Here is a 121,896-nt window from a genome sequence, read left to right as displayed (position 1 = left end):
AGTGCCGCCGTACAGTGAGAGCAGAGCGCAGCGGTGACATCACTGCTGTGCTGTGCTCTCACTGTACGGCAGCACTCAGTCAGAGCAGGAAGCAGACGGCTAGGGACCTGACGGACATCAGATGGTGAGTATGTACTGGTTTTTTTTTTTTACATTTACGCTGGTAACCAGGGTAAACATCGGGTTACTAAGCGCGGCCCTGCGCTTAGTAACCCGATGTTTACCCTGGTTACCAGTGAAGACATCGCTGGATCGGTGTCACACACACCGATTCAGCGATGTCAGCGGGACCTCAACGACCAAAAAAAGGTCCAGGCCATTCCGACACGACCAGCGATCTCGCAGCAGGGGCCTGGTCGCTGGTACGTGTCACACATAGCGAGATCGCTACTGAGGTCGCTGTTGCGTCACAAAACTTGTGACTCAGCAGAGATCTCGCTAGCGATCTCGCTATGTGTGACGGGGCCTTTACACTGTATGTTAAATGGTATCAGTCTGCAAGTCTGTCCTCTTGAACCACCAGACATAAACACTTAAATGCACAAGCCAATATGCAGATGAAAATTCAGTTCTTATTGGTTTGCAAAAACGTAGCTGTCTGGGTAATTAAGATACAATCTGGTTTCTTCACACACCCAACAGACAAGAGAAAGGACTGCAGCCAATTCATCATGGCACCATCACGAGGGACACTGATCTAGGATTCTATAGGATACAACCTAGAGGTTTTCGGCTCCGGTTGGAAGGACACAGATCTGATCCAGTGACCATCTCTGAACCATGGATCTGTTTGGAGAAAGCCAGGGTTGGGACCTGCTGGTCGCCTGGTTCCATGGAGATGGTCAGATAAGCCAGGTGGTGACTCTCGTGTCAACTGGCTTTGGACCTTGTATGGACTCTATGGACAGTTCTTGGTCATCTCCCTATGCTTGTCGTTACCCCTTCTCTGTGCGTTCATCCACAGATGGAGTAGCGACCCTGGGAGCTCTGACATCGTGTCAACTGGCTTTGGACCTTGTATGGACTCTATGGACAGTTCTTGGTCATCTCCCTATGCTTGTCGTTACCCCTCTGTGCGTTCATCCACAGATGGAGTAGCGACCCTGGGAGCTCTGACATCGTGTCAACTGGCTTTGGGCCTTGTATGGACTCTATGGACAGTTCTTGGTCATCTCCCTATGCTTGTCGTTACCCCTTCTCTGTGCGTTCATCCACAGATGGAGTAGCGACCCTGGGAGCTCTGACATCGTGTCAACTGGCTTTGGACCTTGTTTGGACTCTATGGACAGTTCTTGGTCATCTCCCTATGCTTGTCGTTACCCCTTCTCTGTGCGTTCATCCACAGATGGAGTAGCGACCCTGAGAGCTCTGACATCGTGTCATACTGGCTTTGGACCTTGTATGGACTCTATGGACAGTTCTTGGTCATCTCCCTATGCTTGTCGTTACCCCTTCTCTGTGCGTTCATCCACAGATGGAGTAGCGACCCTGAGAGCTCTGACATCGTGTCATACTGGCTTTGGACCTTGTATGGACTCTATGGACAGTTCTTGGTCATCTCCCTATGCTTGTTTGTCGTTACCCCTTCTCTGTGCGTTCATCCACAGATGGAGTAGGGACCCTGGGAGTTCTGACATCGTGTCATGCTGGAAATACGTGGAGACGCAGTGATATTTTATATGCGCCCATGTACCCATACAATTCCAGGCATGTGGGGATTGTTCTGTTTGCTATTGTGTGTTGTGGTTCAATAAAGTATTGCCACACTGTTTTACCTTAACCCTGTGTTGTCTGTGTAGTGTATTGCCCACTGGGAGATAGAGCGGGCGTTCAGTGGTATGAGCCGTCGTCCATGCAGTCTTGCTAAAGACAGCCGGGCCAGCGGACGAGAGCACCCAGTGACCCCGTGTCTCCGTAACAGCATCTATGGGGCCCTAACGTTTGTGCAGCACTATAATGGGGCAAGTGTCTGTATGGAGCATCTATGGGGCCATAACATTTGTGCAGCATTATATGAGGCAAGTGTCTGTATGGAGCATCTATGGGGCCATAACGTTTGTGCAGCATTATATGGGGCAAGTGTCTGTATGGAGCATCTATGGGGCCATAACGTTTGTGCAGCATTATATGGGGCAAGTGTCTGTATGGAGCATCTATGGGGCCATAACGTTTGTGCAGCACTATATGGGGCAAATATCTTTATGGAGCATCTTATGGGGCCATAATCAACGTTTCTGCAGCATTATATGGGGCAAATGTGTCTACGGAGCATCTTATGGGGCCATTATTAACCTTTATTCAGGATTATATGGGGTTCCTTATTCAATATGGATATTCAAAAACACTTAACCTACTGATGTCTCAATTATTTGTATGCAGGACTCTGCTGTGCTGGTTGTCATGGTGCTGAATGAGGGGAAGTTTATATCTGGGGTCAGGAGGGGTTTATAGTGTGGATGTAGCAGAGCCGTGTGTGTACAGGGTGTACAGAGCGGAGCCGTGTATGTGTGTAGTGGAGCAATGTGTACGAGGTGTACGGAGCGGAGTCAGGTGTGTACGAGGTGTACAAAGCTGAGCCGAGTGTGAAAGAGGTGAGCGGAGTCGTGTATGTATGGGGTGTATGGAGTGGTGTTGTGTGTTTATGAGGTGTATGGAGCGGAGCCGCTTGTGTACGGGGTGGACAGAGCGGAGCCGTGTGTGTATGGAGTGTATTAAGCGGAGCCACGTGTGTACGGAGCGGAGCCGAGTGTGTACGGAGCGGAGCTGTGTGTGTGAGGTGTACGGAGTGGATCCGCGTGTGTACAAGGTGTACGGAGCAGAGCCGTGTGTATGAGGTGTATGAAGTGGAGCCACTTGTGTACGGGGTGGACGGAGCGGAGCCGTGTGTGTATGGAGTGTACGAAGCGGAGCCGCGTTTGTATGGAGCGGAGCCATGTGTGTACGGAGCGGAGCTGTGTGTGAGGTGTACGGAGTGGATCCGCGTGTGTATGAGGTGTACGGAGCAGATCCGTGGGTGTACGGCGCGGAGCCGCGTGTGTACAAGGTGTACGGAGCAGAGCCGTGTGTGTACGGGGTTCACGGAGCAAAGCCGCGTGTGTACGGGCTGTAAATGTCCGAGTTGGGAAGAATGGTACACGGCTGTGGGCAGAGCCCAGCATGTGCACTGTGGGGGAGTATTGGGCGTACTCGCCAGCGTCAGAATGTGCAGTGCGTATGCTCCGGAGCCGACCAGTACACCTAATACACCCCCACACTGCACAGGTCCGGAAATGACGCACTGCAGCGTCACACCAGGAAGAAACAGCACACAGATTTCAAACGCCGGGAGTGCGCTTGGAATTAGAGCGAGGGAGGACATGAACGCCCAGCGTCTGCACTTCCAAAGACATCGCCATAATTAGTACAGGGACTTGTTAGTTATAACATCATTTTTCTCAGCGATTACAGGGCAGTATTAGGTCAGACTATACAACAAAGCAACAAAACTATAGTGTGCGAAATGAATAGGGAAAATGTGAATTTCGGTGGGAAATATTTTGGCGCGGGGGGGCCCCATTTGAAAGTTCGCATCGGGGCCCCTCACTTTGTAGTTACGCCACTGCTAGACACACATATAACCCTAGACATATGTCACTACACACATATAGATATATATACACACACATCTTTCACCACATCCTGCATTAGGAGGAACCCAGGGCCAACCGCACCAGCATATGGTCTCACAATGGGTCTGAGGATCTCATCTCGGTACCTAATGGCAATCAGGCTACCTCTGGCGAGCACATGGAGGGCTGTGCGGCCCCCAAAGAAATGCCACCCCACACCATTACTGACCCACTGCCAAACCGGTCATGCTGAAGGATGTTGCAGGCAGCAGATCGCTCTCCACGGCATCTCCAGACTCTGTCACGTCTGTCACATGTGCTCAGTGTGAACCTGCTTTCATCTGTGAAGAGCACAGGGCGCCAGTGGCGAATTTGCCAATCCTGGTGTTCTGTGGCAAATTCCAAGCGTCCTGCATGGTGTTGGGCTGTGAGCACAACCCCCATCTGTGGACATCGAGCACTCAGACCATCCTCATGGAGTCAGTTTCTAACCGTTTGTGCAGACACACGCACATTTGTGGCCTGCTGGAGGTCATTTTGCAGGGCTCTGGCAGTGCTCCTCCTTGCACAAAGGCTGAGGTAGCGGTTCTGCTGCTGGGTTGTTGCCCTGCTACGGCCCCCTCCACATCTCCTGGTAGCGCCTCCAGCCTCTGGACACTACGCTGACAGACACAGCAAACCTTCTTGCCACAGCTCGCATTGATGTGCCATCCTGGACGAGCTGCACTACCTGAGCCACTTGTGTGGGTTGTAGAGTCCGTCTTATGCTACCACGAGTGTGAAAGCACAACCAACATTCAAAAGTGACCAAAACATCAGCCAGAAAGCATTGGTACTGAGATGTGGTCTGTGGTCCCCACCTGCAGAACCACTCCTTTATTGAGGGGGTCTCGATAATTGCCAATAATTTCCATTTGTTGTCTATTCCATTTGCACAACAGCATGTGAAATTGATTGTCAAACAGTGTTGCTTCCTAAGTGGACAGTTTGATTTCACAGAAGTTTGATTTACTTGGAGTTATATTCTGTTATTTAAGTGTTCCCTTTATTTTTTTGAGCAGTGTAGTATAATGTCCCCCTTGTATAGAATGTCCCCCTCAGCCCCGCATATATAGTATAACTAGATTGTGGCCCGATTCTAACGCATCGGGTATTCTAGAATATGCATGTCCCCGTAGTATATGGACAATGATGATTCCAGAATTAGCGGCAGACTGTGCCCGTCGCTGATTGGTCGAGGCAACCTTTATGACATCATCATCGCCATGGCAACCATTATGACATCTACGTCGATACTGTGCCCGTCGCTGATTGGTCGAGGCCTGGCGGCCTCGACCAATCAGAGACGCGGGATTTCCATTATGACATCATCGTCGCCATGCTGTGCCCGTCGCTGATTGGTCGAGGCCTGGCGGCCTCGACCAATCAGAGACGCGGGATTTCCAGGACAGACAGACAGACAGACGGAAAAACCCTTAGACAATTATATATATACTAGACTGTGGCCCGATTCTAACGCATCTGGTATTCTAGAATATGCATCATGTCCCCGTAGTATATGGACAATGATGATTCCAGAATTTGCGGCAGACTGTGCCCGTCGCTGATTGGTCGAGGCAACCTTTATGACATCATCGTCGCCATGGCAACCATTATGACATCTATGTCGATACTGTGCCCGTCGCTGATTGGTCGAGGCCTAGACTGTGGCCCGATTCTAACGCATCGGGTATTCTAGAATATGCATGTCCCCGTAGTATATGGACAATGATGATTCCAGAATTCGCGGCAGACTGTGCCCGTCGCTGATTGGTCGAGGCCTGGCGGCCTCGACCAATCAGACACGCGGGATTTCCAGGACAGACAGACAGACAGACAGACAGACAGACAGACAGACAGACAGACAGACAGACAGACAGACAGACGGAAAAACCCTTAGACAATTATATATATATAGACTAGATTGTGGCCCGATTCTAAGGCATCGGGTATTCTAGAATATGCATGTCTCTGTAGTATATGGACAATGATGATTCCAGAATTCGCGGCAGACTGTGCCCATTGCTGATTGGTCAAGGCAACCTTTATGACATCATCGTCGCCATGGTAACTATTATGACATCTATGTCGATACTGTGCCCGTCGCTGATTGGTCGAGGCGAATTCGCGGCAGACTGTGCTCGTCGCTGATTGGTTGAGGCAACCTTTAATGCATCGGGTATTCTAGAATATGCATGTCCCCGTAGTATAAGGACAATGATGATTCCAGAATTTGCAGCAGACTGTGCCCGTTGCTGATTGGTCGAGGCAACCTTTATGATATCATCGTTGCCATGGCAACCATTATGACATCTACGTCGATACTGTGCCTGTCTCTGATTGGTCGAGGCATCGTCGCCATGCTGTGCCCGTCGCTGATTGGTCGAGGCCTGGCGGCCTCGACCAATCAGAGACACGGGATTTCCAGGACAGACGGAAAAACCCTTAGACAATTATATATATAGATAATGTCCCCCATGTATAGTATGTCCCTCGCAGCCCCCGTATATAGTATAATACCCTCCTTATACAGTATGTCCCTCACAGCCCCCCATATACGGTATAGTGTAATGACCCCATATATAGTTCAATTCAATTTTTTAATTCAAAGAAGCTTTTTTTTGGCAGGACCAAATAAACATTAGTTTCCCAAAGCATGTGTGCAGTAGGGATAGATAGTAGGGACGATGGATGGGGTGCAGGGTGGGGGTAAGGAAGTCCATGGCATATCATGGCTGTCTTTCTTGCATCCTATGGCACGTGCTCACATACTGCGTTGCTATCTCCACCGCACTTCTTCCCCCAGAAGGATATGTTTTTTCTTCCTCCTTCATGGAGCTTAAATCCAGGAAGAGATCGGAGAGTCTCCTGAAGTGAGTGTCCCTCACTGCTGATTGTTTGGTGCAGTGTAGCAGGAAGTGAGTCTCATCCTCCAGGTCACAGTGTAGGCATAGTCTGTCATCTGCCTGTGCCAGCCGACCTCGATAGCCAGATTGTAGGCACTGGGTCTATACCGGCTCAGGATCTGGCGGTCGCTGGGGTCCGTGTTTCTCCAGATATGGAGCCAGTCTGTAGTCTCTCTGTAGATTCTGGTACATGGTCAGTTTCTGTGAGCTGCTGATCTCCTATGTCCCCCACAGTCCCCATATTTATATAGTATAATGTCCCCATATTTATATAGTATAATGTCCCCCACAGTCCCCATATTTATATAGTATAATGTCCCCCACAGTCCCCATATTTATATAGTATAATGTCCCCACAGTCCCCATATTTATATAGTATAATGTCCCCCATATACAGTATGTCCCCCAGTCTCCATATTTATATAGTATACTGTCCCCCATATACAGTATGTCCCCCAGTCCCCATATTTATATAGTATAATGTCCCCCATATACAGTATGTCCCCACAGTCCCCATATTTATATAGTATAATGTCCCCCATATACAGTATGTCCCCATATTTATATAGTATAATGTCCCTCATATACAGTATGTCTCCCAGGCCCCATATTTTTATAGTATAATGTCCCCCATATACAGTATGTCCCCTAAGTAACATTTGGCACCTCTTAGGTCTTGGAGGGGAGATGCTAAATGTGGCCTGAGGTGATCTATTCCTGAGAACCTTTTCACAAGTGTCTCAAAAGAGAAAATAATATATTCATTAGCAGAGCGGCCGTGGCCAATCAAACAGCCCGCAATTATGATATTGACCTGAGGGGCCGGTCTAGAAACCTGACCTCAGACCAAAGTTATAAATTTAGGCTGCAGACAGAATTGTGGTCACATGTTGGGGGCAGCCTGAGAAGCTGGTGTGATCCAATCTACATTCGTCCTACCCCAGGGAGCAGAAAGCAACTACCAGTTAGATAATTTCTGTAAGTTTCTCCTGTTTATTTTGATACTGTTTTGCATAAGTTGTATGTCTTTTTATTATCATATTTTTATACCTTTTTCTTACTGTAAGCACTGAACCTTTTTGTATTAAAGTATAAAACTTTAACAAGTTGAACCTTGAATGTTCTAAAAGAATCCATAGCCTAAAGTGTGTGAGCCTTATGAGAGGTAGACAGTATTAGTATTTCCGGGACTCATCGCCCATGTGTTCGATGAGTGGTGGCAGCGTGTATGAGCGGGTGTGTGGTCTGGGTCGGTGTGTGATTTATGCTCCCATTACAGCATAGGACAGAGGTTGATTGCTGGACTGAGAGTGGGGAGATAGATTAACCCTTGCAGGCACAACCCCAAGTCACGTGTGAGAGCGGACACGTGACGAATAAGTGACACCACGGAGTAGGGATCCGTGACATATAGTATAATGTCCCCCATATACAGTATGTCCCCAACAGTCCCCATATTTATATGGTTATATTAGTATATGGACAATGATGATTCCAGAATTAGCGGCAGACTGTGCCCGTCACTGATTGGCCGAGGCAACCTTTATGACATCATCGTCGCCATGGCAACCATTATGACATCTACGTCGATACTGTGCCCGTCGCTGATTGGTCGAGGCGAATTCGCGGCAGACTGTGCCCGTCGCTGATTGGTCGAGGCAACCTTTATGACATCGTCGCCATGCTGCGCCCGTCGCTGATTGGTCGAGGCCGCCAGGCCTCGACCAATCAGAGACGCGGGATTTCCAGGACAGACAGAAAAACCCTTAGACAATTATATATATAGATAATGTCCCCCACAGTCCCCATATTTATATAGTATAATGTCCCCCATATACAGCATGTCCCCCAGTCTCCATATTTATAATGTCCCCCATATACAGTATGCCTCTCACAGCCCCTCGTTACCTTTGCGAATAAAAGGGGTCATAAAAATATATATATATATATATATTACCCTCCTCTAATCCCTGCTCCATCCAGCCTCGGCCTCTTCATCTATTTAGTGCAGCAGTGGTGCTGGATGATGCGATGAGGTCACTGCACTATCCCCAGCATGCGCCATTCTCCTTAAAGTAGCCTGCATTCTGCTGGAGTTCCTGGTGAAGCAGGCAGCGGTCGTCCGCAGCACCTCTGCTCCCACCATGGCACCTTCAACAGGAGAGGGGCGCCAGTGACAGCCGGGGAAGGAGAGAGGGGCGCCAGAGAGCAGGAGAGAGGGGCGCCAGAGAGCAGGAGAGAGGGGCGCCAGAGAGCAGGAGAGAGGGGCGCCAGAGAGCAGGAGAGAGGGGCGCCAGAGAGAGGGGCGCCAGAGAGCAGGAGAGAGGGGCGCCAGAGAGAGGGGCGCCAGAGAGCAGGAGAGAGGGGCGCCAGAGAGCAGGAGAGAGGGGCGCCAGAGAGCAGGAGAGAGGGGCGCCAGAGAGCAGGAGAGAGGGGCGCCAGAGAGCAGGAGGGGCGCAAGTGACAGCCGAGGAGCAGGGCCTCCTCTTTCACTACTCCGAGCCCCGCCATTTGCAGGGCCTCCTCTTTCACTACTCCGAGCCCCGCCATTTGCAGGGCCTCCTCTTTCACTCCTCCGAGCCCCGTCATCTGCAGGACCCCCTCTCTCACTCTTCCAAGACCCGCCATCTGCGGACACCCTCACTCACTCCTCCGGGTCCCGCTATCTGCAGGACCCACTTCTTTCACTCCTCCGGGCCTCGTTATCTGCAGGACCCCCTCTTTCACTACTCCAAGCCCTGCCATTTGCAGGGCCTCCTCTTTCACTCCTCCGGGCCCCGCCATCTGCGGACCCCCTCACTCCTCCAGGTCCCGCCATCTGCGGACACCCCCACTCACTCCTCCGGGCCCCGCTATCTGCAGGACCCCTCTTTAACTCCTCCGGGCCCAGTTATCTGCAGGACCCCCTTTCACTACTCCGGGCCCCCCTATCTGCAGGGCAGGGCCCCCTTTTTCACTCCTCCGAGCCCTGCCATTTGCAGGGCCTCCTCTTTCACTCCTCCGGGCCCCGCCATCTGCAGGACCCCCTCTCACTCCTCCAGGCCCCACCATCTGCAGACACCCTCACTCACTCCTCCGGGCCCCATTATCTGCAGGACCCCCTCTTTCACTACTCTGAGCCCCGCCATCTGCAGGGCCTCCTCTTTCACTCCTCCGGGCCCAGTTATCTGCAGGACCCCCTTTCACTACTCCGGGCCCTCCTATCTGCAGGGCCCCCTTTTTCACTCATCCGAGCCCCATCTGCAGGGCCTCCTCTTTCACTCCTCCGGGCCCAGTTATCTGCAGGACCCCCTTTCACTACTCCGGGCCCCCCTATCTGCAGGGCCCCCTTTTTCACTCATCCGAGCCCCATCTGCAGGGCCGCCTCTTTCACTCCTCCGAGCCCCGCCATCTGCAGGGCCTCCTCTTTCACTCCTCTGGGCCCAGTTATCTGCAGGACCCCCTTTCACTACTCCGGGCCCCCCTATATGCAGGGCCCCCTTTTTCAGTCATCCGAGCCCCATCTGCAGGGCCTCCTCTTTCACTCCTCCGGGACCCGCCATCTGCAGGACCCCCTCTCTCTCCTCCGGACACCCATACCCCCTCTATCACTCCTCTGCCCCTCCCCCATAATTGAGGCTCAGACACAAGATGTGTTGAAAATACCTTTAATTCTGCGCTATAAATGAAGCCATGATTACGTCGCACATGCTGGTGCCAGAGTTAGTGAAGGGAACGTCGGCTCCGACAGCGATCACCCCCAAACCCTGGACAGGCACTGAGGAGACCCCCGGAGTCAGGGAGCTTATATCTATCTATACAGTAACAGGTTCACTGCTGAAGCCTTAAAGGGGTGGGCTCTGCGGCAGGAAGAGGGGCTGGAAAAGAACTCAGGGGTCGCAACCCTACAGGGGCAATGTAACTTCCCCCCCCCCCCCCCTCAAAAAAAAAAAAGTCAGGGCCTATTGTTTGTATTGCAGAGGGGTCTGCAGCTCAGCGCCCCCAGAGGACAATCTAATGCACTGCAGGACGCAGCACCAACTGGTGACCCCAAGAGAAACTTATAGTTAGTTAAACCACAAGTCCCAGCATGCCGAAAGAGAAGACAATTGCTAATCCTGTAAATCACAAAACGACCGTGATACGCAGGAAAGAAAACGCGGAACTAAAAATAAGTGTCTCTGGCCCTTTAAGAACTAAAATAGTATGGTGACACTGTCCCTAGTGGTCATGAGTGGAAGTACAGACTATTGGACACCTGCATTTCTCTGCACCAGCAGGGCATGCCCTCACTATGGGTGGGTGGGTGGAGCCTCCCGCTCTGCAGGGGTGAAGCTTACTCTTGTCACACCCCCGCTTAGTGACAAATCCCTTTTCCTGCCGCAGAGGATCATGGTTTTTTTTTCGGCTTTTAACGCTAAAGTTTCCTCTTGGGGTAGAAAAAAATGTCGCGAAGGTCGCGGCCGCTACAAGTAGGACAAGAATTTTCACAGAAAATTCCTTTTTTGTTTTTCTTCCTCTTTATTCTATTTACAGATGAAGACGGAGAGCGGAAGTAGCGGACGGCAGGACGACACTGAACGTGGGGGAGGGGGTTAATGCTGCGTCTGATATAATGGCGTTGAGGACAAAACAATAAAACGTCGCTGGGAGGAATATAACTGAGGGGAAGACTGCGGGTTCTGAAAGAAGCGAAACTAAGGTTTCCGCAAACCCTGGCAAAACGGCTGCAACAATGGCCGCCGCAGCTCCGGGATGACACTCGCGTCGGGAGTGATTGCGGGGAGAAAACATAAAAATGGCAGACGTTAAATAAAATAAGTGGCGGGATACGGAGCGAAAGCCATGGGAGGGAGGGGCAGAAAACATGGCCGCCGCAAACCGCTCTCCACTGACAGACCTCGTGGGCGGTCGTCCCTCACCGCCGCCGGCCATGACCCAATCTTTGCTTCTTGCTGTGAGATCCGGGAAGAGGGAATGTCATCGTTAACCCTTTACGTATAAAAATAATAGTAGTCTTTATATACGGCGGTGGGGGGCGCCGTGCTCACGGACGCCGTGCTCGCGGGCGCCGCCCCAGCAACGTCCAAGATACTTTGTTTTTAAATAGCAGCCAAGTCGCCAGCGCTGGACGACTCATATCGTCATGGAAAAAAATATATTTATATATAATATTTATAGAATCCCAAAAAGTGTCCGTCCTGCTCCGACGCCAGGGCCCGAGCACCACGCCACCAGGGTCTGCGCCTCATTCCACCGCAAAGCCGCAGGTCTCCTCGATGGCTGTCAGCAGCTTCTCGTACAGCTTGTCGTACGTCTCGTATGGTGGGATGTCGATGCGGTTGAAGCTGAAAAGGAAAAAGGAATGAGAATAGAGTGTACTGTGCCGACAATGGGGCGGGCCGCCGCTCCGACAATGGGGCGCCGCGCCGACAATGGGGATCATGATGTATATAAAAGTCTGCAAGAGAACAAAACGGGTGGAGTCTATGACTTCTAATTAGCATAAGGGCAGTAACCCCAGAGGGCTACAGAGGCGGCGGTCACTCACCAGGTGTGCGCCTTGGGCAGGTTATTGGTGTTGGCGTCAATCTGATGGATGGTGAAGAGCCGCGGACCCGCTGCACCTGCCGGAGGAAGTGACATTTACTTACTGGTCACAATCACAGTGCAAAATCCCAACCAACCGGCCCACCAAACAGCAGAGGCACAAACCCCCAACTCACCAGACAGCGACCACACAAACCCCCGAACCACCAGACAGCGCCGAGACAAACCCCTGTCCCACCAGACAGCGACGACACAAACCCCCGAACCACCAGACAGCGCCGAGACAAACCCCTGTCCCACCAGACAGCGACGACACAAACCCCCGAACCACCAGACAGCGCCGAGACAAACCCCTGTCCCACCAGACAGCGACGACACAAACCCCCAAACCACCAGACAGCGCCGACACAAACCCCTGTCCCAGCAGACAGCGGCGACACAAACCCCCGACCCACCAGACAGAAACGGCACAACCCCCTGACCCACCAGACAGCAACACCACAAACCCCCACCCCATCCCACCAGACATCGGCGACACAAACTACTGACCCCGGCCCACCAGACATTGGTGTCACGTACCCGCTTCTTAGCACACGACTTGGGGTTGCGCCTGCAAGGGTTAATCTATCACCCCTCTCTCAGTCCAGCATTCAACCTCTGTCCTATGCTGTAATGGGAGCATAAATCACACACCGACACCACTCACCGAACACACAGAAGATGAATCCTGGAAATATTACTACTGTCTGCCAATCATAAGGCTCACACACCTTAGGCTATGGATTCTTTAGAGCATACAAGGTTCAACTGAAAGTTTAATGCCTTAATACAAAAAGGTACAGTGCTTACAGTAAGAAAAAGGTATAAAAATACGGTAATAAAAAGACACACAAATATGCAAAACAGTTTTAACAATAAACGGGAGAAAACTTACAGAAATAGCTAACTTTGTTTTGTAGTCTGTTTTCTGCTCCCTGAGGAGGGGGGGGGGGGGGGGGGGACGGACACGAATATGGAACATCAGCTCGGCTGCCCTCAATTTGTGAACAACTTTGTATGCGTACAGGCCTAATTTATAGAGTTAATTTGGAGGTCAGATTTCTATACCAGCCTCTCAGGTTGATATTATAATTGCTTGCTTTTGGTCGGACTACAGCCACTCCCCCAATGAATATATTATTTTCCTCTAAACACTTTTTGCATAAAGTTTTTCACAGATAGATAGTGTCAGGCAGTAATTGACATCTCTCTTCAAAAGAGACAGAAGGTTTGAAATGCTTCCCCTTCCTGGTTCTTAGCAAGACCCCCTGGCGAGATTGGAGACAGTAGACTGCTTTCTCAGGATAACATATGCTGTGCCCCCTGTGAGACCTGCAGTCTCAGGACAGATGTTAGATTACTGCTAGTCCCACATATATACCTATACATATTTCACTACAATCGGCGACACAAACTCCTGACCCACCAGACAGCGACGACACAAACCCCCCCACCCCAGCCCACCAGACAGCGACGACAACCCCCTACCCCTACCCCCACCCCACCAGACTGTGGCAATTCTCCAACCCCCCACCCCATCAGACAGTGCAGTTTTGTCACCACCAGTCGGCGATGCACCCTGCTGGACAGAGCAGGGACTGCAGTTCCCTACCTTGCAGCGCCTTGAAGCCTTGCAGTGGGACCCTGGAGGATCCGGTGACGAACTGCAGCAGCCGCGCCCTCCGCTCCTCGTCAAACGACTCCACCGCCTTCCAGAACCACTTGACGATGTTGCTGTCCGGGGTACAGTGTTTTAATCGCGTGTTCGCCTTCCAGTCGTTCACATCGATCTTTCCCAGTCCGCAGACGATCAGCTGGAAGGACAAAACACGGTGGTCACCCCTCCCCACCGGAGAACTACAAGTGCCAGGAAGCCTAGCTCCAGACTGCAGGTTACCTCCAGCTCCTTCTCGTCGAATGTCTTGAGCAGGTGCTGGGGGATCACCTCGTTGAATCCCTTCTGCAGGGCCAAGAACTGCGCCTCGATCCCTCGCAGGAACCGCCAGTTCACGTAGAGCCTGGAAGATGGGGGGAAAGGTCGGCGTTACAATGTAACAAACCCTCAGCAGCAAGCACATCACCACACAAAGAGGAATATAAATCTGCACTGGCCCTTTAAGGAAATATTGCTAGCTGTTATAACCTGACGGGGCCAAGCTCCGCCCCTGGCCATCACTTGCTCACCTGACGTACTCCTTTTTGGTTTCTTCGGTGACCGGGATGCTTTTGCCGTTGGGCTTCAGCTCATGCTGGATGAGCTCGCCATACGCGCTGTGCTCCACACAGAACGTGTGGTCCAGGACCGCCGTGATGTCGTTCTCCCTGGGAAAAGGGGAGGACAAAAAAAAGGAGTTACAGTGAAAGGGGCGGAGCAAAGACACGCCCACATCGAGACCGGCCGCTGTGACTCACAGGATCCAGACCAGGCTATTGTGGAGGTCGGGGTCCACGGACTCCATGTCGTCCAGCGTGATGGGCTTCCCCAGCAGCTGCTTGTAAAAGGGCAGCGTGAAGCCGCCGTCGATGTAGTGGCCATGAAACACCGCCATGCCCATGATCCGCCCCACGAAGTGGAAGTAGGAGAGGTGCTCCTATAGGAGGGAAGCGCAGGGTTACCGGGGGGGAAAACTGCAAGACGGAGACCCCCGGCCACACACACACTTACCGGGTTGACGGCAGAGTCGGGGTTGATCTGTAGTGTGTAGATATCGTCGCGGGAATATTGGAAGAGGCCATAATACGGATTCAGCATCTCGTGAGACAGCAGGTACAGCCACTCCCTGGAAGGGAAACGAGAGGAAGGAGCTCAGCAAAGTGCGCGACAAAGGGGAGGCACTCGGCAGAGGGTGCGGGAAAGGGGAGGGGAAGGGGAGGCGCAAGGCAGAGAGTGCGGGAAAGGGGAGGCACTCGGCAGAGGGTGCGGGAAAGGGGAAGGGAGGCGCAAGGCAGAGAGTGCGGGAAAGGGGAGGCGCTCGGCAGAGGGCGCGGGAAAGGGGAGGGGAAAGGCGCTAAGCAGAGTGCGTGGGAATAGGGAGGGGAAAGAGGCGCTCGGCAGAGGGAAAAGTGGCGCTCGGCAGAGGGGGAGGGAAAAGGCAGCGGCAGAGGGAACAGGAAAGGAGGCGGCGGCAGAGGGAACAGGAAAGGAGGCGGCGGCAGAGGGAACAGGAAAGGAGGCGGCGGCAGAGGGAACAGGAAAGGAGGCGGCGGCAGAGGGAACAGGAAAGGAGGCGGCGGCAGAGAGAACAGGAAAGGAGGAGGCGGCAGGGGGAACAGGAAAGGAGGAGGCGGCAGGGGGAACAGGAAAGGAGGAGGCGGCAGAGGGAACAGGAAAGGAGGAGGCGGCAGAGGGAACAGGAAAGGAGGAGGCGGCAGGGGGAACAGGAAAGGAGGAGGCGGCAGGGGGAACAGGAAAGGAGGAGGCGGCAGGGGGAACAGGAAAGGAGGAGGCGGCAGAGGGAACAGGAAAGGAGGAGGCGGCAGAGGGAACAGGAAAGGAGGCGGCGGCAGAGGGAACAGGAAAGGAGGAGGCGGCAGGGGGAACAGGAAAGGAGGAGGCGGCAGGGGGAACAGGAAAGGAGGAGGCGGCAGGGGGAACAGGAAAGGAGGAGGCGGCAGAGGGAACAGGAAAGGAGGAGGCGGCAGAGGGAACAGGAAAGGAGGAGGCGGCAGAGGGAACAGGAAAGGAGGAGGCGGCAGAGGGAACAGGAAAGGAGGAGGCGGCAGAGGGAACAGGAAAGGAGGAGGCGGCAGAGGGAACAGGAAAGGAGGAGGCGGCAGAGGGAACAGGAAAGGAGGAGGCGGCAGAGGGAACAGGAAAGGAGGAGGCGGCAGAGGGAACAGGAAAGGAGGAGGCGGCAGAGGGAACAGGAAAGGAGGAGGCGGCAGAGGGAACAGGAAAGGAGGAGGCGGCAGAGGGAACAGGAAAGGAGGAGGCGGCAGAGGGAACAGGAAAGGAGGAGGCGGCAGAGGGAACAGGAAAGGAGGAGGCGGCAGAGGGAACAGGAAAGGAGGAGGCGGCAGAGGGAACAGGAAAGGAGGAGGCGGCAGAGGGAACAGGAAAGGAGGAGGCGGCAGAGGGAACAGGAAAGGAGGAGGCGGCAGAGGGAACAGGAAAGGAGGAGGCGGCAGAGGGAACAGGAAAGGAGGAGGCGGCAGAGGGAACAGGAAAGGAGGAGGCGGCAGAGGGAACAGGAAAGGAGGAGGCGGCAGAGGGAACAGGAAAGGAGGAGGCGGCAGAGGGAACAGGAAAGGAGGAGGCGGCAGAGGGAACAGGAAAGGAGGAGGCGGCAGAGGGAACAGGAAAGGAGGAGGCGGCAGAGGGAACAGGAAAGGAGGAGGCGGCAGAGGGAACAGGAAAGGAGGCGGCGGCAGAGGGAACAGGAAAGGAGGCGGCAGAGGGAACAGGAAAGGAGGAGGCAGAGGGAACAGGAAAGGAGGGGGCGGCAGAGGGAACAGGAAAGGAGGAGGCGGCGGCAGAGGAAAAAGGAAAGGAGGCAGCAGAGGGAACAGGAAAGGAGGAGGCGGCAGAGGGAGCAGGAAAGGAGGAGGAGCTCACTGGGTGGGGAGGATAAGCAAGAGAGGAGTTCAACAGATGGCAAAAAAAAGGAGCAAGGGAAGAGCTCAGGGGGTAAGGAGGAACCAGGAAGGAGCTCAGTAGAGAACAGGAGGGAGCAAGGAAGGGGCAGCAAAGAGCACGGGAGTGAGGAGCAAGGAGCGGTAGTGCGGAGAGGATCTCTGCACATCATGAATGGTACTTGTGCACGCAGAACTGCCGCACTGGCGTCACCTTATATAAGGCCATGTTTGGAGCAGTTCTGAAGGTTTAGCAGCCCCCACATCAGGTGACCGCTCTTAAAACCAAGCATCATTACCTGGCGACTCCTCCGTAATCTAAACCTTCCTCTCCACGAAATTTGATCATCAGTCTCTTCCACAAATCCTTCGGCCTCATCTTCATCACCTGTCGGTAGGATTCCTGTAGGGTGCAGGACGGAACAGCGGTCAATGGGGTTGGGGAGGATAAGAGCGGCAGAGCAGCAGTGGTGCCGCTTACCTCGAAGATCTCCTCGCGGGACACCTCGATGCGGCAGTGCCCGGCCTGCGGCTGCTGCTGGGACAGCTCCTGTCGCAGGATCTTCAGCTTCTGCACCAGGTCCCGCTTATACCGGGGGACGGTGAGACAGTCCACGTCGTCCGGCAGCTGGCACAGGGACACCACCGGAGGAGGCGGCGGCGGCTGCTGCTGTTGCTGGTGGTCTTTCAGCTGGTTCTGGCGGCTGCAACAAAGAGAAGACCCTCAGAAATCAGAGTATTAAAGGGACGGACTGACATATACAATGCCCCATCCAATAGGGCCACGGCCACAAAACCCCAGACAGAGCGACGCTCCTCTAAGACAGAGCAACGTGCCCCCCCACCCCAAACAGAAAGAACCCCCCACCCCAGACAGGAGGCCGCCCACCTTCTCAGACAAATAGATGAACCCCCCACTTACTTCAGTACGAGGTGCAGGTTCGCCGACAGTCGGGGATCAGTGAACTGAGTGGTCCGATTATTGTGATCCACAAAGTAGACTCTCCCCGTCGCAGTGTTACGGATCTCCCACCCCGGAGGAAGAGGCCCCAACTCCTCACAATTAATGTTACTGAGGTCCCTGGAAAAAAAAAAAGGAAAGAAAAGTCATGAGTTATAACCCAGAGCTGCACGCACTATTCTGCTGGTGCAGTCACTGTGTACATACATTACATTACTGATCCTGAGTTACATCCTGTATTATACCCCAGAGCTGCACTCAGTATTCTGCTGGTGCAGTCACTGTGTACATACATTACATTACTGATCCTGAGTTACATCCTGCATTATACCCCAGAGCTGTACTCAATATTCTGCTGGTGCAGTCACTGTGTACATACATTACATTACTGATCCTGAGTTACATCCTGTATTATACCGCAGAGCTGCACTCACTATTCTGCTGGTGCAGTGACTGTGTACATACATTACATTACTGATCCTGAGTTACATCCTGCATTATACCCCAGAGCTGCACTCACTATTCTGCTGGTGCAGTCACTGTGTACATACATTACATTACTGATCCTGAGTTACATCCTGTATTATACCCAGAGCTGCACTCACTATTCTGCTGGTGCAGTCACTGTGTACATACATTACATTACTGATCCAGAGTTACATCCTGTATTATACCCCAGAGCTGCACTCACTATTCTGCTGGTGCAGTCACTGTGTACATACATTACATTACTGATTCTGAGTTACATCCTGTATTATACTCCAGAGCTGCACTCACTATTCTGCTGGTGCAGTCACTGGGAACATTACTGATCCTGTATTATACCCCAGAGCTGCACACTCTGTTCTGCTGGAGAGGTTACTTTCTCACCTGGGCACCCGGGGATCGTGCCACGTGCTAACTCCGGTCTGCGTGTGGAGGAAGTACACCTGCCCCTGCTGCGTTGTCCTCTGCTCTGTGGAGTGAGAGGAGGATAATAAATGCTGCTCTTTGCTTCCTGTGTACATGTTCTCTGCACCCTCTGTACAGAGCTCCACCCCCTGGACTCCTGGCACTCACCATAGCCCTCTGGCAGGTCCGGCGGGGTGTGTAAATGTGTTCTGCTCATGTAATTCCGGTGCCGCTGGGAGCGCACTCTTCTCTCCACGAGTCGGGGGTCGGAGCTCTGCCCGCTGCTGGCGCCGTTGGTCCCGGTGATGGGCGTGTTCTCGTCCACGAAGCAGCTCAGGGGCCGCCCAGGACTGGAGTACTCGGAGGCGGGTCTGCGGGGACAAAGGGGCGGGGCATGAGAGGAATCAATGGCGACATGAGACCTCTGACCGCATTTAACCTCCTGTGTGTCCTCCTGTAGTATCAGGTCAGTATCACCGATTGCCGTCAGTGAGTGTAAACACCCAGAGGCTGAACCCTGGTCCCACCTTGTCCTGGTTCCACAGCTGAGAGTTCGTTACAATGTTTCAATGATACCAGCACTAGTGACAAGACCAGGATGCTGGTCCACTACTCCACTGGGATGACCAGGATGAGATGGGAGGGGGAACGCTACTCCACGGAGGTGACCAGAATGAGGTGGAACGCTACTCCACGGAGGTGACCAGAATGAGGAGGGAGGGGAACGCTACTCCACGGAGGTGACCAGGATGAGGTGGAACACTACTCCATGGAGGTGACCAGAATGAGGTGGGAGGTGGAACGCTACTCCACGGAGGTGACCAGGATGAGGTGGAACGCTACTCCACGGAGGTGACCAGGATGAGGTGGAACGCTACTCCACGGAGGTGACCAGGATGAGGTGGAACGCTACTCCACGGAGGTGACCAGGATGAGGTGGAACGCTACTCCACGGAGGTGACCAGGATGAGGTGGAACGCTACTCCACGGAGGTGACCAGGATGAGGTGGAACGCTACTCCACGGAGGTGACCAGGATGAGGTGGAACGCTACTCCACGGAGGTGACCAGGATGAGGTGGAACGCTACTCCACGGAGGTGACCAGGATGAGGTGGAACGCTACTCCACGGAGGTGACCAGGATGAGGTGGAACGCTACTCCACGGAGGTGACCAGGATGAGGTGGAACGCTACTCCACGGAGGTGACCAGGATGAGGTGGAACGCTACTCCACGGAGGTGACCAGGATGAGGTGGAACGCTACTCCACGGAGGTGACCAGGATGAGGTGGAACGCTACTCCACGGAGGTGACCAGGATGAGGTGGAACGCTACTCCACGGAGGTGACCAGGATGAGGTGGAACGCTACTCCACGGAGGTGACCAGGATGAGGTGGAACGCTACTCCACGGAGGTGACCAGGATGAGGTGGAACGCTACTCCACGGAGGTGACCAGGATGAGGTGGAACACTACTCCATGGAGGTGACCAGAATGAGGTGGAACGCTACTCCACGGAGGTGACCAGGATGAGGTGGAACGCTACTCCACGGAGGTGACCAGGATGAGGTGGAACGCTACTCCACGGAGGTGACCAGGATGAGGTGGAACGCTACTCCACGGAGGTGACCAGGATGAGGTGGAACACTACTCCATGGAGGTGACCAGAATGAGGTGGAACGCTACTCCACGGAGGTGACCAGGATGAGGTGGAACGCTACTCCACGGAGGTGACCAGGATGGGGGGGAACGCTTCTCCAAAGAGGTGACGAGGATGGGGGGGAACGCTACTCCACGGAGGTGACCAGGATGGAAGATGATGGGGGGGGGGGGGGGGGGAACACTACTCCACGGAGGTGACCAGCATGAGTGGGAACGCTACTCCACGGAGGTGACCAAGATGGGGGACGCTACTCCATGGAGGTGACCAAGATGAGGGGGAACGCTACTCCACGGAGGTGACCAGGATGGGGGAGGGGGGGGGGGGAATGCTACTCCATGGAGGTGACCAAGATGAGGGGGAACGCTACTCCACGGAGGTGACCAGGATGGGGGAGGGGGAATGCTACTCCATGGAGGTGACCAAGATGAGGGGGAACGTAACTCCACGGAGGTGACCAGGATGAGAACATTACTCCACGGAGGTGACCAGGATGAGAACATTACTCCATGGAGGTGACCAGGAAGGAGATATTACTCCATGGAGGTGACCAGGATGGAGATATTACTCCATGGAGGTGACCAGGATGAGGGGGGGGTTGGGGAAACGCTACTCCACGGAAGTGACCAGGATGGGGGTGAAGGGGAAACGCTACTGCACGGAGGTGACCAGGATGGGGGGGGGGGGGGTTTAGACGCTAGTCCACGGAGGAGACCACGATGAAGACACTGCTCCATTGCGGTGATCAAGATGAGGACACTACTCCATGAAGGTGAGCACGATGAGGACACTACTCCATGAAGGTGAGCAGGATGGGGACATTGCTCCATGACGGTGACCAGGATGAGGACACTACTCCATGGAGGTGACCAGGATGAGGACGTTACTCAATGAAGGTGAGCACGCTGAGGACACTGCTCCATGAAGGTGAGCAGGATGAGGACACTACTCCATGGAGGTGACCAGGATGAGGACACTACTCCATGGAGGTGACCAGGATGGGGACGTTACTCAATGAAGGTGAGCACGCTGAGGACACTGCTCCATGAAGGTGAGCAGGATGGGGACATTGCACCATGATGGTGACCAGGATGAGGACATTAATCTATGAAGGTGACCAGGATGAGGATACTACTACATGGAGGTGACCAGGAGGAGGACACTACTCCATGGAGGTGACCAGGAGGAGGACACTACTCCATGGAGGTGACCAGGAGGAGGACACTATTCCATGACGGTAAGCAGGACGAGGACACTACTCCATGACGGTGACCAGGATGAGGACATTAATCTATGATGGTGAGCAGGATGAGGAAATTAATAATGTTGTATGGAATAAACATTCATCACTGATTGACGTCTCGTCCGGCAAAGAGCGCGGCCCTTCAATTCGCCAAATTCCCATTTTTGTGAGCGGCCCATGTACCCAGACGAGTTTGGCAACTTTCACATTTCCGTCGGTACAGGGCCGTCACAAACCGTCGGCCCGACGTACGTTGTGCACAATTGTGCACGTGGGCAGCGGATGCATGTGTCCATCCGTCGCTAGTTCAAGTCAATGGCAAAAAAACGGATCCTGCGGGCACATTTGCAGGATCCGTTTTTTTGCCATAACGACGGATTGCGACGGCCCCCAGAAGACGGAAGTGTGAAAGAAGCCTTTGAGACCCCTGATGTAACCTATATACCCCATCACTGACAGCAGTGATCCATGTGAATTCCGCGGCTGGTTTTCCCCCTTACCGGGTCGGGCGTTCCCACTGGGTGGTCCGGGTGATGTGGTTGAGGTACTGGATGCGCCCTGAGGCCGTCCGCCTCTCCTCCCAGCTACGATCCAGACACGGAAGAGATAAAGCAGTCAGTGCTATTTCCAGGAACCCGAGGCCCGGCCTTATATCACGGCCGCGAGACAGGGAGAGAATAAGCAGCGGCGTATCAATCACACTGGTAGACAGGGGGCGCTGCTGGGCTGGAATGTCGGAGGTCAGAGTCAGTGTCCTATCACCCCCCAGGTGGCCCCGGGTCACCGGACCCCAGAGGGACAGACATACATGGGGTATATGAGTGGGCGCCCAGAACGCTACTGCTCTCTTATCAGGCTCAGTGACCCGGGAGAACCTGCTGCCACCTTGTAGATATGGGGGTCCCTCTGTACAAAGCCCCCCACAATGATGGGTCGGGGGGAAGGAACCTACTCGGACTCTCGACTTTCAGCAAACACAAAAACTGCACGACAACATACAGCAAGTATGGCAGCACCACGTGTCACAAGAAGGGGGAGAAGCAAGGCCGCTGCCGGGGTGCCCCCCATCCCTCACTAAGGGAGCTGCAAAAGTAATGGCGCCCTACCAGTGTAACGTCGTTTGACGGTGACGTAAGGGCGCCAATACTTTATCCAGGTCTGTCTGCAATAATCCCAGGTGCGCCCCCCTGTGCAACAGGCTGGGATTACACCTCACTAAGAAACCTCCGGACAGCAGCCGCTGCTTCACGTCAGGACCAAAGGACCAATACTCACAACAGAAAGCAAAAACACACAAAATAAAATTATTCGTTTTACATTTTTAAATTTAATAATAATAATAATAATAATAATAATAATATTTATTATTATTATTATTATAAAAAAAATTATAATTAAAATAAACAATTATAATTTTAAATATTATTATACAAAATATGTATTAAATAAAATAATGAATTAAAATTTTATGTTATTATTATTTCTATTACACCATTTAATAGAAAATATTATAAATACATTGAATTTTATTAAATGATAATTTCTATTAGTTTTCATTTTATCAATTATTGATGCTTTTATTAATTATAATTCATTTTATTAATTTTTTTATTGAATTATATTTATTTTATTGATAATTTTTTTAAATTAAAAATATAACTTAAAACCAATAAAAAATACATAAAATATGGTCTAAATTTAGAATATTTACTTTTTATTAAATTACTATTTTTTTTTATTAATTGACAATATTTTACTCTATTATTTTTATATCATATAATAATAATAATAATAATAATAATAATAATAATAATAATAATACTCAAATTGAAAGGTATAACACAAATTAAATGTAGCTATATATATAGCCTAAACTTCGTAAAACAAAACGTATAAAACAAAATATAGGATTAGTTAAAAAAATAAATAAATAAAGACAAGAAAATTGGACAAAGTTTACAAATTAGCAAACAAGTAGTATAAAATGGCAATGTAAAAACTGTCGGCGCACCGTCTGCACACTATCAGAACGCTGTCGGTGCACCGACGGCATTCGCTTTTTATAAAGCTGCAACTGACGAATCAGGAGAAAACATTGGGAATTACCAGACTCCGCCCACAAAAAATAATACAACAACAAATAGATGCAAAAAAAATAAATCAAACCTGCATAAAATGAACACGCAACAATAAAATGTAAACATTTAAAGGGCCGGTGCGTTTTCTCACCCATCTGGTAAATCGTTGTCGAAGAGCCGGCTGCAGTCAACCACTTGTCCCCCGCTGCCGATCCGATCCCGGGACTGGAGACTGACTACAGAGGAAATGGTAAACCAATCACAGGAGGCCAAGAGAGACCGTTATTGATACTAATTATTCACACCCTCCCATTAATGATAGCCCTGCTAGGAGCTGTGGTTTTGCAGCAGCTGTAAAGCGGGTCACATTTAGTCCACCCCTATGTGGGAGGGGTGCTGGGTTCATCCAATCACATCCCAGAGGCTCCAAGCTCCGCCTCCCCTTAAATCCCCGCACGTACCTACTATCTGCCCCCGCACCGTGTCGTTATCGTTCGGGCCGAGTTTGCATAAATCCAGGCGCTGATCTGCAGAAAAAAAAAAGTTACATAAGGGGCTCATTTAAGAAAAAATGTGTACCCCCCAAAATATGACATTGGTCAGGCAGGGGGGCCGCAGTCTCCACACTCACATCCCGTGTCCTTCAGGCGGGTGATGGCGTTGGACAGGAGGCGGACGCAGCCCAGGAACCCGGCCCCCTGCTTCTTATGGATCTTCTTGTGGTTCCACACGCTGATGGTGATGGAGTCCGACTTCCCGATGTATCTGAGGGGAAACAGACAGTCACCACTGGGCAGTGTCAATGCGCACCGCAGCCAGGCATTCTACTCATGGGCAGTGTCAGTGCGCACCGCAGCCGGGCATTCTATTCATGGGCAGTGTCAGTGTGCACCGCAGCCAGGCGGCATTGTACTCATGGGCAGTGTCAGTGCGCACCGCAGCCGGGCATTCTATTCATGGGCAGTGTTCAGTGCGCACCGCAGCCGGGCATTCTACTCATGGGCAGTGTCAGTGTGCACCGCAGCCAGGCATTGTATTCATGGGCAGTGTCAGTGCACACCGCAGCCGGGCATTGTATTCATGGGCAGTGTCAGTGCGCACCGCAGCCGGGCATTCTACTCATGGGCAGTGTCAGTGTGCACCGCAGCCAGGCATTGTATTCATGGGCAGTGTCAGTGCACACCGCAGCCGGGCATTGTATTCATGGGCAGTGTCAGTGCGCACCGCAGCCGGGCATTCTATTCATGGGCAGTGTCAGTGCGCACCGCAGCCGGGCATTCTACTCATGGGCAGCAATGTCATCAGCACTCAGTACCACACAGGATGGGATAAGATATGCTGCTCAGCAGACAGTATCCCAGAAAGGATTAGACACACAGCCCAGTATCACACAGGATAGGATTAGATACACGGCGCAGCACAGTATCCCAGAGGAGAGGATTAGATACACGGCTCAGCAGTCAGTATCACACAGGAGAGGATTAGATACACGGCTCAGCAGTCAGTATCACACAGGAGAGGATTAGATACACAGCTCAGCATTCAGTATCAGACAGGAGAGGATTAGATACACAGCTCAGCAGTCAGTATCACACAGGAGAGGATTAGATACACGGCTCAGCAGTCAGTATCACACAGGAGAGGATTAGATACACGGCTCTGCAGTCAGTATCACACAGGATAGGATTAGATACACGGCGCAGCACAGTATCCCAGAGGAGAGGATTAGATACACGGCTCAGCAGTCAGTATCACACAGGATAGGATTAGATACACGGCTCAGCAGTCAGTATCACACAGGGGAGGATTAGATACACAGCTCAGCATTCAGTATCAGACAGGAGAGGATTAGATACACAGCTCAGCAGTCAGTATCACACAGGAGAGGATTAGATACACGGCTCAGCAGTCCGTATCACACAGGAGAGGATTAGATACACGGCTCTGCATTCAGTATCACACAGGATAGGATTAGATACACGGCGCAGCACAGTATCCCAGAGGAGAGGATTAGATACACGGCTCAGCAGTCAGTATCACACAGGATAGGATTAGATACACGGCTCAGCAGTCAGTATCACACAGGAGAGGATTAGATACACAGCTCAGCAGTCAGTATCACACAGGAGAGGATTAGATACACGGCTCAGCAGTCAGTATCACACAGGAGAGGATTATATACACGGCTCAGCAGTCAGTATCACACAGGAGAGGATTAGATACACAGCTCAGCAGTCAGTATCACACAGGACAGGATTAGATACACGGCTCAGCAGTCAGTATCACACAGGAGAGGATTAGATACACGGCTCAGCAGTCAGTATCACACAGGAGAGGATTAGATACACGGCTCAGCAGTCAGTATCACACAGGAGAGGATTATATACACGGCTCTGCAGTCAGTATCACACAGGATAGGATTAGATACACGGCGCAGCACAGTATCCCAGAGGAGAGGATTAGATACACGGCTCAGCAGTCAGTATCACACAGGATAGATTTAGATACACGGCTCAGCAGTCAGTATCACACAGGAGAGGATTAGATACACAGCTCAGCAGTCAGTATCACACAGGACAGGATTAGATACACGGCTCAGCAGTCAGTATCACACAGGAGAGGATTATATACACAGCTCAGCAGTCAGTATCACACGAGAGGATTAGATACACGGCTCAGCAGTCAGTATCACACAGGAGAGGATTAGATATACGGCTCAGCAGTCAGTATCACACAGGAGAGGATTAGATATACGGCTCAGCAGTCAGTATCACACAGGAGAGGATTATATACACGGCTCAGCAGTCAGTATCACACAGGAGAGGATTATATACACGGCTCAGCAGTCAGTATCACACAGGATAGGATTAGATACACGGCTCAGCAGTCAGTATCACACAGGATAGGATTAGATACACGGCTCAGCAGTCAGTATCACACAGGAGAGGATTAGATATACGGCTCAGCAGTCAGTATCACACAGGAGAGGATTAGATACACGGCTCAGCAGTCAGTATCACACAGGATAGGATTAGATACACGGCTCAGCAGTCAGTATCACACAGGATAGGATTAGATACACGGCTCAGCAGTCAGTATCACACAGGAGAGGATTAGATATACGGCTCAGCAGTCAGTATCACACAGGAGAGGATTAGATACACGGCTCAGCAGTCAGTATCACACAGGAGAGGATTAGATACACGGCTCAGCAGTCAGTAACACAGGAGAGGATTAGATACACGGCTCAGCAGTCAGTATCACACAGGAGAGGATTAGATACACGGCTCAGCAGTCAGTATCAAACAGGAGAGGATTAGATACACGGCTCAGCAGTCAGTATCACACAGGATAGGATTAAATACACGGCTCAGCAGTCAGTATCACACAGGAGAGGATTAGATACTCGGCTCAGCAGTCAGTATCACACAGGAGAGGATTAGATACATGGCTCAGCAGTCAGTATCACACAGGATAGGATTAGATACACGGCTCAGCAGACAGTATCACACAGGATAGGATTAGATACACGGCTCAGCAGTCAGTATCACACAGGATAGGATTAGATACACGGCTCAGCAGTCAGTATCACACAGGAGAGGATTAGATACACGGCGCAGCACAGTATCCCAGAGGAGAGGATTAGATACACGGCTCAGCAGTCAGTATCACACAGGAGAGGATTAGATACACGGCTCATCAGTCAGTATCACACAGGAGAGGATTAGATACACGGCTCATCAGTCAGTATCACACAGGATAGGATTAAATACATGGCTCAGCAGTCAGTATCACACAGGATAGGATTAGATACACGGCTCAGCAGACAGTATCACACAGGATAGGATTAGATACACGGCTCAGCAGTCAGTATCACACAGGATAGGATTAGATACACGGCTCAGCAGTCAGTATCACACAGGAGAGGATTAGATACTCGGCTCAGCAGTCAGTATCACACAGGAGAGGATTAGATACATGGCTCAGCAGTCAGTATCACACAGGATAGGATTAGATACACGGCTCAGCAGACAGTATCACACAGGATAGGATTAGATACACGGCTCAGCAGTCAGTATCACACAGGATAGGATTAGATACACGGCTCAGCAGTCAGTATCACACAGGAGAGGATTAGATACACGGCGCAGCACAGTATCCCAGAGGAGAGGATTAGATACACGGCTCAGCAGTCAGTATCACACAGGAGAGGATTAGATACACGGCTCATCAGTCAGTATCACACAGGAGAGGATTAGATACACGGCTCAGCAGTCAGTATCACACAGGAGAGGATTAGATACACGGCTCAGCAGTCAGTATCACACAGGATAGGATTAGATACACAGCTCAGCAGTCAGTATCACACAGGATAGGATTAGATACACGGCTCAGCAGTCAGTATCACACAAGAGAGGATTAGATACACGGCTCAGCAGACAGTATCACACAGGATAGGATTAGATACACGGCTCAGCAGTCAGTATCACACAGGATAGGATTAGATACACGGCTCAGCCGTCAGTATCACAGGATAGGATTAGATACACGGCTCAGCAGACAGTATCACACAGGAGAGGATTAGATACACAGCTCAGGGGGAAGTATCACACAGGAGAGGATTAGATACACAGCCGAGCACAATGCGAGAACCACAATATCCAGCATGCTGTGAGTCGGTGGACGCTGGGGGTTGTAGTCCTCCGGATGCGGGGTGAGTCAGGCGGCGGTGGTGCAGACAATGATGGAGGAACTCGCTGCACCGGTCGGTCGTCTGAGAACAATCGCTCCAGTGTCAGCACTTCCTCCGCTGAGGTCACCGCACGTCTCCACTCTCCGCCTGCGGGGGGCACCGACGACAACTCCCACAGCTGCTGTCATACTACAAGTCCCAGCATGCCTCCCACATATCTGACGCTCGGGTCTGCCTCTGGTCGGCGCCACTCACAGGTCGTAGTGCTGGTTCCACTTGGGGTCCAGGGTGTTCTTCACGGTGTCTGTGGAGTGGCACTGCCCAGACCCGTCCACCACCACCTTGGCAAAGGGGTCCGGGAGCCCTGCAGTAAGGGGGGAAACAGGAGAGATAACGCAGCCGCCTCCAGAGCAGCCCCCGAAAATACACACCGAGCCCCCCCAATACTGCAGCCGCCTCCGGAGCAGCCCCCAATACTGCAGCCGATAATACACACCGAGCCCCCCAATACTGCAGCCTCCTTCCAGAGCAGCCCCCAATAATACACACCGAGCCCCCCCCATACTGCAGTCACATCCGGAGCAGCCCCCCATACTGCAGCCACAACCAGAGCAGCCCCCGATACACACCGAGCCCCCCATACTGCAGCCACAACCAGAGCAGCCCCCCATACTGCAGCCACAACCAGAGCAGCCCCCGATAATACACACCGAGCCCCCCATACTGCAGCCACCTCCAGAGCAGCCCCCGATAATACACACCGAGCCTCCCATACTGCAGTCACAACTGGAGCAGCCCCCGATAATACACACCGAGCCCCCCATACTACAGTCACATCCAGAGCAGCCCCCGATAATACACAGAAGCCTCCATACTACAGTCACATCCAGAGCAGCCCCCAGTATACACAGAAGCTCCCGGCTATAACACCCCTGAGCCCCCCCATACTGAAGACACATCCAGAACAGTCCCCAATATTAGCACCGAGCCCCCTAATACTCCAGTCACAGCCAGAGCTGCACAGAACAGCAGAACATGCGGTCGCCCCAAACTACAGAGATACTCACTGAAAAAATCCTTCTTCACCAGGTTTTTTGCACAGAGAACTGAGGAGAGAAAAAGAAACGGCGATCAGCGGGGTCAGTATCGGCCGCGTGGTGCGTGCGTATGCTCAGTGACCCCCACATGCCCAGCGACACCCCCCTCCACACGATGAGCGACCCGCGTACACAGCACCCCCTGCTCAATGAGTGACCCGCGTACACTCTGTGACCCCCACATGCTCAGGGACACCCCCAGCACCATGAGTGACCCGCGTATGCTCAGTCACCCCCCGAACAGAGAGTACAGATTGATACAATGTAACAGTCGTTTCCATAGTAACAAGTTGTCCCACTAGTCACACACAAGGGGCTGTGACTACTTCCACACTGTATCAGCACAGCGGGGGTTACTAGCAGCACAGTACCACCTCTATACCACATGGGGGTGTCGGCTCGGTGGTCCAGGCCACAGGGGGAGGACAAGGCTGTAGATAATGAATGGCCGGTCATATCTCCCGGTAGCGTTGGTGCGATCACCGCTGACGGTCCCATCAGTACATGTCCTCCACACCGCTTACATCTATGCCTGGCTCCGACAGCGGCCGCCGACAAGGGACCACCTGCTGCACTCTCCTTGACCATCCAATAAACCGCTGATTTAGGGGCAATGTTACAAGCAGCAATGTCCTGGCCTGTAAAGCCCCCAGAGGAGCAGAGCAGTGACGGCCGCAGGAGGGAGCGATGCAACGTTGAAGCTCCGGATCATGGGAAGCGTCCCTAGGACTAGGGGCTCAGACCCCCGGGGACTCGGAAGCGTCGGCCGGGCTCAGACCCCCGGGGACTCGGAAGCGTCGGCCGGGCTCAGACCCCCGGGGACTCGGAAGCGTCGGCCGGGCTCAGACCCCCGGGGACTCGGAAGCGTCGGCCGGGCTCAGACCCCCGGGGACTCGGAAGCGTCGGCCGGGCTCAGACCCCCGGGGACTCGGAAGCGTCGGCCGGGCTCAGACCCCCGGGGACTCGGAAGCGTCGGCCGGGCTCAGACCCCCGGGGACTCGGAAGCGTCGGCCGGGCTCAGACCCCCGGGGACTCGGAAGCGTCGGCCGGGCTCAGACCCCCGGGGACTCGGAAGCGTCGGCCGGGCTCAGACCCCCGGGGACTCGGAAGCGTCGGCCGGGCTCAGACCCCCGGGGACTCGGAAGCGTCGGCCGGGCTCAGACCCCCGGGGACTCGGAAGCGTCGGCCGGGCTCAGACCCCCGGGGACTCGGAAGCGTCGGCCGGGCTCAGACCCCCGGGGACTCGGAAGCGTCGGCCGGGCTCAGACCCCCGGGGACTCGGAAGCGTCGGCCGGGCTCAGACCCCCGGGGACTCGGAAGCGTCGGCCGGGCTCAGACCCCCGGGGACTCGGAAGCGTCGGCCGGGCTCAGACCCCCGGGGACTCGGAAGCGTCGGCCGGGCTCAGGCCCCCGGGGACTCGGAAGCGTCGGCCGGGCTCAGGCCCCCGGGGACTCGGAAGCGTCGGCCGGGCTCAGACCCCCGGGGACTCGGAAGCGTCGGCCGGGCTCAGACCCCCGGGGACTCGGAAGCGTCGGCCGGGCTCAGACCCCCAGGGACTCGGAAGCGTCGGCCGGGCTCAGACCCCCGGGGACTCGGAAGCGTCGGCCGGGCTCAGACCCCCGGGGACTCGGAAGCGTCGGCCGGGCTCAGACCCCCGGGGACTCGGAAGCGTCGGCCGGGCTCAGACCCCCGGGGACTCGGAAGCGTCAGCCGGGCTCAGACCCCCGGGGACTCGGAAGCGTCAGCCGGGCTCAGACCCCCGGGGACTCGGAAGCGTCGGCCGGGCTCAGACCCCCGGGGACTCGGAAGCGTCGGCCGGGCTCAGACACTCGGCAACTAGGAAGTATCGACTAGGAAGTATCGCCCAGGCTCAGATACAAGGAGATCAGCTGCAGCACATTCCTCACATACCAGACTGCTGATTAGAGGCTAAAAAACCAAAAGGAAAACTAAGGAGCGTAGTCTGCGGAGGGGAAGAGTCTGCAGCGGGGGAGGGGAGCGCCGCGCCAGGATTCCTAGAATTCGGGAGATGGGTGTTTACAGTGACACTGCAGCCAGTCGGGGGACAGCCATGGGGGACAGCCTCGGTGCCCAATGGAACTCTGGGCAAACAGGCCGATTCCTGCGGAAGCAACAGCAGTGATGTCATCCACAGTCCTGACTGGCACAGCAGTCACCATGCTCCATGTAATAAGCCACATTAATTATTGAGGGGTGCTAGCCAATCATGGTGGCGACAGATGGGAAGTGGCCGGGTCATGTCACCGCCCTTCGCGCCCATCACCAGATGTACCGCAGCTGTGGAGTCCCCACCAGTTGATGTGGTGTTAATCCTCCAGTGTAGGCGGGACTTAAAGGGCATCTCCAGGGGAGGCCAGTGGTGACACTGCAGGGGCAGAAATCACCAGGATGGGAAATCCGGGGTCTGCGTGATCGCCAGCGATGAGATTAATGACCTTTATTTAGGCCTCAGACCCTTTAGGCCATATTAAAAGGGGAAGCAACGGCGGATCCGGGAGACGGCGGATCCCGGAAACGACAGATCGACGGCGGATCCCGGAGACTATGGCGGATCCCATCTCCGGATCAAAGGAAGGTGCAATCTGGAAGAAGCCAGTGAGATCTCTCCCACAAGGATCCTCCAAGATCATCCCCGGGCTCCGAGGCCACGACTGATAGAGGAATGTTCCACCTGTCGCCAAGTCGGAGCAGGAAACCGCGCGCTGCTCAGAGACGATGAATCATTTCCCATTTGGCCAATGTTCTTCCTCCAGGGTTTGAGGACCACCCCACACGTGTCCAGGGACCACCGACACCTGGCGGCGAGGAGACACTGCATGTATGACTAGTCAGCAGCCTGTCAGCGATGTAACAGCAGAATAGTGACTGCAGCTCTAGGGGTGACTGGAGGATAAGACATGATGTAAAAGCAGAATACAGAGTGCAGCTCTGGAGGTGACTAGAGGATAAGACATGATGTAAAAGCAGAATAGAGAGTGCAGCTCTGGAGGTGACTAGAGGATAAGACATGATGTAAAAGCAGAATAGAGAGTGCAGCTCTGGAGGTGACTAGAGGATAAGACATGATGTAACAGCAGACTAGTGAGTGCAGCTCTGGGAGTGACTGGAGGTTAAGACAATGTAATAGAATAGTGAGTGCAGCTCTGGGGGTGACTGGAGGATAAGACAATAACAGCAGAATAGAGAATGCAGCTCTGGAGGTGACTGGAGGGTAAGACATGATGAAATAGCAGAATAGTGAGCGCAGCTCTGGGGGTGACTGGAGGATAAGACAAGATGTAACAGCAGAATAGCGAGTGCAGCTCTGGAGGTGCCTGGAGGGTAAGACATGATGTAATAGCAGAATAGAGAGTGCAGCTATGGAGGTGACTGGAGGATAAGACATGATGTAATAGCAGAATAGTGAGTGCAGCTCTGGAGGTGACAGGAGGATAAGACATGATATAACAGCAGAATAGAGAGTGCAGCTCTGGAGGTGACTGGAGGATAAGACACGATGCAACAGCAGAATAGTGAGTGCAGCTCTGGGGGTGACTGGAGGATAAGACACGATATAACAGCAGAATAGTGAGTGATGCTCTGGAGGTCAGTAGAGGATTAGACACGCTGTAACAGCAGAGTAGTGACGGCAGCTCTGGGGGTGACTGATGGATAAGACATGATGTAAAAGCAGAATAGTGAGTGCAGCTCTGGAGGTGACTGGAGGATTAGACACGATATAACAGCAGAATAGTGAGTGATGCTCTGGAGGTCAGTAGAGGATTAGACACGCTGTAACAGCAGAGTAGTGACGGCAGCTCTGGGGGTGACTGATGGATAAGACATGATGTAAAAGCAGAATAGTGAGTGCAGCTCTGGAGGTGACTGGAGGATTAGACACGATGTAACAGCAGAATAGTGAGAGCAGCTCTGGGGGTGAGTAGAGGATTAGACATGATATAATGGCAGAATAGTGAGTGCAGCTCTGGAGGTCAGTAGAGGATTAGACACGATGTAACAGCAGAGTAGTGACGGCAGCTCTGGGGGTGACTGATGGATAAGACACGATGTAACAGCAGAATAGTGAGTGCAGCTCTGGAGGTGACTGGAGGGTAAGACATGACGTAATAGCAGAATAGTGAGTGCAGCTCTCGAGGTGACAGGAGGATAAGACATGATGTAACAGCAGAATAGCGAGTGCAGCTCTGGAGGTGACTGGAGGGTAAGACATGATGTAATAGCAGAATAGTGAGGGCAGCCCTGGGGGTAACTGGAGGATAAGACAAGATGTAACAGCAGAATAGAGAGTCCAGCAATGGAGGTGACTGGAGGATAAGACATGATGTAATAGCAGAATAGTGAGTGCAGCTCTGGAGGTGACTGGAGGATAAGACATGATGTAACAGCAGAATAGTGAGTGCAGCTCTGGAGGTGACTGGAGAATAAGACATGATGTAACAGCAGAGTAGTGACTGCAGCTCTGGAGGTGACTGGAGGATAAGACACGATGTAACAGCAGAACAGAGAGTGCAGCTCTGGAGGTGACTAGAGGATAAGACAAGATGTAAAAGCAGAATAGAGAGTGCAGCTCTGGAGGTGAGTAGAGGATAGGATGGGAGGACTAGGATTACCTGGAGAAGCTGCTGAGAAGTGAATGATAGATGTGGCTGATAACAGAGAGCACACTGACAGGGCATGAATACATATGCAGTCACAGAGTGCAGGATATATTCCGGCCTGACGCTAGGACTCTCTGTTATCAGGCAGTACAGCCAGGACGGACCCTGCGAGGAGCGGGTGAATAGTGAGGGTGGGCAGCACAGGGATCAGCTGAGCATGTGATGGGTGGTCTCTGGAGGCGGGGGGCACTCACAGACGGTGTGACCAGCAGACTGGTGGCGCGGCCCGGACCCCTCGGTGGGCTGCGCAGAAGTCGCTAGATCTCTCCCCACTTTCCTGTGTGCAGCCGGACACAATGTCCCACCAGACAGGAAGGGTTGTCATAGGGACATTGACTATTACCAGTTAACCCTTTCATCTGCATTTCCTGTTGCCAGGTCGATGGCAGTGTCTGGCCGTCAGTGATGTGAAGTGGCGGCTCTGCCCGGTACAGAGAGGACGACGACTTCCCCTGGAGACCCCCGGGCACGCCAATCTGTCCGGTCACCGCTACGCCACCTCCTGACACACCGACCCTTCATGTCTCACAGCTGAGGCTTTGTTACTATCTATCCAAGGAATGACGGCCTCTTGCCTCAGTCCCTGTTCACACTGGCCGGGGCTGCAGCCTGGGGGACGGAGCGGCAGGCATCACCGGTGACCGCGGCCTCACACTCATCATCACTCAGCCCGGAGCTAATGGCCAGAGAATGCTGCGCAGGTGGAGGAGGCTTTGTTGTGCCGAGTTCTGTGCCGCAGTCATACAAGATTATCCCTGACGAAGAGTGAAGTCAGCGGCTGGAACACGGCAGCGCCGACACTAGAGCACAGCGGCCGCGACCAGCGCCAACACCCGCCCGGCCAGCGCCAACACCCGCCCGGGCAGCGCCAACACCTCCCAGGCGTCCATTGTGTATATTTCTCCCCCACAGTGTGTACAGGACACCGTATATCCGGGGTGTATATATCCCACACTGTGTACAGGACACCGTATATCCGGGGTGTATATATCCCCCACACACTGGGTACAGGACACCGTATATCCGGGGTGTATATATCCCCCGCACTGTGTACAGGACACCGTATATCCGGGGTGTATATATCCCCCACACTGTGTACAGGACACCGTATATCCGGGGTGTATATATCCCCCACACTGTGTACAGGACACCGTATATCCGGGGTGTATATATCCACCACACTGTGTACAGGACACCATATATCCGGGGTGTATATATCCCCCACACTGTGTACAGGACACCGTATATCCGGGGTGTATATATCCCACACTGTGTACAGGACACCGTATATCCGGGGTGTATATATCCCCCCTGCACTCTGTACAGGACACCGTATATCCGGGGTGTATATATCCCCCACACTGTGTACAGGACACCGTATATCCGGGGTGTATATATCCCCCACACTGTGTACAGGACACCGTATATCCGGGGTGTATATATCCCACACTGTGTACAGGACACCGTATATCCGGGGTGTATATATCCCCCACACTGTGTACAGGACACCGTATATCCGGGGTGTATATATCCTCCACTGTGTACAGGACACCGTATATCCGGGGTGTATATATCCCCCACACTGTGTACAGGACACCGTATATCCGGGGTGTATATATCCCCCCCACACTGTGCACAGGACACCGTATATCCGGGGTGTATATATCCCCCCCACACTGTGTACAGGACACCGTATATCCGGGGTGTATATATCCCCCCCACACTGTGTACAGGACACCGTATATCCGGGGTGTATATATCCCCCACACTGTGTACAGGACACCGTATATCCGGGGTGTATATATCCCCCACACTGTGTACAGGACACCGTATATCCGGGGTGTATATATCCCCCACTGTGTACAGGACACCGTATATCCGGGGTGTATATATCCCCCCCACTGTGTACAGGACACCGTATATCCGGGGTGTATATATCCACACTGTGTACAGGACACCGTATATCCGGGGTGTATATATCCCCCCTGCACTCTGTACAGGACACCGTATATCCGGGGTGTATATATCCCCCACACTGTGTACAGGACACCATATATCCGGGGTGTATATATCCCCCACACTGTGTACAGGACACCGTATATCCGGGGTGTATATATCCCCCACACTGTGTACAGGACACCGTATATCCGGGGTGTATATATCCCCCCCACACTGTGTACAGGACACCGTATATCCGGGGTGTATATATCCCCCACACTGTGTACAGGACACCATATATCCGGGGTGTATATATCCACCCCACTGTGTACAGGACACCGTATATCCGGGGTGTATATATCCCCACACTGTATACAGGACACCGTATATCCGGGGTGTATATATCCCCCACACTGTGTACAGGACACCGTATATCCGGGGTGTATATATCCCCCACACTGTGTACAGGACACCGTATATCCGGGACACCGTATATCCGGGGTGTATATATCCCCCACACTGTGTACAGGACACCGTATATCCGGGGTGTATATATCCCCCACACTGTGTACAGGACACCGTATATCCGGGGTGTATATATCCCCCACACTGTGTACAGGACACCGTATATCCGGGGTGTATATATCCCCCCCACTGTGTACAGGACACCGTATATCCGGGGTGTATATATCCCCCACACTGTGTACAGGACACCGTATATCCGGGGTGTATATATCCCCCACACTGTATACAGGACACCGTATATCCGGGGTGTATATATCCCCCACAGTGTACAGGACACCGTATATCCGGGGTGTATATATCCCCCACACACTCTGTACAGGACACCGTATATCTGGGGTGTATATATCCCCCACACTGTGTACAGGACACCGTATATCCGGGGTGTATATATCCCCCACACTGTGTACAGGACACCGTATATCCGGGGTGTATATATCCCCCACACTGTGTACAGGACACCGTATATCCGGGGTGTATATATCCCCCACACTGTGTACAGGACACCGTATATCCGGGGTGTATATATCCCCCACACTGTGTACAGGACACCGTATATCCGGGGTGTATATATCCCCCACACTGTGTACAGGACACCGTATATCCGGGGTGTATATATCCCCCACACACTCTGTACAGGACACCGTATATCCGGGGTGTATATATCCCCCACACTGTATACAGGACACCGTATATCCGGGGTGTATATATCCCCCACACGCTGTGTACAGGACACCGTATATCCGGGGTGTATATATCCCCCACACTGTGTACAGGACGCCGTATATCCGGGGTGTATATATCCCCCACACACTCTGTACAGGACACCGTATATCCGGGGTGTATATATCCCCCACACTGTGTACAAGACACCGTATATCCGGGGTGTATATATCCCCCACACACTGTGTACAGGACACCGTATATCCGGGGTTTATATATCCCCCCCACACTGTGTACAGGACACCGTATATCCGGGGTGTATATATCCCCGACACTTTGTACAGGACACCGTATATCCGGGGTGTATATATCCCCCCCGCACTGTGTACAGGACACCGTATATCCGGGGTGTATATATCCCTCACACTGTGTACAGGACACCGTATATCCGGGGTGTATATATCCCCCCCGCACTGTGTACAGGACACCGTATATCCGGGGTGTATATATCCCCCACACTGTGTAAAGGACACAGTATATCCGGGGTGTATATATCCCCCACTGTGTACAGGACACCGTATATCCGGGGTGTATATATCCCCCACACTGTGTACAGGACACCGTATATCCGGGGTGTATATATCCCCCACTGTGTACAGGACACCGTATATCCGGGGTGTATATATCCCCCACACTGTGTACAGGACACCGTATATCCCGGGTGTATATATCCCCCACACACTGTGTACAGGACACCGTATATCCGGGGTGTATATATCCCCCACTGTGTACAGGACACCGTATATCCGGGGTGTATATATCCCCCACACTGTGTACAGGACACCGTATATCCGGGTGTATATATCCCCCACACACTCTGTACAGGACACCGTATATCCGGGGTGTATATATCCCCCACACTGTGTACAGGACACCGTATATCCGGGGTGTATATATGCCCCACACTGTGTACAGGACACCGTATATCCGGGGTGTATATATCCCCCACACACTCTGTACAGGACACCGTATATCCGGGGTGCATATATCCCCCACACTGTGTACAGGACACCATATATCCGGGGTGTATGTATCCCCCACACTGTATACAGGACACCGTATATCCGGGGTGTATATATCCCCCACACTGTATACAGGACACCGTATATCCGGGGTGTATATATCCCCCACACACTGTGTACAGGACACCGTATATCCGGGGTGTATATATCCCCCACACTGTGTGCAGGACACCGTATATCCGGGGTGTATATATCCCTCACACTGTGTACAGGACGCCGTATATCCGGGGTGTATATATCCCCCACACTGTGTACAGGACACCGTATATCCAGGGTGTATATATCCCCCACACTGTGTACAGGACACCGTATATCCCAGGTGTATATATCCCCCACACACTGTGTACAGGACATCGTATATCCAGGATATATATATCCCCCACTGTGTACAGGACACCGTATATCCGGGTGTATATATCCCCCACACTGTGTACAGGACACCGTATATCCGGGTGTATATATCCCCCACACACTCTGTACAGGACACCGTATATCCGGGGTGTATATATCCCACACACTGTGTACAGGACACCGTATATCCGGGGTGTATATATCCCCCACTGTGTACAGGACACCGTATATCCGGGGTGTATATATCCCCCACACTGTGTACAGGACACCGTATATCCGGGTGTATATATCCCCCACACTGTGTACAGGACACCGTATATCCGGGGTGTATATAACCCCCACACTGTGTACAGGACACCGTATATCCGGGGTGTATATATCCCCCCCGCACTGTGTACAGGACACCGTATATCCGGGGTGTATATATCCCCCACACTGGGTACAGGACACCGTATATCCGGGGTGTATATATCCCCCACACTGTGTACAGGACACCGTATATCCGGGTGTATATATCCCCCACACTGTGTACAGGACACCGTATATCCGGGGTGTATATATCCCCCACACTGTGTACAGGACACCGTATATCCGGGGTGTATATATCCCCCCCGCACTGTGTACAGGACACCGTATATCCGGGGTGTATATATCCCCCACACTGTGTACAGGACACCGTATATCCGGGGTGTATATACCCCCACACTGTGTACAGGACACCGTATATCCGGGGTGTATATATCCCCCACTGTGTACAGGACACAGTATATCCGGGGTGTTTATATCCCCCACACACTGTGTACAGGACACCGTATATCCGGGGTGTATATATCCCCCACACTGTGTACAGGACACCGTATATCCGGGGTGTAAATATCCCCCACACTGTGTACAGGACACCGTATATCCGGGGTGTAAATATCCCCCACACTGTGTACAGGACACCGTATATCCGGGGTGTATATATCCCCCACACACTGTGTACAGGACACCGTATATCCGGGGTGTATATATCCCCCACACTGTGTACAGGACACCGTATATCCGGGGTGTATATATCCCCCACACTGTATACAGGACACCGTATATCCGGGGTGTATATATCCCACACACTCTGTACAGGACACCGTATATCCGGGGTGTATATATCCCCCACACTGTGTACAGGACACCGTATATCCGGGGTGCATATATCCCCCACACTGTGTACAGGACACCGTATATCCGGGGTGTATATATCCCCCACTGTGCACAGGACACCGTATATCCGGGGTGTATATATCCCCCACACTTTGTACAGGACACCGTATATCCGGGGTGTATATATCCCCCCCGCACTGTGTACAGGACACCGTATATCCGGGGTGTATATATCCCCCACACTGTGTACAGGACACCGTATATCCGGGGTGTATATATCCCCAACACTGTGTACAGGACACCGTATATCCGGGGTGTATATATCCCCCACACTGTGTACAGGACACCGTATATCCGGGGTGTATATATCCCCCCCGCACTGTGTACAGGACACCGTATATCCGGGGTGTAAATATCCCCCACACTGTGTACAGGACGCCGTATATCCGGGGTGTATATATCCCCAACACTGTGTACAGGACACAGTATATCCGGGGTGTATATATCCCCCACACTGTATACAGGACACCCTATATCCGGGGTGTATATATCCCCCCGCACTGTGTACAGGACGCCGTATATCCGGGGTGTATATATCCCCCACACTGTGTACAGGACACCGTATATCCGGGGTGTATATATCCCCCACACTGTATACAGGACACCGTATATCCGGGGTGTATATATCCACACTGTGTACAGGACACCGTATATCCGGGGTGTATATATCCCCCACACTGTGTACAGGACACCGTATATCCGGGGTGTATATATCCCCCCGCAGTGTACAGGACACCGTATATCCGGGGTGTATATATCCCCCCCCACACTGTGTACAGGACACCGTATATCCGGGGTGTATATATCCCCCCCCACACTGTGTACAGGACACCGTATATCCGGGGTGTATATATCCCCCACACTGTGTACAGGACAACGTATATCCGGGGTGTATATATCCCCCACACTGTGTACAGGACGCCGTATATCCAGGGTGTATATATCCCCCACACTGTGTACAGGACACCGTATATCCGGGGTGTATATATCCCCCACACTGTATACAGAACACCGTATATCCGGGGTGTATATATCCCCCCGCAGTGTACAGGACACCGTATATCCGGGGTGTATATATCCCCCCCCACACTGTGTACAGGACACCGTATATCCGAGGTGTATATATCCCCCACACTGTGTACAGGACACCGTATATCCGGGGTGTATATATCCCCCACACTGTGTACAGGACGCCGTATATCCGGGGTGTATATATCCCCCACACTGTATACAGGACACCGTATATCCGGGGTGTATATATCCCCCACACTGTGTACAGGACGCCGTATATCCGGGGTGTATATATCCCCCACACTGCATACAGGACACCGTATATCCGGGGTGTATATATCCACACTGTGTACAGGACACCGTATATCCGGGGTGTATATATCCCCCACACTGTGTACAGGACACCGTATATCCGGGGTGTATATATCCCCCACACTGTGTACAGGACACCGTATATCCGGGGTGTATATATCCCACACACTGTATACAGGACACCGTATATCCGGGGTGTATATATCCCCCACACACTGTGTACAGGACACCGTATATCCGGGGTGTATATATCCCCCACACACTCTGTACAGGACACCGTATATCCGGGCTGTATATATCCCCCACACACTCTGTACAGGACACCGTATATCCGGGGTGTATATATCCCCCACACTGTGTACAGGACACCGTATATCCGGGGTGTATATATCCTCCACACACTGTGTACAGGACACAGTATATCCGGGGTGTATATATCCCCCACACTGTGTACAGGACACTGTATATCCGGGGTGTATATATCCCCCCCACTGTGTACAGGACGCCGTATATCCGGGGTGTATATATCCCCCACACACTCTGTACAGGACACCGTATATCCGGGGTGTATATATCCCCCCACACTGTGTACAGGACACCGTATATCCGGGGTGTATATATCCCCCACACTGTGTACAGGACACCGTATATCCGGGGTGTACATATCCCCCCCACACTGTGTACAGGACACCGTATATCCGGGGTGTATATATCCCCCACACTGTGTACAGGACACCGTATATCCGGGGTGTATATATCCCCAACACTGTGTACAGGACACCGTATATCCGGGGTGTATATATCCCCCACACTGTGTACAGGACACCGTATATCCGGGGTGTATATATCCCCCCCGCACTGTGTACAGGACACCGTATATCCGGGGTGTAAATATCCCCCACACTGTGTACAGGACGCCGTATATCCGGGGTGTATATATCCCCAACACTGTGTACAGGACACAGTATATCCGGGGTGTATATATCCCCCACACTGTATACAGGACACCCTATATCCGGGGTGTATATATCCCCCCGCACTGTGTACAGGACGCCGTATATCCGGGGTGTATATATCCCCCACACTGTGTACAGGACACCGTATATCCGGGGTGTATATATCCCCCACACTGTATACAGGACACCGTATATCCGGGGTGTATATATCCACACTGTGTACAGGACACCGTATATCCGGGGTGTATATATCCCCCACACTGTGTACAGGACACCGTATATCCGGGGTGTATATATCCCCCCGCAGTGTACAGGACACCGTATATCCGGGGTGTATATATCCCCCCCCACACTGTGTACAGGACACCGTATATCCGGGGTGTATATATCCCCCCCCACACTGTGTACAGGACACCGTATATCCGGGGTGTATATATCCCCCACACTGTGTACAGGACAACGTATATCCGGGGTGTATATATCCCCCACACTGTGTACAGGACGCCGTATATCCAGGGTGTATATATCCCCCACACTGTGTACAGGACACCGTATATCCGGGGTGTATATATCCCCCACACTGTATACAGAACACCGTATATCCGGGGTGTATATATCCCCCCGCAGTGTACAGGACACCGTATATCCGGGGTGTATATATCCCCCCCCACACTGTGTACAGGACACCGTATATCCGAGGTGTATATATCCCCCACACTGTGTACAGGACACCGTATATCCGGGGTGTATATATCCCCCACACTGTGTACAGGACGCCGTATATCCGGGGTGTATATATCCCCCACACTGTATACAGGACACCGTATATCCGGGGTGTATATATCCCCCACACTGTGTACAGGACGCCGTATATCCGGGGTGTATATATCCCCCACACTGCATACAGGACACCGTATATCCGGGGTGTATATATCCACACTGTGTACAGGACACCGTATATCCGGGGTGTATATATCCCCCACACTGTGTACAGGACACCGTATATCCGGGGTGTATATATCCCCCACACTGTGTACAGGACACCGTATATCCGGGGTGTATATATCCCACACACTGTATACAGGACACCGTATATCCGGGGTGTATATATCCCCCACACACTGTGTACAGGACACCGTATATCCGGGGTGTATATATCCCCCACACACTCTGTACAGGACACCGTATATCCGGGCTGTATATATCCCCCACACACTCTGTACAGGACACCGTATATCCGGGGTGTATATATCCCCCACACTGTGTACAGGACACCGTATATCCGGGGTGTATATATCCTCCACACACTGTGTACAGGACACAGTATATCCGGGGTGTATATATCCCCCACACTGTGTACAGGACACTGTATATCCGGGGTGTATATATCCCCCCCACTGTGTACAGGACGCCGTATATCCGGGGTGTATATATCCCCCACACACTCTGTACAGGACACCGTATATCCGGGGTGTATATATCCCCCCACACTGTGTACAGGACACCGTATATCCGGGGTGTATATATCCCCCACACTGTGTACAGGACACCGTATATCCGGGGTGTATATATCCCCCCCACACTGTGTACAGGACACCGTATATCCGGGGTGTATATATCCCCCACACTGTGTACAGGACACCGTATATCCGGGGTGTATATATCCCCCCCACACTGTGTACAGGACACCGTATATCCGGGGTGTATATATCCCCCACACTGTGTACAGGACACCATATATCCGGGTGTATATATCCCCCACATACTGTGTACAGGACACCGTATATCCGGGGTGTATATATCCCCCACACTGTGTACAGGACACCGTATATCCAGGGTGTATATATCCCCCACACTGTGTACAGGACACCGTATATCCGGGGTGCATATATCCCCCACACTGTGTACAGGACACCGTATATCCGGGGTGTATATATCCCCCACTGTGTACAGGACACAGTATATCCGGGGTGTACATATCCCCCACACTGTGTACAGGACACAGTATATCCGGGGTGTACATATCCCCCACACTGTGTACAGGACACCGTATATCCGGGGTGTATATATCCCCCCCCACACTGTGTACAGGACACCGTATATCCGGGGTGTATATATCCCCCCCCACACTGTGTACAGGACACCGTATATCCGGGGTGTATATATCCCCCACACTGTATACAGGACACCGTATATCCGGGGTGTATATATCCCCCACACTGTATACAGGACACCGTATATCCGGGGTGTATATATCCCCCACACTGTGTACAGGACACCGTATATCCGGGGTGTATATATCCCCCACACTGTGTACAGGACACCGTATATCCGGGGTGTATATATCCCCACACTGTGTACAGGACACCGTAAATCCGGGGTGTATATATCCCCCACACTGTGTACAGGACACCGTATATCTGGGGTGTATATATCCCCCACACTGTGTACAGGACACCGTATATCCGGGGTGTATATATCCCCCACACACTCTGTACAGGACGCCGTATATCCGGGGTGTATATATCCCCCACACACTCTGTACAGGACACCGTATATCCGGGATGTATATATCCCCCACACTCTGTACAGGACACCGTATATCCGGGGTGTATATATCCCCCACACTGTGTACAGGACGCCGTATATCCGGGGTGTATATATCCCCCACACTGTGTACAGGACACCGTATATCCGGGGTGTATAAATCCCTCACACACTCTGTACAGGACACCGTATATCCCGGATGTATATATCCCCCACACTGTGTACAGGACACCGTATATCCGGGTGTATATATCCCCCACACACTGTGTACAGGACACCGTATATCCGGGGTGTATATATCCCCCACACACTCTGTACAGGACACCGTATATCCGGGGTGTATATATCCCCCACACTGTGTACAGGACACCGTATATCCGGGGTGTATATATCCCCCACACACTCTGTACAGGACACCGTATATCCGGGGTGTATATATCCTCCACACACTCTGTACAGGACACAGTATATCCGGGGTGTATATATCCCCCACACTGTGTACAGGACACCGTATATCCGGGGTGTATATATCCCACACACTGTGTACAGGACACCGTATATCCGGGGTGTATATATCCCCCACTGTGTACAGGACACCGTATATCCGGGGTGTATATATCCCCCACACTGTGTACAGGACACCGTATATCCGGGTGTATATATCCCCCACACTGTGTACAGGACACCGTATATCCGGGGTGTATATATCCCCCACACTGTATACAGGACACCGTATATCCGGGGTGTATATATCCCCCACACTGTGTACAGGACGCCGTATATCCGGGGTGTATATATCCCCCACACTGCATACAGGACACCGTATATCCGGGGTGTATATATCCACACTGTGTACAGGACACCGTATATCCGGGGTGTATATATCCCCCACACACTCTGTACAGGACACCGTATATCCGGGGTGTATATATCCCCCACACTCTGTACAGGACACCGTATATCCGGGATGTATATATCCCCCACACTGTGTACAGGACACCGTATATCCGGGGTGTATATATCCCCCACACACTCTGTACAGGACACCGTATATCCGGGGTGTATATATCCCCCACACTGTGTACAGGACACCGTATATCTGGGGTGTATATATCCCCCACACACTCTGTACAGGACACCGTATATCCGGGGTGTATATATCCCCCACACACTCTGTACAGGACACCGTATATCCGGGGTGTATATATCCTCCACACACTCTGTACAGGACACCGTATATCTGGGGTGTATATATCCCACACTGTGTACAGGACACCGTATATCCGGGGTGTATATATCCCCCACACTGTGTACAGGACACCGTATATCCGGGGTGTATATATCCCCCACACACTCTGTACAGGACACCCTATATCCAGGGTGTATATATCCCCCACACTGTGTACAGGACACCGTATATCCGGGGTGTATATATCCCCCACACACTCTGTACAGGACACCGTATATCCGGGGTGTATATATCCTCCACACACTCTGTACAGGACACCGTATATCTGGGGTGTATATATCCCACACTGTGTACAGGACACCGTATATCCGGGGTGTATATATCCCCCACACTGTGTACAGGACACCGTATATCCGGGGTGTATATATCCCCCACACTGTGTACAGGACGCCGTATATCCGGGGTGTATATATCCCCCACACTGTGTACAGGACACCGTATATCCGGGGTGTATATATCCCCCACACTGTATACAGGACACCGTATATCCGGGGTGTATATATCCCCCACACTGTGTACAGGACACCGTATATCCGGGGTGTATATATCCCCCACACTGTGTACAGGACACCGTATATCCAGGGTGTATATATCCCCCACACTGTGTACAGGACACCGTATATCCGGGGTGCATATATCCCCCACACTGTGTACAGGACACCGTATATCCGGGGTGTATATACCCCCCACTGTGTACAGGACACAGTATATCCGGGGTGTACATATCCCCCACACTGTGTACAGGACACAGTATATCCGGGGTGTACATATCCCCCACACTGTGTACAGGACACCGTATATCCGGGGTGTATATATCCCCCCCCACACTGTGTACAGGACACCGTATATCCGGGGTGTATATATCCCCCCCCACACTGTGTACAGGACACCGTATATCCGGGGTGTATATATCCCCCACACTGTATACAGGACACCGTATATCCGGGGTGTATATATCCCCCACACTGTATACAGGACACCGTATATCCGGGGTGTATATATCCCCCACACTGTGTACAGGACACCGTATATCCGGGGTGTATATATCCCCCACACTGTGTACAGGACACCGTATATCCGGGGTGTATATATCCCCACACTGTGTACAGGACACCGTAAATCCGGGGTGTATATATCCCCCACACTGTGTACAGGACACCGTATATCTGGGGTGTATATATCCCCCACACTGTGTACAGGACACCGTATATCCGGGGTGTATATATCCCCCACACACTCTGTACAGGACGCCGTATATCCGGGGTGTATATATCCCCCACACACTCTGTACAGGACACCGTATATCCGGGATGTATATATCCCCCACACTCTGTACAGGACACCGTATATCCGGGGTGTATATATCCCCCACACTGTGTACAGGACGCCGTATATCCGGGGTGTATATATCCCCCACACTGTGTACAGGACACCGTATATCCGGGGTGTATAAATCCCTCACACACTCTGTACAGGACACCGTATATCCCGGATGTATATATCCCCCACACTGTGTACAGGACACCGTATATCCGGGTGTATATATCCCCCACACACTGTGTACAGGACACCGTATATCCGGGGTGTATATATCCCCCACACACTCTGTACAGGACACCGTATATCCGGGGTGTATATATCCCCCACACTGTGTACAGGACACCGTATATCCGGGGTGTATATATCCCCCACACACTCTGTACAGGACACCGTATATCCGGGGTGTATATATCCTCCACACACTCTGTACAGGACACAGTATATCCGGGGTGTATATATCCCCCACACTGTGTACAGGACACCGTATATCCGGGGTGTATATATCCCACACACTGTGTACAGGACACCGTATATCCGGGGTGTATATATCCCCCACTGTGTACAGGACACCGTATATCCGGGGTGTATATATCCCCCACACTGTGTACAGGACACCGTATATCCGGGTGTATATATCCCCCACACTGTGTACAGGACACCGTATATCCGGGGTGTATATATCCCCCACACTGTATACAGGACACCGTATATCCGGGGTGTATATATCCCCCACACTGTGTACAGGACGCCGTATATCCGGGGTGTATATATCCCCCACACTGCATACAGGACACCGTATATCCGGGGTGTATATATCCACACTGTGTACAGGACACCGTATATCCGGGGTGTATATATCCCCCACACACTCTGTACAGGACACCGTATATCCGGGGTGTATATATCCCCCACACTGTGTACAGGACACCGTATATCTGGGGTGTATATATCCCCCACACACTCTGTACAGGACACCGTATATCCGGGGTGTATATATCCCCCACACACTCTGTACAGGACACCGTATATCCGGGGTGTATATATCCTCCACACACTCTGTACAGGACACCGTATATCTGGGGTGTATATATCCCACACTGTGTACAGGACACCGTATATCCGGGGTGTATATATCCCCCACACTGTGTACAGGACACCGTATATCCGGGGTGTATATATCCCCCACACACTCTGTACAGGACACCCTATATCCAGGGTGTATATATCCCCCACACTGTGTACAGGACACCGTATATCCGGGGTGTATATATCCCCCACACACTCTGTACAGGACACCGTATATCCGGGGTGTATATATCCTCCACACACTCTGTACAGGACACCGTATATCTGGGGTGTATATATCCCACACTGTGTACAGGACACCGTATATCCGGGGTGTATATATCCCCCACACTGTGTACAGGACACCGTATATCCGGGGTGTATATATCCCCCACACTGTATACAGGACACCGTATATCCGGGGTGTATATATCCCCCACACTGTGTACAGGACACCGTATATCCGGGGTGTATATATCCCCCACACACTCTGTACAGGACACCGTATATCCGGGGTGTATATATCCCCCCCGCACTGTGTACAGGACACCGTATATTCGGGGTGTATATATCCCCCACACTGTGTACAGGACACCGTATATCCGGGGTGTATATATCCCCCACACTGTATACAGGACAACGTATATCCGGGGTGTATATATCCCCCCGCACTGTGTACAGGACGCCGTATATCCGGGGTGTATATATCCCCCACACTGTGTACAGGACGCCGTATATCCGGGGTGTATATATCCCCCACACTGTGTACAGGACACCGTATATCCGGGGTGTATATATCCCCCACACTGTATACAGGACACCGTATATCCGGGGTGTATATATCCCCCACACTGTGTACAGGACACCGTATATCCGGGGTGTATATATCCCCCACACTGTGTACAGGACACCGTATATCCGGGGTGTATATATCCCCCACACTGTGTACAGGACACCGTATATCCGGGGTGTATATATCCCCCACACTGTGTACAGGACACCGTATATCCGGGGTGTATATATCCCCCACACTGTATACAGGACACCGTATATCCGGGGTGTATATATCCCCCACTGTGTACAGGACACCGTATATCCGGGGTGTATATAACCCCCACACTGTATACAGGACACCGTATATCCGGGATGTATATATCCCCCACACTGTGTACAGGACACCGTATATCCGGGGTGTATATATCCCCCACACTGTATACAGGACACCGTATATCCGGGATGTATATATCCCCCACACTGTGTACAGGACGCCGTATATCCGGGGTGTATATATCCCCCACACACTCTGTACAGGACACCGTATATCCGGGGTGTATATATCCCCCACACACTCTGTACAGGACACCGTATATCCGGGGTGTATATATCCCCCACACTGTGTACAGGACACCGTATATCCGGGGTGTATATATCCCACACACTGTGTACAGGACACCGTATATCCGGGTGTATATATCCCCCACACACTCTGTACAGGACACCGTATATCCGGGGTGTATATATCCCCCACACTGTGTACAGGACACCGTATATCCGGGGTGTATATATCCCCCACACACTCTGTACAGGACACCGTATATCCGGGGTGTATATATCCCCCCCCACACTGTGTACAGGACACCGTATATCCGGGGTGTATATATCCCCCCCCACACTGTGTACAGGACACCGTATATCCGGGGTGTATATATCCCCCACACTCTGTACAGGACACCGTATATCCGGGGTGTATATATCCCCCACACTGTGTACAGGACACCGTATATCCGGGGTGTATATATCCCCCACACACTCTGTACAGGACACCGTATATCCGGGGTGTATATATCCCCCACACTGTGTACAGGACACCGTATATCCGGGGTGTATATATCCCCCACACTCTGTACAGGACACCGTATATCCGGGGTGTATATATCCCCCCGCAGTGTACAGGACACCGTATATCCGGGGTGTATATATCCCCCACACTGTATACAGGACACCGTATATCCGGGGTGTATATATCCCCCACACTGTGTACAGGACACCGTATATATCTGGGGTGTATATATCCCCCACACTGTGTACAGGACACCGTATATATCTGGGGTGTATATATCCCCCACACTGTGTACAGGACACCGTATATCCGGGGTGTATATATCCCCCACACTGTGTACAGGACACCGTATATCCGGGGTGTATATATCCCCCACACTGTATACAGGACACCGTATATCCGGGGTGTATATATCCCCCACACTGTGTACAGGACACAGTATATCCGGGGTGTATATATCCCACACACTCTGTACAGGACACCGTATATCCGGGGTGTATATATCCCCCACACTGTGTACAGGACACCGTATATCCGGGGTGTATATATCCCCCACACTCTGTACAGGACGCCGTATATCCGGGGTGTATATATCCCCCACACTGTATACAGGACACCATATATCCGGGGTGTATATATCCCCCCCACTGTGTACAGGACACCGTATATCCGGGGTGTATATATCCCCCACACTGTGTACAGGACGCCGTATATCCGGGGTGTATATATCCCCCACACTGTGTACAGGACGCCGTATATCCGGGGTGTATATATCCCCCACACTGTGTACAGGACACCGTATATCCGGGGTGTATATATCCCACACACTGTGTACAGGACACCGTATATCCGGGGTGTATATATCCCCCACACTGTGTACAGGACACCGTATATCCGGGGTGTATATATCCCCCACACTGTGTACAGGACACCGTATATCCGGGGTGTATATATCCCCCACACTGTGTACAGGACACCGTATATCCGGGGTGTATATATCCCCCACACTGTGTACAGGACGCCGTATATCCGGGGTGTATATATCCCCCACACACTCTGTACAGGACACCGTATATCCGGGGTGTATATATCCCCCACACTGTGTACAGGACACCGTATATCCGGGGTGTATATATCCCCCACACTGTGTACAGGACACCGTATATCCGGGGTGTATATATCCCACACACTGTGTACAGGACACCGTATATCCGGGGTGTATATATCCCCCACACTGTGTACAGGACACCGTATATCCGGGGTGTATATATCCCCCACACTGTGTACAGGACACCGTATATCCGGGGTGTATATATCCCCCACACTGTGTACAGGACGCCGTATGTCCGGGGTGTATATATCCCCCACACTGTGTACAGGACACCGTATATCCGGGGTGTATATATCCCACACACTGTGTACAGGACACCGTATATCCGGGGTGTATATATCCCCCACACTGTGTACAGGACACCGTATATCCGGGGTGTATATATCCCCCACACTGTGTACAGGACGCCGTATATCCGGGGTGTATATATCCCCCCACACACTCTGTACAGGACACCGTATATCCGGGGTGTATATATCCCCCACACTGTATACAGGACACCGTATATCCGGGGTGTATATATCCCCCACACTGTATACAGGACACCGTATATATCTGGGGTGTATATATCCACCACACTGTGTACAGGACACCGTATATCCGGGGTGTATATATCCCCCACACTGTGTACAGGACACCGTATATCCGGGGTGTATATATCCCCCACACTGTATACAGGACACCGTATATCCGGGGTGTATATATCCCCCACACTGTGTACAGGACACAGTATATCCGGGGTGTATATATCCCCCACACTCTGTACAGGACACCGTATATCCGGGGTGTATATATCCCCCACACTGTGTACAGGACACCGTATATCCGGGGTGTATATATCCCCCCCACTGTATACAGGACACCGTATATCCGGGGTGTATATATCCCCCCCACTGTGTACAGGACACCGTATATCCGGGGTGTATATATCCCCCCCACTGTGTACAGGACACCGTATATCCGGGGTGTATATATCCCCCGCACTGTGTACAGGACGCCGTATATCCGGGGTGTATATATCCCCCACACTGTGTACAGGACGCCGTATATCCGGGGTGTATATATCCCCCACACTGTGTACAGGACACCGTATATCCGGGGTGTATATATCCCCCCGCAGTGTACAGGACACCGTATATCCGGGGTGTATATATCCCCCACACTGTATACAGGACACCGTATATCCGGGGTGTATATATCCCCCACACTGTGTACAGGACACCGTATATATCTGGGGTGTATATATCCCCCACACTGTGTACAGGACACCGTATATATCTGGGGTGTATATATCCCCCACACTGTGTACAGGACACCGTATATCCGGGGTGTATATATCCCCCACACTGTGTACAGGACACCGTATATCCGGGGTGTATATATCCCCCACACTGTATACAGGACACCGTATATCCGGGGTGTATATATCCCCCACACTGTGTACAGGACACAGTATATCCGGGGTGTATATATCCCACACACTCTGTACAGGACACCGTATATCCGGGGTGTATATATCCCCCACACTGTGTACAGGACACCGTATATCCGGGGTGTATATATCCCCCACACTGTATACAGGACACCGTATATCCGGGGTGTATATATCCCCCACACTGTGTACAGGACACCGTATATCCGGGGTGTATATATCCCCCACACTCTGTACAGGACACCGTATATCCGGGGTGTATATATCCCCCCCCACACTGTATACAGGACACCGTATATCCGGGGTGTATATATCCCCCACACTGTGTACAGGGCACAGTATATCCGGGGTGTATATATACCCCACACTGTGTACAGGACACCGTATATCCGGGGTGTATATATCCCCCACACTCTGTGCAGGACACCGTATATCCGGGGTGTATATATCCCCCACACTGTGTACAGGACACCGTATATCCGGGGTGTATATATCCCCCACACTGTGTACAGGACGCCGTATGTCCGGGGTGTATATATCCCCTACACTGTGTACAGGACACCGTATATCCGGGGTGTATATATCCCCCACACTCTGTACAGGACGCCGTATATCCGGGGTGTATATATCCCCACACTGTGTACAGGACACCGTATATCCGGGGTGTATATATCCCCCACACTGTGTACAGGACGCCGTATGTCCGGGGTGTATATATCCCCCACACTGTGTACAGGACACCGTATATCCGGGGTGTATATATCCCCCCCACTGTGTACAGGACACCGTATATCCGGGGTGTATATATCCCCACACTGTGTACAGGACACCGTATATCCGGGGTGTATATATCCCCCACACACTGTGTACAGGACGCCGTATATCCGGGGTGTATATATCCCCCACACTGTGTACAGGACACAGTATATCCGGGGTGTATAGATCCCCCACACTGTATACAGGACACCGTATATCCGGGGTGTAAATATCCCCCACACTGTGTACAGGACACCGTATATATCTGGGGTGTATATATCCCCCACACTGTGTACAGGACACCGTATATATCTGGGGTGTATATATCCCCCACACTGTGTACAGGACACCGTATATCCGGGGTGTATATATCCCCCACACTGTGTACAGGACACCGTATATCCGGGGTGTATATATCCCCCACACTGTGTACAGGACACCGTATATCCGGGGTGTATATATCCCACACACTGTGTACAGGACACCGTATATCCGGGGTGTATATATCCCCCACACTGTGTACAGGACACCGTATATCCGGGGTGTATATATCCCCCACACTGTGTACAGGACGCCGTATATCCGGGGTGTATATATCCCCCACACACTCTGTACAGGACACCGTATATCCGGGGTGTATATATCCCCCACACTGTATACAGGACACCGTATATCCGGGGTGTATATATCCCCCACACTGTATACAGGACACCGTATATATCTGGGGTGTATATATCCACCACACTGTGTACAGGACACCGTATATCCGGGGTGTATATATCCCCCACACTGTGTACAGGACACCGTATATCCGGGGTGTATATATCCCCCACACTGTATACAGGACACCGTATATCCGGGGTGTATATATCCCCCACACTGTGTACAGGACACAGTATATCCGGGGTGTATATATCCCCCACACTCTGTACAGGACACCGTATATCCGGGGTGTATATATCCCCCACACTGTGTACAGGACACCGTATATCCGGGGTGTATATATCCCCCCCACTGTATACAGGACACCGTATATCCGGGGTGTATATATCCCCCCCACTGTGTACAGGACACCGTATATCCGGGGTGTATATATCCCCCCCACTGTGTACAGGACACCGTATATCCGGGGTGTATATATCCCCCGCACTGTGTACAGGACGCCGTATATCCGGGGTGTATATATCCCCCACACTGTGTACAGGACGCCGTATATCCGGGGTGTATATATCCCCCACACTGTGTACAGGACACCGTATATCCGGGGTGTATATATCCCCCCGCAGTGTACAGGACACCGTATATCCGGGGTGTATATATCCCCCACACTGTATACAGGACACCGTATATCCGGGGTGTATATATCCCCCACACTGTGTACAGGACACCGTATATATCTGGGGTGTATATATCCCCCACACTGTGTACAGGACACCGTATATATCTGGGGTGTATATATCCCCCACACTGTGTACAGGACACCGTATATCCGGGGTGTATATATCCCCCACACTGTGTACAGGACACCGTATATCCGGGGTGTATATATCCCCCACACTGTATACAGGACACCGTATATCCGGGGTGTATATATCCCCCACACTGTGTACAGGACACAGTATATCCGGGGTGTATATATCCCACACACTCTGTACAGGACACCGTATATCCGGGGTGTATATATCCCCCACACTGTGTACAGGACACCGTATATCCGGGGTGTATATATCCCCCACACTGTATACAGGACACCGTATATCCGGGGTGTATATATCCCCCACACTGTGTACAGGACACCGTATATCCGGGGTGTATATATCCCCCACACTCTGTACAGGACACCGTATATCCGGGGTGTATATATCCCCCCCCACACTGTATACAGGACACCGTATATCCGGGGTGTATATATCCCCCACACTGTGTACAGGGCACAGTATATCCGGGGTGTATATATACCCCACACTGTGTACAGGACACCGTATATCCGGGGTGTATATATCCCCCACACTCTGTGCAGGACACCGTATATCCGGGGTGTATATATCCCCCACACTGTGTACAGGACACCGTATATCCGGGGTGTATATATCCCCCACACTGTGTACAGGACGCCGTATGTCCGGGGTGTATATATCCCCTACACTGTGTACAGGACACCGTATATCCGGGGTGTATATATCCCCCACACTCTGTACAGGACGCCGTATATCCGGGGTGTATATATCCCCCACACTGTATACAGGACACCATATATCCGGGGTGTATATATCCCCCCCACTGTGTACAGGACACCGTATATCCGGGGTGTATATATCCCCCACACTGTGTACAGGACGCCGTATATCCGGGGTGTATATATCCCCCACACTGTGTACAGGACACCGTATATCCGGGGTGTATATATCCCCCACACTGTGTACAGGACGCCGTATATCCGGGGTGTATATATCCCCCACACTGTGTACAGGACACCGTATATCCGGGGTGTATATATCCCACACACTGTGTACAGGACACCGTATATCCGGGGTGTATATATCCCCCACACTGTGTACAGGACACCGTATATCCGGGGTGTATATATCCCCCACACTGTGTACAGGACGCCGTATATCCGGGGTGTATATATCCCCCACACACTCTGTACAGGACACCGTATATCCGGGGTGTATATATCCCCCACACTGTGTACAGGACACCGTATATCCGGGGTGTATATATCCCCCACACTGTGTACAGGACACCGTATATCCGGGGTGTATATATCCCCCACACTGTGTACAGGACACCGTATATCCGGGGTGTATATATCCCCCACACTGTGTACAGGACACCGTATATCCGGGGTGTATATATCCCCCGCACTGTGTACAGGACACCGTATATCCGGGGTGTATATATCCCCCGCACTGTGTACAGGACGCCGTATATCCGGGGTGTATATATCCCCCACACACTCTGTACAGGACACCGTATATCCGGGGTGTATATATCCCCCACACTGTGTACAGGACACCGTATATCCGGGGTGTATATATCCCCCACACTGTGTACAGGACGCCGTATATCCGGGGTGTATATATCCCCCACACACTCTGTACAGGACACCGTATATCCGGGGTGTATATATCCCCCACACTGTGTACAGGACACCGTATATCCGGGGTGTATATATCCCCCACACTGTGTACAGGACACCGTATATCCGGGGTGTATATATCCCCCACACTGTGTACAGGACACCGTATATCCGGGGTGTATATATCCCCCACACTGTGTACAGGACACCGTATATCCGGGGTGTATATATCCCACACACTGTGTACAGGACACCGTATATCCGGGGTGTATATATCCCCCACACTGTGTACAGGACACCGTATATCCGGGGTGTATATATCCCCCGCACTGTGTACAGGACGCCGTATATCCGGGGTGTATATATCCCCCACACACTCTGTACAGGACACCGTATATCCGGGGTGTATATATCCCCCACACTGTGTACAGGACACCGTATATCCGGGGTGTATATATCCCCCACACTGTGTACAGGACACCGTATATCCGGGGTGTATATATCCCCCACACTGTGTACAGGACACCGTATATCCGGGGTGTATATATCCCCCCCACTGTGTACAGGACACCGTATATCCGGGGTGTATATATCCCCCACACTGTGTACAGGACACCGTATATCCGGGGTGTATATATCCCCCCCACTGTGTACAGGACACCGTATATCCGGGGTGTATATATCCCACACTGTGTACAGGACACCGTATATCCGGGGTGTATATATCCCCCACACTGTGTACAGGACACCGTATATCCGGGGTGCATATATCCCACACACTGTGTACAGGACACCGTATATCCGGGGTGTATATATCCCCCACACTGTGTACAGGACACCGTATATCCGGGGTGTATATATCCCCCGCACTGTGTACAGGACGCCGTATATCCGGGGTGTATATATCCCCCACACACTCTGTACAGGACACCGTATATCCGGGGTGTATATATCCCCCACACTGTGTACAGGACACCGTATATCCGGGGTGTATATATCCCCTACACACTGTGTACAGGACACCGTATATCCGGGGTGTTTATATCCCCCACACTGTGTACAGGACACCGTATATCCGGGGTGTATATATCCCCACACTGTATACAGGACACCGTATATCCGGGGTGTATATATCCCCCACACTGTGTACAGGACACCGTATATCCGGGGTGTATATATCCCCCACACTGTGTACAGGACACCGTATATCCGGGGTGTATATATCCCCCGCACTGTGTACAGGACGCCGTATATCCGGGGTGTATATATCCCCCACACACTCTGTACAGGACACCGTATATCCGGGGTGTATATATCCCCCACACTGTGTACAGGACACCGTATATCCGGGGTGTATATATCCCCCACACTGTGTACAGGACACCGTATATCCGGGGTGTATATATCCCCCACACTGTGTACAGGACACCGTATATCCGGGGTGTATATATCCCCCACACTGTGTACAGGACACCGTATATCCGGGGTGTATATATCCCCCACTGTGTACAGGACACCGTATATCCGGGGTGTATATATCCCCCACACTCTGTACAGGACACCGTATATCCGGGGTGTATATATCCCCCCCCACACTGTATACAGGACACCGTATATCCGGGGTGTATATATCCCCCACACTGTGTACAGGGCACAGTATATCCGGGGTGTATATATACCCCACACTGTGTACAGGACACCGTATATCCGGGGTGTATATATCCCCCACACTCTGTGCAGGACACCGTATATCCGGGGTGTATATATCCCCCACACTGTGTACAGGACACCGTATATCCGGGGTGTATATATCCCCCACACTGTGTACAGGACGCCGTATGTCCGGGGTGTATATATCCCCTACACTGTGTACAGGACACCGTATATCCGGGGTGTATATATCCCCCACACTCTGTACAGGACGCCGTATATCCGGGGTGTATATATCCCCACACTGTGTACAGGACACCGTATATCCGGGGTGTATATATCCCCCACACTGTGTACAGGACGCCGTATGTCCGGGGTGTATATATCCCCCACACTGTGTACAGGACACCGTATATCCGGGGTGTATATATCCCCCCCACTGTGTACAGGACACCGTATATCCGGGGTGTATATATCCCCACACTGTGTACAGGACACCGTATATCCGGGGTGTATATATCCCCCACACACTGTGTACAGGACGCCGTATATCCGGGGTGTATATATCCCCCACACTGTGTACAGGACACAGTATATCCGGGGTGTATAGATCCCCCACACTGTATACAGGACACCGTATATCCGGGGTGTATATATCCCCCACACTGTGTACAGGACACCGTATATATCTGGGGTGTATATATCCCCCACACTGTGTACAGGACACCGTATATATCTGGGGTGTATATATCCCCCACACTGTGTACAGGACACCGTATATCCGGGGTGTATATATCCCCCACACTGTGTACAGGACACCGTATATCCGGGGTGTATATATCCCCCACACTGTGTACAGGACACCGTATATCCGGGGTGTATATATCCCACACACTGTGTACAGGACACCGTATATCCGGGGTGTATATATCCCCCACACTGTATACAGGACACCGTATATCCGGGGTGTATATATCCCCCACACTGTATACAGGACACCGTATATATCTGGGGTGTATATATCCACCACACTGTGTACAGGACACCGTATATCCGGGGTGTATATATCCCACACACTGTGTACAGGACACCGTATATCCGGGGTGTATATATCCCCCACACTGTATACAGGACACCGTATATCCGGGGTGTATATATCCCCCACACTGTATACAGGACACCGTATATATCTGGGGTGTATATATCCACCACACTGTGTACAGGACACCGTATATCCGGGGTGTATATATCCCCCACACTGTGTACAGGACACCGTATATCCGGGGTGTATATATCCCCCACACTGTATACAGGACACCGTATATCCGGGGTGTATATATCCCCCACACTGTGTACAGGACACAGTATATCCGGGGTGTATATATCCCCCACACTCTGTACAGGACACAGTATATCCGGGGTGTATATATCCCCCACACTCTGTACAGGACACCGTATATCCGGGGTGTATATATCCCCCCCACTGTATACAGGACACCGTATATCCGGGGTGTATATATCCCCCCCACTGTGTACAGGACACCGTATATCCGGGGTGTATATATCCCCCCCACTGTGTACAGGACACCGTATATCCGGGGTGTATATATCCCCCGCACTGTGTACAGGACGCCGTATATCCGGGGTGTATATATCCCCCACACTGTGTACAGGACGCCGTATATCCGGGGTGTATATATCCCCCACACTGTGTACAGGACACCGTATATATCTGGGGTGTATATATCCCCCACACTGTGTACAGGACACCGTATATATCTGGGGTGTATATATCCCCCACACTGTGTACAGGACACCGTATATCCGGGGTGTATATATCCCCCACACTGTGTACAGGACACCGTATATCCGGGGTGTATATATCCCCCACACTGTATACAGGACACCGTATATCCGGGGTGTATATATCCCCCACACTGTGTACAGGACACAGTATATCCGGGGTGTATATATCCCACACACTCTGTACAGGACACCGTATATCCGGGGTGTATATATCCCCCACACTGTGTACAGGACACCGTATATCCGGGGTGTATATATCCCCCACACTGTATACAGGACACCGTATATCCGGGGTGTATATATCCCCCACACTGTGTACAGGACACCGTATATCCGGGGTGTATATATCCCCCACACTCTGTACAGGACACCGTATATCCGGGGTGTATATATCCCCCCCCACACTGTATACAGGACACCGTATATCCGGGGTGTATATATCCCCCACACTGTGTACAGGGCACAGTATATCCGGGGTGTATATATACCCCACACTGTGTACAGGACACCGTATATCCGGGGTGTATATATCCCCCACACTCTGTGCAGGACACCGTATATCCGGGGTGTATATATCCCCCACACTGTGTACAGGACGCCGTATATCCGGGGTGTATATATCCCCCACACACTCTGTACAGGACACCGTATATCCGGGGTGTATATATCCCCCACACTGTGTACAGGACACCGTATATCCGGGGTGTATATATCCCCCACACTGTGTACAGGACACCGTATATCCGGGGTGTATATATCCCCCCCACTGTGTACAGGACACCGTATATCCGGGGTGTATATATCCCCCACACTGTGTACAGGACACCGTATATCCGGGGTGTATATATCCCCCCCACTGTGTACAGGACACCGTATATCCGGGGTGTATATATCCCACACTGTGTACAGGACACCGTATATCCGGGGTGTATATATCCCCCACACTGTGTACAGGACACCGTATATCCGGGGTGTATATATCCCACACACTGTGTACAGGACACCGTATATCCGGGGTGTATATATCCCCCACACTGTGTACAGGACACCGTATATCCGGGGTGTATATATCCCCCGCACTGTGTACAGGACGCCGTATATCCGGGGTGTATATATCCCCCACACACTCTGTACAGGACACCGTATATCCGGGGTGTATATATCCCCCACACTGTGTACAGGACACCGTATATCCGGGGTGTTTATATCCCCCACACTGTGTACAGGACACCGTATATCCGGGGTGTATATATCCCCACACTGTATACAGGACACCGTATATCCGGGGTGTATATATCCCCCACACTGTGTACAGGACACCGTATATCCGGGGTGTATATATCCCCCACACTGTGTACAGGACACCGTATATCCGGGGTGTATATATCCCCCGCACTGTGTACAGGACGCCGTATATCCGGGGTGTATATATCCCCCACACTGTATACAGGACACCGTATATCCGGGGTGTATATATCCCCCACACTGTGTACAGGACGCCGTATATCCGGGGTGTATATATCCCCCACACACTCTGTACAGGACACCGTATATCCGGGGTGTATATATCCCCACACTGTATACAGGACACCGTATATCCGGGGTGTATATATCCCCCACACTGTGTACAGGACACCGTATATCCGGGGTGTATATATCCCCCACACTGTGTACAGGACGCCGTATATCCGGGGTGTATATATCCCCCACACTGTGTACAGGACACCGTATATCCGGGGTGTATATATCCCCCACACTGTGTACAGGACACCGTATATCCGGGGTGTATATATCCCCCGCACTGTGTACAGGACGCCGTATATCCGGGGTGTATATATCCCCCACACTGTATACAGGACACCGTATATCCGGGGTGTATATATCCCCCACACTGTGTACAGGACGCCGTATATCCGGGGTGTATATATCCCCCACACACTCTGTACAGGACACCGTATATCCGGGGTGTATATATCCCCACACTGTATACAGGACACCGTATATCCGGGGTGTATATATCCCCCACACTGTGTACAGGACACCGTATATCCGGGGTGTATATATCCCCCACACTGTGTACAGGACACCATATATCCGGGGTGTATATATCCCCCACACACTCTGTACAGGACACCGTATATCCGGGGTGTATATATCCCCACACTGTATACAGGACACCGTATATCCGGGGTGTATATATCCCCCACACTGTGTACAGGACACCGTATATCCGGGGTGTTTATATCCCCCACACTGTGTACAGGACACCGTATATCCGGGGTGTATATATCCCCACACTGTATACAGGACACCGTATATCCGGGGTGTATATATCCCCCACACTGTGTACAGGACACCGTATATCCGGGGTGTATATATCCCCCACACTGTGTACAGGACACCGTATATCCGGGGTGTATATATCCCCCGCACTGTGTACAGGACGCCGTATATCCGGGGTGTATATATCCCCCACACTGTATACAGGACACCGTATATCCGGGGTGTATATATCCCCCACACTGTGTACAGGACGCCGTATATCCGGGGTGTATATATCCCCCACACTGTGTACAGGACACCGTATATCCGGGGTGTATATATCCCCCACACTGTGTACAGGACGCCGTATATCCGGGGTGTATATATCCCCCACACTGTGTACAGGACACCGTATATCCGGGGTGTATATATCCCCCACACTGTATACAGGACACCGTATATCCGGGGTGTATATATCCCCCACTGTGTACAGGACACCGTATATCCGGGGTGTATATATCCCCACACTGTATACAGGACGCCGTATATCCGGGGTGTATATATCCCCCACACTGTGTACAGGACGCCGTATATCCGGGGTGTATATATCCCCCACACACTCTGTACAGGACACCGTATATCCGGGGTGTATATATCCCCCACACTGTGTACAGGACACCGTATATCCGGGGTGTATATATCCCCCACACACTCTGTACAGGACACCGTATATCCGGGGTGTATATATCCCCCCCACTGTGTACAGGACACCGTATATCCGGGGTGTATATATCCCCCACACACTCTGTACAGGACACCGTATATCCGGGGTGTATATATCCCCACACTGTATACAGGACGCCGTATATCCGGGGTGTATATATCCCCCACACTGTGTACAGGACACCGTATATCCGGGGTGTATATATCCCCCACACTGTGTACAGGACACCGTATATCCGGGGTGTATATATCCCCCCCACTGTATACAGGACACCGTATATCCGGGGTGTATATATCCCCCACACTGTATACAGGACACCGTATATCCGGGGTGTATATATCCCCCACACTGTATACAGGACACCGTATATCCGGGGTGTATATATCCCCCCCACTGTATACAGGACACCGTATATCCGGGGTGTATATATCCCCCACACACTCTGTACAGGACACCGTATATCCGGGGTGTATATATCCCCCACACTGTATACAGGACACCGTATATCCGGGGTGTATATATCCCCCCCACTGTATACAGGACACCGTATATCCGGGGTGTATATATCCCCCACACTGTGTACAGGACACCGTATATCCGGGGTGTATATATGGTGTATTCTCGGTCTGTCCCCCGGTCTCCGTCCCCTTCTCCCCGCGGCCTCTCCCGGTTCCGTCCCCTTCTCCCCGCGGCCTCGGTCTTTCCTGGCTCCCCTGGCCGCAGCCCCGTCCTTCCTTCCCGGCCCTCTTACCGGTCAGGCGCAGCTTCACGGGTCCGTTCCTCCGGTTCCCCTGGTTGGACATGGCCCTGCAGTGTCCGGGGCCGCGGTGGCTGCTGGGAGGCCGGGGGCGCTGAGAGCGGAGCTCGGTCACCCGGAGAGCGGAGGAGGCCGGGAAATCCACAGCGGCGCCATGAGAGGAGGCACGGACAGCAGCACAGAGGAGAGGAGGAGACACCCGGCCGGGGGCGGGGACTGGCGAGGGGCGGGGACTGGCGAGGGGCGGGGACAGAGGACGGCGAGGGGGCGGGGACTGAGGATGTCGTCGATAGGGGTGAGGCTGCCGTCTCACTATCAGTATTTGGTCAGTATTTTACCTCAGTATTTGTAGCCAAAACCAGGAGTGGGTGATAAATACAGGAGTGGAGCCTATGGTTCTATTATACTTTTCCTCTATTTGTTCCACTCCTGGTTTTGGCTACAAATACTGATGAAAAATCCTGACCAAATACTGATAGTGTGACGGCAGCCTGAAACGGAGGAGAGAGGGGGATACAGAGGAAAGGGGGGATACGGAGGAGAGGGGGGAGATACGGAGGAGAGGGGGATACGGAGGAGAGAGGGGGGGATACGGAGGAGAGAGGAATAGGGAGGAGAGGGGGATACAGAGGGGAGAGGGGGATACGGAGGAGAGAGGGGGATACAGAGGAGAGAGGGGATACGGAGGAGAGAGGGGGATACAGAGGAGAGAGGGGAGATACGGAGGAGAGGGGGATACAGAGGGGAGAGGGGGATACGGAGGAGAGAGGAATAGGGAGGAGAGGGGGATACGGAGGAGAGGGGGATACGGAGGAGAGGGGGATACGGAGGAGAGAGGGGAGATACGGAGGAGAGGGGGATACAGAGGGGAGAGGGGGATACGGAGGAGAGAGGAATAGGGAGGAGAGGGGGATACGGAGGAGAGGGGGATACGGAGGAGAGGGGGATACAGAGGGGAGAGGGGGATACAGAGGAGAGAGGAATAGGGAGGAGAGGGGGATACGGAGGAGAGGGGGATACGGAGGAGAGGGGGATACAGAGGGGAGAGGGGGATACGGAGGAGAGAGGAATAGGGAGGAGAGGGGGATACGGAGGAGAGGGGGATACGGAGGAGAGGGGGATACAGAGGGGAGAGGGGGATACAGAGGAGAGAGGAATAGGGAGGAGAGGGGGATACGGAGGAGAGGGGGATACGGAGGAGAGGGGGATACAGAGGGGAGAGGGGGATACGGAGGAGAGAGGAATAGGGAGGAGAGGGGGATACGGAGGAGAGGGGGATACGGAGGAGAGGGGGATACAGAGGGGAGAGGGGGATACGGAGGAGAGAGGAATAGGGAGGAGAGGGGGATACGGAGGAGAGAGGGGGGATACGGAGGAGAGAGGGGGATACGGAGGAGAGAGGGGGATACGGAGGAGAGAGGGGAGATACGGAGGAGAGGGGGATACGGAGGAGAGGGGGATACAGAGGAGAGAGGGGAGATACGGAGGAGAGGGGGATACGGAGGAGAGGGGGATACGGAGGGGAGAGGGGGATACGGAGGAGAGAGGAATAGGGAGGAGAGGGGGATACGGAGGAAAGGGGGGATACGGAGGGGAGAGGGGGATACAGAGGAGAGAGGAATAGGGAGGAGAGGGGGATACGGAGGAGAGAGGGGGGATACGGAGGAGAGAGGGGGATACGGAGGAGAGAGGGGATACGGAGGAGAGAGGGGGATACAGAGGAGAGAGGGGAGATACGGAGGAGAGGGGGATACGGAGGAGAGGGGGATACAGAGAGGGAGAGGGGGATACGGAGGAGAGAGGAATAGGGAGGAGAGGGGGATACGGAGGAGAGAGGGGGGATACGGAGGAGAGAGGGGGGATACGGAGGAGAGAGGGGGATACGGAGGAGAGAGGGGATACGGAGGAGAGAGGGGGATACAGAGGAGAGAGGGGAGATACGGAGGAGAGGGGGATACGGAGGAGAGGGGGATACAGAGGGGAGAGGGGGATACGGAGGAGAGAGGAATAGGGAGGAGAGGGGGATACGGAGGAGAGAGGGGGGATACGGAGGAGAGAGGGGGGATACGGAGGAGAGAGGGGGATACGGAGGAGAGAGGGGGATACGAGGAGAGAGGGGAGATACGGAGGAGAGGGGGATACGGAGGAGAGAGGGGGATACAGAGGAGAGAGGGGAGATACGGAGGAGAGGGGGATACGGAGGAGAGGGGGATACGGAGGGGAGAGGGGGATACGGAGGAGAGAGGAATAGGGAGGAGAGGGGGATACGGAGGAAAGGGGATACGGAGGGGAGAGGGGGATACAGAGGAGAGAGGAATAGGGAGGAGAGGGGGATACGGAGGAGAGAGGGGGGATACGGAGGAGAGAGGGGGATACGGAGGAGAGAGGGGATACGGAGGAGAGAGGGGGATACAGAGGAGAGAGGGGAGATACGGAGGAGAGGGGGATACGGTGGAGAGGGGGATACAGAGGGGAGAGGGGGATACGGAGGAGAGAGGAATAGGGAGGAGAGGGGGATACGGAGGAGAGAGGGGGGATACGGAGGAGAGAGGGGGGATACGGAGGAGAGAGGGGGATACGGAGTAGAGAGGGGGATACGGAGGAGAGAGGGGGATACAGAGGAGAGAGGGGAGATACGGAGGAGAGGGGGATACGGAGGAGAGAGGGGGATACAGAGGAGAGAGGGGAGATACGGAGGAGAGGGGGATACGGAGGAGAGGGGGATACGGAGGGGAGAGGGGGATACGGAGGAGAGAGGAATAGGGAGGAGAGGGGGATACGGAGAAAAGGGGGGATACGGAGGGGAGAGGGGGATACAGAGGAGAGAGGAATAGGGAGGAGAGGGGGATACAGAGGAGAGAGGAATAGGGAGCAGAGGGGGATAGGGAGGAGAGGGGAGATACGGAGGAGAGAGGGGATACGGAGGAAAGAGGGGGGATACAGAGGAGAGAGGGGGATACGGAGGAGAGGGGGATACGGAGGAGAGAGGGGGGATACGGAGGAGTGGGGGGATACGGAGGAGTGGGGGGATACGGAGGAGAGAGGGGGATACAGAGGAGAGAGGGGGATACGGAGGAAAGAGGGGGGATACAGAGGAGAGAGGGGGATACGGAGGAGAGGGGGATACGGAGGAGAGAGGGGGGGATACGGAGGAGAGAGGGGGATACGGAGGAGAGAGGGGATACGGAGGAGAGAGGGGGATACGGAGGAGAGGGGGGATACGGAGGAGAGAGGGATACGGAGGAGAGGGGGGATACGGAGGAGAGGGGGGATACGGAGGAGAGAGGGGGATACGGAGGAGAGAGGAATAGGGAGGAGAGAGGGGGATACAGGAGAGAGGGGGATACGGAGGAGAGGGGGATACGGAGGAGAGAGGGGGATACGGAGGAGAGAGGAATAGGGAGGAGAGGGGGATATGGAGGAGAGAGGAATAGGGAGGAGAGGGGGATACAGAGGAGAGAGGAATAGGTAGGAGAGAGGGGGATACAGAGGAGAGAGGGGGGATACGGAGGAGAGGGGGATACGGAGGAGAGAGGGGGATACGGAGGAGAGAGGGGGATACGGAGGAGAGGGGGGGATACGGAGGAGAGAGGAATAGGGAGGAGAGGGGGATACGGAGGAGAGAGGAATAGGGAGGAGAGGGGGATACGGAGGAGAGAGGAATAGGGAGGAGAGGGGGATACAGAGGAGAGAGGAATAGGGAGGAGAGAGGGGGATACAGAGGAGAGAGGGGGGATACGGAGGAGAGGGGGATACGGAAGAGAGGGGGATACGGAGGACAGAGGAATAGGGAGGAGAGAGGGGGATACGGAGGAGAGAGGGGGGATATGGAGGAGAGGGGGGCTACGGAGGAGAGAGGGGATACGGAGGAGAGAGGGGGATACGGAGGAGAGGGGGGATACGGAGGAGAGAGGGGGATACGGAGGAGAGAGGGGGATACGGAGGAGAGAGGGATACGGAGGAGAGGGGGGGATACGGAGGAGAGAGGAATAGGGAGGAGAGGGGGATACGGAGGAGAGAGGAATAGGGAGGAGAGAGGGGGATACAGAGGAGAGGGGGGATACGGAGGAGAGGGGGATACGGAAGAGAGGGGGATACGGAGGACAGAGGAATAGGGAGTAGAGAGGGGGATACAGAGGAGAGAGAGGATACTGAGGAGACGGGGATATGGAGGATGGGGGGATACGGAGGAGAGAGGGGGATACGGAAGAGAGAGGGGGATACGGAGGAGAGAGGAATAGGGAGGAGAGAGGGGGATGCAGAGGAGAGGGGGATGCGGAGGAGAGAGGAATAGGGAGGAGAGAGGGGGATACGGAGGAGAGAGGGGGATACAGAGGAGAGAGGAATAGGGAGGAGAGAGGGGATACGGAGGAATGAGGAATAGGGAGGAGAGAGGGGGATAAGGAGGAGAGAGGAATAGGGAGGAGAGATGGGGATGCGGAGGAGAGAGGAATAGGGAGGAGAGATGGGGATGCGGAGGAGAGAGGGGGATACGGAGGAGAGAGGAATAGGGAGGAGAGAGGAATAGGGAGGAGAGAGGGGGATACGGAGGAGAGGGGGATACAGAGGAGAGAGGAATAGGGAGGAGAGAGGGGGATTCGGAAGAGAGGGGGATACAGAGGAGAGGGGGATACGGGGGATATGGAGGATGGGGGGATACGGAGGAGAGAGGGGGATACGGAAGAGAGAGGGGGATACGGAGGAGAGAGGAATAGGGAGGAGAGGGGGATGCGGAAGAGAGGGGGATGCGGAGGAGAGAGGAATAGGGAGGAGAGAGGGGATACTGAGGAGATGGGGATGCGGAGGAGAGAGGAATAGGGAGGAGAGAGGGGGATAAGGAAGAGAGGGGGATACGGAGAAGAGAGTAATAGGGAGGAGAGGAATAGGGAGGAGAGGGGGATACGGAGGAGAGAGGAATAGGGAGGAGAGGGGGATGCGGAGGAGAGAGGAATAGGGAGGAGAGAGGGGGATGCGGAGGAGAGGGATACGGAGGAGAGGGGGGATACGGAGGAGAGAGGAATAGGGAGGAGAGAGGGGGATACGGAGGAGAGGAATAGGGAGGAGAGGGGGATGCGGAGGAGAGAGGAATAGGGAGGAGAGAGGGGGATGCGGAGGAGAGGGATACGGAGGAGAGGGGGGATACGGAGGAGAGAGAGGGGGATGCGGAGGAGAGAGGAATAGGGAGGAGAGAAGGAATACGGAGGAAAGCGCAGGATAGAGAAGGGAATATGTAGTAGAGGACGGAGGATATGAAGGAGAGCAGGGGAGTTACTGGGGAGAGTGGGATATACTGAGGAGATTGGAGGGTGCGGAAGAGAGGGGGATACGAAGGAGTTTGGGGGGATATGGAGGATTGCGGGGGGGGGGGGGTATAAGGAAGAGAGCAGGGGATATGGGGAGGAGAGATCATGACCTGGTGCCAGTACCTGGACCAGCTCTAATCTGTAATCACTGTGATCTCAGTTCTGTAATGACGGCTCTGTTCAGATCACAGTGATTGTCTGTCGTGCCTTGTATCCAGTAATGTGGCATTCCGGGGGGCAGGGGTGGACAGGGTCAGAATGGCCTGGTGGGGTACCCTTGAAATGCCAAATGGGCACAAGAGAGTAGAAGGGAAAAATATAATACCATTTTTAGGAGCACGGACCCTTTAAAATTGCAGGCAGAGGTGGGCGCCTGCAGGGTTCATTATCTGACCCGCCGTGATGACTAGGGCCAGCGTCCCCATCCGGCACATCCTGGGCACAAAACGATCGGGGGAGGGGCACTTGCCATCAGAAAAAATGGCACGCTATGGGACCATTGAGTCGAGGAAGCCAGGTACCAGCAATGGCACCGCACTCCCCCCAAATACTCACCTCTCCCCATTCCCCACAGCTCCAGAGTCTTCAGCATCTTCATCTGTGATGTCTCAGGGCAGTGGGCACCATGACGTGACTACAGCTCCCCCTCTGCTGAACACTGCAGAGATCTGAGTTTTCTGTTATGCACCTAAGTCGGCTGAGAATAAAATCTCACTCTATTCGTCTTTACTTTCAGTGTCAGATCTGTGTGCCGAAGGTTTCTTCAGAGAGTCCGAAGATTGAAGAGACCAGAGCAGCGGGGAATGGGAGAGGTGAGTATTATATGGGGTCCATTAAACTGTAGGAGCATTAGATGGGGCCCATTATACTGTATGTAGCATTATATAGGGCTAACTATACTGTATGGAGCATTATATAGGGCTAACTATACTGTATGGAGCATTATATGGGGCCGATTATACTGTATAGAGCATTATATGGGGACCATTACACTGTATGGAGCATTAAATGGCGCCCATTATACTGCATGGAGCATTATGTGGAGACCATTATATTGTATGGAGCATTATATGGGACCCATTATACTGGATGGAGCATTATATGGGGACCATTATATGGTATGGAGCATTATATGGGGCCCATTATATTGTATGGAGCATTATATAGGGCCCATTATACCATATGGAGCATTATATGTGGACCATTATACTGTATGGAACATTATATGGGGCCCATTATACGGTATGTAGCATTATATGGGGACCATTATACTGTATGTAGCATTATATGGGGCCCATTATACTGTATGTAGCATTATATGGGGCTCACTATACTGTATGGAGCATTATATGGGGACCATTATACTGTATGGAGCATTAAATGGCGCCCATTATACTGCATGGAGCATTATGTGGAGACCATTATATTGTATGGAGCATTATATGGGGCCCATTATACTGTATGTAGCATTATATGGGGCTCACTATACTGTATGGAGCATTATATGGCGCCTATTATACGGTATGGAGCATTATATGGGGCCCATTATATTGTATGGAGCATTATATGAGGCCCATTATACCATATGGAGCATTATATGGGGCCCATTATACGGTATGTAGCATTATATGGGGCCCATTATACCATATGGAGCATTATATGGGGCCCATTATACGGTATGTAGCATTATATGCGGCCAATTATACTGTGTGTAGCATTATATGGGGCTCACTATACTGTATGGAGCATTATATGGGGCTCATTATACTGTATGGAGCATTATATGGGGCTCATTATACTGTATGGAGCATTATATGGGGCCCATTATACTGTATGGAGTATTATATGAGGCACATTATACTTTACGGAGTATTATATGGGGCCCATTATACTGTATGGAGCAATATATGGGGCTCATTATACTGTATGGAGCATTATTTTGGGCCCATTATACTGTATGGAGCATTATATGGGGCTCATTATACTGTACGGAGCATTATATGGGGCCCATTATACTGTATGGAGTATTATATGAGGCACATTATACTGTACGGAGTATTATATGGGGCCCATTATACTGTATGGAGCAATATATGGGGCTCATTATACTGTATGGAGCATTATTTTGGGCCCATTATACTGTATGGAGCATTATATGGGGCCCAGGGATCAGGGGAATGCTGTAGATATAGTATATTTTGACATCAGCAAAGCATTTGACAAAGTGTCTCACACAATCGTTATTAAAAAAATGATTAAGTATGGAATGGACAAGGCAACTGTTATGCTACAGTTGTGGCCAAAAGTATTGACACCCCTGCAATTCTGTCAGATAATACTCAGTTTCTTCCTGAAAATGATTGCAATCACAAATTCTTTGGTATTATTATCTTCATTTAATTTGTCTCTATAATGTCCCCCACAATCCCCATATTTATATAGTATAATGTCCCCCATATACAGTATGTCCCCCAGTCCCCATATTTATGTAGTATAATGTCCACCATATACACTATGTCCCCACAGTCCCCATATTTATATAGTATAATGTCCCCCATATACAGTATGTCCCCCAGTCCCCATATTTATATAGTATAATGTCCCCCATATACAGTATGTCCCCCAGTCCCCATATTTATATAGTATAATGTCCCCCATATACAGTATGTCCCCCAGTCCCCATATTTATATAGTATAATGTCCCCATATACAGTATGTCCCCCAGTCCCCATATTTATATAGTATAATGTCCCCCATATACACTATGTCCCCCAGTCCCCGTATTTATATAGTATAATGTCCCCCATATACAGTATGTCCCCCAGTCCCCATATTTATATAGTATAATGTCCCCATATACAGTATGTCCCCCAGTCCCCATATTTATATAGTATAATGTCCCCCATATACACTATGTCCCCCAGTCCCCGTATTTATATAGTATAATGTCCCCCATATACAGTATGTCCCCCAGTCCCCATATTTATATAGTATAATGTCCCCCATATACAGTATGTCCCCCACAGTCCCCATATTTACAGTTGTGGCAAAAAGTATTGACACCCCTGCAATTCTGTCAGATAATACTCAGTTTCTTCCTGAAAATGATTGCAAACACAAATTCTTTGGTCTTATTATCTTCATTTAATTTGTCTTAAATGAAAAAACCACAAAAGAGAATGGAGCAAATAGCAAAACATTGATCATTTCACACAAAACTCCAAAAATGGGCCAGACAAAAGTATTGGCACCCTCAGCCTAATACTTGGTTGCACAACCTTTAGCCAAAATAACTGCGACCAACAGCCCCCGGTAACCATCAATGAGTTTCTTACAATGCTCTGCTGGAATTTTAGACCATTCTTCTTTGGCAAACTGCTCCAGGTCCCTGATATCTGAAGGGTGCCTTCTCCAAACTGCCATTTTTTAGATCTCTCCACAGGTGTTCTATGGGATTCAGGTCTGGACTCATTGCTGGCCACCTTAGAAGTCTCCAGTGCTTTCTCTCAAACCATTTTCTAGTGCTTTTTGAAGTGTGTTTTGGGTCATTGTCCTGCTGGAAGACCCAAGACCTCTGAGGGAGACCCAGCTTTCCCACACTGGGCCCTACATTATGCTGCAAAATTTGTTGGTAGTCTTCAGACTTCATAATGCCATGCACACGGTCAAGCAGTCCAGTGCCAGAGGCAGCAAAGCAACCCCAAAACATCAGGGAACCTCCGCCATGTTTGACTGTAGGGACCGTGTTCTTTTCTTTGAATGCCTCTTTTTTTTCTCCTGTAAACTCTATGTTGATGCCTTTGCCCAAAAAGCTCTACTTTTGTCTCATCTGCCCAGAGAACATTCTTCCAAAACGTTTTAGGCTTTTTCAGGTAAGTTTTGGCAAACTCCAGCCTGGCTTTTTTATGTCTCGGGGTAAGAAGTGGGGTCTTCCTGGGTCTCCTACCATACAGTCCCTTTTCATTCAGACGCCGACGGATAGTACGGGTTGACACTGCTGTACCCTCGGACTGCAGGGCAGCTTGAACTTGTTTGGATGTTAGTCGAGGTTCTTTATCCAACATCCACACAATCTTGCGTTGAAATCTCTTGTCAATTTTTCTTTTCCGTCCACATCTAGGGAGGTTAGCCACAGTGCCATGGGCTTTACACTTCGTGATGACACTGCGCACAGTAGACACAGGAGCATTCAGGTCTTTGGAGATGGACTTGTAGCCTTGAGATTGCTCATGCTTCCTCACAGTTTGGTTTCTCAAGTCCTCAGACAGTTCTTTGGTCTTCTTTATTTTCTCCATGCTCAATGTGGTGCACACAAGGACACAGGACAGAGGTTGAGTCAACTTTAATCCATGTCAGCTGGCTGCAAGTGTGATTTAGTTATTGCCAACACCTGTTAGGTGCCACAGGTAAGTTACAGGTGCTGTTAATTACACTAATTAGAGAAGCATCGCATGATTTTTCGAACAGTGCCAATACTTTTGTCCACCTCCTTTTTTATGTTTGGTGTGGAATTATATCCAATTTGGCTTTAGGACAATTCTTTTTGTGTTTTTTCATTTAAGACAAATTAAAAAAAGATAATAATACCAAAGAATTTGTGTTTGCAATCATTTTCAGGAAGAAACTGAGTATTATCTGACAGAATTGCAGGGGTGTCAATACTTTTGGCCACAACTGTATGTGCACTCGTTCAGGATTCTTTGCAGAATTTTCCTGAACAAAACCGGACTTTTTCAGCAAGAAATCCGCTTTCGTTTTTTTTGCGTTTTTTTAATGTGGATTTTTCCGGAGCTTTCCACTACTATATTATATAGTGGCAAATCCGAAGATTTTCCGCAAAATTAATGAAAGTACTGCGTTTTTTTCCGGGATGTCTTATTTTTGAGGAAAAAAACGCAACATGTGCACAAAAATTGCGGATTGCATTCTAATAATAGGATGCTTAATGTAAGTGTTTTAGCGTTTTTGCAGTGGAAAACCGCTGAAAAAAACGGGAAAAAAACACGAAAAATTCTGAACATGTTCACATAGCCTTAGGTGGATTCATAACAGGCTTAGGCTACGTTCACATTTGCGGTCAGCGCCGCAGCGTCGGGCGCCGCAGCGGCGCCGCATGCGTCATGCGCCCCTATATTTAACATGGGGGCGCATAGACATGCGTTGTGCTGCGTTTTGCGCCGCATGGCCGCAAGCGTTGGACGCAAGAAACGCATCAAGTTGCATTTTTTTTGCGTCCAACTTTCGGCCAAAAACGACGCATGCGGCGCAAAACGCAGCGTTTTAGTGTGCGTTTTGCCGCGTTTTTGTTTGCGTTGTGCGCTGCGGCGCCGACGCTGCGGCGCACAACGCAAATGTGAACGTAGCCTTAGTGATCGGACCCAACGAGTGGTCGTAAATGGCTGCACATCCAGTTGGAAGAATGTCTCAAGTGGGGTACCACAGGGCTCTGTCCTGGGCCCTGTATTGTTCAACATCTTTATCAATGATTTAGATGAAGAAATTGAGGGTACACTGATTTATTTTGCTGATGACACAAAGCTAGGAGGGATAGCTAATACTAGAGAAGAGAGAGAGGATTCAAAAAGATATAAATATACTGGAGCAGTGGGCAGCAACTAACAGAATGGTTTTTAACAAGGAAAAATGCAAAGTACTACATCTGGGCAATAAAAATGAAAAAAGCATATACAGAATGGGAGGAATAGGGCTAAGCAACAGCACATGTGAAAAAAGACTTGGGTATAATAATAGATCACAGACTGAACATGAGTCAACAGTGTGATGCAGCAGCAAAAAAAGGCAAATGCAATTCTGGGATGTATTAACAGAAGCATACAGTCTAGATCACGTGAAGTCATTATTGCCCTCTATTCCTCTTTGGTCAGTCCTCATCTGGAATACTGGGTCCAGTTTTGGGCACCACATTTTAAAAAATACATCAACAAACTGGAGCAAGTTCAGAGAAGAGCGACCAGAATGGTGACCGGTCTGCAAACCACGACCTATGAGGAATGGTTACAGGATTGGGGACTGTTTAGCTTGCAAAAGAGAAGACTGAGAGGAGACTTAATAGCTGTCTACAAATATCTCAAGGGCTGTCACATTGTAGAAGGATCATCTTTATTCTCATTTGCGCAAGGAAAGACTAGAAGCAATGGGATGAAACTGAATGAGAGGAGACACAGAGTAGATATTAGAAAAAACTTTTTGACAGGGTGATCAATGAGTGGAACAGGCGGCCACGAGAGGTAGCGAGTTCTCCTTCAATGGAAGTCTTCAGAGGCTGGACAGACATCTGTCTGGGATGATTCAGTGAATCCTGCATTGAGCAGGGGGTTGGACCAGATGACCCAGAAGGTCCCTTACAACTCTACCATTCTATGATTCTATACTGTATGGAGCATTTTTTTGTCGCCCATTATACTGTATGGAGCATTATATGGGGCCCATTATACTGTATGGAGCATTATATGGGGCCCATTATACTGTATGGAGCATTATATGGGGCCTTTATACTGTATGGAGCATTATATGGGACCCATTATACTGTATGGTGCAATATATGGCGCCCATTATACTGTATGGTGCACTATATGGAGCCCATTATACTATATGGAACATTATATGGGGCCCATTATATTGTATGGAGCGTTATATTGGCACCATTATAATGTATGTAGTAATATATGGGCCCATTATACTGTATGGAGCATTACATAGGGCCCAATACACTGTATGGAGCATTATATGGGGCCCGTTATATTGTATGGAGCGTTATATTGGCACCATTATAATGTATGGCGTAACAGATGGGCCCACCATACTATATGGAGCATTATATGGGGCCCATTATACTGGATGGTGCAATATATAGTGCCTATTATTATGTATAGAGCATTTTATGAGGCTCATTATTCTATTTGAAGCAATATATGGGGCCCATTATACTGTATGGAGCCCATTATTCTATATGGAACAGTATATGGGGCCCATTATACTGTATGGAGCAATATATGGGCCCATTATTATGTATGGAGAAATATATGGGGCCATGATACTGTATGGAGCAATATATGGGGCCATTATACTGTATGGAGCATTATATGGGGCCTATTATACTGTATGAAGCATTATATGGGGACCATTGTACTGTATGGAACATTATATGTGGCCCATCATTATACTGTATGGAGCAAAATATGGGGCTCATTATACTGTATGGAGCATTATATGAGGACCATTGTACTGTATGGAGCATTAAATGGGGCCCACTATACTGTATGGTGCATGGAGGACTATATGTAGTGCCTATAATACTGTATAGAGACTATGCGGTGCCCATAATTCTGTATGGAGGACTATGCAGTGCCCATAATACTGTATGGAGGACTATGTGGTGGCCATAATTCTGTATTGAGGACTATGTGATGCCCATAATACTGTATGGAGGACTATGTGGTGCCCATATTACTGAATGGAGGACTATGTGATGCCCATAATACTGTATGGAGGACTATGTGGTGCCCATAATTCTGTATGTAGGAATATGCAATGCCCATAATACTCTATAGATGACTATGTGATGCCAATAATACTGTATGAACGACTATGTAGTTACCGTAACACTGTTTGCTTGACTATATGGTGCCCATAATACTGTATGGTGGACTATGTGATGCCCACAATTCTGTATGGAGGACTATGTGCTTGCCCATAGTACTGTATGGAGGACTATGTGATGTCCATAATAATGTATGGAGGACTATGTGGTGCTCATTATACTGTACGGAGGACCATGTAGTTCCCATAATACTGTATGGAGGACCATGTAGTTCCCTTAATACAGTATGGAGGACTATGTGATGTCCGTATTACTGTATGGAGGACTATGTGGTGCCCATAATTCAGTATGGAGGGCTATGTGGTGCCAATAATTCTGTATGGAAGACTATGTGGTGCCCATAACACTGTTTGCTTGACTATATGGTGCCCATAATACTGTATGGAGGGCTATGTGGTGCCCATATTACTGTATGGAGGAATATGTGGTGCCCATAATACTATATGGAGGACTACATGGTGCACATTCTGTATGGAGCAATATGCAGTGCCTATAATTTTGTATGGAGGAATATGTGGTGCCCAGAATTTTGTATGGAGGGATATGTGGTGCCCATAATTCAGTATGGAGGACTATGTGGTGCCAATAATTTTGTATGAAGGACTATGTGGTCTCATACTATATGGTGGACTATGTGATGACAATAATACTGCATGGAGGACTATGTGGGGTCATTATACTGTATGGAGGACTATGTGATAAACATAATTCTGTATGGTGGACTATGTGATGCCCATTATACTGTATGGAGGACTATGTGGTGCCAATAATTCTTTATGGAGGACTATGTCATGCCCACAATTCTGTATGGAGGACTATGCAGTGCCCATAATTCAGTAAGGAGGAATATGTGGTGCCAATAATTCTGTATGGAGGACTATATAGTGCCCATAATATTGTATGGAACACTATGTGGTGCCCATTATACTGTATGAAGGACTATGTGATGCCCATAATTCTGTATGGCGGACTTTGTGGTGTCAATAATTCTGTATGGAGGACTATGTGATTCCCATAATTCTGTATGGAGGACGTGGTGCCCATATTACTGTATGGACCTCCATGTTCTCGCCAGAGGTAGCCTGACTGCCATTAGGTACCGAGATGAGATCCTCAGACTCCTTGTGAGACCATATGCTGGTGCGGTTTGCCATGGGTTCCTCCTAATGCAGGACAATGCCAGACCTCATGTGGCTGGAGTGTGTCGGCAGTTCCTGCAAGATGAAGGCATTGAAGCTATGGACTGGCCCGCCCGTTCCCCAGACCTGAATCCGATTGAACACATCTGGGACATGTCTTGCACCATCCATCAATGTCACGTTAAACCACAGACTGTCCAGGAGTTGGCGGATGCTTTAGTCCAGGTCTGGGAGGAGATCCCTCAGGAGACCGTCCGCCCCCTCATCAGGAGCATGCCCAGGCGTTGTAGGGAGTTCATACAGGCACGTGGAGGCCACACACACTACTGAGCATCATTTCCTTGTCTTGAGGCATTTCCACTGAAGCTGGATCATCCGGTAATTAGATTTTTCTCTTTGATTTTGAGCATCATTCCAACTCCAGACCTCCGTGGGATATTAGTTGTGATTTACGTTGATCAGTTTTAGGTTTTATGGTTCTCAACACATTCCACTACGTAATGAATAAAGATTTACAACTGGAATATTTCAGTGATCTCTAGGATGTGGGAATTTAGTGTTTCCCTTTATTTTTTTTTTGAGCAGTGTGTATGGAGGACTGTGGTGCACATTATACTATATGTAGGAGTGTATTATACTATATGGAGGACTAGGGGGCACATTATTTTATATGGAGGACTATGATTGGATTGTTAATGCCGGAACAGAAATCCTTGTTCTCAGCAGCACATCACCCGCTGTAAACTGCAGATGTGCTGCTGATAGCATGATACTGTATGGGGAAAGATTAATCTAATTGTGATTGTTCTGTTCCCTTCATTCTTCCTCAGTTGCTGTAAAGAGGCCGGAAAACAAGCGTCCAACGGCTTCATTGCTGCACACTCGTTTAGCGGCCGGAGATCAGCGCATGTAAATACAACATAAGTGCTTCTGTGTGATGTGCAACGTCAGCTGTTGGGGCCCGATTTTAACTCCAGATCAGCAATCATGCTTCATAGCTGCACTCACTATTCTGCTGGTGCAGTCACTGTCCATACATTACTGATCCTGAGTTACATCCTGTATTATACCCCAGAGCTGCACTCACTATTGTCGATTGTTAGCCACACAACATGAAGAGACTTTATTTTACAAAATGTTTTTATTTTTCACCTTTAATGTTACAATGTAAAGTTTTCTTAAATGTTGAGCCCCCTAAGATGTCACCCCCAGGGGTCAGGATCCCACTCTGGAATTGCCCGTTAACCCTTTCAGGACCATCAGGCAGAGATAGCCTCATAACAGCCCAATTTATTATATTTCAGGTTGAGGGGCAAAATGAGAAGAAAGGAATAAAACACAGGAGGTCACAGTTACCGTCCACCCGGAGGCATTGGGGGAGCAGCAGGAAGAACAAATATAAAGGAGGGGCACAGAAATATAAAACTATGTACAGAGACGAAGATTCACAGTATGTACAGAGAGCGCCGTCACAAGCAGAGGCGGGGCCACTAAGTGCTCAGAAGTTGAAGGTGGTGTGCGTGCCGCTGGGGACCTGGAAGTTGTAGCCGTCGCTGGTGGCTTCTGGGACCAGAGCTTCCTCCTCATCCTCCTGCAGGGAAGGATGGGTTAATATGATACATCTACCCTTAAGATCCCCATGGTGATCCCTCCCGTACTCACCTCCGTGGAGAAGTATTTCTCGATGAGCGTGGCGGACGCCCGGTACACCTGCTCATTCTCATGGGACTGCAGGGCCTCAATCTGGTCCAGGCCGCCGCACTCCTCCACCATGAGGCACAGCTTCTCCGTCTCCCCGAGCTTCTCTGCGGCCTGCAGGACAAGTGGGGGGTTACATGGATCCTGGCTGGGAGCCTGTGGTAGTCCATAGGGGGAGGGGGAAGCACTCACCATGAAGATGTTGGTGAAGGCGTCCAGGATGACCAGCACCGTCTTGCTGTCCTTGGTGGAAAGGAGGCAGCAAAGAGGCTCCATCACCCCACACTGCACCAGGTAGATGATCTGCTCCATGGTGCCACCGCTCGTGTAGTTGGTGATGGCCCACACCGCTTCCTTCTGGGTCTTAAAGTCACCCTGAAGGAGAGAACTCATGTTAAGGGGTCCTGGGCTCAGACGTGGCCTATGTTGGGACAGAGGAGGGAGAGCGGCCGCCCGTGGCGTTACACCAGACCCACCTTCCGGAGGACGTCCACCAGGTAGGGGACCAGCCCCTGGTTGACCACCTCTTGGATCTGGTCCTGGCGCCCAGCTGTGATGTTGGACAGGGTCCAGGCGGCTTCTTTCTGGATGTTGTTCTTGTGGTGGGTGAGGAGGTCGGCAAAGACGGAGAGTGCGCCCGCCTCCAGGACTATCTGGGTCTGCTCGTCTGTGCCGGTCACTATATTCCCCACTGTCCTGAGACAGGGGGTCTGCAGGAGAGATATCACGTGTTACATTGGGGGAACTAAGACTCCCTTTATGCCCCAGAAGCCCACCTGCCAGCACTCACCACTATGGTCAGCTCCTTGCATCCCAGCAGCTGCACCACCCTGGGGACCAGCCCTGTCTGCACCACCACGTCGATGCGGTCGTTAGCTCCATCGGTGAGGTAGGACACTGCCCAGCAGGTGTCGGCCAGGACCTCACGGTCATCGTGGAGCATCAGGCGGAGCAGGGTGGGCAGAATAAGCCGCACTGCATCCAGCGGAGGCGCGGGGTTCTTGTTACGGCACAGGTTGGACAGGGTCCAGGTGATGTTACGCAGGTACCCGGTCTGGAGACAAAGAGGAGTCAGGCGGGAGAAGGGGGTGCGAAGACTTACTGCAGGCCCAGAGGTCCTGGCTTACCGGCAGAGTAGACAGGTCCGGGACCGCCAGCAGTGCCAACAGTGGCTCCAGCGCACCGTGCTTAATCACCAGGTCTCTGTAGGCTGAGCCGTCACCTGCAGGAGGGTGTAATGCATTACTTCCCCTGTGGAGACGCTGCAGCAACCACCTGAGATGCAGAAATAGAGGCTCACCTGCGATGTTGCCCAGGGCCCACACAGCCTGCTCGCTGATGTGCGGGTGAGGGGAGGCCAGCAGGGAGATGAAGGCCGGCACCGCCCCGCCGTCCACCACCGCCTTGGTTTGGTCAGAGTTACCAGACGCAATGTTGGTCAGTGCCCACGAGGCCTCGAACTGGATGGGGCTGCAGTCGGTGCGGCCCAGGAAGGACACCAGGGTGGGGATCAGGCCAGCCTGGATGATGCGGTCAATGGGGGGATCCCGCTCCCTGGATAGAAGCTTCCTGCAGACAGGGGGCAGAAAGTCAGATCAACGGTGACCCCTCCAGAACCAGCTCCTTTCATGGGACTGACAAGAGGTTCCCCTACTCCAGGGTCAGTCTCACCTGGCAGCCTGTGTGGCCTGCAGCTGGAGGTCAATGCCTGGGCCGGACACAAGGCGGACGATCTCCTCCACCGTCCACAGTGCCGCGGTCTAGAAGGAGGCGGGCAAGAACGAGTCAGTGTGCTGCAGCGAAGATGGGTACTACTACCCCCAGCATGGATGGGAACTACTACCCCCTGGACAGTAGAGAACTACCACCCTCAGCATGGTAGAGAACTACTACCACCAACCCCCAGGACCATAGAGAACTACTACCCCAGCCAGCGCTCACCTGCCCGTTCTGGCTCTTCTCCTGCAGGGGGGACGTGGGCTCATCCGGAAAGGAGCTGACGTTCCTCCTCTTCAGCAGCTGGTCATCCTTCTTGGCCTTGCGGAGTTCCACATTCACCTCCACCCGGCGACGCCGCATCTCCTGGGGAGGCAGACGGGTCAGAGCCCGGCACTACTATTACTACCCCAGCCCACCACCCCAGGTGCGCCCACTCACCGAGGAGTCCTTGCCCTTGTTCTTGAAGCGGTTCAGGCGGGCGGCAGCGGCATTCTCATTGTTAGACATGGCGACAGCACGGGGTTAAAGCAGGGTCAGTAAACTGCGCACCTGTCAGGAGAGACCACGGTGGTGAGGACGGCACAAACGTGACCCCCGACCCAACAGGACCACCAACCAACCCAATGAGACCAGCATCTGTCAGGGAAGACAGCGGCGGTGAGGATGGAACAAACAAGACCGACCCAACGAGATCAACCCAACAAGACCAATATCCATCAGGGGAGACTGCGGTGGTGAGAACGGCACAGACGAGACCCCCGACCCAACAGGACCAGCATCTGCCAGGGAAGACTGCGGCGGTGAGGATGGTACAAACAAGACCACCGACCCAACATCCATCAGGGGAGACAGCATAAACGAGAACCCCCGACCCAACAGGACCAGCATCTGTCAGGGGAGACTGCAGCGGTGAGGATGACACAAACGAGACCCCCAACCCAACGAGACCACCAACCCAAAGAGACCACCAACCCAAAGAGACAAATATCCATCAGGGGAGACTGTGGTGGTGAGGATGAATCAGACGAGACCCTCAACCCAACAAGACCACCAAACCCAACGAGACCAGCACCTGTCAGGGAAGACTGCGGTGGTGAGGACGAAACAAACAAGACCCCAAACCCAACAGGACCACCGACCAACCCAACGGGACCAATATCAGTCAGGGGAGACTGCACCAGTGAGGATGGTACAAATGAGACCCCCGACCCAACGAGACCAACCCAAGCAACTATCAGTGAGCAAAGACACCCATAGATCAAGACTGCAACACTGGTGACATACTGGCGGATCGGGGGCCCCTGATGTGCAGCTCCTGGGGGCCCTCTATTACCACCACATGGGGGGCAGGGAGAGGCAGCCCGGACAGGAGGCCCCCAGCCGCAGAGTCCCGGACACAGATCGTCACTGGTAACGGGCGAAGCCCCCCAGATCGAGGGGTCCCTGCACCAGTGATCACCCCAGACATGATGTCATCAGGCGCCCCCTGTAACCAAGTCCTCAAGGGCCCCAGAGCGGGTAAAGGGCTAACGTCCGGGACCAGCCGTTATACAAGCTCTGCCGTCCGCCGCGGACCACCACCACCTCCCGGGGCCCCAGGAGCCGGCGCTGACAGCCCCGGGGCCCCAGGAGTCGGCGCCCCTCCTCCGCACATGCTCTCACCTCGCCTCCTCACTCCGGAATGTAACGTGGTCCCGGCAGCCGCGAGTTTAAATGTCCGGGAGAGCTGAGCGCTGATTGGTCCGTTCGAGAGGCATCGGCGCGCTCATTGGTCCGTTCAAAAGAAGCCGGTACAGATCCCGCGAGATTAACCTCTTGTGTCCCGACTACAAGTGCAGAGTCCAGACTGTCAGCAAGAAAAGCGAGAGACGGCAAAGACAAGGAAAGGGGCCGCGTCCAGGGAACAGCAGAGCACGTCCGATCACCGGCAGAAGGTGTGCGACATCGTGCAACCGGATCAGGTCCCGATTACGGTCAGATCGTCATACAATAACATTGTCTGGTCCTGATATTGGTCAGATCGTCATACAATCAGATTGGTCCCGATATTGGTCAGATCGTCATACAATCAGATTGGTCCCGATATTGGTCAGATCGTCATACAATCAGATTGTCTGGTCCTGATATTGGTCAGATCGTCATACAATCAGATTGGTCCCGATATTGGTCAGATCGTCATACAATCACATTGTCTGGTCCTGATATTGGTCAGATCGTCATACAATCAGATTGGTCCCGATATTGGTCAGATCGTCATACAATCAGATTGGTCCTGATATTGGTCAGATCGTCATACAATCAGATTGTCTGGTCCTGATATTGGTCAGATCGTCATACAATCAGATTGGTCCCGATATTGGTCAGATCGTCATACAATCAGATTGTCTGGTCCTGATATTGGTCAGATCGTCATACAATCAGATTGGTCCCGATATTGGTCAAATCGTCATACAATCACATTGTCTGGTCCTGATATTGGTCAGATCGTCATACAATCAGATTGTCTGGTCCTAATATTGGTCAGATCGTCATACAATCACATTGTCTGGTCCTGATATTGGTCAGATCGTCATACAATCAGATTGTCTGGTCCTAATATTGGTCAGATCGTCATACAATCACATTGTCTGGTCCTGATATTGGTCAGATCGTCATACAATCACATTGTCTGGTCCTGATATTGGTCAGATCGTCATACAATCAGATTGTCTGGTCCTGATATTGGTCAGATCGTCATACAATCAGATTGTCTGGTCCTGATATTGGTCAGATCGTCATACAATCACATTGTCTGGTCCTGATATTGGTCAGATCGTCATACAATCAGACTGTCTGGTCCTGATATTGGTCAGATCGTCATACAATCAGATTGTCTGGTCCTGATATTGGTCAGATCGTCATGCAATCAGATTGTCTGGTCCTGATATTGGTCAGATCGTCATACAATCAGATTGTCTGGTCCTGATATTGGTCAGATCGTCATACAATCACATTGTCTGGTCCTGATATTAGTCAGATCGTCATACAATCAGACTGTCTGGTCCTGATATTGGTCAGATCGTCATACAATCAGACTGTCTGGTCCTGATATTGGTCAGATCGTCATACAATCAGATTGTCTGGTCCTGATATTGGTCAGATCGTCATACAATCAGATTGTCTGGTCCTGATATTGGTCAGATCGTCATACAATCAGATTGTCTGGTCCTGATATTGGTCAGATCGTCATACAATCAGACTGTCTGGTCCTGATATTGGTCAGATCGTCATACAATCAGATTGTCTGGTCCTGATATTGGTCAGATCGTCATACAATCAGACTGTCTGGTCCTGATATTGGTCAGATCGTCATACAATCACATTGTCTGGTCCTGATATTGGTCAGATCGTCATACAATCACATTGTCTGGTCCTGATATTAGTCAGATCGTCATACAATCAGATTGTCTGGTCCTGATATTGGTCAGATCGTCATACAATCAGACTGTCTTGTCCTGATATTGGTCAGATCGTCATACAATCAGATTGGTCCCGATATTGGTCAAATCGTCATACAATCACATTGTCTGGTCCTGATATTGGTCAGATCGTCATACAATCACATTGTCTGGTCCTGATATTGGTCAGATCGTCATACAATCAGATTGTCTGGTCCTAATATTGGTCAGATCGTCATACAATCACATTGTCTGGTCCTGATATTGGTCAGATCGTCATACAATCAGATTGTCTGGTCCTAATATTGGTCAGATCGTCATACAATCACATTGTCTGGTCCTGATATTGGTCAGATCGTCATACAATCACATTGTCTGGTCCTGATATTGGTCAGATCGTCATACAATCAGACTGTCTGGTCCTGATATTGGTCAGATCGTCATACAATCAGATTGTCTGGTCCTGATATTGGTCAGATCGTCATACAATCAGATTGTCTGGTACTGATATTGGTCAGATCGTCATACAATCACATTGTCTGGTCCTGATATTGGTCAGATCGTCATACAATCACATTGTCTGGTCCTGATATTGGTCAGATCGTCATACAATCACATTGTCTGGTCCTGATACTGGTCAGATCGTCATACAGATTGTCTGGTCCTAATATTGGTCAGATCGTCCTACAATCACATTGTCTGGTCCTGATATTGGTCAGATCGTCATACAATCACATTGTCTGGTCCTAATACTGGTCAGATCGTCATACAATCAGATTGTCTGGTTCCAATATTGGTCAGATCGTCATACAATCAGATTGTCTGGTCCTGATATTGGTCAGATCGTCATACAATCAGATTGTCTGGTCCTAATATTGGTCAGATCGTCATACAATCACATTGTCTGGTCCTGATATTAGTCAGATCGTCATACAATCAGATTGTCTGGTCCTAATATTGGTCAGATCGTCCTACAATCACATTGTCTGGTCCTGATATTGGTCAGATCGTCATACAATCACATTGTCTGGTCCTAATACTGGTCAGATCGTCATACAATCAGATTGTCTGGTTCCAATATTGGTCAGATCGTCATACAATCAGATTGTCTGGTCCTGATATTGGTCAGATCGTCATACAATCAGATTGTCTGGTCCTGATATTGGTCAGATCGTCATACAATCAGACTGTCTGGTCCTGATATTGGTCAGATCGTCATACAATCACATTGTCTGGTCCTGATATTGGTCAGATCGTCATACAATCAGATTGTCTGGTCCTGATATTGGTCAGATCGTCATACAATCAGATTGTCTGGTCCTGATATTGGTCAGATCGTCATACAATCAGACTGTCTGGTCCTGATATTGGTCAGATCATCATACAATCACATTGTCTGGTCCTGATATTGGTCAGATCGTCATACAATCAGACTGTCTGGTCCTGATATTGGTCAGATCGTCATACAATCACACTGTCTGGTCCTGATATTGGTCAGATCGTCATACAATCACATTGTCTGGTCCTGATATTGGTCAGATCGTCATACAATCAGATTGTCTGGTCCTGATATTGGTCAGATCATCATACAATCAGATTGTCTGGTCCTGATATTGGTCAGATCGTCATACAATCACATTGTCTGGTCCTGATATTGGTCAGATCATCATACAATCACATTGTCTGGTCCTGATTATGGTCAGATCTTCATACAATCAGATTGTATGGTTCCGATATTGGTCAGATCGTCATACAATCAGATTGTCTGGTCCTGATATTGGTCAGATCGTCATACAATCAGATTGTCTGGTCCTGATATTGGTCAGATCGTCATACAATCAGATTGTCTGGTCCTGATATTGGTCAGATCGTCATACAATCAGATTGTCTGGTCCTCATATTGGTCAGATCGTCATACAATCAGATTGTCTGGTCCTGATATTGGTCAGATCGTCATACAATCAGATTGTCTGGTCCTGATATTGGTCAGATCGTCATACAATTAGATTGTCTGGTCCTGATATTGGTCAGATCGTCATACAATCACATTGTCTGGTCCTGATATTGGTCAGATCGTCATACAATCAGAGTGTCTGGTCCCGATATTGGTCAGATCATCATACAATCAGATTGTCTGGTCCTGATATTGGTCAGATCGTCATACAATCAGATTGTCTGGTCCCGATATTGGTCAGATCGTCATACAATCAGATTGTCTGGTCCCGATATTGGTCAGATCGTCATGCAATCAGATTGTCTGGTCCCGATATTGGTCAGATCGTCATACAATCAGATTGTCTGGTCCTGATATTGGTCAGATCGTCATACAATCAGATTGTCTGGTCCCGATATTGGTCAGATCATCATACAATCAGATTGTCTGGTCCTGATATTGGTCAGATCGTCATACAATCAGATTGTCTGGTCCTGATATTGGTCAGATCGTCATACAATCAGATTGTCTGGTCCTGATATTGGTCAGATCGTCATACAATCAGATTGTCTGGTCCTCATATTGGTCAGATCGTCATACAATCAGATTGTCTGGTCCTGATATTGGTCAGATCCTCATACAATCAGATTGTCTGGTCCTGATATTGGTCAGATCGTCATACAATCACATTGTCTGGTCCTGATATTGGTCAGATCGTCATACAATCAGAGTGTCTGGTCCCGATATTGGTCAGATCATCATACAATGAGATTGTCTGGTCCTGATATTGGTCAGATCGTCATACAATCAGATTGTCTGGTCCCGATATTGGTCAGATCGTCATACAATCAGATTGTCTGGTCCCGATATTGGTCAGATCGTCATGAAATCAGATTGTCTGGTCCCGATATTGGTCAGATCGTCATACAATCAGATTGTCTGGTCCTGATATTGGTCAGATCGTCATACAATCAGATTGTCTGGTCCCGATATTGGTCAGATCATCATACAATCAGATTGTCTGGTCCTGATATTGGTCAGATCGTCATACAATCAGATTGTCTGGTCCTGATATTGGTCAGATCGTCATACAATCAGATTGTCTGGACCCGATATTGGTCAGATCGTCATACAATCAGATTGTCTGGTCCTGATATTGGTCAGATCGTCATACAATCAGATTGTCTGGTCCTGATATTGGTCAGATCGTCATACAATCAGACTGTCTGGTCCCGATATTGGTCAGATCGTCATACAATCAGATTGTCTGGTCCTGATATTGGTCAGATCGTCATACAATCAGACTGTCTGGTCCCGATATTGGTCAGATCGTCATACAATCAGATTGTCTGGTCCTGATATTGGTCAGATCGTCATACAATCAGATTGTCTGGTCCTGATATTGGTCAGATCGTCATACAATCAGATTGTCTGGTCCTGATATTGGTCAGATCGTCATACAATCAGATTGTCTGGTCCTGATATTGGTCAAATCGTCATACAATCAGATTGTCTGGTCCCGATATTGGTCAGATCATCATACAATCAGATTGTCTGGTCCTGATATTGGTCAGATCGTCATACAATCAGATTGTCTGGTCCTGATATTGGTCAGATCGTCATACAATCAGATTGTCTGGTCCTGATATTGGTCAGATCGTCATACAATCAGATTGTCTGGTCCTGATATTGGTCAGATCGTCATACAATCAGACTGTCTGGTCCCGATATTGGTCAGATCGTCATACAATCAGATTGCCTGGTTCCGATATTGGTCAGATCGTCATACAATCAGACTGTCTGGTCCTAATATTGGTCAGATCGTCATACAATCAGATTGTCTGGTTCCAATATTGGTCAGATCGTCATACAATCAGACTGTCAGCTGTTTGTCTGATAATAATGTAATCAAATCCGCCCTTCATGTAAAGTCTGACCGTGTACAAGGGGAAAGTTGGAGGGAAAACTGCAGCGGTACTAGGCCGTGTTCACATGGCACGTCTTTATGAAAACACAATGGTCAGATCGTCATACTCGCGGGGTTGCTCTTCTGGAATAATCATGATGTAGTGATGGACGCCACTCAAGGTGAATGTGTGGAGCGATGGTTGCGCATTCCATTTTCTGTCATGTGACTGCGCCATTAGTCGCGTTGTATCAATGTAGCTGCATGTTTCCCCCAAATTTTGAGACTTTTCACATGTTTTTCTGGCAGAACGAGTAACTGCAACCTATCTCCAGCCGTGATCACACTTGAAGTCTGACCTTCTCCAGCCGTGATCACACATGAAGTCTGACCTTCTCTGGCCGTGATCACACATGAAGTCTGACCTTCTCTGGCCGTGATCACACATGAAGTCTGACCTTCTCTGGCCGTGATCACACATGAAGTCTGACCTTCCTCCGGCCATGACCACACGTGAAGTCTGACCTTCTCTGGCCGTGATCACACATGAAGTCTGACCTTCTCTGGCCGTGATCACACATGAAGTCTGACCTTCCTCCGGCCATGACCACACTTGAAGTCTGACCTTCCACCGGCCGTGATCACACATGAAGTCTGACCTTCCACCGGCCGTGATCACACGTGAAGTCTGACCTTCTCCAGCCGTGATCACACATGAAGTCTGACCTTCCTCCGGCCATGACCACACGTGAAGTCTGACCTTCCACTGGCCGTGATCACACGTGAAGTCTGACCTTCTCTGGCTGTGATCACACATGAAGTCTGACCTTCTCTGGCCATGATCACACGTGAAGTCTGACCTTCCTCCGGCCGTGATCACACGTGAAGTCTGACCTTCCTCCGGCCATGATCACACGTGAAGTCTGACCTTCCACCGGCCGTGATCATACGTGAAGTCTGACCTCCTCCTGTCATGATCACACATGAAGTCTAACCTTCTCTGGCCATGATCACACGTGAAGTCTGACCTTCTCTGGCCATGATCACACGTGAAGTCTGACCTTCCTCCGGCCGTATATCACACGTGAAGTCTGACCTTCCTCCGGTCGTGATCACACGTGAAGTCTGACCTTCTCGGGCCGTGAACACACGTGAAACCTGACCTCCTCCGGTCGTGATCACACTTGAAGTCTGACCTTCTCCAGCCGTGATCACACGTGAAGTCTGACCTTCCTCCGACCGTGATCACACATGAAGTCTGACCTCCTCCTGTCGTGATTACACGTGAAGTCTGACCTTCCTCTGGCCGTGATCACACGTGAAGTCTGACCTTCCTTCGGCCGTGATCACACGTGACGTCTGACCTTCTCCAGCCGTGATCACACGTGAAGTCTGACCTTTCTCCGACCGTGATCACACATGAAGTCTGACCTCCTCCTGTCGTGATTACACGTGAAGTCTGACCTTCCTCCGGCCGTGATCACACGTGAAGTCTGACCTTCCTCCGGCCATGATCACACGTGAAGTCTGACCTTCCACCGGCCGTGATCATACGTGAAGTCTGACCTCCTCCTGTCATGATCACACATGAAGTCTGACCTTCTCTGGCCATGATCACACGTGAAGTCTGACCTTCTCTGGCCATGATCACACGTGAAGTCTGACCTTCCTCCGGCCGTATATCACACGTGAAGTCTGACCTTCCTCCGGTCGTGATCACACGTGAAGTCTGACCTTCTCGGGCCGTGAACACACGTGAAACCTGACCTCCTCCGGTCGTGATCACACTTGAAGTCTGACCTTCTCCAGCCGTGATCACACGTGAAGTCTGACCTTCCTCCGACCGTGATCACACATGAAGTCTGACCTCCTCCTGTCGTGATTACACATGAAGTCTGACCTTCCTCTGGCCGTGATCACACGTGAAGTCTGACCTTCCTTCGGACGTGATCACATGTGACGTCTGACCTTCTCCAGCCATGATCACATGTGAAGTCTGACCTTCCTTCGGCCGTGATCACACGTGACGTCTGACCTTTTCCAGCCGTGATCACATGTGAAGTCTGACCTTCCTTTGGCCGTGATCACACGTGAAGTCTGACCTTCCTCCGGCCGTGATCACACGTGAAGTCTGACCTTCCTCCGGCCGTGATCACACGTGAAGTCTGACCTCCTCCTGTCGTGATCACACGTGAAGTCTGACCTTCCTCCGGCCGTGATCACACGTAAAGTCTGACCTTCCACCGGCCATGATCACATGTGAAGTCTGACCTTCTCCAGCCGTGATCACACGTGAAGTCTGACCTTCCACCGGCCGTGATCACACGTAAAGTCTGACCTTCCTCCGGCCGTGATCAAACGTAAAGTCTGACCTTCCTCCGGATTTGCCTGCCGATTTTTCTGCACTAAATCCGCAGGTCTTGGCAGAAAACGCAAGTGCATTTTTGATGCGGTTTTTGCGCGGTTTTGATGCTTTTTTTGCGCGGTTTTTGATGCCGTTTTGAAAGCTAAATAAAGATGTATTATTGAACAAAAAAATATATATATTTGTGTTGTCATGTGTTGTCCAAGCTCCTCTTTTACATTTGTCCAACCCACACTCCGTTACACACATAGACAGACAGACAGATAGAAGGAATGAGATAGATAGATATATGGATAGTAAGGCTGCTTTCGCACATCAGGTTTTTGCCGTCAGGCGCAATCCGGCGAGTCTTGAAAAGGAAGGATCCGTTTTTTTTTTTCACCAGATCCGGTTTTTTTTCTTATAGAGTTGTATTAGCGCCGGATTGTGCCTGATAAAGAACGCAAGAAAGAAGCCACTATAACATTTGCACACCACCAACAGTGAAGTGAAAAAACACAAGCTTTATTGGTAACATGAATAAAAACAATTAAAACCATACAAAAATGACTCCCTCCGTGACCATACTCCTGAAACCTGTAATATGGTGATGGAGGATCGTGCTGAAACAGCCAGAAAATGTTCAGAGCATAAATGGCTCAAGTACTCCAGAAAGATGGTGTTAAGCTGAGCAACCAAGGAGTAGGCTGAAACGGAGGGAGAGCCCAACGCGTGTCGCTGTTCCTAAGACAGCTTCGTCAGGGGAAGTGGTCGTGGAATGGCCAATAAAGCTTATAAATACCTGGTCTGATGAGGATCAATCTGAACCAGTGTGTGGCTGATCCAGATTGGGAGCGGAAGCACCGAAAGTGACACATGGAAGAGGGCAAGGAGATATGCCAGTAGTAGTGAACTGCGCATGCGCCGGTCAAAAGACCAAGGATAGAGGACCAAGAGAGAAGGGGCTACTAGGGCGCATGCGCGGCTCCCGGGAGCAGGTGATATAGCAGCCATGTATACATAACTGTCAATACACCAGAAGGAGAAGGGGCTACAGAAATGAAAAGATGCCTATATCTGAACGAGCCAGGGAAGGACAAAAAGAGGTAACATGGGCTGAAACACAGTTGTTGGGAGACATCTACCTAAAGTGTATATGAGGCAACCAGCTGGCCACCTCAAATCTGAAAGGAAACATGATAATTAAACAAAAATAAATACTAATACATTCAATATGAGTGGAAATCCAATAGTTAATATCTAAGTAGAATATAGCCCACACCATATAGACATAAGGTTCCGCATATCCCCCCAATGTACATCAAGGTCCATACACAAAGTCCCCCCACATCATAAAGTGGTCTTTATCCAAATTCAGCTGGAGAGAGTCATACGCATCATAAGAGGGTATGGCCCTGCGTGTTGTGATCCAGCGAGGTATATATACAATTGTCACTAGACAAGGTCCTGCTGTATATCCACAGAAAGAAAATCATCCCAGGAAGCCTGTAAAAAGGAGATCCTCGTTAATCCCATGGGGTGCCATAGAGTGAAGCAGGTAAATCCAACGGGATTCTACCTGTAACAATTTCTTCTGCAATGATCCACCCCTGCCTGAAGCCCTTAGATGTTCCAATCCGACCACCCTCGTGTTAGTATAGCTCCCAGCATGATAAGTCAAGTAGTGGGATGTCACCGTGGTCAGAGTCTTACCTTTCCGCCTGTCGGTTGCCGCTGTATTGATCGTAGAAAAATGTCCTTGGATCCTCCGGCGCAGTTCCTGTGAGGTCTGGCCTACATAAATACGGGGGCAAGGACAGATGATGGCGTATCTAACGTTAGATGTTTTACAGTTAATATAGGATTTTAATCTGTGCGACACCTGATCAGTAGGATTAATAAAGGAATCACGGGTGGGATGCATGTACTGACATACAGTGCAATTCCCACATGGGAATGAGCCTCTGAGGACAATTCCACGATTGAGACTACATGTGGGCCTGGTGCAGTGTCTCCTCGTGAGTAAGTGCAGCGCCCCAGAGTCCTGGTCGTTGCAGTAGTGTTGTTCTTCCACCAGGGGGAGCAATATTACGTCTGAAGGCAATAAAGGAGATCTTCTGTCCAGGTATCACAACCACACACAACACACTTCACACTCCGGACACCAGGGGGAGCAAAGGTTCTATCCACTAGGCCACTCCTCAGAGTTAGGTAAAACGGGTGGGTTGGTTAGAAAGTTAGACAGAAGCTGACTGGGCTTCACTCAGACAGTCAGAGCTCGACGGAGTTTGGCAGAAGCTGGCTGGAGTGGATTCCAGCCAGATCCAGACTGCGGTCTGGGGAAGACGAGGGTCCACGGAGCTGCGCCTGCCCCACGTGCGGCAGCATCCCAGAAAGAGACATTGAAAGGAAGTGTATTGCAGTGAGTGAGAAACGAAGTCATAGCAACAAGTGAATACCAGAGAGGAGAGTAGCCGAGAGAAGCTGCATCCTTCTGGTGCGTGATCCGGTAGCCAGAATACTGAGGGAGTAAGAGCTCTATGCTTTACTTCAGAGACTGGCAGGACAGTCAATTCCAAGTTGGCTGCCCGACTTTAATACCTAAGAAGACACGGTGGCAACTTGTGGGGGTCGGGGCGTCTCTAGGGTCCCTATAAACAAGCCTCAGGCCATCAGTCATATGGGTTTTGTTCTATCTGACCACGGGGAACAGTGAGAGGAGTAATAACAGTGAGGACCTCATTAGAGCTTATGCAAGTGGGAACCTACTGTGTTACTGTGCGCATAGGAAGGCTATTGCATTCCACCTGGACAAGGAGACTCTGGATTTGCCTCCAGACCGTCCGGACTCTGCCTACCCTGTGATCCGGTGCCCTGGACTGTGGACACTGAAGCCTTCAGTAAAAGGTAAAGAGACTGCAACCTTGTGTCCTTGTTCGTCACTGCGCCTCACACCATCCACCATCTACGCTCTGGGAAGCCCTGGGGATACACTCCACCTGTGGGGAGGTATACCATCTAGCTGCCATAACATTGCCCCAGCGGACCCCTAAGCAGCGTCGGTCACCCTGACCGAATACCACAGGTGGCGTCACTAACAACATCCCTTTAAAGACCTTTCCCTTTTAATATGGACGTCCCTAGGGACACGGACCGGGTCAGCCACCGTGACATCCACCGAACCGAAGGACTCGGTACCGAGTACTCCATTGCCCTTACGTGGGGCCGATCCATCTTGGCGTCACGAACAGGATCTACTTAAGCCTGAAGAATCGGGTCATGTGCGCCTAAGAACTGTGCCAGAATTGTATGTGAACTGTTTTTGCTTCAGGACTGTGTATTGCCGTTTACCGCCAAAATTCCCGCCAAAACTGCAGCCATTATTGCGCCACGAGGAGCGCAGGAGAAGAAGAAGGGCGTGCCATCGTGTGCGGGTCCAGCAGAGCGGCGCAAAAAATATGCCTGCCTCCTGCCAAGACTGTGATGTGAGGAAGGAGAAGGTGCCGAAAACCAACATGGCGGAGGGAGGTGAGCGGACCCCGGAGCATGGGATGGAGCACGATGACTCTCCCAGCCAGGGCCTGCAAGAACTGCACCCTTCACCGACGAGGAATCCAGACCTCCTGCGGAAAGAAGAGGAAGAATGCACCTGTCAGCTCGTGCGCCAGGAGCTGGAAGCTGTGGCCAGGTGGAAGAAGACCTTCATCGGGAGCCTCACCAGACATCTGTTGGCAGCCTCGTCTGGTTCGGAGCAAGAAAGAAGTTCCAGCGCTCCGAAGCCAGAAAGCAAGGCCCTGCCGGAAAGCGAGATGCTGCAAACAAAGATGACAACGCCGCAGCACAAGGCCCCGCAACCAGCGTTCCAGACCCCAGCAGAGGCGGAGCAGACCAGCACCGGAGGGACCACATCTGAAGCAGGGATGAGGAACAACCCTGCCCCGGTGACCGACCCCGCTTCAGCGACTGCTGCTGACCCCGTTCCAGTGACTGATCTTGCAGCAGCCGCTACCTCTGCTGCAGCAAATGCCCATATTCAAGCTACGCAGACCTCCATCGCTGCGCATGATATGACAATCCACGAAAGACAAACCAATGGTGTTTATCCCGTGCCAGGTGTGACCCTGGATTCTACCCTTCCCAGGCCAAGAAGGGTTATGTGCCAGGTAAAGCCCTGGAAACCACCTGAATAAACCTCGAAAACACCGACAAGACTGTACATAGTTTAAAAACTTTTCCTTTTCTTTGCTGCTTAAACCCGTCCAGGGTTATGCCTTAAATGGGTCCTCAGTTATAGGAGGATTCCAAGTTTAAACCCGTTTTGCACAAGTTGTTTTATACCAAAGAACTGCAGAATCATGGACTGTGCATGATCACAAACTGTTTCTGTAAATAGTTTGCACCTTCTTAAAGGTGCTCTCTACTGGTTTTACAAGAAAGAGCTTTGCGAAGAGACTGTTCCTGATAACAGCGTGGAAGTTCTTGCTTGCTGTTTTACAAGTTGATGATTGACTTGCATCCTGATTGTTTGCACTACCTCAGAAGAGACTGGAGATTTCCTCTTAAAGAGAATGTTAGTTGTACTTTCTCCAAGAGTAATAATGTTGCCTTAAGAAGATAGATAGTAATAGTGTTTTACATAGTTATAGTATGTAGCCAAGAGTAGAAATGTTTAATGATGTACTTTGAATAAAATTGAAGTTAAAGTAAATGTTAGGTTTTATGGGAATAAACTGAAGAAAAATGCAGTGAGCCCGTAGGGGTAGACAGATAGTCCTGCATATGTAGAAGAAGTGAGAATAGCATATTGATTTGCACTTTGAAGTTTTATAGTACACCCTTAGAGGGTACTCGCACTTAAAGAAAGAAAGACACCGTTTGTACTTGCACTTAATAGATAGTATACCTGTACGGGTAATTATAGTTCATAGTTAGTTAATAATTGTTGTTTACTTAATTTAAAGTCGTACGCACAATGTAAATAAGTTCTTGTTTGCAACGTTAAAGTATTCTCACCTCCCATAAAGGGAAGCACTGTTAAATTAATTTGTTTTAAAGCATTTCAAAAATGTTGTATGTCTTTTTGCTAATGCATTGATGTTTTATTTTCCCAGCCCGAGAGTGCTGGATTTAACGGGGGGGGGGAGTGCAGCGCCCCAGAGTTCTGGTCGTTGCAGTAGTGTTGTTCTTCCACCAGGGGGAGCAATATTACGTCTGGAAGCAATAAAGGAGATCTTCTGTCCAGGTATCACAACCACACACAACACACTTCACACTCCAGTCCACCAGGGGGAGCAAAGGTTCTATCCACTAGGCCACTCCTCACAGATAGGTAAAACTTGTGGGTTGGTTAGGAAGAGAGACAGAAGCTGACTGGGCTTCACCTAGACAGTCAGAGCTCAACGGAGTTTGGCAGAAGCTGGCTGGAGTGGGTTCCAGCCAGATCCAGACTGCGGTCTGAGGAGGACGAGTGTTATGACCTGGTGGTTAGGAGCACCCGAAGTGACCTGATGGTTAAAATAGAAAACCTGGGACATGCTCTGAGGAAGTGGTAACTCTACTGACCGCAATCCCTAATCCTATCACACACACTAGAAATAGCCGTGGAGTGTACCTAACTCTCCCTAGACGCCTCTTCACAGCCTAAGAGCTAACTACCCCTAAAGATAGAAATAGTAGCCTACCTTGCCTCAGAGAAATTCCCCAAAGTAAAGGTAGCCCCCCACAAATATTAACTGTGAGTTAAGAGGGAAGTGACAAACACAGGAATGAAACAGATTTTAGCAAAGGAGGCCGAATCTTCTCTAGAAAGACAGAGGATAGGAAAGGGAACTATGCTGTCAGTATAAAAAACTACAAAAACCACGCAGAGTGTGCAAAAAGACCTCCACACCGACTCACAGTGTGGAGGTGCAGCTCTGCACCCCCAGAGCTTCCAGCTAGCAAGGAAATATCATAATAGCAGGCTGGACTGAAACATAGCATGTACTGAAAAATATATTCAAAAACCAATAAACAGCAAATGACTAGCAAGGACTTAGCTTCTGCTGGAGTAGTCAGGTCATCTGAGAATTCCAAGAGAGATCTGAACCAGTACTGGGACATTGACAGCTGGCATGAACTAACGACCTGGGCAGAGTTAAATAGGGAAGCGAGCAGAAGCAATAAACGAGGGCAGCTGAGAAAGCCAACCTCAAAGATCAGCAGTTCCACTCAAAGCCACCAGAGGGTGTCCAAGGACAGAACTCACCAAAGTACCATTCACGACCACAGGAGGGAGCCCGAGAACGGAATTCACAACAGTACCCCCCCCCCCCCTTGAGGAGGGGTCACCAAACCCTCACCAGAGCCCCCAGGCTGATCAGGACGAGCCAAATGAAAGGCACGAACCAAATCGGCAGCATGGACATAAGAGGCAACAACCCAGGAATTATCCTCCTGACCATAGCCCTTCCATTTAACCAGGTACTGAAGCTTCCGTCTCGAAATATGAGAATCTAAAATCTTCTCCACCACATACTCCAACTCCCCCTCAACCAACACCGGAGCAGGAGGATCAACGGAAGGAACCATAGGCGCCACATATCTCCGCAACAACGACCTATGGAACACATTATGGATGGCAAAAGAAGTTGGAAGGGCCAAACGAAACGACACAGGATTGATAATTTCAGAAATCTTATAAGGACCAATGAAACGAGGCTTGAACTTAGGAGAAGAAACCTTCATAGGAACATAACGAGAAGACAACCAAACCAAATCCCCAACACGAAGTCGGGGACCAACACAGCGACGGCGGTTGGCAAAACGCTGAGCCCCCTCCTGAGACAACACCAAATTGTCCACCACGTGAGTCCAAATTTGTTGCAACCTGTCCACCACAGAATCCACACCAGGACAGTCAGAAGACTCAACCTGCCCTGAAGAAAAACGAGGATGAAAACCAGAATTAAAAAAAAAAGGCGAAACCAAATTAGCAGAACTAGCCCGATTATTAAGGGCGAACTCGGCCAATGGCAAGAAGGTCACCCAATCATCCTGATCAGCAGAAACAAAGCATCTCAGATAGGTTTCCAAGGTCTGATTGGTTCGTTCGGTTTGGCCATTTGTCTGAGGATGGAACGCTGAAGAAAAAGACAAATCAATGCCCATCTTAGCACAAAAGGATCGCCAAAACCTAGAAACAAATTGGGAACCTCTGTCCGACACAATGTTCTCCGGAATGCCATGTAAACGAACCACATGCTGAAAAAATAATGGAACCAAATCAGAGGAGGAAGGCAATTTAGGCAAGGGTACCAAATGGACCATCTTAGAAAACCGATCACAAACCACCCAGATGACAGACATCCTTTGAGAGACAGGAAGATCAGAAATAAAATCCATGGAAATATGCGTCCAGGGCCTCTCCGGGACAGGCAAAGGCAAAAGCAACCCACTGGCACGAGAACAGCAAGGTTTGGCCCGAGCACAAGTCCCACAGGACTGCACAAAAGAACGCACATCCCGTGACAAGGAAGGCCACCAAAAGGACCTGGCAACCAAATCTCTGGTACCAAAAATCCCAGGATGACCAGCCAACATGAACTTCAGAAATAACCCTACTAGTCCATCTATCAGGGACAAACAGTTTCTCCACTGGGCAGCGGTCAGGTCTATCAGCCTGAAACTCCTGCAGCACCCGCCGCAAATCAGGGGAGATGGCAGACAGAATCACCCCCTCTTTAAGAATACCAGCCGGCTCAGGAACTCCCGGAGAATCAGGCACAAAACTCCTAGAAAGGGCATCAGCCTTCACATTCTTAGATCCCGGAAGGTATGAGACCACAAAATCGAAACGGGAGAAAAACAGTGACCATCGAGCCTGTCTAGGGTTCAACCGCTTGGCGGACTTGAGGTAAGTCAGATTCTTGTGATCAGTCAGGACCACCACGCGATGTTTGGCTCCCTCAAGCCAATGTCGCCACTCCTCAAATGCCCACTTCATAGCCAACAACTCCCGATTGCCGACATCATAATTACGCTCGGCAGGCGAAAACTTTCTAGAAAAGAAAGCACACGGCTTCATCAAGGAGCCATCAGAACTTATCTGAGACAAAACAGCCTGTTGTGAAATTGGATTTTGGGCTCCCCCGGTGGCCACTGGTGGAATTGAACTGGTGTGCATCATCCTCTCTGTTCACCTGTTTCCATCAGGATGTGGGAGTCGCTATTTAGCCTTGCTCCTCTGTCACTTCCATGCCGGTCAACATTGTAATCAGAAGCCTTTCTGTGCATGTTCCTGCTGCTAGACAACTCCCAGCTAAGTTGGACTTAGTCCTTGTTTGTTTTTGCATTTTGTTCCAGTTCACAGCTGTAGTTTCGTTTCTGTGTCTGGAAAGCTCTTGTGATCTGAAATTGCCACTCTGATGTTATGAGTTAATACTAGAGTCTTAAAGTAATTTCAGGATGGTATTTTGATAGGGTTTTCAGCTGACCATGAAAGTGCCCTTTCTGTCTTCCTGCTATCTAGTAAGCGGACCTCAATTTTGCTAAACCTATTTTCATACTACGTTTGTCATTTCATCTAAAATCACCGCCAATATTTGTGGGGGCCTCTGTCTGCCTTTCGGGGAAATTTCTCTAGAGGTGAGCCAGGACTATATTTTCCTCTGCCAGGATTAGTTAGTCCTCCGGCCGGCGCTGGGCGTCTAGGGATAAAACGCAGGCTACGCTACCCGGCTACTGTTAGTTGTGCGGCAGGTTTAGTTCATGGTCAGTTTAGTTTCCATCCTTCCAAGAGCTAGTTCGTATGTTTGCTGGGCTATGTTCTCTTGCCATTGAGAACCATAACAACAGCCCCTGCCCCAATCTCAGAAGCATCAACCTCGACCTGAAAAGGGAGCAAAACATCTGGCTGACGCAACACAGGGGCCGAAGTAAAACGACGTTTAAGCTCCTGAAAGGCCTCAACGGCCGCAGGGGACCAATTCACCACATCAGCGCCTTTCTTCGTCAAATCAGTCAAAGGTTCAACCACACTAGAAAAATTAGCGATGAAGCGACGGTAAAAATTAGCAAAGCCCAGGAACTTCTGAAGACTCTTCACAGATGTAGGTTGAGTCCAATCATAAATGGCCTGAACTTTGACAGGATCCATCTCGATAGTAGAAGGGGAAAAAATGAAGCCCAAAAAGGAAACCTTCTGAACTCCAAAGAGGCATTTAGAGCCCTTCACAAACAACGCATTAGCACGAAGGACCTGGAACACCATCCTGACCTGCCTTACATGAGACTCCCAATCATCCGAAAAGACCAAAATATCATCCAAATATACGATCATGAACCTATCCAGATACTTCCGGAAGATGTCGTGCATAAAGGACTGAAACACAGATGGAGCATTAGAAAGCCCGAATGGCATCACCAGGTACTCAAAATGGCCCTCGGGCGTATTAAATGCTGTTTTCCATTCATCGCCCTGTTTAATACGCACAAGATTATACGCCCCTCGAAGGTCAATCTTGGTAAACCAACTAGCCCCCTTAATCCGAGCAAACAAATCAGACAACAGAGGCAAAGGGTACTGAAATTTGACCGTGATTTTATTGAGAAGGCGGTAATCTATACAGGGTCTCAGAGAGCCATCCTTCTTGGCCACAAAAAAGAACCCTGCTCCCAACGGCGACGAAGACGGGCGAATATGCCCTTTCTCCAAGGACTCCTTTACATAACTCCGCATAGCGGCATGTTCTGGCACAGATAAATTGAACAGTCGGCCCTTAGTGAACTTACTACCAGGAATCAAATTAATAGCGCAATCACAGTCCTTATGAGGAGGTAGGGCACTGGACTTGGGCTCATCAAATACATCCTGGTAATCCGACAAAAACTCAGGGACTTCAGAAGGAGTGGAAGAAGAAATTGACATCAAAGGAACATCACCATGTATCCCTTGACAACCCCAACTAGACACAGACATTGATTTCCAATCCAGTACTGGATTATGAACCTGTAGCCATGGCAAACCCAACACGACAACATCATGCAAATTATGCAACACCAAAAAGCGGATATTTTCCTGATGTGCGGGAGCCATGTACATGGTCAGCTGAGTCCAGTACTGAGGTTTATTCTTGGCCAATGGCGTAGCATCAATCCCCCTTAAGGGAATAGGACTCTGCAAAGGCTCCAAGGAAAAACCACAGCGCCTGGCAAACTCCAAGTCCATCAAGTTCAGGGCAGCGCCTGAATCCACAAATGCCATAACAGAGTAGGACGACAGTGAGCAAATCAGAGTAACAGATAAGAGAAATTTAGGCTGCAAAGTACTAATGGTGACAGACCTAGCGAACCTCTTAGTGCGCTTAGGACAATCAGAGATAGCATGAGAGGAGTCACCACAGTAAAAACACAGCCCATTCTGACGTCTGTGTTCTTGCCGTTCAGCTCTGGTCAAAGTCCTATCACATTGCATATTCTCAGGCCTCCGCTCAGAGGACACCGCCAAATGGTGCACAACTTTGCGCTCGCGCAAACGCCGATCAATCTCAATGGCCAAAGACATTGACTCATTCAGACCAGCAGGCGTGGGGAACCCCACCATAACATCCTTAAGGGCTTCAGAAAGACCCTTTCTGAAAATTGCTGCCAGGGCACACTCATTCCATTGAGTAAGCACAGACCACTTTCTAAACTTCTGGCAATATACTTCTGCCTCATCCTGACCCTGACATAGAGTCAGCAAGATCTTTTCTGCCTGATCCACAGAATTAGGTTCGTCATAAAGCAATCCAAGCGCTAGAAAAAATGCATCCACATTAAGCAATGCAGGATTTCCTGGCTCAAGGGAGAATGCCCAGTCTTGCGGGTCACCACGCAACAAAGAAATAATAATCTTTACTTGCTGAATGGGATCACCAGAGGAGCGGGGTTTCAGAGCAAGAAACAGTCTGCAATTATTTTTGAAATTCAAAAACTTAGATCTATCCCCAGAAAACAAATCAGGAATTGGAATTCTAGGCTCTAACATCGGATTCTGAACTACATAATCTTGAATACTCTGTACCCTAGCAGTGAGTTGATCCACACAAGAGGACAAACCTTGAATATCCATATCTACACCTGAGTCCTGAACCACCCAGAGATTAAGGGGAAAAGAAAGACAAAACAAGCTGCAAAGAAAAAAAAATTGACTCAGAACTTCTCTTATCCCTCTTTTGAGATGCATCAACACTTTGTTGGCCAGCTGTACTGTTATGACCTGGTGGTTAGGAGCACCCGAAGTGACCTGATGGTTAAAATAGAAAACCTGGGACAAGCTCTGAGGAAGTGGTAACTCTACTGACCGCAATCCCTAATCCTATCACACACACTAGAAATAGCCGTGGAGCGTACCTAACTCTCCCTAGACGCCTCTTCACAGCCTAAGAGCTAACTACCCCTAAAGATAGAAATAGTAGCCTACCTTGCCTCAGAGAAATTCCCCAAAGTAAAGGTAGCCCCCCACAAATATTAACTGTGAGTTAAGAGGGAAGTGACCAACACAGGAATGAAACAGATTTTAGCAAAGGAGGCCGAATCTTCTCTAGAAAGACAGAGGATAGGAAAGGGAACTATGCGGTCAGTATAAAAAAACTACAAAAACCACGCAGAGTGTGCAAAAAGACCTCCACACCGACTCACGGTGTGGAGGTGCAGCTCTGCACCCCCAGAGCTTCCAGCTAGCAAGGAAATATCATAATAGCAGGCTGGACTGAAACATAGCATGTACTGAAAAATATATTCAAAAACCAATAAACAGCAAATGACTAGCAAGGACTTAGCTTCTGCTGGAGTAGTCAGGTCATCTGAGAATTCCAAGAGAGATCTGAACCAGTACTGAGACATTGACAGCTGGCATGAACTAACGACCTGGGCAGAGTTAAATAGGGAAGCGAGCAGAAGCAATAAACGAGGGCAGCTGAGAAAGCCAACCTCAAAGATCAGCAGTTCCACTCAAAGCCACCAGAGGGTGTCCAAGGACAGAACTCACCAAAGTACAATTCACGACCACAGGAGGGAGCCCAAGAACAGAATTCACAACAGACGAGGGTCCATGGAGCTGCGCCTGCCCCACGTGCGGCAGCATCCAAAGAAAGAGACATTGAAAGGAAGTGTATTGCAGTTAGTGAGAAATGAAGGCATAGCAACAAGTGGATACCAGAGAGGAGAGTAGCCAAGAGAAGCTGCATCCTTCTGGTGCGCGCTCCGGTGGCCAGAATACCGAGGGAGTAAGGAGCTCTATGCTTTACTTCAGAGACTGGCAGGACAGTCAATTCCAAGTTGGCTGCCCGACCTTAATACCTAAGAAGACACGGTGGCAACTTGTGGGGATCGGGGCGACACTAGGGTCCCTATAAACAAGCCTCAGGCCATCAGGCATACGGGTTTTGTTCTATCCGACCACGGGGCACAGTGAGAGGAGTAATAACAGTGAAGACCTTATTGGAGCTTATGCAAGTGGGAACCTACTGTGTTACTGTGCGCATAGGAAGGCTATTGCATTCCACCTGGACAAGGAGACTCTGGATTTGCCTCCAGACCGTCCGGACTCTGCCTACCCTGTGATCCGGTGCCCTGGACTGTGGACACTGAAGCCTTCAGTAAAAGGTAAAGAGACTGCAACCTTGTGTCCTTGTTCGTCACTGCGCCTCACACCATCCACCATCTACGCTCTGGGAAGCCCTGGGGATACACTCCACCTGTGGGGAGGTATACCATCTAGCTGCCATAACATTGCCCCAGCGGACCCCTAAGCAGCGTCGGTCACCCTGACCGAATACCACAGGTGGCGTCACTAACAACATCCCTTTAAAGACCTTTCCCTTTTAATATGGACGTCCCTAGGGACACGGACCGGGTCAGCCACCGTGACATCCACCGAACCGAAGGACTCGGTACCGAGTACTCCATTGCCCTTACGTGGGGCCGATCCATCTTGGCGTCACGAACAGGATCTACTTAAGCCTGAAGAATCGGGTCATGTGCGCCTAAGAACTGTGCCAGAATTGTATGTGAACTGTTTTTGCTTAAGGACTGTGTATTGCCGTTTACCGCCAAAATTCCCGCCAAAACTGCAGCCATTATTGCGCCACGAGGAGCGCAGGAGAAGAAGAAGGGCGTGCCATCGTGTGCGGGTCCAGCAGAGCGGCGCAAAAAATATGCCTGCCTCCTGCCAAGACTGTGATGTGAGGAAGGAGAAGGTGCCGAAAACCAACATGGCGGAGGGAGGTGAGCGGACCCCGGAGCATGGGATGGAGCACGATGACTCTCCCAGCCAGGGCCTGCAAGAACTGCACCCTTCACCGACGAGGAATCCAGACCTCCTGCGGAAAGAAGAGGAAGAATGCACCTGTCAGCTCGTGCGCCAGGAGCTGGAAGCTGTGGCCAGGTGGAAGAAGACCTTCATCGGGAGCCTCACCAGACATCTGTTGGCAGCCTCGTCTGGTTCGGAGCAAGAAAGAAGTTCCAGCGCTCCGAAGCCAGAAAGCAAGGCCCTGCCGGAAAGCGAGATGCTGCAAACAAAGATGACAACGCCGCAGCACAAGGCCCCGCAACCAGCGTTCCAGACCCCAGCAGAGGCGGAGCAGACCAGCACCGGAGGGACCACATCTGAAGCAGGGATGAGGAACAACCCTGCCCCGGTGACCGACCCCGCTTCAGCGACTGCTGCTGACCCCGTTCCAGTGACTGATCTTGCAGCAGCCGCTACCTCTGCTGCAGCAAATGCCCATATTCAAGCTACGCAGACCTCCATCGCTGCGCATGATATGACAATCCACGAAAGACAAACCAATGGTGTTTATCCCGTGCCAGGTGTGACCCTGGATTCTACCCTTCCCAGGCCAAGAAGGGTTATGTGCCAGGTAAAGCCCTGGAAACCACCTGAATAAACCTCGAAAACACCGACAAGACTGTACATAGTTTAAAAACTTTTCCTTTTCTTTGCTGCTTAAACCCGTCCAGGGTTATGCCTTAAATGGGTCCTCAGTTATAGGAGGATTCCAAGTTTAAACCCGTTTTGCACAAGTTGTTTTATACCAAAGAACTGCAGAATCATGGACTGTGCATGATCACAAACTGTTTCTGTAAATAGTTTGCACCTTCTTAAAGGTGCTCTCTACTGGTTTTACAAGAAAGAGCTTTGCGAAGAGACTGTTCCTGATAACAGCGTGGAAGTTCTTGCTTGCTGTTTTACAAGTTGATGATTGACTTGCATCCTGATTGTTTGCACTACCTCAGAAGAGACTGGAGATTTCCTCTTAAAGAGAATGTTAGTTGTACTTTCTCCAAGAGTAATAATGTTGCCTTAAGAAGATAGATAGTAATAGTGTTTTACATAGTTATAGTATGTAGCCAAGAGTAGAAATGTTTAATGATGTACTTTGAATAAAATTGAAGTTAAAGTAAATGTTAGGTTTTATGGGAATAAACTGAAGAAAAATGCAGTGAGCCCGTAGGGGTAGACAGATAGTCCTGCATATGTAGAAGAAGTGAGAATAGCATATTGATTTGCACTTTGAAGTTTTATAGTACACCCTTAGAGGGTACTCGCACTTAAAGAAAGAAAGACACCGTTTGTACTTGCACTTAATAGATAGTATACCTGTACGGGTAATTATAGTTCATAGTTAGTTAATAATTGTTGTTTACTTAATTTAAAGTCGTACGCACAATGTAAATAAGTTCTTGTTTGCAACGTTAAAGTATTCTCACCTCCCATAAAGGGAAGCACTGTTAAATTAATTTGTTTTAAAGCATTTCAAAAATGTTGTATGTCTTTTTGCTAATGCATTGATGTTTTATTTTCCCAGCCCGAGAGTGCTGGATTTAACGGGGGGGGGAGTGCAGCGCCCCAGAGTTCTGGTCGTTGCAGTAGTGTTGTTCTTCCACCAGGGGGAGCAATATTACGTCTGGAAGCAATAAAGGAGATCTTCTGTCCAGGTATCACAACCACACACAACACACTTCACACTCCAGTCCACCAGGGGGAGCAAAGGTTCTATCCACTAGGCCACTCCTCACAGATAGGTAAAACTTGTGGGTTGGTTAGGAAGAGAGACAGAAGCTGACTGGGCTTCACCTAGACAGTCAGAGCTCAACGGAGTTTGGCAGAAGCTGGCTGGAGTGGGTTCCAGCCAGATCCAGACTGCGGTCTGAGGAGGACGAGTGTTATGACCTGGTGGTTAGGAGCACCCGAAGTGACCTGATGGTTAAAATAGAAAACCTGGGACATGCTCTGAGGAAGTGGTAACTCTACTGACCGCAATCCCTAATCCTATCACACACACTAGAAATAGCCGTGGAGTGTACCTAACTCTCCCTAGACGCCTCTTCACAGCCTAAGAGCTAACTACCCCTAAAGATAGAAATAGTAGCCTACCTTGCCTCAGAGAAATTCCCCAAAGTAAAGGTAGCCCCCCACAAATATTAACTGTGAGTTAAGAGGGAAGTGACAAACACAGGAATGAAACAGATTTTAGCAAAGGAGGCCGAATCTTCTCTAGAAAGACAGAGGATAGGAAAGGGAACTATGCTGTCAGTATAAAAAACTACAAAAACCACGCAGAGTGTGCAAAAAGACCTCCACACCGACTCACAGTGTGGAGGTGCAGCTCTGCACCCCCAGAGCTTCCAGCTAGCAAGGAAATATCATAATAGCAGGCTGGACTGAAACATAGCATGTACTGAAAAATATATTCAAAAACCAATAAACAGCAAATGACTAGCAAGGACTTAGCTTCTGCTGGAGTAGTCAGGTCATCTGAGAATTCCAAGAGAGATCTGAACCAGTACTGGGACATTGACAGCTGGCATGAACTAACGACCTGGGCAGAGTTAAATAGGGAAGCGAGCAGAAGCAATAAACGAGGGCAGCTGAGAAAGCCAACCTCAAAGATCAGCAGTTCCACTCAAAGCCACCAGAGGGTGTCCAAGGACAGAACTCACCAAAGTACCATTCACGACCACAGGAGGGAGCCCGAGAACGGAATTCACAACAGTACCCCCCCCCCCTTGAGGAGGGGTCACCAAACCCTCACCAGAGCCCCCAGGCCGATCAGGACGAGCCAAATGAAAGGCACGAACCAAATCGGCAGCATGGACATAAGAGGCAACAACCCAGGAATTATCCTCCTGACCATAGCCCTTCCATTTAACCAGGTACTGAAGCTTCCGTCTCGAAATATGAGAATCTAAAATCTTCTCCACCACATACTCCAACTCCCCCTCAACCAACACCGGAGCAGGAGGATCAACGGAAGGAACCATAGGCGCCACATATCTCCGCAACAACGACCTATGGAACACATTATGGATGGCAAAAGAAGTTGGAAGGGCCAAACGAAACGACACAGGATTGATAATTTCAGAAATCTTATAAGGACCAATGAAACGAGGCTTGAACTTAGGAGAAGAAACCTTCATAGGAACATAACGAGAAGACAACCAAACCAAATCCCCAACACGAAGTCGGGGACCAACACAGCGACGGCGGTTGGCAAAACGCTGAGCCCCCTCCTGAGACAACACCAAATTGTCCACCACGTGAGTCCAAATTTGTTGCAACCTGTCCACCACAGAATCCACACCAGGACAGTCAGAAGACTCAACCTGCCCTGAAGAAAAACGAGGATGAAAACCAGAATTAAAAAAAAAAGGCGAAACCAAATTAGCAGAACTAGCCCGATTATTAAGGGCGAACTCGGCCAATGGCAAGAAGGTCACCCAATCATCCTGATCAGCAGAAACAAAGCATCTCAGATAGGTTTCCAAGGTCTGATTGGTTCGTTCGGTTTGGCCATTTGTCTGAGGATGGAACGCTGAAGAAAAAGACAAATCAATGCCCATCTTAGCACAAAAGGATCGCCAAAACCTAGAAACAAATTGGGAACCTCTGTCCGACACAATGTTCTCCGGAATGCCATGTAAACGAACCACATGCTGAAAAAATAATGGAACCAAATCAGAGGAGGAAGGCAATTTAGGCAAGGGTACCAAATGGACCATCTTAGAAAACCGATCACAAACCACCCAGATGACAGACATCCTTTGAGAGACAGGAAGATCAGAAATAAAATCCATGGAAATATGCGTCCAGGGCCTCTCCGGGACAGGCAAAGGCAAAAGCAACCCACTGGCACGAGAACAGCAAGGTTTGGCCCGAGCACAAGTCCCACAGGACTGCACAAAAGAACGCACATCCCGTGACAAGGAAGGCCACCAAAAGGACCTGGCAACCAAATCTCTGGTACCAAAAATCCCAGGATGACCAGCCAACATGAACTTCAGAAATAACCCTACTAGTCCATCTATCAGGGACAAACAGTTTCTCCACTGGGCAGCGGTCAGGTCTATCAGCCTGAAACTCCTGCAGCACCCGCCGCAAATCAGGGGAGATGGCAGACAGAATCACCCCCTCTTTAAGAATACCAGCCGGCTCAGGAACTCCCGGAGAATCAGGCACAAAACTCCTAGAAAGGGCATCAGCCTTCACATTCTTAGATCCCGGAAGGTATGAGACCACAAAATCGAAACGGGAGAAAAACAGTGACCATCGAGCCTGTCTAGGGTTCAACCGCTTGGCGGACTTGAGGTAAGTCAGATTCTTGTGATCAGTCAGGACCACCACGCGATGTTTGGCTCCCTCAAGCCAATGTCGCCACTCCTCAAATGCCCACTTCATAGCCAACAACTCCCGATTGCCGACATCATAATTACGCTCGGCAGGCGAAAACTTTCTAGAAAAGAAAGCACACGGCTTCATCAAGGAGCCATCAGAACTTATCTGAGACAAAACAGCCTGTTGTGAAATTGGATTTTGGGCTCCCCCGGTGGCCACTGGTGGAATTGAACTGGTGTGCATCATCCTCTCTGTTCACCTGTTTCCATCAGGATGTGGGAGTCGCTATTTAGCCTTGCTCCTCTGTCACTTCCATGCCGGTCAACATTGTAATCAGAAGCCTTTCTGTGCATGTTCCTGCTGCTAGACAACTCCCAGCTAAGTTGGACTTAGTCCTTGTTTGTTTTTGCATTTTGTTCCAGTTCACAGCTGTAGTTTCGTTTCTGTGTCTGGAAAGCTCTTGTGATCTGAAATTGCCACTCTGATGTTATGAGTTAATACTAGAGTCTTAAAGTAATTTCAGGATGGTATTTTGATAGGGTTTTCAGCTGACCATGAAAGTGCCCTTTCTGTCTTCCTGCTATCTAGTAAGCGGACCTCAATTTTGCTAAACCTATTTTCATACTACGTTTGTCATTTCATCTAAAATCACCGCCAATATTTGTGGGGGCCTCTGTCTGCCTTTCGGGGAAATTTCTCTAGAGGTGAGCCAGGACTATATTTTCCTCTGCCAGGATTAGTTAGTCCTCCGGCCGGCGCTGGGCGTCTAGGGATAAAACGCAGGCTACGCTACCCGGCTACTGTTAGTTGTGCGGCAGGTTTAGTTCATGGTCAGTTTAGTTTCCATCCTTCCAAGAGCTAGTTCGCATGTTTGCTGGGCTATGTTCTCTTGCCATTGAGAACCATAACAGTTTGACCGGCCTAAAAGGGTTAAATTAATTGACAGAGAAAGGAGAGAAAAGAGAAGTCTGCTGAAGATTTTTTTTTTTTTTTCTCCTTCAGTTCTGAGTGTGCTTGTAATTGAATCTCTTGCAAGTCTGCCTATATTGCAGCCTTTCTCTCTCTCTCTCCTTCTAATCCTGGAATGGCTCTGTGTTCACCTGTTTAAAATGGATATTCAGAGTTTAGCTGCAGGTTTGAATAATCTCACCACGAAAGTTCAAAACTTACAAGATTTTGTTGTTCATGTTCCTATATCTGAACCTAGAATTCCTTTGCCTGAATTTTTCTCGGGGAATAGATCTTGCTTTCAAAATTTCAAAAATAATTGCAAGTTGTTTTTGTCCCTGAAATCTCGCTCTGCTGGAGATCCTGCTCAGCAGGTCAGGATTGTGATTTCTTTGCTCCGGGGCGACCCTCAGGATTGGGCTTTTGCATTGGCTCCAGGGGATCCTGCGTTGCTCAATGTGGATGCGTTTTTTCTGGCCTTGGGGTTGCTTTATGAGGAACCTCAGTTAGAACTTCAGGCGGAAAAGGCCTTGATGTCCCTATCTCAGGGGCAAGACGAAGCTGAAATATACTGCCAGAAATTCCGTAAATGGGCTGTGCTTACTCAGTGGAATGAGTGCGCCCTGGCGGCGAATTTCAGAGAGGGTCTCTCTGATGCCATTAAGGATGTTATGGTGGGGTTCCCTGTGCCTGCGGGTCTGAATGAGTCCATGACAATGGCTATCCAGATCGATAGGTGTCTGCGGGAGCGCAAACCTGTGCACCATTTGGCGGTGTCTACTGAGAAGACGCCAGAGAATATGCAATGTGATAGAATTCTGTCCAGAAGTGAACGGCAGAATTTTAGACGAAAAAATGGGTTGTGCTTCTATTGCGGTGATTCAACTCATGTTATATCAGCATGCTCTAAGCGTACTAAGAAGCTTGATAAGTCTGTTTCAATTGGCACTTTACAGTCTAAGTTTATTCTATCTGTGACCCTGATTTGTTCTTTATCATCTATTACCGCAGATGCCTATGTCGACTCTGGCGCCGCTTTGAGTCTTATGGATTGGTCCTTTGCCAAACGCTGTGGGTATGATTTGGAGCCTCTTGAAACTCCTATACCTCTGAAGGGGATTGACTCCACCCCATTGGCTAGTAATAAACCACAATACTGGACACAAGTAACTATGCGAATTAATCCGGATCACCAGGAGATTATTCGCTTTCTGGTGCTGTATAATCTACATGATGTGTTGGTGCTTGGATTGCCATGGCTGCAATCTCATAACCCAGTCCTTGACTGGAAAGCTATGTCTGTGTTAAGCTGGGGATGTAAGGGGACGCATGGGGACGTACCTGTGGTTTCCATTTCATCATCTATTCCCTCTGAGATTCCTGAATTCTTGACTGAATATCGTGACGTTTTTGAAGAACCTAAGCTTGGTTCGTTACCTCCGCACCGGGAGTGCGATTGTGCCATAGATTTGATTCCGGGTAGTAAATACCCTAAGGGTCGTTTATTTAATCTGTCTGTGCCTGAACATGCTGCTATGCGAGAATATATAAAGGAGTCCTTGGAAAAGGGACATATTCGTCCTTCGTCATCTCCCTTAGGAGCCGGTTTTTTCTTTGTGGCTAAGAAAGATGGCTCTTTGAGGCCGTGCATTGATTATCGGCTTTTGAATAAAATCACGGTTAAATATCAATATCCATTGCCACTGCTGACTGATTTGTTTGCTCGCATAAAGGGGGCCAAGTGGTTCTCTAAGATAGATCTTCGTGGGGCGTATAATTTGGTGCGAATTAAGCAGGGGGATGAGTGGAAAACCGCATTTAATACGCCCGAGGGCCACTTTGAGTATTTGGTGATGCCTTTTGGTCTTTCAAATGCCCCTTCAGTCTTTCAGTCCTTTATGCATGACATTTTCCGTGATTATTTGGATAAATTTATGATTGTGTATCTGGATGATATTTTGATTTTTTCGGATGACTGGGACTCTCATGTCCAGCAGGTCAGGAGGGTTTTTCAGGTTTTGCGGTCTAATTCCTTGTGTGTGAAGGGTTCTAAGTGCGTTTTTGGGGTTCAAAAGATTTCCTTTTTGGGATATATTTTTTCCCCCTCTTCCATCGAGATGGATCCTGTCAAGGTTCAGGCTATTTGTGATTGGACGCAACCCTCTTCTCTTAAGAGTCTTCAGAAATTTTTGGGCTTTGCTAACTTTTATCGTCGATTTATTGCTGGTTTTTCTGATGTTGTTAAACCATTGACTGATTTGACTAAGAAGGGTGCTGATGTTGCTGATTGGTCCCCTGCTGCTGTGGAGGCCTTTCGGGAGCTTAAGCGCCGCTTTTCTTCCGCCCCTGTGTTGCGTCAGCCTGATGTTGCTCTTCCTTTTCAGGTTGAGGTCGACGCTTCTGAAATCGGAGCTGGGGCGGTTTTGTCGCAGAGAAGTTCCGATTGCTCCGTGATGAGACCTTGTGCTTTTTTCTCGCGTAAATTTTCGCCCGCCGAGCGGAATTATGATGTTGGGAATCGGGAGCTTTTGGCCATGAAGTGGGCTTTTGAGGAGTGGCGTCATTGGCTTGAGGGGGCTAGACATCAGGTGGTGGTATTGACTGACCACAAAAATCTAATTTATCTTGAGTCCGCCAGACGCCTGAATCCTAGACAGGCGCGCTGGTCGTTGTTTTTCTCTCGGTTTAATTTTGTGGTGTCTTACCTACCGGGTTCTAAGAATGTTAAGGCGGATGCCCTTTCTAGGAGTTTTGAGCCTGACTCCCCTGGTAATTCTGAACCTACAGGTATCCTTAAGGATGGAGTGATATTGTCTGCCGTTTCTCCAGACCTGCGGCGGGCCTTGCAGGAGTTTCAGGCGGATAGACCTGATCGTTGCCCACCTGGTAGACTGTTTGTTCCTGATGATTGGACCAGTAAAGTCATTTCTGAGGTTCATTCTTCTGCGTTGGCAGGTCATCCTGGAATCTTTGGTACCAGGGATTTGGTGGCAAGGTCCTTCTGGTGGCCTTCCCTGTCTCGAGATGTGCGAGGCTTCGTGCAGTCTTGTGACGTTTGTGCTCGGGCCAAGCCTTGTTGTTCTCGGGCTAGTGGATTGTTGTTGCCCTTGCCTATCCCGAAGAGGCCCTGGACGCACATCTCGATGGATTTTATTTCGGATCTTCCTGTTTCTCAGAAGATGTCTGTCATCTGGGTGGTGTGTGATCGTTTCTCTAAGATGGTCCATTTGGTTCCCCTGCCTAAGTTGCCTTCTTCTTCCGAGTTGGTTCCTCTGTTTTTTCAAAATGTGGTCCGTTTGCATGGTATTCCGGAGAATATCGTTTCTGACAGAGGTACCCAATTCGTGTCTAGATTTTGGCGAGCATTCTGTGCTAGGATGGGCATAGATTTGTCTTTCTCGTCTGCTTTCCATCCTCAGACTAATGGCCAGACCGAGCGGATGAATCAGACCTTGGAGACATATTTGAGGTGTTTTGTGTCTGCAGATCAGGATGATTGGGTTGCTTTTTTGCCTTTAGCGGAGTTTGCCCTCAATAATCGGGCCAGTTCTGCCACCTTGGTGTCTCCCTTTTTCTGTAATTCGGGGTTTCATCCTCGATTTTCTTCTGGTCAGGTGGAATCTTCGGATTGTCCTGGAGTGGATGCTGTGGTGGAGAGGTTGCATCAGATTTGGGGGCAGGTAGTGGACAATTTGAAGTTGTCCCAGGAGAAGACTCAGCTTTTTGCCAACCGCCGGCGTCGGGTTGGTCCTCGGCTTTGTGTTGGGGACTTGGTGTGGTTGTCTTCTCGTTTTGTCCCTATGAGGGTTTCTTCTCCCAAGTTTAAGCCTCGGTTCATCGGCCCGTACAAGATATTGGAGATTCTTAACCCTGTGTCCTTCCGTTTGGACCTCCCTGCATCTTTTTCTATTCATAATGTTTTTCATCGGTCATTATTGCGCAGGTATGAGGTACCGGTTGTGCCTTCCGTTGAGCCTCCTGCTCCGGTGTTGGTTGAGGGCGAGTTGGAGTACGTTGTGGAAAAAATCTTGGACTCCCGTGTTTCCAGACGGAAACTCCAGTATCTGGTCAAATGGAAGGGATACGGTCAGGAGGATAATTCTTGGGTGACTGCCTCTGATGTTCATGCCTCCGATTTGGTCCGTGCCTTTCATAGGGCTCATCCTGATCGCCCTGGTGGTTCTGGTGAGGGTTCGGTGCCCCCTCCTTGAGGGGGGGGTACTGTTGTGAAATTGGATTTTGGGCTCCCCCGGTGGCCACTGGTGGAATTGAACTTGTGTGCATCATCCTCTCTGTTCACCTGTTTCCATCAGGATGTGGGAGTCGCTATTTAGCCTTGCTCCTCTGTCACTTCCATGCCGGTCAACATTGTAATCAGAAGCCTTTCTGTGCATGTTCCTGCTGCTAGACAACTCCCAGCTAAGTTGGACTTAGTCCTTGTTTGTTTTTGCATTTTGTTCCAGTTCACAGCTGTAGTTTCGTTTCTGTGTCTGGAAAGCTCTTGTGATCTGAAATTGCCACTCTGATGTTATGAGTTAATACTAGAGTCTTAAAGTAATTTCAGGATGGTATTTTGATAGGGTTTTCAGCTGACCATGAAAGTGCCCTTTCTGTCTTCCTGCTATCTAGTAAGCGGACCTCAATTTTGCTAAACCTATTTTCATACTACGTTTGTCATTTCATCTAAAATCACCGCCAATATTTGTGGGGGCCTCTGTCTGCCTTTCGGGGAAATTTCTCTAGAGGTGAGCCAGGACTATATTTTCCTCTGCCAGGATTAGTTAGTCCTCCGGCCGGCGCTGGGCGTCTAGGGATAAAACGCAGGCTACGCTACCCGGCTACTGTTAGTTGTGCGGCAGGTTTAGTTCATGGTCAGTTTAGTTTCCATCCTTCCAAGAGCTAATTCGTATGTTTGCTGGGCTATGTTCTCTTGCCATTGAGAACCATAACAACAGCCCCTGCCCCAATCTCAGAAGCATCAACCTCGACCTGAAAAGGGAGCAAAACATCTGGCTGACGCAACACAGGGGCCGAAGTAAAACGACGTTTAAGCTCCTGAAAGGCCTCAACGGCTGCAGGGGACCAATTCACCACATCAGCGCCTTTCTTCGTCAAATCAGTCAAAGGTTCAACCACACTAGAAAAATTAGCGATGAAGCGACGGTAAAAATTAGCAAAGCCCAGGAACTTCTGAAGACTCTTCACAGATGTAGGTTGAGTCCAATCATAAATGGCCTGAACTTTGACAGGATCCATCTCGATAGTAGAAGGGGAAAAAATGAAGCCCAAAAAGGAAACCTTCTGAACTCCAAAGAGGCATTTAGAGCCCTTCACAAACAACGCATTAGCACGAAGGACCTGGAACACCATCCTGACCTGCCTTACATGAGACTCCCAATCATCCGAAAAGACCAAAATATCATCCAAATATACGATCATGAACCTATCCAGATACTTCCGGAAGATGTCGTGCATAAAGGACTGAAACACAGATGGAGCATTAGAAAGCCCGAATGGCATCACCAGGTACTCAAAATGGCCCTCGGGCGTATTAAATGCTGTTTTCCATTCATCGCCCTGTTTAATACGCACAAGATTATACGCCCCTCGAAGGTCAATCTTGGTAAACCAACTAGCCCCCTTAATCCGAGCAAACAAATCAGACAACAGAGGCAAAGGGTACTGAAATTTGACCGTGATTTTATTGAGAAGGCGGTAATCTATACAGGGTCTCAGAGAGCCATCCTTCTTGGCCACAAAAAAGAACCCTGCTCCCAACGGCGACGAAGACGGGCGAATATGCCCTTTCTCCAAGGACTCCTTTACATAACTCCGCATAGCGGCATGTTCTGGCACAGATAAATTGAACAGTCGGCCCTTAGTGAACTTACTACCAGGAATCAAATTAATAGCGCAATCACAGTCCTTATGAGGAGGTAGGGCACTGGACTTGGGCTCATCAAATACATCCTGGTAATCCGACAAAAACTCAGGGACTTCAGAAGGAGTGGAAGAAGAAATTGACATCAAAGGAACATCACCATGTATCCCTTGACAACCCCAACTAGACACAGACATTGATTTCCAATCCAGTACTGGATTATGAACCTGTAGCCATGGCAAACCCAACACGACAACATCATGCAAATTATGCAACACCAAAAAGCGGATATTTTCCTGATGTGCGGGAGCCATGTACATGGTCAGCTGAGTCCAGTACTGAGGTTTATTCTTGGCCAATGGCGTAGCATCAATCCCCCTTAAGGGAATAGGACTCTGCAAAGGCTCCAAGGAAAAACCACAGCGCCTGGCAAACTCCAAGTCCATCAAGTTCAGGGCAGCGCCTGAATCCACAAATGCCATAACAGAGTAGGACGACAGTGAGCAAATCAGAGTAACAGATAAGAGAAATTTAGGCTGCAAAGTACTAATGGTGACAGACCTAGCGAACCTCTTAGTGCGCTTAGGACAATCAGAGATAGCATGAGAGGAGTCACCACAGTAAAAACACAGCCCATTCTGACGTCTGTGTTCTTGCCGTTCAGCTCTGGTCAAAGTCCTATCACATTGCATATTCTCAGGCCTCCGCTCAGAGGACACCGCCAAATGGTGCACAACTTTGCGCTCGCGCAAACGCCGATCAATCTCAATGGCCAAAGACATTGACTCATTCAGACCAGCAGGCGTGGGGAACCCCACCATAACATCCTTAAGGGCTTCAGAAAGACCCTTTCTGAAAATTGCTGCCAGGGCACACTCATTCCATTGAGTAAGCACAGACCACTTTCTAAACTTCTGGCAATATACTTCTGCCTCATCCTGACCCTGACATAGAGTCAGCAAGATCTTTTCTGCCTGATCCACAGAATTAGGTTCGTCATAAAGCAATCCAAGCGCTAGAAAAAATGCATCCACATTAAGCAATGCAGGATTTCCTGGCTCAAGGGAGAATGCCCAGTCTTGCGGGTCACCACGCAACAAAGAAATAATAATCTTTACTTGCTGAATGGGATCACCAGAGGAGCGGGGTTTCAGAGCAAGAAACAGTCTGCAATTATTTTTGAAATTCAAAAACTTAGATCTATCCCCAGAAAACAAATCAGGAATTGGAATTCTAGGCTCTAACATCGGATTCTGAACTACATAATCTTGAATACTCTGTACCCTAGCAGTGAGTTGATCCACACAAGAGGACAAACCTTGAATATCCATATCTACACCTGAGTCCTGAACCACCCAGAGATTAAGGGGAAAAGAAAGACAAAACAAGCTGCAAAGAAAAAAAAATTGACTCAGAACTTCTCTTATCCCTCTTTTGAGATGCATCAACACTTTGTTGGCCAGCTGTACTGTTATGACCTGGTGGTTAGGAGCACCCGAAGTGACCTGATGGTTAAAATAGAAAACCTGGGACAAGCTCTGAGGAAGTGGTAACTCTACTGACCGCAATCCCTAATCCTATCACACACACTAGAAATAGCCGTGGAGCGTACCTAACTCTCCCTAGACGCCTCTTCACAGCCTAAGAGCTAACTACCCCTAAAGATAGAAATAGTAGCCTACCTTGCCTCAGAGAAATTCCCCAAAGTAAAGGTAGCCCCCCACAAATATTAACTGTGAGTTAAGAGGGAAGTGACCAACACAGGAATGAAACAGATTTTAGCAAAGGAGGCCGAATCTTCTCTAGAAAGACAGAGGATAGGAAAGGGAACTATGCGGTCAGTATAAAAAAACTACAAAAACCACGCAGAGTGTGCAAAAAGACCTCCACACCGACTCACGGTGTGGAGGTGCAGCTCTGCACCCCCAGAGCTTCCAGCTAGCAAGGAAATATCATAATAGCAGGCTGGACTGAAACATAGCATGTACTGAAAAATATATTCAAAAACCAATAAACAGCAAATGACTAGCAAGGACTTAGCTTCTGCTGGAGTAGTCAGGTCATCTGAGAATTCCAAGAGAGATCTGAACCAGTACTGAGACATTGACAGCTGGCATGAACTAACGACCTGGGCAGAGTTAAATAGGGAAGCGAGCAGAAGCAATAAACGAGGGCAGCTGAGAAAGCCAACCTCAAAGATCAGCAGTTCCACTCAAAGCCACCAGAGGGTGTCCAAGGACAGAACTCACCAAAGTACAATTCACGACCACAGGAGGGAGCCCAAGAACAGAATTCACAACAGACGAGGGTCCATGGAGCTGCGCCTGCCCCACGTGCGGCAGCATCCAAAGAAAGAGACATTGAAAGGAAGTGTATTGCAGTTAGTGAGAAATGAAGGCATAGCAACAAGTGGATACCAGAGAGGAGAGTAGCCAAGAGAAGCTGCATCCTTCTGGTGCGCGATCCGGTGGCCAGAATACCGAGGGAGTAAGGAGCTCTATGCTTTACTTCAGAGACTGGCAGGACAGTCAATTCCAAGTTGGCTGCCCGACCATCAAGCTGCCATAACATCACACCAGCGGACCCCTAAGCAGCGTCGGTCACCCTGAACGAATACCACAGGTGGCATCACGAACACCATCCCTTTAAAGACCTTTCCCTTTTAATACGGACGTCCCTAGGGCCACGGACCGGGTAAGCCACCGTGACATCCACCGAACCGAAGGACCCGGTACCGAGTACCCCATTGCCCTTACGTGGGGGCGATCCATAGACGATATTTTCTTTATTTGGTCAGGTTCCCCAGAGGAATGTCTAGAATTTCTGGACTTTCTCAACCATAATCCTTTCAAGATTTTTTTGACTCACCAGTTTTCCTTTATTTTTTAGATCTTGAGGTCAAATGCCAGGATGGCATACTGTCTATTTGCCTTTATCGTAAACCTACAGCGGTGAATTGTTTGCTGGAATATCGCAGCTTTCACCCCAGGCACACAAGGGATGGAATTCCAAAGGGCCAGTTCCTTAGGGTGAGGCGGAACTGTACTAATGATGAAGACTTTCGGAGGGAAGCCCACGACCTCACAGAAAGACTCAGTAAGAGGAATTACCCCAAGAAATGCATCTCTCGGGCATACCAGGGAGGCAGGTCACAGTCACAAGATGCCTTACTTGTCTCCACAAAGAAAAAAGCGGACAATTTTGCGCACTTTATTACGGGATATCATACCCAGTGGACTCAGGTAAGGAATATCCTGAATAACCATTGGAGAATTTTGACCACGGACATGCAAACGGCGCAAGTAGTCAGTCCACGACCTCTGGTGACCACCAGAAGGGCTCACAACTTTAGGGACATACTCACAAGGCCACTACACCACGCCACTACACCAGGCCCACATGTAGTCTCAATCATGGAATTGTCCTCAGAGGCTCATTCCCATGTGGGAATTGCACTGTATGTCAGTACATGCATCCCACCCGTGATTCCTTTATTAATCCTACTGATCAGGTGTCGCACAGATTAAAATCCTATATTAACTGTAAAACATCTAACGTTAGATACGCCATCATCTGTCCTTGCCCCCGTATTTATGTAGGCCAGACCTCACAGGAACTGCGCCGGAGGCTGCAAGGACATTTTTCTACGATCAATACAGCGGCAACCGACAGGCGGAAAGGTAAGACTCTGACCACGGTGGCATCCCACTACTTGACTTATCATGCTGGGAGCTATACTAACACGAGGGTGGTCGGATTGGAACATCTAAGGGCTTCAGGCAGGGGTGGATCATTGCAGAAGAAATTGTTACAGGTAGAATCCCGTTGGATTTACCTGCTTCACTCTATGGCACCCCATGGGATAAACGAGTATCTCCTTTTTACAGGCTTCCTGGGATGATTTTCTTTCTGTGGATATACAGCAGGACCTTGTCTAGTGACAATTGTATATATACCTCGCTGGATCACAACATGCAGGGCCATACCCTCTTATGTCCGTTTCATGCTGGCGTGTGAAGACTTTTATGTTTCTCCCTTTCGGTTTCTGAGATGAGGAGTACCCTGGATTTGAACAGTGGAATGAATATGACCGTTTTGTTTCATCTGGACGCGTATGACTCTCTCCAGCTGAATTTGGATAAAGACCACTTTATAATGTGGGGGGACTTTGTGTATGGACCTTGATGTACATTGGGGAATGTGCGGAACCTTATGTCTATATGGTGTGGGCTATATTCTACTTAGATATTAACTATTGGATTTCCACTCATATTGAATGTATTAGTATTTATTTTTGTTTAATTATCATGTTTCCTTTCAGATTTGAGGTGGCCAGCTGGTTGCCTTATATACACTTTAGGTAGATGTCTCCCAACAACTGTGTTTCAGCCCATGTTACCTCTTTTTGTCCTTCCCTGGCTTGTTCAGATATAGGCATCTTTTCATTTCTGTAGCCCCTTCTCCTTCTGGTGTATTGACAGTTATGTATACATGGCTGCTATATCACCTGCTCCCGGGAGCCGCGCATGCGCCCTAGTAGCCCCTTCTCTCTTGGTCCTCTATCCTTGGTCTTTTGACCGGCGCCTGCGCAGTTCACTACTACTGGCATATCTCCTTGCCCTCTTCCATGTGTCACTTTCGGTGCTTCTGCTCCCAATCTGGATCAGCCACACATCGGTTCAGATTGATCCTCATCAGACCAGGTATTTATAAGCTTTATTGGCCATTCCACGACCATTTCCCCTGACGAAGCTGTCTTAGGAACAGCGACACGTGTTGGGCTCTCCCTCCGTTTCAGCCTGCTCCTTGGTTGCTCAGCTTAACACCATCTTTCTGGAGTACTTGAGCCATTTATGCTCTGAACATTTTCTGGCTGTTTCAGCACGGTCCTCCATCACCATATTACAGGTGATGCCCGCTTATGATTCGGAGATTATATTTTTGTATTTTTCCCGGGGCAATTGCTCGGCCCTACTCGGTGAACCTTCATATATTGATATTAGGGGGCCATAGGACATGTGTGGATTGCAGCATTGCATCAGGTTTATTATTAAGTGAAGTCGTTGATACAATGCAGGTACAGCTTTACTATTCACGGGTACTTCTCTGAGCACCATGTGACTGAATTGCTGACAACTACCAATATTGTGTACACATTATAAGCTCATTGTTATGCGTTATGTGTGTGCTCCATTATTATATGGTGGTTTCTTGTAACTTGTGGTAGTTTCAGGAGTATGGTCACGGAGGGAGTCATTTTTGTATGCTGATAGCTGAAAGAGAAGAACTGTGTCCTGATATAGCTGCAAGAGAGCCACGAAGATACAGAGAAAGGGATTTACAGTTTCCAGGAGCATCCCTAGGATCAAGAAGCAAGGAGAAGACCACGCTTCACAGAGCTGACAGAAAGCCGTGCGCACCACCATATTAGACTGCTGGGGGCCCCCTGGGACGGGAGCTGATTCTTCAACATCACCGTGAGTCTGTTCCTGTTTGGTGCACCTGTTAGGGCCCAGTGTAGGCTTCAGTAGTCAGTACACGGGAGCCGTGTGGCCTGCTTAGTAAAGGCCAGGGAGTTTATACGTAGAGTAGCATCATCACTCGTTTATTGTTTACATTTGCTGGTTAGACATATCCATCCCTATGGGCACCATATTTAGTGTGCTACCAAAGTTTGACGGCAAGAATATGCCACTGTCCTACTGGGTGTCCCGGCTGCAAAGCACCCTGAAGATTTATAGCATCAGCCCAGACCTTGAAGTGGACATTGCGTTAACTGCCCTAGAGGGAAAAGCCCGTAGAAATGTCTGCCTACAACCAGAACTCACCCGCAGTACCCTGAAGCAGCTAGTGAAGTTACTGGAAGAGATCTACGGCAAGACTGCTAGCGCCGGACACCTTCGCGCCAAATTTTTCTCTAGGCTGCAGTGGGAAGAAGAAGGAATTTCTCAGTATGCAACAGCACTGCAAGAAGTGTTAGCAGAGGTGCAGAGAAAGGAGGCGGATGGATTTGGCGGCATGGGCTCTAAAGACCGGATATTCCGGGAGCAATTCATTCTGGGACTGCACAGCACATCCTTGAGGCGAGCACTGTCAGAACGGGTCCGGGCAGATCCGGCTCTTACGTTTCGTCAAATCCTGGCGGAAACAGTGGCCTGAAGTAAAGAAGAGAGCTATGCGTCTGGGGTGATGCGTATCCAGGGCGCCAATACCAGAGGGGACCCAAACCATCAGGAGGTTTTGGTCCAGGTGGTGCAGGACTTGCAGCAGTCCCTTGTCAACGTGCAAGAGAAACTGACCCAGACGGAGCAAAGAGTGGGGGAACTACAACAGTCTGACCCACCGTACTCATGCAACCATTCTTCAGCCTGACCGATAAGGGATCAGTGGGAGCAAGCCCCCTCCCATCAGGCATCGGAGGCACGAGGACAGGCTCGAAGTACCCCCCGGCGAGGAGGAGTCATCCAATGCTGGGAATGTGGAGGACGGGGGCACCTTACCAGAGACTGTCGGAACTATACTCAAGGCCAGCGGAAGCCGCCGGTAAACTACCAACCCCCACAATAGTGCGGCACCCTGCGGGGGAGGCTAGGAGAGAGGCCACTCCATGTCATAACACTTGATTGCTGGGTGTCCCATCCTACGTGCTGAATTCGAAGGAGTTCTAGTGGATTGCCTGATAGATACTGTATGCACAAGT

General features: G+C 50.3%; 2 protein-coding genes across 7 annotated transcripts; both read right to left on the bottom strand.

Annotated features, from left to right (window-relative positions):
• Positions 1-10,184: 10,184 nt before the first annotated feature.
• On the bottom strand, positions 10,185-63,851 carry SMURF2 (SMAD specific E3 ubiquitin protein ligase 2). 4 transcript variants are annotated; one of them, XM_077254716.1, is made up of 19 exons: positions 63,624-63,851; positions 29,284-29,322; positions 28,472-28,583; positions 24,155-24,288; positions 23,985-24,050; positions 23,675-23,759; positions 21,946-22,092; positions 18,714-18,916; positions 18,525-18,609; positions 17,616-17,774; positions 17,175-17,397; positions 16,993-17,096; positions 14,787-14,901; positions 14,534-14,712; positions 14,306-14,443; positions 14,019-14,139; positions 13,734-13,935; positions 12,084-12,159; positions 10,185-11,880 (listed from the first exon to the last, which is right to left on the bottom strand). In XM_077254716.1, the coding sequence occupies exons 1-19, from the start codon at positions 63,673-63,675 to the stop codon at positions 11,781-11,783; spliced, it is 2,340 nt and encodes a 779-aa protein (XP_077110831.1). In that variant the 5' UTR covers positions 63,676-63,851; the 3' UTR covers positions 10,185-11,780. The 4 variants fall into 4 exon arrangements, with proteins under 4 accessions (XP_077110831.1, XP_077110830.1, XP_077110829.1 ...); XM_077254715.1 differs by having other exon boundaries at positions 21,946-22,029; positions 28,472-28,580; positions 63,624-63,820; XM_077254714.1 differs by having other exon boundaries at positions 21,946-22,029; positions 63,624-63,811.
• A 14,963-nt stretch (positions 63,852-78,814) lies between these two features.
• On the bottom strand, positions 78,815-82,871 carry KPNA2 (karyopherin subunit alpha 2). 3 transcript variants are annotated; one of them, XM_077254711.1, is made up of 11 exons: positions 82,772-82,871; positions 81,548-81,658; positions 81,332-81,472; positions 81,062-81,150; positions 80,691-80,959; positions 80,518-80,612; positions 80,181-80,444; positions 79,867-80,100; positions 79,583-79,765; positions 79,355-79,504; positions 78,815-79,283 (listed from the first exon to the last, which is right to left on the bottom strand). In XM_077254711.1, exons 2-11 carry the CDS (start codon positions 81,614-81,616, stop codon positions 79,191-79,193), a joined length of 1,587 nt encoding a protein of 528 aa, XP_077110826.1. In that variant the 5' UTR covers positions 81,617-81,658; positions 82,772-82,871; the 3' UTR covers positions 78,815-79,190. The 3 variants fall into 3 exon arrangements, with proteins under 3 accessions (XP_077110826.1, XP_077110825.1, XP_077110827.1); XM_077254710.1 differs by lacking the exon at positions 82,772-82,871 and adding an exon at positions 82,569-82,703; XM_077254712.1 differs by lacking the exon at positions 82,772-82,871 and adding an exon at positions 82,443-82,562.
• Positions 82,872-121,896: the final 39,025 nt, after the last annotated feature.

This window comes from Ranitomeya variabilis, chromosome 4, assembly GCF_051348905.1.
Source record: "Ranitomeya variabilis isolate aRanVar5 chromosome 4, aRanVar5.hap1, whole genome shotgun sequence".
NCBI classification, from domain to species: domain Eukaryota; kingdom Metazoa; phylum Chordata; class Amphibia; order Anura; family Dendrobatidae; genus Ranitomeya; species Ranitomeya variabilis.
This window is presented reverse-complemented; position numbering and strand designations above follow the sequence as displayed.

Bases quoted from the DNA above. Each gene is read 5' to 3' on its own strand.
- SMURF2 (XM_077254716.1), bottom strand. From the start codon at position 63,675: ATGTCCAACCAGGGGAACCGGAGGAACGGACCCGTGAAGCTGCGCCTG. The intron at 17,398-17,615 runs GTAAGTGGGGGG...TCTTTGTTGCAG, and splicing joins AACCTGCACCTCGTACTGAA to CCGCCAGAACCAGCTGAAAG. The intron at 17,097-17,174 runs GTAAGCGGCACC...TGCACCCTACAG, and splicing joins CCCGCGAGGAGATCTTCGAG to GAATCCTACCGACAGGTGAT.
- KPNA2 (XM_077254711.1), bottom strand. From the start codon at position 81,616: ATGTCTAACAATGAGAATGCCGCTGCCGCCCGCCTGAACCGCTTCAAG. The intron at 80,613-80,690 runs GTGAGCCTCTAT...ACCCTCCTGCAG, and splicing joins GGCCCTGGGCAACATCGCAG to GTGACGGCTCAGCCTACAGA. The intron at 79,766-79,866 runs GTGGGTCTGGTG...TCTCTCCTTCAG, and splicing joins TGGTGGACGTCCTCCGGAAG to GGTGACTTTAAGACCCAGAA.